General features: G+C 43.3%; 1 protein-coding gene and 1 pseudogene across 1 annotated transcript; one reads left to right on the top strand and one right to left on the bottom strand.

Annotated features, from left to right (window-relative positions):
* Positions 1-52,772: 52,772 nt before the first annotated feature.
* LOC141476782 (transcription factor RFX3-like) lies at positions 52,773-124,250 on the bottom strand. Its single transcript, XM_074165581.1, has 13 exons — positions 124,065-124,250; positions 119,738-119,919; positions 115,993-116,112; positions 83,215-83,336; positions 81,817-81,929; positions 80,889-81,004; positions 80,246-80,400; positions 62,293-62,390; positions 61,828-61,977; positions 59,964-60,172; positions 58,810-58,963; positions 53,802-53,844; positions 52,773-53,014 (listed from the first exon to the last, which is right to left on the bottom strand). Exons 1-13 carry the CDS (start codon positions 124,248-124,250, stop codon positions 52,773-52,775), a joined length of 1,890 nt encoding a protein of 629 aa, XP_074021682.1.
* LOC141476731 (uncharacterized) lies at positions 88,794-91,405 on the top strand (annotated as a pseudogene).
* Positions 124,251-144,179: the final 19,929 nt, after the last annotated feature.

Raw genomic sequence — 144,179 nt, 5'->3', positions numbered from 1 at the left:
CCTCATTGGTCCCTGTCGTGGTTTCGGCCTAATTTACCAAAACCAGACCGACAGATGGCCCTTCCCCCCCCTTCTCCCCCCCCCCAAAAGAGGAGAGAGGAGGAGAAAGAGATAAGGAGATTCAAAAGTTTAGAATGAACTAAACTACTTTAATGAAGAATTAATATTAAAATAAAAATAAAGAAGAAAATAATGAAATAGATACAATATATACAAAACCGTATCAAGCTCCCAGGATGACAGTCACGTCACCGGCAGGCACTGGGGAAGTCCCAGACTGGACTCAGCCACGGATGGAAACTGGATTCCAGCTCTGGAGTCAGGAACACACGGATCGGGATCAAAGGCAGATGAACAGACAGAGTCCTCTCTGGACGTCGGCCATCGCAGGAAGGGGGCTGACCCTTTGATCCCTCAGCTTTTATACTGAGCATGGGGCAGATGGGATGGAATACCCCAGTTGGTCAGGTTTGGGTCACCTGTCCTGTCCACTCCTCCCCACTGATGTGACCCCTCTACGTTTTTTCCGTTTCCGACCCTCTAAGGGGGCAAATAACGAAATTGGCTGACCTTGGTTGTTATAGCAATAAGTATAAGCAAGGGCCTCCCTGCATACCATTCCTTAGCATGGAGCACAAACATTGGTCTTATCATTCTGAGAACGAGCAGTTTTCTCCACAATACGCCGTTAATTTCAGAGAGTTAGAGGAGGCCTAGCTAGGATGTAAAGTTACAGAACAGAAAATTGGTTCGGTTTTACTTCAAACCGGGACAGTCCCAATTCTGTTACATCTGTACCCAAATTCGGTGTTTCCGACACTGTTACCTAGGCGATTTCGGCCTAATATGGTATTACGGTATTACTGATACAGTTACTTAGATGAAGGTGGCCTTGCATCCCAAGACTCCTGTACTGGGTCTGGCTGGGATGGAGTTAATTTTCTTCACAGCAGCTTGTATGGTGCTGTGTTTTAGATTTGTGACCAAAACAATGCTGATAACACACCGATGTTTTAGCTATTGCTGAACAGTGGTTGCACAGCGTCAAGGCTTCTGTTTCTCACTCTGGCCGCCCCCACCCCAGTGAGCAGACTGAGGGTGCACAAGAGGTTGGGAGGGGACACAACCAGGACAGCTGACCCAAACTAACCAAAGAAATATTCCATGCTATAAAACGTCATGCTCAGTAATAAAACAGAGAGGAGAGAGGGTTAGGTAGGTTAGCCATCTTTTGCTCAGGAACTGATGATGAGCCCTATTTTGGTATGGACAGCAGTCTGGACTTTGACCTTAACAGTGGCACAAACAACCACCCTTCAGTGCTGGTCACAAGCCACCATGCCACCATGGAACGAGAGGGAATCATATCAAATGAACCGCAAAAAAAAAAAAAAAGAAAAAAAAAAAAACCCCACAAAAAAAAAAAAACACCACAAAAAACCAAAAAACAAAAAACAAAACTTGGAGGATTCACGATATGGTAGGAAACTGAAGGGGGATGTGTTACTGTATAATAATCCCTAATGATAATACAACCCAGTTAATTCAGAATAGCAGCCAGAGCGGAGCAGGTAAAAATGAAGCCTGGTATGTAGGCTATATTAGTGAACGTAAAGGACTTCTCACCAGTATGATGACTAGACTTAATTGGACCACCAACTTCACAAGTATTTATAAATGTACCCAAAACAATCAAAGATTAGAATTTAAATATGAGACCGTATCTAATGGAAGAAACACAAACCAACACTAGTGAATTAACCTCAATATTATCTTGGCAAAGAACATGGTGAACCCCCCCAATTTGTAATACCACCCTCCAATATGTTTACCATAGGCAAGTGGCAAACTTTACTTGGAGTAATCCAATAAGAGAAAGAGTACCACATCAAGTGGGACTGGAATGTAAGTTGACACAATACCACCTGTGCGCCTTTTATTATAAGGATTCAACATGCCATGTTCCCTGAACAAGGCATCCACAGAAGAACATATCAGGAATGCTAGGACTTGGAGGAGTTGCCCTAAACAACATGGATATCCAAGCCCTCCAAGCCCAGCTGCAACTGGTTGGACAACTAACCTCTCAGCGCCTTCAGGGACTAGCTTAAAGCTGCTATCCGATTAGAAATGGCTCACCCCCAATGACACTGAATAGAAAGACTTGGGAAGTCATGAAAAATGTATCCAAGACTATTTCTACTGCTATTCAGAATGACTCTTTGGACACTACCTGCCAAAGTATGCAACTGGCCACTGTACTAATAATGAACAAGTACGGTTAATCTGCAAAGGAAAACATTGGGATAGCAGAGCCCATACGTTACATCTTCCTAATACCTCAATAGGAGAAGTACTTAGCTATGAGCTGCACACCTAAGATGCAAGGGCACTTGTTGTGGTTTAACCTCAGCCAGCAGCCGCTCATGCAGTTCTCCCCCTTTTCCCCCCAGAAGAGTAGGGAGAAAAGGAGGGGAAAGGAAAAGAAAAAAACAACTCGTGGGTTGAGATAAAGACAGTTGAATAGAACAATATCAGAAAAGGAAAATAGCAATAACGACAATAATAATAATGACACAAGTCACTCTCACCACCCGGTAAACAGGTGAATTCACACCCTCCCGAGCAGTGATCGTGCATTCCTGTCCCCTGGCCAACCCCCATTTACGTACCGAGCATGATGTCTATGGTACAGAATATTCCATTGGCCATTCCATTGTTCCATCTATGCTCCTTCTCAGCTTCTATGAGAAGCTGAAAAAAGTCCTTGAATGCTATAAACGTTGCCTAGCAACAACTAAAACAATATGCTTTATTGATATTCCTTTCATACCAAATCTGAAACACAGCAACCACTAGAAAGAAAATTAACTCTATCCCAGCTGAAACCAGGACAGTACTTCTAAGAATTAGGTGGAAGAAATAACCTGTGTGGGCTACATACATCCAAGGAGTGGAATTAGCAGTCATAGCGGCTGGTCAGTTACGGACGCATAGCTTGACATCTCTTGACAGTGAACAAACCAAAATTGTCCCTGTAGATATTTGAGATAGGGTTCTATGCATTAATAATCACTTTTTCACAGAGGCAATAAATTGCCGAACTCCTTCACGTGGATACAATTATTGGGGTGGGGAATGGGGGGTTGCGGTCAGTTCATAACAGTTTGTCTCTGCTGCTCCTTCCTCACACTTTTCCCTTGCTCCAGCGTGGCTCCTTTCCACGAGGTACAGTCCATCAGGAACAGACTGCTCCATCATGGGTTCCCCGTGGGCTGGTCATCCTGCTCTGGCATTGTTTTCTCAGCATTTACCACCCTTAAATATATTTTTCCAGAGGCACCGTAAAGTCATCTGAGTGGTTCAGTATCGGTGCACAGTCAGTCCATTTTGTCTGTTGCTGAGCTGGTTGGAACTGGCTATGACCAGCACAGGGCAGTCCATGACCTCCTCCTACACAGGTGTCCTGGTTTGGGGTGGAGCAGAGCCACTTTTCTGTTCAGTGAGAGAGGCTCTTGCTTATACTTGCTGCTGTGGCAACCAGGGTCAGCTGACTTGATTGTTTACCCTGTGGAGGGGTTGCACTTGTGGGGAGGAGTGGACAGGTGACCCAAAACTGACCAATAGGGTATTCCATCCCATCTGCCATGCTCAGTATAAAAGCTGAGGGATCAAAGGGGTCAGGTTGGCTCTTCTTCAATGGCTTGGCTTCTTCAATGACTGACATCTCAGGAAGACCCTGTCAGTTTCTCTACCTTTGATCCTGATCCTTGGGTTCCTGAATCAAGATCCGGAATCCAGTTCCCGTCTGTCACTGAGTCCAGTCTGGAACTTCCCCAGTGCCTGCCGGTGACATCTCCCTGGGAACTCGATATGGTTTTGTATATATTTGTATATATTGTATCCATTTCATTATTTCCTTTGTATTTTATTATTAATATTTCATTACAGTAGTTTAGTTTTTTCTAAACTCATAAATCTCATTCTCTCTTTTCTTCCTCTCCTTGGAGCGAGAGGTGGGGGAGAGCATCTGTCATCTTGTCATTGGCCAACACAGCCCAAACTGCAACAACAGGTCATCCCTGCAGCCTGCCCCTGCTACCAAAACCTTGCCAATCGTGCCCAATACATCTCTCCAACCCTTCCCCTATGCGCTAACCCCTCCAATCCCAACCCTCGCCCCAGCCCCAAATCCTCCAAGCCCACCCTTACCCTACCCACCAATCCCTCCAAGCCCAACCCCTAGCCTAACCTCCAAGTCCTTTAACCCCTAAACATACCCCAACTGCCAACCCATCCAAGCCCAAAACTTCCACTAATAGCCAACCTCTTCCAAGCCCTGACACATCCCCTAACTGCCAAGCCCTCTGGCTTCAACCCTCCCCCTACCCGTGAAGGACTTCAAAGCCCAACCCATCCAAGCTCATCAACCCCTCCAAGCCCAATTCTTACCTTGCCAGCAAACTCCTCCAAGGCCATCCCTTACTCTGCCTGCCAACCCCTTCAAACCCAAACCCTCAAAGCCCAACCCTTACCCTGTCTACCCATCCCTGCAATCCCAGCCCCTACCCTATCCATCAAGCCCTCCAAGCTCAATCCATATCCAGACAGTTAAGCCCTTAAAACTAGCTGCTCACCCCTCTAAGCCCAACCCTTCCAGGCCCATCTCTTAACCCTAAGTACCAAGCACTCTAGGCCCAAACCTTACCCTATCCACCAACCCCCTCTCAGCCCAACCTCTAGCCTAAACCCCAACGCCTCTAACTGCCAACATCTCTAACCACCAACCCTTGTAAGCCCAGGGCCTAGCCAACCCCTCCAACCCCAACTTTTACCCTTCCTGCTAACTCCTCCAAGCCCAACCTGTACCCTTAGCCTAAAACCCAACCCCTCTAAACACAAGGCCTAGTCTAACCACCAAACTTGCTAACACCAACGCTCTACCCTAAACACACCCCTTTAACCAAAACCCTTACCCTAACTGCCGACCCCTCTGAGCCCAACCCTCAGCCTGACCCCCCAACTCCGTAAACTCCAACACTTTACCCAAACCAAATGCCAACCCCTTACCCTGACCCTTCCCCTAACCACCAAACTTTCCAAGTCCTGCTGCCAACCCTTCCAAGCTCAACCCTTACCCTGCCTGTCAACCTGTCAAAGCCCAGCACTTTCCCTAACCCCAAATACTCCAAGCCCAACCCTTTCCATGCCCGCCAACTTCTTCAACCCCCACCCCTTCCCAGTACAGTCCTTATCCTACCCGCTAACCCCTGCCCGCCAAACCCTCCAAACCCAAATAGCCTAACCCTCACCCCAACCCCAAATCCTCCAAGCCCACCCTTACCCTTCCCAACAACCCCTACAAGCCCATCCCTCCCAAGTCCATTAACCATTCCACACCCAACCCCTCAAAGCAAGCCAAACCTCTCCAAGACCATCTCCTCCAAGTCCAATCCATACTCCACCCAATCCCTCCAGCTCCAGCCCTTCTCCCACCCACCCCTCCAAGCCCAATCCTTTCCCTGCTCACCAATCCCAACTCGTAACCTACCAGCAACCCCTCTAAGAGCAATCCTTACCCTACCCACCAACTCTTCCAAGCCCAACCCATACCCTACCTGACAACCACTTCAAGACCAACCCTTACCCTGCACACTAACTCCTCCAAGCCAAAACCCTACCCTACCAGCCCACTCCTCTCATGCCCAACCCTTATCCTCCCTGCCAGCCCTTACCCACTCCAACACAATCTTGCAGTCAAATTCTCTTGAGCACCTACAATGCCTTTTGCAGTAAATTCTTCTCACATGCCGACCCAAGCTCTGGGCTTCCCCACAGACGCTGGCCAAAACTCACTTCTACTGCTAAGCTCTCGTCTGAACTGTGCGCTTCTTAAGGGCACACAGCCATCCCCCACACCAGCATAAGTCCTCAGAGCCAACTTCTCTTTCCTGCATGTGCCTTGCCTTCCACAGCCCATTCTGTTGCACTCTGACTGCAGTCGAGCACCTTGCTTCCTCTTGCTTGACAGCTGAAACTCTTGTCTACCACTAAGCGCTCATCTCAATTGCTCAGCTGCTCACTTAAAAAGGACGCACAGCCACTGCCCACACCAACACAAGTGCTCACAGCCATTTTCTCTTTCCTGCCTACAACTAAATTCTTGTTGCACTTCTGACTGAAGCTCTGGGCACTCTCCTCGCTCACCAGCCAAAAGCCATCTTTACCAACAAGCTGTTCTCTGGACTGTGCAAGGACCTTGCTTGACAAACCTGATCTCCTTCGATGGCAAGGTGACCCGCTTGGTGGATGAGGGAAAGGCTGTGGATGTTGTTTACCTGGACTTTAGTAAAGCCTTTGACACAGTTTCCCACAGCATTCTCCTGGAGAAAATGGCTGCCCATGGCTTGGATGGGCTTATTCTTTGCTGGGTAAAAAACTGGCTGGAGGGTTGGGCCCAGAGAGTGGTGGTGAATGGAGTTAAATCCAGTTGGCGGCCGGTCACGAGTGGTGTCCCCCAGGGCTCGGTACTGGGACCCATTCTCTTTAATATCTTTATCAATGATCTGGACGAGGGGATTGAGTGCACTCTCAGTAAGTTTGCAGACGACACCAAACTAGGTGGGAGTGTCGACCTGCTTGAGGGTAGAAAGGCTTTGCAGAGGGATCTGGACAGGCTGGATCGATGGGCCGAGACCAATGGGATGAGGTTCAACAAGGCCAAGTGCCGGGTCCTGCACCTGGGTCACAACAACCCCATGCAGCGTGACAAGCTTGGGGAAGAGCGGCTAGAGAGCTGCCTGGCAGAAAAGGACCTGGGGGTGTTGGTCGACTGTCGGCTGAACATGAGCCAGCAGTTTGCCCGGGTGACCAAGAAGGCCAGCAGCATCCTGGCCTGTATCAGGAATAGTGTGGCCAGCAGGACAAGGGAAGTGATCGTCCCCCTGTACTCGGCACTGGTGAGGCCCCACCTCGAGTACTGTGTCCAGTTTTGGGCCCCTCTACTACAGGAAAGACATTGAGATTCTGGAGCGGGTCCAGAGAAGGGCAACGAAGCTGGTGAGGGGTCTGGAGAACAAGTCTTATGAGAAGCGGCTGAGGGAGCTGGGGTTATTCAGCCTGGAGAAAAGGAGGCTGAGGGGAGACCTTATCGCTCTCTACAACTACCTGCAAGGAGGTTGTAGCGAGGTGGGGGTTGGTCTCTTCTCCCAAGTAACAGGCGATAGGACAAGAGGAAATGGCCTCAAGTTGCGCCAGGGGAGGTTTAGATTAGATATTAAGAAAAAATCTTACAGTGAAAGGGTTATCACGCATTGGAACAGGCTGCCCAGGGAAGTGGTGGAATCGCCATCCCTGGAGGTATTTAAAAGACGGGTAGATGTAGTGCTTAGCGATATGGTTTAGTGATGGGTTTTTGTCAGTGTTAGGTTGATGGTTGGACTCGATGATCTGAAAGGTCCCTTCCAACCTAGACAATTCTATGAGACTATGACCTGCAGACGCTGCCCATGCCAACACAATATTCACAGCCAAATTCTCCTACCTGCCTACACTTCCCATCCACAGCCCATTCTTTTCACAGTTCAAAACTCTCGTCTTGTAGCCAAAACTCTTGTCTTGTAACACAAGAATGGGCTGCAAACAGCAAGTGTAGTTGACAAGAGAACTTGGCTGTGAGCACTTGTGTTGGTGTGGGCAGTTAGCTGCGTGTCTTTGTAAAGGTATGTGGAAGGAGAGTGTTTGCTCCTTTAAGGGTATCTGGTCAAAGGAGACATAAACAAGACATAAACAGAGACAAACCTGACTGACACACGTACTACAGGTACGTTGGACAAAAAAAGGAAAATTAAAGAAAATGTACCCCTTTGTACATCTTTGTCCACTACATATACTTGTAGTCTTGTTAGTACCAAAAGTATCAAAACTAGTTCTAGCTCATACCACTGACACGGAGATGGATGCAATTAGTCCAGTTTTATATGAATACAGTCAGGCTCAGACTTAAAAAAAATAAAAATTTTAATTCATTTTAAAGAACTTATGGGAGAAGTTTTCAAACACCTTTTTCATCTGAGCAGAGCTGCACATGCCTGACAGAAAATCATCTTGGGCCTGGAAGCCATTTTTGAGGCCAAAGAACCGGAAATCTCGAGTGCTTAAAAAGTTCAAGAATGAGATCTCTCTTTCAGAGTGTCATCTGAGAGGTTTTTTGTCCTTTTGGGAAGTTTAAAAAACCCAACACACCCACACAATCTTTTGGCTCCTCAGTGTCCTAGGTTGGAGGCTGGATTTATTTAAACTCTGTTTTTTAAAAAAGAGAAGTAATTCTCATAAGGACATACAAATGCTGCATCTTTCTTTAAGTTAGTTAAATATATTGTTACCTTTCTCTTCCTTCCTCTTCTAACAACTTTAGGAATGCATACATCATTAGTTTTCATCACATCCTATGAAGATAAGAAAAAATCAAGTGTCTTAGCAAACTTAAGATATAGTTTAAATGATCACAAATTTCTCAGGGAAAACACATAACTGAAGCTTCTAATATGCGACAGGCAAAAACTTTCATCACATCAAGATGCTTTCTGCTAGTAAATATCATTACATTAAAGTTTGCTCTCTGATGATATCTCTAATTCCCATTAGCTTCAATGAGTGTTATAAATATATCTGAGTACATATGAAACTTTACATTTTAAACCACTCCCGAGACAGTCACAGTGCTAGCAATTATAGCTTCTAAGTATTTAAAGGTACAGTTGCAGGTCAAAGTACACAGTATTAAATTTAATTTCTTTAGGTTAAAAAGAGTAACATTCCACGTACTTTGCTAATGAGTTTTTCAAACGGGACATCATCTTCTTTGACAGTATCCATCTCTTTGTCTTCTGTAGGTACATTATTATTCTGCTTACTTGATGACTGAAAATGGAAAAATTAACATGGAGTTAGTTCATTTATAGAAAAACAGAAGTGAAAAAGAGGAACTCAACTATCAGATTGCTTTGCACTTTCGGTTTAAGTAGTTTATGGCTATATATGCACATTGCTTCTTTAGATAGACATCAATACCCCCAAATCAAATATGTTCATTTTCATAAGTGTACCTCTTGCTCTCTACATTTCTTTCATATTTACAGACAGTTGTCAGAACAGGTCAAAAATATTGCAATATACCATGACAGAACTAAAAAAAATAAGTTACACCAGCTCTTATTTTATTCCGTTTTATGTTTGTGATAACATCATTACATTTCTCCATATCAGTACTTATAAATGTTCATACCAATACTAAAAGAATTCATCTGGACAACTGCTTATCTATGTATATGGATAAGAGTCATGGATCAGAACGAGTAAATGTTATGAATGTAAAGGCGTACAAACAAAATGCAGTAGACTACAAACAAGGTATTTAATGGTTTATGAGCTAAAATTTGGTAACAGTGATCATCAGTAACTGGATTTTGACAATGCTATGCTTTAAAAACAACAAAACAAAAAACCTTTAGATGAGCTGGTTTTTAGAGATATATATTTAGATCTATTTTGGAGACATATCTAAGTTTGACGATCAAGAGTTTGCAATACTGGGAAATAATCACCTTAGCCCTGTGAGAGAAAGAAAAGAGAGCATGCGCAAAACAGAGAGAAAAAGAGATAAAAAGATAGGGAGAAAGAGGATGCGAAAGATAGCGAGAGAGAAAGAGTTTAAAATAGTCAGAGAGAGCCAGGGAGGGGGGGAACAGAGGTAGGTAAGGAAGACACGAGAGGGAAAGGTAGAGAGGGGGAGAGAAAGAGAGAAGTGGGAGAAGATACAAGTAAAGAGCGGGGGGGGAAGGGGGAGAGGGAGAGAGAAATAGAGGGAAGAGGGAGACAGAGGGAGGGAGATGGGGGGTGTAGAGGGATACAGGAGATGGGGGAGAAAGAGAAGAAGAGGGAGAAACAGAGAGGGGGAAGAGGCAGACAGAGAGAGAGATGTGGAGGAAGAGAGAAGAAACAGGCAGCAAAAGGAGGATTAAATAGCAGGGGAGAAAAATAAGGAGTGAAAGAAGGTAAGGGGAAAGGAGGGAGAAAGAGAGAGGAAAAAAGAGAGTGCGAGAGAGAGAGGGACGGAAAAAGAGATAGAAAAGGAAAAGAGAAGGAGAGAGTGGGAAAGGGAGAGGGGAGGGCGAAGGGAGAGGGGAGGGCGAAGGGAGAGACAGAGGAGAGGGAGAGAGAAGCAGGTAGGCAAAGAGAGTTATCGAGACCAAAAAAAGCGGGGGGGGGGGGAGGAAAAGAGACGGTGGGGAGAGAGAGGTGGGGTAGCACAGAGAGGGAGGGGGAACTAAGACCAAGTCAGAGGGAGACTGAGAGCATGTGATTGTGACCGAGAGGGGTGGGTGTGTCCAAGTCTGAGAGAGGAGGGAAGGGCAAAAGAGAAAGGGGGGAGGCTGAGAGTCAGCACACACATAGAGACAGAGAGCAATCAAGACAAATAGAGATGCCGAGCCCAAGACAGAGGGAGACCAGGAGCAGGACAGAGGGAGAGGGAGAGAGGGTGTGAGAGTGCAAGAGAGCTTTTGAAAGGGACACCAACAAGTCAGATGGGTGCAAACAAGAAAGAGTCAGAGAGAGGGAGTCGGGGAGCGGGGAAGAGAGTCAGGGAAAGAGAGTCTGAGACCAGGAGAAGGAAAGGGAGAAGGAGAATGAATGAATGAGAGACAGAGAGAGGAGAGAAAGAGACTAAGATGGCGGGGGGTGGGGGGAGGCACCGAGACAGACCAGGCAACGCTGAGAGGGAGTGTGAGAGAGATCAAGAACATGTGAGAGAGACTGAGAAAATGATGGGGGAAGGGGGTCCTGAGACTGAGAATGAGAAATTGAGAGAGATGGAGAGAGCAACCCCAAGAGAGCAAGATGGAGAGAGATAAGGTGAGTGAGGGAGAAGCCGAACAAGGGAGAGAGGCGCTGAGGGAGGCTCTGAGAGAGAGAGACCGAGTGGTGGGGTAGACCAAGAGACACTGAGAGAGATGTACTGATAGAGAGAAAACCAGAGAGACAGAGTGAAACCGAGATCCATGGATAGAAAGAGGCAGAGAGACCGAGAGAGAGTATGGGAGAGAGACTGGGGGGGAGAGAGACACAGACCGCGATCGAGAGTGTGAGAGACTGAGAAAGAGAGATGGGAAGAAAGAAAGTGAGTGAGAGGGAGTCTGAGAGAAGGGCCAAGAGAGATGGGGCAAGAGCTCGAAGGGGGGAGAGGAGAGCCTGAGCTGGGTGGGGAGAGCAAGAGCAAGTGTGGGGAGAGGGAGCATGCAGCGGGGGGTGGGGGGGAGAGAGACAAAGGGAGTGGGAGGGAGATGGCGGGGAGAGATGGCAAGGGAGATGGCAAGAGAGGGACAGACGGAGGGGGGGGGGAGGGGAGGGGGAGGCAGGAGAGTGACTGAGACACAGATTGTGAGAAACAGAGTAAGAGCCAGAGGGCAAGGTAAGAGGGGGAGATAGACTGAGAGGGTAAGACTTTGTGTGTGTGAGAGAGAGAGAGACCGGGAGAGACTGACATGGAGGGGCAGAGAGGGAGGTAGCTGGGGCGAGAGCGCAACAGAGAGAGAAACCAAAGGCCTGAGAGTGAGATAAGTTGAGAGACTGTGAAATAGAGCAAGAGAGAGCGAGAGATACAGAGACACGCAGACAATGTGAAAGAGAGACAGCAGGAGAGAGACAGTGTGTGAGCTTGAAAGGCACACATGATGTGAGAGACAACGTGAGAGAACATGAGACGAGACAGACATACAATGAGGTGGGCATAAGAGACGCATGAGAGAGACACGATGAGAGACAGACTCATAAGACAGACACAACTCAAGAGAGAGAACGAGAGGCAGCAAGCACACGAGGCTGACGCAAGACAGGCACAATGAGACAGGGGGGACACACAAATAGAGAGACAGAACGTGACATGAGAGAGACACGAGAGATGGATACAGGCACAGCTAGAGAGCACAACTGAACGAGACACAAGAGAAACAGACGCAAGAAAGAGAGATGAGACAGACACACGAGACACACACAATGAGACAGAGACACAGACAAACAACGAGAGAGGCAGAACAAGATGTGAGAGAGGCAGACAGCAAGAGATGGACCCCAAGACTGAGATGGAGACCGGCACGATGAGAGAGCAACACACAGCTAGTGAGAGACAAGAAGAGAGACACCAGACAAGAGCCAAGAGACACACAATGAGACAAACACCAGAGACAGACACATAACGAGAGAGAGATGAGAAACGAGGCGCAAGAGGCAGACACGAGAGACACAATGAGAGCGAGCGAGCAAGAGACACAAGACAGATATGAGACATGACAAGAGAGCGCCGGGAGGGAGAGATGAGAGACAGACCCACAACTAGAGAGACGCAGAAGACAATGGGACAGGTATGAGAGAGCAAGGAGAGAGCGAGCGAGTGAGAGAGACAGACGCATCAAGAGCCAGACAGACGAGACTGAAAGAACTAGAGAGAGACAGAACAAGCGACATGAGACAGAGACAGGCACACACATGAGATACACAGACACACGCGAGAGAGACAATGAGAGACAGACACCACAAGAGAGACGAGAGACAGACAGGCCCAAGAGACAGGCACAGACGCACAACTAGAGAGAGAGACAGAACGAGAGGTGCACAAGAGACAAGAGACAGACAGAACGAGAGAGAGAGAGAGACAACAGAGAGACAGACACATAGCAAGAGACAGGCAGCCACACACACACACACTGAGAGAGAGAGACAGCTAGTAAAACTGGTCCTTAACTTGCCTTTGATTAAAAGACTAATTAGAGAGGCCTATGTAAAAGGAGTCCCTCAGGCTTTTATCATCCCATCTTCTCATTTAAAGGGCTCTCCATGTACTTTTTCCCATTTACCTTGGTGGCACCAACTTGAGACAGTTTGAAAAAATACTTGTGGCTTTAAGCCCACTGACACCCGCAGCACCACACAAGCTTTTGCACAGCTTCCCAGCTAAGCAGTCCAGCTTAAAAAAATAAATAAAATTGTTTCCCCCACTCCCAAAAGCAGGGTCAGCTCCTCACATCAACGAACAAATGCTTTTACCAGCACAGTACAATGGCAGGAAAGAGCAGCAGCAACAGGCTAAGTAATACTACCATGAAGTTACTTATCAAACCACGCCCCTAATGTGTAGCAGAGAAGCCAAATCATACTGTCCTTAGAAACATGGGTTGGAAACATTGAAGAAAAACCGCAAAGCAACAAGAAGTTGGGAGAGAATCTAGAAAATAAGAAATCCTGATATATCTACAGTCTCCTTCCTACTACCAACTCATTGTAACAAAAGAACTCTTGACAACATCCATCAATGTAGTATCTAAAACTGTTGAGAACAGAACACCTAAAATAAAAGGACACTGATATCCTGTAATATAGTAGTTTCCAGAAATAAGTCAGAAATAACTGAGATACTACAGATGTATCACTACCATCCTCACCTAGTTTTGTGCTTCCAGGATCATTTAGACCACACATACCACCACCAACTTCATGAAAAGAGGCCACACACCTCTCTCCATTACTCTGTGTATGTATGTGTGTGTGTGTATGTGTGTGAATGCATGTGTACATCACATGAACAGAGCTAAAGAAACTGATGTAAATCTAAAGACACTGTAATACCAAATGCATAGTGAAGTAGAAGGGTTTTCCCTCTCTCCCTTGTAGTACAGACTACATACAGCAGCAATAAACAGCAGACATTTCAGATAAATGCAGTTTAAGTTCAAATACAATATATTTTAAAAGGACGCAATCTAGTTTCAGTAGGATTTTAAAATAATACATGCTTATGCAAGCCAAAAAGAAAAACTTTGTCTACATAAACTAGCATATACCAGTTACTGATAGACTTCCTGACACAAAAAATTTTATGAGTATGAAAACCCTTACATGCATTTATATGAAGATTTGTAGTAATTTAAATTGACTCTTAAAAAAACTTAGTGAAAGAGTACTCTTTTAGCCTAGACAGAATCTAATGTTGTTGCAGATTTTTAAGCCAAAGTTGTCAGAGATCCCTACCTGTTCAAGCTATTAAACAGCCTTCAGCAAAAAATTGTGAAACAATACTAAATCTTGACAGTCATTTCCCCTTTCACTTAGCTAAAAATGCTGTATAAGTTTACATTAAGTGTATTCTGATTTAGAAAACTAGATCTCTAAAGTAATTCAGTTTCACAAATATTTATAGCGCCTGAAAAGCACTACAGAAGGACAAGAATGTTATAATGTTCAAGCCTGAATACAAGAAAAAAGAACAGTCACAACACTGACACACTGCTAATTTAAAGTAATTATGACTTTAACAATAAATTTTTAAACTTGAAAGATTTTCTGATAAGACAAAGCTAATTAAATAGCCACTCACTCTGGAAATAAGAGACTTCCTCCTTTTGGCTTCTCCTTTTTCTTCGTTGCCCTCAGTAGGCTCTTGACAACTTTCGCAAATAGTTTCTTTGACAGCACTGTTAACAGCTGGATGGGACTAAAATACAAAAACATCACACTTGAAATCTAAATACCTTCCTAAACTACAGAATAATGATATTAAAAGTTGCATTGTATCTGCAGATCTAAGTAACCGCTGGTTAAAGCTGCAAGAATGTTAAAACATCTTATCTAATTTATTAATTCTCAATTTAAATTGAGAAGTGACAGTATTTTCATTATCTACCTTTCAAGCTCTCATGTACTAACAGCAGCTTATATTTATGTTATAAATACTGCAGGGGAACATTTTCTGAAATACAGTTTAATAAATGGAAGAGCTCCAAGTCAAACATGAATTGTCAGGATCTTTAGCCAAGAGATGAAGTTACACTAGAAATAAATTCCACCATGGAGTACCTTTTCCAAACATATGGCAAACTCCACAAGTGCATTCTGGTATATATCTAGAAATGAGCCAATCAGCAATTCATCATCAACAAATGCAAGAAACCAAAATCCACTATTTAAAACTTTTGTACATGGTGGGGGTTTTTTTATTTTAAATAATACCAAAAGGCATGGTTAACCTTCCTGGCCAAGAAATCCAGTTTTTAATTAGCTGTCAATACTAAGTGAGTACAGAAAGCAATTATTCTTTTCCTGAAAATATTAGTAGATTAATATTTCAAAAGCCTGAAGAATTGAAGTAGAAGACATGGAAGTAGAGGAGAAGGTGGCAAAATTACTATTTTTAATTAGATTACTTTATGAATAATGTTCTCATTATTAAATCTTAGCTCTTTTTCACAAAACTGGCAGAACTCCCTCAAGTCTTAATTTTTTCCTCCCCTTGAGAAAGTGGCTCTAGCTTAAAACCCAAGCCACAAGCTACCTTTTACCCTCCACCTCCCTAACAATTACAATTACCTCTGCAAAGTATAAATAAAGCCTTTGGAACATTCTAGCTACTTCTGTCAGCTCAGCATAAAATGAAGCTCTCAAAGACTTATCAACATAAAGTATGTTTAGGGAAGGGAGAAATAATAACAACAATAAAAAATGTGAAATAAAAATTAATCATCCCCTAGTAATGACTAATGTCTTATCCCTTTACTCTAAACCCGTATCACATCCAAATTAAAAATTAAATTATTCTGACATCTCAGTCTGACTATCCCACTATTAACTTGTTCTGCATATGGCCGGAGTTCTCTATTCATCCTTTATTTTCCGGACACTGGGGACAGCTACATTGTCTTCCCTGCTACTGTCCCAAAAACTGTGCCTCCTCTAAGTAGGTACAAACTTAAAAAAAAAAAAAAGTATATGTAGATCAAATAACTTCTTTAATATGCGTGTTTTCCTCTCCAACAACACAGCTAAAAAACTTGCCAGTCTACTCATAATAACATGTAGCGATTACTATGTACTGGCTGTATACAGTCCCACTTTGAATACTGCTGGAAAAATACATTTTTCCAGCTTGTCAGATTGTCCACATCACTTTTCCACTGATTCTTCATTCTTCATGAGAAACTGCATGCCTTTAGCTTTCAAGACCTTTCACTGCCTACTTTCACCCTCTTTTGGACCCCTCCTCATCAGCTACTGAGGTCTCAGCTTCTGCCTCTGCCACTTTCAACCAATTTTGTTTCCTCATATGCTGCTCCCAAAATGAGCAAAAGCTTCCTCATAAATAGCCACAAAACCACACAACTACCTTGCATCAAATTCTTATTTGAACCTATTTACCTTCCCCCACTAAGAAGAAAGCAAAACAAAAAAAAAACCACCCCAGGTTAACTATTAATTATGCCAGATGCAGAGATTGTGGCCTATCAGGATGATGAACATCCTTTCATGTTTTTTCATGCTCCCTTCACCCATTGTTTTCTCTCTGGAGAGAACAGGCTATCATTCTTTTCTGCAGTTGTAGAATGCCATATGCAATAAAGGTTTTTCTTTATGACTAGGGCTGCTGGGTGGTACTACAGTGTGAACTGAAATTATTACAACTTTACTTCACAAGGTGTGACAGTGTGCTCCCCCTCTCCCCAGCCTGACCTTTTCCCATAACCCTGCTCAAGCGATAACCACCAGTGGCAGTCGTGCTGGATATGTCTGGTCAAAGTGGATTTGGGGGAGACAGATAACAACACAATAGCCAAGGGCTAATTTATGGCAATGCACCCACCTAACCACAGTGCTGGTCAATCAATGTCCAAGTCAAGCCAAATTTGGAAGAAACTAACATCTACATTTGGTATGCAAATATGACTATGAGTCAATCATCTTACCCCATAAATAGTGAGTAGCCCAAGAGCCCTTTGAACTCTCCTGCATGGCAGCAGGCAGCATGGCAGGTTCTCCCCTTGAGTAGAGATGCCTCTCAAGGTTACTCCTCAAGGTTGAGAGATTCCTTAGAATCATAGAATGGTAGAATGGTTAGAGTTGGAAAGGACCTTAAAGATCATCGAGTTCCAACCCCCCTGCCATGGGCAGGGACACCTCCCACTAGAGCAGGTTCAGCCTGGATCCTGCTCAAATCCTGCTTCACTGCTCCCAGGAAACCAACTGACCCACCTTTGGGGAAATGTGCCACCCAGAAGGTTGTGCTAAGTTCTCACTAGTCATTGTGCCTGTGCCATATCATGCACAAACACTGCCATGCCATTCAGAAAGGTTCATCATATATTTTCCTCTGAAAGTGAATGCAATAGCGCTACTGCAATATAGAGCACACACGTTTCACTAGGTTCATAGTGTAGTTTGCAGGGAAGAGTTACATTTACTTACAATGTCTATATAAAATAATTAAAAATATAACAGAGGACAGAGCAGATATTCAATCAAAGTGGTTTTGTAAGATACTCTGAAGGTGCTTTCATTCTGATCAAAAGGTCAGTGCTTTGTGCCCTGATCCTTCAATCACTTAACACTTGCTTATCTGAGGGTCATGATTATTCCACTGAAGCTCCATACCTGTGCGTGTGTACGAGTTTGGAAAATGAAAGGCCTTACCTCCAGATTCATGGAAGTATCTTTATACAAAATTGGAGTAAGTTCAACCCATTTAAATGCTTTCCTGACCTGGGATAGTGGTGATCAGCCAAGTTTACATATCAAGCCAAGTATACATATCAAGTAGGCAAATCATGGCATCACTGAAGCCAGTGGCAATACCATCTCAAATTCCAAGGGGAACAAGATTTGACGCATGGACATAAACATGGATATAGAATACTGTTCTTTTAGGAAAATGTACGACTGTATACCTTCTTATGGACAATGCAAGGTAGGAATTGGTGTTGAGTCACCAAACTTGTACATGAAGGGGATCATGGGCTATGGTGGCTTTAAGCCATGATTTTTGCCCTACCAACCCAGGATGTTATTCAAGGGGTTGGAAATGCTACCAATATAAACTAAACTGAATGTACATAAAGGGTGTGGAGGTAGAATGCCACCTTGCATGTAGAATCTGTTATTCAATTTAATAAATTGTCTTTCCCTAACTTTAAATTAATGCTATTGCCTATTAAATATAAACACTTCTCTCTAATAATACTGTATTTCAGTACAAGCTACAAAGACAGCTTCTCAACAAAGACAGATAGTAGGGAAATATTTGCAAATTAACATATAACCCATCTCAGAGAATTAGACATGCATAGGCTCATCAAGTATCATAGAATCATAGAATGGTTAGAGCTGGAAGGGACCTTAAAGATCATCTAGTTCCAACCCCCCTGCCATGGGCAGGGACACCTCCACTAGAGCAGGTTGCTCAAAGCCCCATCCAGCCTGGCCTTAAACACTTCCAGGGATGGGGCACCCACAACTTCCCTGGGCAACCTGTTCCAGTGCCTCACCACCCTCACAGTAAAGAATTTCTTCCTAATATCTAATCTATATCTCCCCATTTCCAATTTAAAACCGTTACCCCTTGTCCTGTCACTACATCTCCTGACAAAGAGTCCCTCTCCAGCTCTCCTGTAGGCTCCCTTCAGATACTGGAAGGCTGCTATGAGGTCCCCCCGGAGCCTTCTCTTCTCCAGGCTGAACAACCCCAGCTCTCTCAGCCTGTCTTCATAGGGGAGGTGCTCCAGCCCTCTCATCTTCGTGGCCCTCCGCTGGACCTGTTCCAACAGGTCCATGTCCTTCCTGTGTTGCGGACTCCAAAGCTGGACACAGTACTCCAGGTGGGGTCTCACGAGAGCAGAGTAGAGGGGTAGAATCACCTCCCACAACCTGCTGGCCACACTTCTCTTGATGCAGCCCAGGATGCGGTTGGCTTTCTGGGCTGCCAGCGCACATTGCTGGCTCATGTTGAGCTTCTCATCCACGAGCACTCCCAAGTCCTTCTCCTCAGGGCTGCTCTCCAGCCATTCTCCACCCAGCCTGTATTTGTGCCTGGGATTGCCACGTCCCAGGTGCAGGACCCTGCACTTGGCTTGGTTGAACTTCATGAGGTTTGCACGAGCCCACCTCTCAAGCCTGTCCAGGTCCCTCTGGATGGCATCCCTTCCCTCCAGCGTGTCGACAATGCCACCGAGCTTGATGTCGTCGGCAAACTTGCTGAGGGTGCACTCTATCCCACTGTCCATGTCTCCGACAAAGATGTTGAACAGCACTGGTCCCAGTACCAACCCCTGAGGAACACCACTCATCACTGGCCGCCAATTGGACATTGAGCCGTTGACCACAACCCTTTGAGCGCGGCCATCCAGCCAGTTCCTTATCCACCGAGTGGTCCATCCATCAAACCCATGACTTTCCAATTTTGAGACCAGGATGTCGTGCAGGACAGTGTCAAATGCTTTGCATAAGTCCAGGTAGATGACGTCTGTTGCTCTGCCCTTGTCCACCAAGGCTGTGGCAATCTCATAAAAGGCCACCAAATTTGTCAGGCACGATTTGCCCTTGGTGAAGCCATGTTGGCTGTCTCCAATCACCTCCTTATTTTCCATGTGCCTTAGCAGAGATTCCAGGAGGATCTGCTCCATGATCTTGCCAGGCACAGAGGTGAGGCTGACTGGCCTATACTTCCCTGGGTCTTCTTTTTTTCCTTTTTTGAATATCAGGGTTATGTTCCCCTTTTTCCAGTCAGTGGGAACTGCGCCAGATTGCCACGATTTCTCAAATATGATGGAAAGCGGCTTAGCAACTTCGTCTGCCAGCTCCCTCAGGACCCGTGGATGGATTATGTCAGGTCCCATGGACTTATGCACCTTCAGGTTCCTTAAGAGGTCTCGAACCTGATCTTTTCCTACTGTGGGCAGTTCTTCATTCGCAGAGCCCCTGTTTTTGCCTTCCGTGACTTGGGCAGTGTGGTTGGAGCCCTTGCTGGTGAAGACTGAGGCAAAAAAGTCGTTCAGTAGCTCAGCCTTATCCATATCCTGGGAGGCCAGGTCTCCCGTTTCCTTCTGGAGAGGGCCCACAACTTCCCTAGTCTTGCCTTTATCCCTGACATATCTATAGAAGTTTTTCTTATTGTCTTTGATGTCCCTGGCTAGATTTAGTTCTGCCTGGGCTTTTGCTTGCCTAATCTGGTTCCTGGCCACTCAGACAGTTTCTCTATATTCTGCCCATTCTACCAGTCCCTGCTTCCACCCTCTATAGGCCTCCTTTTTGATCCTGAGCTTGTCCAGCAGTTCCTTGTTCATCCACGCAGGCCTGCTGGCTATTTTGCCTGATTTCTTCTTTTTTTGGGATGCACCTCTCCTGAGCTTGGAGGAGGCAATCCATGAATACCAACCTGCTTTTTTGGGCCCCTCTCCCCTCCAGTTCTTTTTCCCACGCTACCGTGCCAATCAGATCTCTCAGGAGACCCAAGTCTGCTCTTCTGAAGTTCAGGGTAGCGAGCTTACTGCACACCCTCCTCGCTGCCCTGTGAATCTTGAATTCTACCATTTCGTGGTTGCTGCATCCGAGGCTACCCTTGAACTTGACATTCCCCACCAGCCCCTCCTTGTTGGTAAGGACAAGGTCCAGCACGGCTCCTTTCCACGTTGGCTCCTCGATCATTTGAAGAAGAAAGTTATCATTAACGCATTCCAAGAACTTCCTGGATTTCATGTGCCCTGCTGTGTTGTCCTTCCAACAGATATCGGGGTGGTTGAAGTCCCCCATGAGGGCCAGGGTGTGCGAGCGCGATGCTGCTCCTATCTGTCTATAGAGGGCCTCATCCTCCCTGTCACTCTGATCTGGTGGTCTGTAGCAGACCCCTACTGTAACATCACCTGCCCCTGTGCTCCCTTTAATCCTGACCCATAAGCTCTCTGTCTGGTCTTCATCCATCCCCAGGTGGAGCTCCACACACTCCAGCTGGTCGTTGACATAGAGGGCAACACCCCCACCCCGTCTGCCCAGCCTGTCCTTCCTGAAGAGTCTGTAACCCTCCATTCCAACACTCCAGTCATAAGAGCCATCCCACCATGTCTCAGTAATGCCAATAAGATCGTAGCCCTGGAGGCGTGCGCATGTATCTAACTCCTCTTGCTTGTTCCCCATGCTGCGTACATTTGTGTAAAGGCACTTCAGCTGGGCGCCCAATGGGGCTGACTTACTGGCTGGAATGGCTCCATTTCCTTTGTGTTGCTCCTCAAGTGGCCTTCCTTTGTGGTGCTTTATCTGTGTTTCCCGGATTCCTTTTGCCTCAGGAGCCTCGAGGACAGGCCCGATGTTATCACCCCCCTCCCCTTTCACATCTAGTTTAAAGACCTGTCAATCAACCCCGCAATCTCTTGGGCCAGAACAGTCTTCCCCCTTTGAGAGAGGCGTCTTCCATTTCCTGTCAACGAGCCCGCTTCCATATAGGCCAACCCACTGTCAAAGTACTCAAAGTTATGGTGGCGACACCAGCCACGGAGCCATGTATTGACTGATTTGATCCGTCTGCTTCTCCCAGCATCATTGCCTGCCACTGGAGGGAGTGACAAAAAAAATCACCTGCACCCCAGATTCCTTTACTAAGCCTCCCAACTCCCTGAAGTCTCTCTTTATAGCTCTTGAGCTTCGAGTCGCTGTCTCCTCTGCACCTACATGGAATATCAGTAGTGGATAATAATCTGAGGACCGTACTAAACCAGGAAGTTTCCTGGTGACGTCCTTCATCCAGGCTCCAGGAAGACAGCAGACTTCCCTCTGAGGAGGGTCCACCCGGCATATTGGGCACTCTGTCCCCCTCAGGAAGGAGTCCCCAACAACTATAACCCTTCGTTTTTTCTTAGAGGGTGTGGTGGTGATCTGGGGTATATGCTTTTTTGGCTTAGGAGACATCCGTGTTATAGGGTGCTCCTTACCTACTTCCTCACTTGACTGGCCATTCTCAAGCAGAACCTCATATCTGTTCCTCAGAGGTACTTCACAGGACGAGGTGGGTAAGGTGGGAGGTCGTCTGGTGCCCCAACCATGAACCTGCTTCCACTCGCTCTTTTCATTTACGCTTTTGTCTTCATCCTGACCAAGGGTGCCTACAGGGGCTCCTGGACCCTTGCTGCTTTTCTCCCTATTATTCCTCAACCTTTCAACTTCTTCTTTCAGTTCTGCCATCATGTTAAGCAGATCATTGATCTGTTCACATCTTATACAGCAGGTCTCACAGCTATCACCTGTTACCAGTAAAAGGTCCTGGCGCTCCCTGCATCCTGTGACCTGGACAGCCACATGTTTCTGTGGGAGCTCTGTCTGGGTTCCCACATCCATTCTGTTTAGGGTTGAGCGCATGACCTTGCTCCGGGTGGAGACCATGGCTAAACTCCTATCGAGGGGGGTGATGATCACCAGGAGGACTCACCTGTCAAGCTGACAGAGCGTTGAGTTCCTCTCTGCACCTTGCGTGCTTTCTCGGTGCGCAGTGACCGGTCCCTGCGCTCCTGAGAGGCCTCTTTTAGCTGGGGTTGAGGGGAGTGGTTCCACCCATGCTGCCTCCGCAGCCCGCCCACAAGCTGCTGGGTTCCAGCAGGGACCAGTCGCTTTTACCGGCTTCAAAAGCCCTCAAAAAGAGCTCCTTGCCGATCCTTTTAAGTTTTTTTTGCCACGAACCCTTCCCGCAGTGCCACTTACCTCCACTGCAGCTGATCTCCTTGGCAATATCTTGCCACAACAGATTCTCGGTAAGTGACTAATAGCATGCTAAACTTTGAAATCTTAGCTAAGGGATATAAAGGATTGATTGCACATATATAATCCTTAGACATAAACTGTTGACCAAGTCTGGGACTAGGACTGGATCCAGCCACACCTAGACTCCTCTCTGAGAAGGAGTTTAGAAAGCAAGGGGGTCCTTTCTGAACCGCGTGACTCAACTGGAGGGTCTCCCTGATAGTTTTTTCTGACTTTGTCTTCTGTGCAGTAAATTACCAAGTGTACCTTGCAATCAAATCTTATTAAACCATTGTCGCATTTATTATCAAACTTTGATAAATCACTGATAAATATATTGCTGCTTCTCTCTTACGAGTGAAGTGCATCGCTCCATCCGCGATACAAGGAAATGGTGAAAAAGTATACTGACTCCTCTTTTCAAAATAGGGAAAAATACATGTCTCTCTTTAATGCAGTCTTTCTCCACTGCCATGAGCGGATCAGCACCTTTCCGTATATGTAAGCAGAGAAAATACTCATCCAGAAGAGGATATCTGATCTGCTGGTCTTACTTCGGAAACTTTTGGTATAGCAGCTGGAGAGACTGAGGGTATTACACAGCTGTCTACCTTACCTGGCCTTTCAGATGACCCTTCTGTGGTGGGACTGCTGAAAGTTAAAGAACAGCAGGTGCTACTTGCTACTTCCATGGTGCATAGACAACAGTATCGCACTAACTGAGACTCTCTGATTCCCATTCAGAACCTGATTCGTCAGCTGGAGATCCAAGGAGTGATCAGCAAGACTCACTCACCCTTTAACAGTCCTGTATGGCCAGTGCAAAAGTCTGATGGCAACTGGAGGCTAAGAGTAGACTATCGTGGCCTGAATGAAGTCACACCACCACTGAGTGCTGCTGTGCCAGACATGCTAGAACTGCAATATGAACTGGAGTCAAAGGCAGCCAAGTGGTCTGCTACAATTGACATTGCTAATGCTTTTTTCTCTATTCCTTTAGCAGCAGAGTACAGGTCACAGTTTGTTTTCACCTGGAGGGGTGTATCTACACACCTCTCTCCATTACTCTGTGTATGTATGTGTGTGTGTGTATGTGTGTGAGTGCATGTGTACATCACATGAACAGAGCTAAAAAAACTAAGGATAACCTTAATGGTGGTTGTGGTTAGTTCATAACACTTCATCCTCGCCACTCCTCCTTCCTCACACTGTTCCCCTGCCCCAGCATGGGTCCTTCCCATGGGCCAATTCTCTGAGAATTGTTCCAGCATGGGTTCTTTCCATGGGGTACAGTCCACCAGGAACAGACTGCTCCAGTGTGAGTTCCCCATGGGCCGCAGTTCCTGCTAGGAGCCTGTTCCAATGTGGGGTCCTCCACAAGCTGCAGTGTGGATATCTGCTTCAATGCTGTCTTTCATAGGCTGCAGGGCTACAATCTGCTTCACGATGGTCTTCACCATGGGCTGCAGGGGAATCTCTGCTCTGGTGCCTGAGTCACCTTCTCCCCCTCCTTCATCACTGACCTTGGTGTCTGCATAGCTGTTTCTCTCGCATATTCTCACTCCCCTCTCACATCTGCTGCAAATCGCTTTTACCCCTTCTTAAATATGTTATCACATAGGTGCTACCAGTGTTGTGGATTGGCTCAGCTTTGGCCAGCAGTGGGTCCATCTTGGGGCTGGCTGGAACTGGCTCTATTGGACATGAGGGCAGCTCCTGATCTCTTCTCACAGAGGCCACCCCCGTAGCCCCCCTACTACCAAAACCTCACCACATAAACCCAATACAAGAGAATGGAGAGGCAAGAGAGTGATGAGAGAGAAAACAGAGATGAGAGGCAAAAAGAAGCAGCAAGAGAGGCGACAGGGACTATGGAGAAGAAAGAGATCAAAGAGAGATGAAAGAGATGAGAGAGACATGAGAAAGAGATGAGAGAGGGATGAGAGAGACTCAGGAGTTGAGATCACTGTCCCTCTTAGCCACTTCAAGTGTCCCCTACTCACTGGCTAGTCCAGATTGATGCTCACTAGCAAACACACACACACACTCATCCCCCAGGCACGCCATATTCGCAAGTCCCCTTGGGCATACCAGCACAGACCCTTGCTCGCCTCATAGCCTGGCCCATATCCGAGGCCCCCGCTAATTGCCAACTAGTCCAGCTTGAATTTTGATAGTGAATACACATGCACACCCCCATGCACACCAGGTTTGGGAAAGACACAAACACTTGCTTTCCCCCAGCAGCCAGCACCAGGCACACAGTCCCGCTCCAGCTGCCAGCACCAAGCACCTTGGTCACCTCAGTCACACTGGTCCACCTGCCTAGTAGCTGGGTTTTGGGACCCACACTGTTCCCACCCCACTGGCTAGAGGTTAAAGACTCCCACTCACTCCAGTAGCTAGAACTGAGACCCCTCCACTTGCTCCACTAGCTGACACCACAGGCCAGGGATGTCTACAACTCTGGTCTGACTCCAGTTATTGGCACCAAATTCACTAATGCCCCCAGTAGCTGGCAGTCTGGGCACAAAGTCTGTAGCACCCTCCCTAGATCCTACAGATTATCATCTGCTTCTACTAATGATATTGTAACAAGGCAACTTAGAACCATCAAAAGAGATTATATGTCCCTTGGAACAATGCTAAATGTATCAGGAGCACAGGTTGTAGTCTCTTCTGTCCTCCCAGTCAGAGGAAGTGGTCCAGGAAGGAGGAGGTGAATTGAACAGGTGAATGCCTGGTTCTGTAGCTGGTGTCACACTGAAGGTTTTGGCTTCTATGATCATGGATCTACCTTTGAGAAGCCAGGTCTGTTGGGAGGTGGTGGGATTAACCTGATCAAGTGGGGCAAGAGGGTCTTTGCCATTGAGCTGGCCAGACTTATAAGGAGGGCTTTAAACTACATTTAGCAGGGGAAGGGGATGGAGTTCTGAGCACCAGACAAGAGCCAGGGGCTGCTGATGCATTAGTAACCAATAGGGAAAAACTTGAGAAAAAACACAAAGAAATTAGGGTATATTCCTCTAGAAAGGTGACAAGGTTGATAGACCCACTAAAGTGCCTCTATAGCAATGCACGCAGCAGGGGGGGGTTGGAAGCCACTGTGCAGCTAGAAAACTATGATCTAATTGCTATTGCTGAAATGTGGGAGTATTCCTAATGCATTTGTTCAATGCTTATCTCTGAAGGGCTTGTGAAATATGAGAAAGGACTTTAGCTGACGTGAAGGTGAGACACTTATCACCTGGTTGCTCTGATGCTGGGATAATGAGGCCAATACCATAGACTTAGAAGGTAGAGAAGCTAGGCAGTTGGGAAATCTGGCCAGTAACAGAGGTATCGATAAAGCAATTGGGAGACAGTCAAACACTCTCAATCTCTGGAGGTGATTGGTGTCAACCATAAAGGGCAGGTATCCCTTTAAGGATGATATCGAATGCCATCCAAGCAAATGGACCACCATGGAGAAAGGTATTAAGTTCCTGAGAGAACTGGCTGTGCAAGAAAAGATTTATGGTGACTAGCAAATTAATATAGACCCCGATGAAATGCCATGCAAACAACCTATGTTGCGGAAGTTTGTGCAGAGTGCACCATCGATGCATTCCCACACATTGTCAGCTGTGGTCTGGGGAGGATCTGATGGCAATACACCAACTGTAAATGAAGTGGCTAACAAAGTACAACAGTATGAAGGTAGTCTTTCTTGTCCCCTCACTGTTGCAGCCATGGAAAAAAATAACTGAGAAAATGACTGAGAAAACTGATAAATTATTTGAAAAACTGTATGATGAACTGTCTGTGATGGAGACAAGATCCCACTCTTCCCCTGCATGGACCTACATTGCAGCCATTATGAGAAGATGCCTTCCTACGAGACCGGCACAAGAGAGATGGAACATGCCATGAGATACCCTGTGATTTTATTTCCATGACCATGGAAAGGACATAAGGAAGTGGGATGGACAACCTACTTTGAACCAACAGGCACAAGTACGCGAGTTGCAAGGTAAAACAAATAGAAGAGTTTTTCCAGGAGGATGGCTGCTCCAGTCTATGGTGAGCAGGTCCGAATATGAACCCATTTGTTGATAGCTACAGAAGTCACGTGAACCCATCTGTTAATAGCAGGTACTGTGCTCAATATTAGAGGGGCTCTGCCTCCAGCCAGGTGGAGGAGAGGGACAACCGAGTTTATTGGACTGTGTGGATTCGATGGCCTGGCACGTTAGAGCCACAAAAGTATAAAGCCACTACGAGAAACAGAAAGAATCACAGGACAAGACAGTGTGACTGTACACACACCCATACCTATTCAGGGGTGGGTTACTGATGATTCTGTTAGGGCCCATGCAGGGGTAGCTCAGGCAGCCAAACATTGGAAATGGGAACATTATTTGCAGCGACAATTTCTACCAGGAAAACCACATGTAACCACTCCACACGCCACTCTTCTAGGAACCGTATCAGTTAATCATATGCCCACACTAGGGGAAACTCTTCCCCTTGGAGGTATCCCTACATCTCCTGTGAAGGAGGCTCCCCCTTATGACATGTTAATAGAAGAGCACAAAAAAGATGCCTGGTTTACTGATGGAAGTATACCTCCAGTACAAAACATGGTGAGGACTGAAATTCTTCCAGATGGTATGTCTCCCAAGATATTAACTATAAGGGAAATGGAATTGTTTACACCGACAGATTGCATGGCAGGACTGTGACCTATTCGTCTAGATGTAAAGATTCATATAATAACTCCTGAGAATGCCATATGGTTTTGTACCTCAACTTCTCCTCTTATTTTACATCCTTTGTTAATATCAGATTCTCGAGTTCTTGTATTTCAGGTATCTTCGACAAATACCTATGCCTTATCTACAGGAGATAGCACTGGAATTGTGTTATTGGTGTTGTGAACTGCCAATTCCAGCAGCTGTATTACAGAATTATACTGTGCTAAGTGAATTTGATATTAATGTTTCTCATTGCTATTCTTTCTGAGTAGGTAATGGCTATATGCCAATGAACATTACAAAATCGATTAACGATGGACTATCTCCTCCTTCGACACCATAAATGCTGCTTCGATTTTGAAGGCATGTGTTGCTCCAACTGCTGAATCAGCCACTGTAGTGTGCGACATTCAGCATCTCCAGGACTTAATGCATCAAATGAAACAATCTACTGGTGGTATCTGTCTGGCTGAGTGGTTTAATTCCCTGACAGGAGGAATGGGACACCTGATTCAAAGCATTATTGTAGAGATATGTTTATTCCTTTTTTTATATGTATTTAATGCATGCCTCTGTAAATTACTCTGCCCTACAGCTGTCAAGCCCAAACGGAGACCTGGTTTGCCAGTCCCAGCAGAAGCGGTCTCTTGAGCTAGAGGGTAGGATGTGGGAAAATAATGGAAGATTGGCGAGGAGGATTGTAAACACGCTCAAGTGACTTGCAGCTGAGGTGTCAAAAAAACACATATATCATACTAATTGTTGTTTAGTATTGTGTGCTTGACAAATAGAACATCTGTGTTAGATAACATAGGCCTGTGATAGACTCAGAGACACCCTATTGAACATGCTTGAGATTCCTGCCCTGCTGTCAGAAAGATCAAAGCACAGTGGTAAACTATGCCTGCTTGAGTCCCTGATATACAGGGGAGAACAGCCAGTTCAAAACTCTCTCTAGCAATGACTGAGCTCCGCAGTGCCTGTGTTCCCATTTGCGTGCCTCTGCCCAGGTGCTGCTTCAGAGATTCCACCCCCGCTCCCCGGTTTGCAAGGTATCGAGATTAAATTTACACTTTGTCTTTCATCAGTGGTTTTGTGGTTGTTCCTGCATCCTGCCTGTGTTGGCTTCATACAGTGCTTATTCGTTTCCCCACCTCATTGTTGCCAATGAGCTGGCATATGATGATGGTGCGCTCTGTATAAACTTCCACCATATGGGTCAGATACACTGGACTTCTTCTGGATCTGTGGTTGACCGCGAGTTGTCCAGGTCATGATAAATCAGCTCCCACAAAGCTAATTCCCTCAGGTACTGGATACCTCTCTCCATGGTGATCCACCTGCCTGGGTGACATATAATATCTTCCTTGAAGGGATACCTTTCCTAAACACCTGACAGGAGTTGCCTCTAGAGGCTGAGGGCTTGTGTCCCTTTTCCAATCGCCTTGTCAGTGCCCCCTTCCCTAGACAGAGATGCCAGCTGCTTGGCTTCCCTACCCTCTAATTCCAGGCTACTGGCCCCATTATCCAAGGATTGGAGCAGCCAGGTGACAATTTGCTCACCTGGACGACGACTGAAATCTTTTCATATATCTTGCAGCTCACCCAGGGATAAACATTGGGTGATTACCTCTGGTTCTTTCTCCTGTTCTTGTGAAGATGTGGTTCATCTACATCCCTTACTAAGCAAAGTGATTTTTTTCTGTTTTTCTTCTTCTGTATAGGGGCGACTGATACTGGCACAGATTGGTTCTCTGGTTCAGTAGCTGCAGTGCCTGTCACCAGGTTTTGAATAGCAGTAGTGCTCGTGGTGGGAGTTGAAGTAGCCACAGTGCTTGTCGCAGGGGTTGGAATAGTGTGCCCGCATAGGCACTGATGTTTAACAGTAAGCAAGACCTGAAATATATCCAGAAGCAATGAAGAACCTAGCAATTGAAGCATGCTGGTTCAAGTATCCCAAGGGTAATCAAAAATCTTGAACACTGTTGTAATTAGCCTGGAGGAGAAGACGGAGGTGAAGGAAGGTGTCTCCCTCACATATTGATTCTCCAAGGAGAAAGATAAAAAAGGTAAAATGTGTAATTACTAAATGTTTCCACTAAATGGCTCCTGAAGTACAGAGATGAAACCGTCACTTCTGTTTCGCCTTGTTCATCGCTCTTGTTCATCGCTTCAGCCTCCTGGTCAACCCTCATTTATATACCGAGCATGACATCTATGGTACAGAATATTCCATTGGCCATTCCACTGTTCTGTCTATGCTCTTCTATGCTCGTCTATGCTCATCTTGGGCACAGTAGCCATGAAATGATAGAGTTCTCAATTCTCAGGGAAGCAAGGAGGGGAGCCAGTAGGACTGCCATCATGGACTTCCGGAGGGCAGACTTTGGTCTTTTCAAGAGCCTGCTTGACAGAGTCCCTTGGGAGGCAGCCCTGAAGGGCAAAGGAGTCCAGGAAGGCTGGACGTTTTTCAAAGAGGAAGTCTTAAAAGCGCAGGAGCAGGCTGCCCCTGTGCGCTGCAAAGCGAGCTGTCAGGGGGAAAGACCAGCCTGGCTGAACAAAGAGATATTGTCACAACTCAGGGGAAAAAAGGAGAGTTTATGGCCTTTGGAAAAGCATTATGCTCAGTATAAAAGCTGAGGGATCAAAGGGTCAACTCTCCTTCTTCAATGGCTGGTGTCTGAGGAGGACCCTGTCTGTTCGTCTGCCTTTGATCCCGAACGGAGCATTCCTGACTCCAGATCCGGAATCCAGCTCCTGTCCATCACCAAGTCCAGCCTGGGACTTTTCCCTGTGCCTGCTGGTGACATGATCGTCATCCTAGGAGCTTGATACGATTTTGTATATACTGTATACTTTTTTCCTTTTTAAAATTCTCTTATTATTATTTAATATTTCATTATTTATTAATATTTTCATTAAAGTAGTTTAGTTTTTTTCTAAGCTCATAAATCTCTTTATCTCTTCCTTTCCTCTCTTTTTCTTAGAGGGAGAGGGAGGGGCCATCTGTCATTCTGATTGGTCAATCTGGCCAAAATGATGGCAAATGCTCTGTGGGGATGGTTAAAACAGTGGAAGCAGAGCAACTGGCAGCGCAGAGGTAAACCCATCTGGACTGCTGAATTATGGCAAGATATTGCTGATTGGCTAGGGAAATTAGTCATGAAGATACGTCATATAGATGCCCACGTACCCATGAGTTGGGCCACTGAGGAACATCGAAACAATCAGCGAGTGGACCAGGCTGATAAGATTTTCCAGACAGATTTGGACTGGGAACATAAAAGTGAACTGTTTTTAGCTCAGTGGTCCCATGACACTTCAGGTCATCAAGGAAGGGATGCAACATACAAATGGGCTTGTGACCGAAGGGTGGATTTAACCATGGACGCTATTGCGCAGGTTATCCACGATTGTGAAACGTGCGCAGAAATCAAGCAAGCTAAAAGGTTAAAACCTTTGTGGTATGGGGGACGATGGTTAAAATACAGGTATGGGGAGGCTTGTCAAATTGATTACCATCACACTCCCTCAAACCCACCAGGGTAAGCATTATGTGGTTACAATGTTGGAAGCAGGCACTGGATTGTTGGAAACCTATGCTGTACCCCATGCCGCTGCCTGGAATACTATCCTGGGCCTTGAAAAGCAAGTCTTGTGGTGACATGGCAGTCCAGAAAGAATTGAGTCAGACAATCGGACTCATTTTAAAACAATCTTATAAGTAATTGGGCAAAAGAACATGGCATTGAATAGGTATATCATATCCCCCATCATGCACCAGCTTCTGGCAAAACTGAGTGATACAATGGATTATTGAAAACCACCCTGAAAGCAATGGGGGGTGGAACCTTTAAAAATTGGGACAAGCATTTAGCACAATCTGCCTGGTTAGTTATTACTAGGGGATCCACCAATCGAGCTGGTCCTGCTCCATCAGACCTTTTACATAATGTAGAAGGGGATATAGTCTTTGTGGTGCATGAAAGGAATATGTTGGGGAAAACTGTTTGGTTTTTTCCTGCCTCTGGCAAAGGCAAACCCATTCGTGGGACTGTTTTTGCTCAAGGACCTGGATATACTTGGTGGGTGACGCTGAAGAATGGAAAAGTTCAATGTGTACCTGTCCTGGTTCCGGAAGGGATTGGGTTGATTTTCACAAGGAGTTGGGATGGGACACAGGTATTCCATACCATGTGATGCCATGCCCAGTATATAGGCGAGGAGCTTGCTAGGGGAGGGGGCAGGAAGTCACCACTTGGAGGGGCTGGGTGCTTCCTGGATCCAGTTTGTGAGCGGTGGTACGTTACTCGTGTTTTGTACATTCCTCTATCAGTATTATAGTTGTTGTTGTCATTTTCTTTCCTTCACTATTCTGTTAAACTGCCTTTATCTCAACCCACGAGTTTTGCCTTTTTCTTCTGATTCTCCCTCCCCATCCCACAGGTGTGGGGAGGTGAGCGAATGGCCTCTTGATTCTTTGTTGCCGGGTGAAGTTAAACCATGACAGCATCTCAAGGAAATTTATCAATGGGTGAGAATATTCAGTTTTGAGCTGTATGATGTTAATTGCTACATAATACTAACAGTAATCAGTAAGTGTTTTTCAGGATAAGATAGTGGTGATGGAACCTCAGCTAGCTTCATCAAGTACCATCCAGCTAACTCTTTGAGGTGGACATGCTACCTTTGGGCATGAACCACAATGAATTTCTACCATCTTTCCTGCCCTGAGAGTCTGCTAGGATACATGAAATCCTGCAATTATGAATTAAATGAAGTTACCAAACTTTTGTGTATAAAGATAAATCATAAATGAATGACCTCTGTGTGTGTGTATATATCTGTATATATATGTGTATATATTTGATAGATAAAAGTAATAGTGATCTGAGCACAACACAAATGCTATGGAATAAGGAGTGGACTGTCCTGGTCTGAGGTAAAAAAGAACCAAGTTTCTGTTCAGTAACTTTACTTTTTGGTTAAGCCTCTTCTAACTAACTGAAATTAACAGCATATTTTCCAGACACTGTCCACTTCCAGAGACTGATAAGACCTGATTGTTTCTAATACCAAGGGATGGTATGCAGAGAGGCCCTTGCTTATACTTTTCGCTATAGTAACCAAGGTCAGCTAACTTCATTATTTGCCCCATTAGAAGGTCGGAAGCGGAAAAGCGCAGAGGGGTCACACCTGTGGGGAGGAGTGGACAGAACAGGTGACCCAAACCTGACCAACAGGGCATTCCATCCCATCTGCATCACGCTCAGTATAAAAGCAGAGGGATCAAAGGATCAACTTCTCTTTCTTCAATGGCTGATGTCCGAGGAGGACTCTGTTCATCTGCCTTTGATCCCAATCGGAGCATTCCTGACTCCAGATCCGAAATCCAGCTCCTGTCCATCGCTGAGTCCAGTCTGGGACTTTTCCCTGTGCCTGCTGGTGACACGATCGTCATCCTGGGAGCTTGATATGGTTTTGTAAATATTGTATACATTATTTATTATTATTATTTAATATTTCATTATTTATTAATATTTTCATTAAAGTAGTTTAGTTTTTTTCTAAGCTCATAAATCTCTTTATCTCTTCCTCTCCTCTCTTTGGGGGGGGGGGCGCATCTGTCATTCTGATTGGCCAATCCAGCCAAAACCACGACAGATTTATTGGCGCCCAATGTGGGGTTCGACTGTGGCATGACCAGAGCTCTGATAGATTGTCTGAATAGTTTGAATTCCAGCTTGCTCAGAGATTAAAACAGACAGCTCACATCATGGTGCTTTTAGACAGAATATTTTATCATTTCTTTGTAGGGATTTCTTTAAAGTCAGTTGATCCAGCACTGTTTAACTTGCCTTATGTGTTGCATAATCTGCTTGCTCTTTGTGTCTGTATGCGGTGGTTCAAATGTGGTATTCTGGTATTGTGTTTAATTCTGATCCATACTGTGATTGAATGGATAGCTTCTTTACCTGCATACCTTGGGCATTTCGTACTGGATTCTGTTACTAATTATACTTTGAATTTTACCTTGGGAAAGTTTACTTTGCCCTTTACTGCTCAGGCCAAATTGTCACCATCAGAGCCAGTGTATGGGTCCCCTTCGGATAACAGGAATGACAGTTGCTTTCTTAAAATCATGATTGTATTGTCGATTTTCCTGAATGGGTTGCAGGGATGGTTTCTCTTTAAATCTCGGTGCGGGAGTAGGTGTTGTATGATATGCACTGACACTACTCAAACTCCATCAGCACCAGTACAAGTTGCCCTGGTGACCAAAAGGAAAAAGAGAAGGTCAGCTCGTTCCTCTGTCCCTTGTGACAAAGACCAAGTAAAGCCAGATAGCAGGGGAGAGTGTTCCTCAACGGGCGATAGTTGAGGCTTGAGAAGGGTCTTCTCCTGCCCTGGCCTCGAGGTGGCAGCCTGAGAGGTATCTCAACTCAGGGGAGTTACTGGCCACAGCCCGCTGCGATCCAGAAGAGCTCAAAGGGTCTTTACTAGAATTGCTACTTATAGGATCCGAGACAGTTAACTTCTGTCAGTTACTTTTTCACTCCTGCCTGACTTGGGTGATAGTTATGCAACCCCAGAACTTGCTAGATCTTGGGGTCCTAGTATCCCCCCTCTGTGGCCACAATCCATATGGTGTCAGGAGTGATCAATTATAGCAGTAGGAGCCATGGGGACTAAGCACACTATTATGTTCTTGGTCTGTTGCTCTCTACCTTTTATTACTTTCACGTTAGACCATTATGTTACATTCTGGTTCACTGTGTTGTTCTGCGCCCCAGGTTGGTAGGGAGATCATGCCAAGTACCGAGTGGCCTGAAAGGGGTGGGGGGGGTGTTGCACTACTACACTAGAGAACACATTCTAATAGAGAGGGCCCAAATGCTTATATAGTATTTGCGCAATATATTTGTAAGCAAATGAGGCAGATATGAGCAGAGATGGGATTTCCAGGAGAAACACAGAGACATTGCCCAAGTGTGCAGGGATGGAGTTTGGAAAACCAAAGCTCAACTGGAGTTGGAGCTAGCAAGGGATATGAAGACCAAGAAGAGGTATGATGGCAGTAAAAGGAAGGCTAAAGAAAATGTGGGCCTGTTACTCAGTGGGGCAGAAGACCTAGTGACCAATGGCATGGAAAAGACTGAGGTATTCATTGCCTTTTTTTTACTTCAGTGTTGTGGTTTAGCCTCAGACGGCAACAAAGGACCATGTGGCAGCCACTTGCTCAGATTGGGCCCCCACGGCCGGGAGGGGAGAATCGGAAGAAAAAGGCAAAAACTCGCGGGTTGAGACAAAGGCAATTTAACAGAACAGCAAGGGGAGCAAGAAACAACAACAATAATAACACCGACAGAGGAATATACAACCATGAGTACGATACTACCACTTGCCGACTGCACCCGGGATGCCCCCCCCACACCGCTCTGCTCCCCCGGGGGATGACTTCCTCTTCCCCCCCCCCCGACTTCCTGTCCCTCCCCTTCCCCGGCTAGCTCCTGCTACCCCCTGGGCATGGCTCACATGGGATGAAATATCTGTGTCCCTGCTAGGTCCTGGGGAGAATTAACCCTATCCCCGCCAGACCCAGGACATCATCCACCCCTTATTCCATACCATTTCATGCCATGCCCAGATCTTACAGTTTCCAATTAAATACTATCAGTTTCCCCTGACATGTATATATATACATATGTATATCTCTATACAGGTATAATGTCCTTAGTCTGTGGACCATCACTCTAAAATGTCCGTTGAGTTCATTTAATCCATGACTTCGAGCTCCATCTGTTAGAACAGTCTCTCAGGGCATGCAAGATGGTGTGTGTGGAGCTGGACTGTTGCGTGCTGTATTCTTGGGGCTTGTGGCTGATGTATCCGGTGCGGCTCATGTCCATGGTCCATGGGTTGAAGATGTCGATCTCAATGAAGTTGCTGGACGCCAGCTGCTGAGGTCAGTTCTGATCCCTTCGCTGCTGCACTTTACTTGGTTTTTCATCAGAGTCCATTTGTCATCAGTTTGGGTGATTCTTACTGTAGTACAACCAATAGCAGTTACAGAAATGAGATGTACAGTGGCAGGGTCATTTAGCAATTAACATCATACAGTTTCATTCACTGGCTATTCTCGCCCAAAATCAGGTCCCCGTGTGGTACACATCGAACTTCCCCATCCTTCCGCATCACTCACCAAGTGCACCCAGGTCCTTGAGCAAAGGCAATCCCACGGATGGGTTTGCCTTTGCCTGAGGCAGGACTAACCCAGACTGTCTTCCCTAACATATTCTTCATGTGCACTATGGGGACTTTGTCTCCCTCCACAGTACGTGGAGGTTTTGATAGGGCAGGGCCAGCTCGGTTGGTAGATCCCCTGGTGTTAACTACCCAGGTAGCCTTTGCTAAATGTGTATCCCAATTTTTTAAAGTTCCATCACCCATTGCTCTCAGTGCAGTTTTTAGCAGTCCATTGTACCGTTCTATCTTCCCAGAGGCTGGTGCGTGATAAGGGATGTGATAGACCCATTCAATACCATGCTCTTTGGCCCAGGTGTCAATGAGGCTGTTTCGGAAAGGAGTCCCGTTGTCCGACTCAATTCTCTCTGGGGTGCCGTGTCGCCACAGGACTTGTTTTTCAAGGCCCAGGATGGTGTTCCAGGCGGTGGCATGGGGCACAGGGTATGTTTCCAGCCATCCAGTGGTTGCTTCCACCATTGTGAGCACATGGCGCTTGCCTTGACGGGTTTGTGGGAGTGTAATATAATCGATCTGCCAGGCCTCCCCATATTTGTATTTCAGCCATCGTCCTCCATACCAAAGAGGCTTTAATCGCTTAGCTTGCTTGATTGCAGTGCATGTCTCACATTTGTGGATGACCTGAGCAATAGTGTCCATGGTCAAATCCACCCCTCTGTCACGAGCCCATCTATATGTAGCGTCTCTTCCTTGATGGCCTGAGGAGTCATGGGCCCATCGAGCTATGAATAATTCACCCTTATGTTGCCAGTCCAGATCCACCTCGGCCACTTCAATCTTAGCAGCCTGATCCACTTGCTGGTTGTTCCGATGTTCCTCAGTGGCCCGGCTCTTGGGTACATGGGCATCTACATGACGTACTTTCACAACCAGATTCTCTACCCGGGCAGCAATATCTTGCCACAATTCAGCAGCCCAGATGGGTTTGCCTCTGCTTCCGCTGCTGTAGCCACCCCCACAAGGCATTTGCCACCATCCATGAATCGGTGTAGAGATAAAGTACTGGCCATTTTTCCCGCTCGACAATGTCTAAAGCCAGCTGAATTGCTTTCACCTCTGCAAACTGGCTTGATTCACCTTGTCCTTCAGTGGCTTCTGCAACTCGTCTTGTAGGACCCCACACGGCAGCCTTCCACTTTCTATGCTTTCCCACAATCCGGCAGGACCCATCAGTGAACAGGGCATATCTCTTCTCATTTTCTGGTAGTTCATTCATTATATGGTGGAGCCTCTTCTGCACACATCACCTCCTCCTCTGGTGACATTCCAAAATCCTTGCCTTCTGGCCAGTCCATAATCACCTCTAGAATTCCTGGGCGACTGGGGTTTCCCATTCGAGTTCGCTGCGTGATCAACTTACCCCACGTACAATCCGTTGCATGATGTGTAGCAGGGACCCTTTCTTTGAACATCCAACCCAGCACCGGCAGCCGAGGTGCCAAGAGGAGCTGTGCTTCTGTACCAACCACTTCCGAAGCAGCTCGAACCCCTTCATATGCTGCCAGTATCTCCTTTTCTGCTGGAGTATCGCGGGCTTTGGATCCTCTGTATGCCCGACTCCAAAACCCTAGGGGTCGACCGCGTGTCTCCCCTGGCGCTTTCTGCCAGAGGCTCCAAGTAGGGCCGTTCTCCCCAGCTGCGGTGTAGAGCACGTTTTTAACATCTTGTCCTGCCCGGACTGGCCCCAGAGCTACTGCATGGACTATTTCCTGTTTAATTTGTTCAAAAGCTTGTCGCTTCTCAGGACCCCATTTAAAATCGTTCTTCTTCCGGGTTACTTGATACAGAGGGCTCACAATCAGACTGTGATCTGGGATATGCATCCTCCAAAAACCCACAATGCCCAGGAAAGCTTGTGCTTCCTTTTTACTAGTTGGTGGAGACATAGCTGCGATTTTATTGATCACGTCCATTGGGATCTGACGGCATCCATCTTGCCATTTTACTCCTAAAAACTGGATCTCCTGTGCAGGTCCCTTGACCTTACTTCGTCTTATGGCAAAACCAGCTTTCAGAAGGATTTGAATTATTTTATTCCCCTTCTCAAAAACTTCTTCTGCTGTGTTGCTCCATACGATGATGTCGTCAATGTACTGCAGATGTTCCGGAGCTTCACCCTGTTCCAGTGCAGTCTGGATCAGTCCATGGCAAATGGTGGGGCTATGTTTCCACCCCTGGGGCAGTCGGTTCCAGGTGTACTGGACACCTCTCCAAGTGAAAGCGAACTGTGATCTGCACTCTGCTGCCAGAGGGATTGAGAAAAATGCATTAGCGATATCAATTGTGGCATACCACTTGGCTGCCTTGGACTCCAGTTCGTATTGAAGTTCTAACATGTCCGGCACAGCAGCACTCAGCGGTGGCGTGACTTCATTAAGGCCACGATAGTCCACAATTAGCCTCCACTCTCCATTAGATTTCCGCACCGGCCATATGGGACTGTTAAAGGGCGAGCAAGTCTTGCTGATCACTCCTAGAATCTCTAGTTGACGAATCAGCTTATGGATGGGGATCAGAGAATCTCGGTTAGTTCAATACTGCCGCCGATGAACTGTTGTGGTAGCGATTGGCACCTGTTGTTCTTTGACCCTCAACAACCCCACAACAGAAGAATCCTCTGAGAGACCAGGCAAGGTAGACAACTGTTTAACTTCCTCCGCCTCCAAGGCAGCTATGCCAAAAGCCCACCGGTACCCTTTTGGGTCCTTAAAATACCCTCTCCTGAGATAATCTATACCAAGGATGCATGGAGCGTCTGGACCAGTCACAATGGGATGCTTTTGCCACTCATTCCCAGTTAGGCTCACTTCAGCTTCCAGTACAGTCAACTCTTGGGATCCCCCTGTCACTCCAGAAATACAAATGGGTTCTGTCCCCCTGTAGCTTGATGGTATTAGGGTACACTGTGCACCTGTGTCCACTAAAGCTCTATACTCCTGTGGCTCTGATGTGCCAGGCCATCGAATCCACACTGTCCAATAAACCTGGTTGTCCCTTTCCCCCACCTGGCTGGAGGCAGGGTCCCTCTAATACTGGTCATAGTATCCGTTACTCGCCTCTTGCAGAAATGATCTGGAAGTTCCTTCAAGGGAATCAGAAGTAGGCTCAGGCCTTCTATTCTGTCTGGGGAACTGCACGTTGGAAACTGGGGCAGCACTTTTCCTGGGGAGATCCGCTTTTGTGGTTGTTCTTCCTTGCAATTCCTGTACCCGTGCCCGTAGGATTGAAGTAGGTTGTCCATCCCACTTCCTCATGTCCGCTCCGTGGTCACGCAGGCAGAACCACAGGGTGCTTCGTGGGGTGTACTCCCTGTATTCTCTATCTTGAGTGGAAAAACGTCTGTTCCTAACAGCTGAGATATTGGCTCGTACAGGTGGGGAGGACATATTCTCTTCAAGTTGCTGGACCTTCCGGGACAGTTTCTCCACAGCTGAGACGAGGGGAGAAGAGAGTTTTTCTTCATATTGCCGAAGTCGGGCAGCCACCTCATCCACCGTTGGTCCCTCTTTGCCTTTCCATTCCTCACTGCAAATGAGTTGGCATATGATGATGGTGCGCTCCGTACAAACTTCCACCACATGGACCTTATGCATTGGATCTCATCAGGATCTGTGGGTAACTGTGCATTGTCCAGGTCATAATAAATCATCTCCCGCATGGCTAATTCTCTCAGGTACTGGATACCTCTTTCCATGGTGGTCCACTTGCTTGGATGACATACAACATCTTCACTGAAGGGATACCTTTCCCTCATGCCTGACAGGAGTCGCCTCCGGAGGCTGAGGGCTTGTGTCCTTTTCCCAATTGCCTTATCAATGCCCCCCTCTCTAGACAGAGATCCCAGCTGCCTGGCTTCCCTACCCTCTAATTCCAAGCTACCGGCTCTGTTATCCCAGCACCGGAGCAGCCAGGTGACAATGTGGTCGCCTGGAAGTCAGCTGAAATCTTTTCGCATGTCCCGCAGCTTGCTCAGGGACAGGGATGGAGTGATTATCTCTGGTTCTGCCTCTTCCTCTTGTTCTCGTGATGACCCTGGATCATCGTCATCCTTCACTGAGCGAACTGATTTCTTGGTGTATTTCTTCTTCTGGATAGGGGCAACTGATATGGGCACAGGTTGGTTTTCTGGTTCAGTTGCAGTGCCTGCCACTGGGGTTGGAGTAGCCGCAGTACCTGCTGCAGGGGTGGGAGTAGCCACAGCGCCTGCTGCAGGGGCTGGAGCAGCCACCGTGCCTGCAGCAGGGGCTGGAGTAGCCGCAGTGTCTGTCAGCCTGGTTTCCATCTCTTCCTCCTGAGGATGCTGTGCAACATTGAGCAATGCTTGGTAGATACTGGCCAGGGCCCAGCACAATGCAGTGAGTTGTGCCTCTCTGGAATAGCCACAGCATTTTCCTTTCAAATATTCTATTACTTTATCAGGGTCCTGTAATTGTTCGGTGGTGAAATCCCAGACCATTGGAGGTAAAAAACTCTCTAGATACCTGCCCATGTTCTCCCACATGCCATGCCATCCATGACTGTCCAGCCTTGGGGCAGATCTCGGGGTGGTAGTCTTAAATAGTTGCTTAACCCTAAACAAAAACTGGAATACATTCAGGAGACCTAGTAATAGGACCAAGCTGGTCTGCATGTCCCAAGAGTGTTTAAAATTCTCAAAAACTGGCATACCCAGCACGAAAGAGGAAAGGGAGGTAAAAGAGCTGGGGAAAGTATCCCCCCCTGCTTCCCCATAGACTCAGTGTGTTTATTAATAAATTCCCCGAGATATGGGCAGGAAAACAGTGCCGAATAAATGCCCCAACATAACCATCTGAACAGTGATGCTATCATATCATAAGTTGATATCACACAGGACAGCAAAATTATAATCCTGAGCCCTCTCCCAGAAGTGATAAACATCATCACGGGGAGTACATAGAGCATGTAAGAGTTTACATAACACAGCCATGAAAACAAACGAAGCAACATTGTCCCCAGTAAATAATACAATAAATACAGATAACAAATTCCTTTTAGCACGCTCTGGTCAGGTCTGTTTTTATCTCAGCCCTCCGAGTGCCCCACGTTGGGCGCCAAAAGGACTGTCGTGGTTTAGCCTCAGACAGCAACAAAGGACCATGTGGCAGCCGCTCGCTCAGATTGGGCCCCCACTGCTGGGAGGGGAGAATCGGAAGAAAAAGGCAAAAACTCGTGGGTTGAGACAAAGGCAATTTAACAGAACAGCAAGGGGAGCAAGAAACAACAACAATAATAACACTGATGGAGGAATATACAACCATGAGTACGATACTACCACTTGCTGACTGCACCCGGGATGCTCCCCCCACACCACACCACTCTGCTCCCCTGGGGGATGACTTCCTCTTCCCCCCCCCCCGACTTCCTGTCCCTCCCCTTCCCCGGCTAGCTCCTGCTACCCCCTGGGCAGGGCTCACATGGGATGGAATACCTGTGTCCCTGCTAGGTCCTGGGGAGAATTAACCCTATCCCCGCCAGACCCAGGACATTCAGTTTTCCCCAGTAAGTACTGCCCTAAGACCTCTCAGTCCCCTAAGTCTCCTAGAAGCCTGTGGGAGTGAAGCATTACCCACAGTAGAGAAAAATACAGTTAGAGGACTGCCAGTTGGACATATACAAATCTATGGGACCAGACAGGATGCAAAAGAGGCTGAAGGAGCTGGCCGATGCCATTTTAAGGCCGTGCTCTATCAACATTAAAAGGTGATGGTGGTCAAAGAAGTTTCCTGATGACTGGAAAAATGCAAATGTTACATTCATCTTCAAGAAGGGCAAGGGGAAGGATCCAGGGACCTACAGGCTGGTCAGTCTCATCTCAATCCTTTGGAAAGTTATGAAACAAACTCTCCTGGAAGCCATGCCCGAGCACAGAAAGGATAAGAAGGTGACTGGGAACAGCCAGCATGGAGATACCAAGGTTAAATTGTGCCCAACCAACCTGATTGCCTTCTATGATGAGATGACTGACTCAGCACTAGGGGAGAGCTTTAGATGTTGTTCACCTCGACTTCAACAAGGCCTTTGACATGCTATTTCATAGTATTATTATAGCCAAATCTGTGAAATATGGACTGGATAAGTGGACAACAAGGTGGGTGGAAATTTGGCTGGACCATCATGCTCACTGTTATGATCAGTGTATGGGAGCACCCAGCCAAACCAGTTTCAGAGCACAATAGGTGAGATGCAGGGAGTTGTCATCCGACTCAGCTTCATCTCCACCTTGCCTTGTCTATGCAGAGAGAACTTGGGGGGAGCTTTGAAAACAGCTCAGCCCGGGGTTGTCTCAAGATTGCATCACAATAAGAACCGAAACTGAATAGGGCTTTAACAAACTCCCTTAGCAAACAAAATGCCCTGAGTCCCATCCCACCACTATTCCCGTGACTTTGAGTGCTAGACATCACAAAATTGGCAACAGAAACTTAGGAGCCATCACACCACCAGAGGTAAATATCCCAGATAGCGTAATCCACTCAGGCATAATCCTGCACCCCCACCGAATCAGGAAATATAAACCATAAGGTTTGGGGAGAAAAATGGGGACTCTTCCAGTGATACAGCTGGCCTTTAGGAGATTCGTCCCCCCCTTGTCCAGGATGCTGTACAGGGTAACTTCCCAGGGATTGAGCGACCTTACCTGAGAGAGAGGGTAAGTGATTAAGAAACATATGTATGGTATATGGCATGCTATTAAGATCGTGATTGGTGCACTCTTTTAAGGTATTAATATCTATTGCGCTTGTGGTTTGTGTTGTTACTTTTCGGGATCACTTGTAGGTTGCAATAGTGTATTCCATGAATTGCTTTTAAATTGCAATAGTGTAATTGCCATTGTACACATAGAACCTGCAATAGTGACATATTGGACCTGTGAGTGAAGTCCAAATAAATTGTTAATTTGAACCTCTCAGTGAAGTCCTTTTTCCCATTTCGTCACAATCAGTGGTACAGTCCAACCATTGACTGATTGTGGGTTCAGTTAAAGTTCACTCACACAACTAAGATTTACGTGCATCTGGAGCAACAGTGTGTGCCAGTAGCGACCTTGAGATCAGGGGAGGAATGAGAAACACAAGTTTCACATCCTGAAGCTCATCCTGACAAAAACCAGAACACAGTCTGGGAACCAAAACTTGTCTTGGTAGCAGAGTACCTGTTACTGTGATAAGATCAGTAGAAGGTAAAAAATATTTTTGTAAGTCCATGATTGGGCATTACTAGGAGAGTGGGTTTGTGTCTTAGCGTATATGTTTCTCTGTGTAGCAATAAAGTGGATTTGCTTTCTGCACGATCTGCGAGTCCGTGATTTCTTCATACACCACAACTGATTACCAGTGGCCTCTCAAGGATTGATACTGAGGCTGATACTGGTTAACATCTTTATTAATGACTTGGATGATGGAATGAAGTGCATACTCTGAACGTTTCTGGATGATACTAAATTAGAGGGAGCAGTTGATACACTGGAGGGCAGGGTTGCTACTCAGAGGAACCTCGACAGGCTGGAGAAATGGGCTGACAGGAACCTCATTGAGTTCGACAAAGGGAAATTTCCCAGATCTAGGATGGAACAACTCCATACACCAGTACAGGCTGGGGGCTGACTGGCTAGAGAACCGCTTTGAAGAAAAGGACCTGGAGTTCTGGTGGACAAGTAGCATATGAGCCAGCAGTGTGCCTTTGTGGTCAAGGCCAACTGCATCCTGGGTTGTATTAGCAGTAATGTAGCCAGAAGGTTAAGAGAAGTAATTTCCTGCCCCCCCCTGCCCCTTTATTCAGCACTGATGAGACTACAACTGGAGTCCTGTGTCCACTTTTGGGCTCCCCAGTACAACAAAGACATTGACATACTGGAGTGAGCCCAGCAGAGGGCTACCAAGATGGTCAGGGGGCTGGAGCATATGACATAAAAGGAAAAGCTGAGAACTGGGATTGTTTAGTCTTCAGAAGAGAAGGAAGGACAAGAGGCAATGGGCACAAGCTGAAACATGGGAAATTCCACTTAGATATTAGGAATTTTTTTCCCCATGAGGATGTCAAACACAGACAGAGGCCATGCTTGAGGAGTGGGGTAGGTTGGACCCCAGACGTCCCTTCCAACCTATATCATTCTATAATTCAATAAATGTCCATCATCATCCACTTGTTTTCTTGTTCCTCTAACTAAGCTACTACAACAGCTTAGGAAGCTTTAAGGACTTCCTAAGCTATGGAAAAAAGATATTAGTACAAACTACTTTCAGCTAGTTTGAGCAAAGGTGGTTGGTTTTGTCTCAGAAATATGCTAGTTATACTCACATCATCTGTACTCATATCCCACCCACTGTGGGGAACAGCAGCTTCCAGCTGGAAAGAGAGAACAGCTTGGGACAACATCTTTTTTAACACCACTCCAGCTAGATCTCTGAAAGTTTGTCTGACTATGCACTAAACTTTAATAGTGAAGACAGCTCCAGATGATTTTGGGTGCATAGTATTTCCTTGGGAAAACAGTTCTGTTCATAAAATTGTTCAGAATAAACTGTCAATAGCACCACGTTGTAATCAAGATATTTTTTTTGTTTTCTTTTTTAATACTGTTAGGCTAATCCAGTTACTGGGGAAGAATACATACAACAGTATTTAGTGAAATCTGGAATAAGATCAGGAATAACAGCATCAAGTCAACAAAACAACTCTATTTGGCATGCCATTAACAGTGCCAGAAATGGATAAAGGTTTGACTGCCTTTGATCCTTTGTGGAATAATACTTGGTTTTATATTTGTGATGGCTTTTGGCACAATTTAGATTATTGTGGGCTATATGACTTTTTACACATTAGAAGTGATTGCCTGAGGTGAGGCAAATTAAATACATTTAAAATAACTCAATATAGAATGTAACTTACTTGATAATATCAACATTGTGCAGAAAAATCACCTTGCAGAAGTAATAAAAATGGTAGTTTGACGTGTAACCCATTGTATTCTGCTGTCTTACAATACCTTGCATTTCCCCTGAATTTCCACCATTTCTGCCATATTGTGTGCTATGGGATCTATATTACAGCACTGTGGGGAGGTTGAACTAAACTTCCAATTATTATTTAAATGATTAAGCTATTTTAATTAATATTAACAACAACAGAGGGTGAATCCTGAACATTCTTTATGGTAACAGTGTCGCTGAAAAAGAATCTAATAATATGACCAAATACTGGCAGTCAGGATGAAAGATTATGTCTTTTACAGCTCTTTCTCTATCAGACGTATGCTGGAACTAAACCCACTCAGTCTCAACCAAAGCACCAGCTAGGACAGGAAGTCTCAGTCTTCAAACCCATTAGGAGGATTTTGTAAACATAAATGTGTGTCCAAAGAAGGGCAACAAAGCTGGTGAGGGGTCTGGAGGATAAGTCTTATGAGGAGCGACTGAGGGAACCGGGGTTGTTTAGCCTGGAGAAAAGGAGGCTGAGGGGAGACCTTATCACTCTCTACAACTACCTGCAAGGAGGTTGGGGGTTGGTCTCTTCTCCCAAGTAACAAGCAACAGGATGAGAGGAAACAGCCTCAAATTGCGCCAGGGGAGGTTTAGATTGGATATTAGGAAAAATTTCTACACCAAAAGGGTTATATCAAGCATTGGAACAGGCTGCCCAGGGAAGCGGTTGAATCACCGTCCCTGGAGGTATTTAAAAGACAGGTAGACATGCTGCTTAGCAACATGATTTAGTGGTGGTTTTGTCAGTGTTAGGTTAATGCTTGGACTCGATGATCTTAAGGGTCCCTTCCAACCTAGACAATTCTATGATTCTATAAATCTGGCTTGTCATCAGTGTATAAAGATTTATACTCTTGTCTGATAGGATTCACTGCAGGAGCCAGTATTGTATTTGTACTAAGCTTTTGGACCTTAGTTGAAATAAACCATATGAGATAGGCAACTGTGGATTATAATGCTCGTAAACTGAACTTCCCAAACAAAATAAATTCAAGGTCTATGAGGCAGCTTTCCTATCTTTTTTCTAAGCTTTATATGAGCTTGAGGTATTCCAAGCTCACTTTAATGTTCTAGCATTCTGTTACTTGGTGGGTCTTCCCCAATTAAAATAGAATTCTGCATTTTTAGATGCAAAACACGCTGTTTGGAACAGACATTAGAGATCCATGAGAAACATGGCTTGATACAATAGAGACTTTATTCTTTGTTTTCATATTAAGTATGCTGAAATAAGTTAACGCTGCAAATATTTTCACGATTTTACTAAAGCAAAACTTGCAGTAGTAGGCTTTGGTGGTCATACATTAACAGCAATGAAGTCCAGATACCAAAGTCTTCTTGCTCCTAACAATCCTATTTTAGCTAGCTAAATTCTCTTTTGTAGTCTAAGAAACACTCAGTGTTAGCTTTTTACTCCTAATACTGCTACATAAATATTAAATGTCTTATTTAAAAGGCATAAGTTGAAATAATTTTTCTTTTAAAATCAATAGTTTTACAATCTAAAATAATTAATTATATAAAACTCAAAAAAATTCAAATGTCAAATGTTTGTAACAGGAAAACAAATTTATTTATTTCAGAAGACAATACACAATTTTATTTTGAAAAACACAAGAAAACTAGCCTGAGTTCATGTCTGAAATATTCAGAAAAATCCTACTGTCTTTAGTATGTTCCAGTCATTATTTTTAAACAACACACTAAAAGTTAATATATATTTTTATAATTATAAAAGTTTACTAGTTATTGTACAGTACACAATACAAATTGCCCACAAACTATTATTTAGCTCCTTCCAATTTTGAGAGGACATGAGATACTAAAAGATTTAGCATTTCTCACAAAAAAAAAATCACATCAGGAAATACATATTTACAAAATCAAATACATTATACAAAAAACCCTATCAAATTATTCTGTAAAGATGTTTTCCTTAAATAATTAAAAAGTGTGTTGAACTAATTCAAAAACTGCAAAACAACATTACATTATGTCACATGTACAGTCTACAAAAACATTGCTTTCTTAATTTACATAATGTATGCAGTAAATAGGAAAACAAAAGTTCAATTTCTCCTAGTGTTATTACATTTCTGTGCCTGTGGGACTGAATATTGTAATCTGCCACTTACTAAGTGAAATTTAAATGATGGCACTTTAAAAAAATACAGTAGAAAATAAATGGAACCAAGTTTCCTAGGTAAGGTAAGAAAGCCCTGAGTGATGACAGAATTACTGATTGGCAAGTTCTAGAATTAACCTAATTACAGTTTACCACCTGAGGCAAAATTTCCCAAGTGTTTGAAAGGCACTCAAAGTTTATTCAATAGCCTCATTGGTGATTACTGTAAATCCAAATTTCCAGTGAAGATGAGAAACTTGCTTTGGTACAAAATAATATTTTTCTGACAATTTAAATTGCTTTATTGGATTACTTTAATACGATATGTAATGTTTAAATACAAAACATTTTAACATTGATTTTAACAAATCATTTTAACAATGTATTTGGGAACCTTTTAGTATTCTTTGTGTAAAAAAAAAAACAAACCAAAAGAAAAAAATCCTCTTGTTGTTATAAACGAGTCAAAAGATACTGGATTAGGTCCCTGGTAAACACTAATCAAGGTGAGGTTGTCTCTCCACAGTTTTAATTCTTTTAAAATATTTATTATTTTAGAGTAAAGTTCAACCAGTGTTGAAAATTCTTGCACCACACTCAAGGAAGAACTTAAGAACGTAAGAGGATTTCCCCAATTCGGATATGTGAGAGTCATTTTGATGTTCATAGTCTTGGTATGGACTTTCTTCTCTACAATTAATTTCAGCCTTAATGATCAATTTACAAGAACAATTTTTACCAAATGTTTAATTACTCAGGGCTTCCAATCCCAACATTTTAATTGCTGGGTTTCTTTTTTTAAAAGAAAAAAATCAGAATAAACCATGAGAGTTTAAATGATCAAACTAAGGCATATTTTCCTCAAAGAAAAACTAGTCAGTCACTTTGTAAGTGGCTTTTACTATTTATAAAATGAGTAAATTAAACTCAGGTCTGCTGGCATATAAAATCACTAGCAGCAATGTTCAAGCCATGCAAACTAAGTAGCGTTTACAATAAATTATGAATAAAATATTGTTAAATTAAAACCCTTTGAGTATTGCATTTTAATTATGTGTGAATTTGCATTAACTGACTAAAAATCTTTATAACTTGCACTATACTATTGATGTAATTCTACTAATCAATGTAATGAGACTTTTTTTTTTTTTTACTCAGATTTGAATAAATACATCTGCACCTGGTGCTACTGATTGTTACTTCAAGGAACCAGTAGAAAAGCCTAGTAAGGTGGTAGCTTTACCTATGATTTTAACAGCTCTCTACTTGTGAACTTCTTCCCTTGTTCTGGTAAGTACTACTTATGAAAACAAAGGACTTTTTCAACACAGCAGAAAGCAGATGTATTTTCTAGGTGTTTGGGTTTTGTTTTTTTTTTTTTCCTCTTTCTAAATTCTGACATTCAATAAGTCATCTAAACTGCCTTCCTGTACAGGAAGCTGAATCTAGTACCTCTGTTTTTCCATTAGCTCACATCGCAGTGAGTGAATGTTAAAAGTAATATGAAAGCAACAGTGTCCTTTTTGTCTATTTATTAGACAAACTGCAGAAAATTTGATTGCAAATGTACCAAAGGTTCTGTAAAATTCATTTTGTTAATAGACTAGTTTGGGGTTTATTTTTTAAGTTTTTCATTTGCAGTATTAGTGTATTTTTATATTACCTTAAAGATATTTTCAAAATAGTACAAATATTTTTTTCTATACCTACATCTCTTAAAGGAATCTTAAAGTAAACAATTTCTGTTGTGGAGTCAAATATTTGATTTCTCCAGATATTTATGCAGTTATGAAAACAAAATAGCAGAATTAGTTTTGCACCAGACAGCACATGTTGATGGCCGTGAATAGTTTAGCCGAAATCTATTGAGTCTTCTCTAACAAAATCATTTCCGTCTAGTATGTAAGTATTTCATTTCAAAAATTAAAAAAAAAAACTTCTACAAGACAGTTACTTAAATACATAGAATATTTTTGGTGGCCTAATTAAATTACCTAAAAAGTGTATCCTTACAATGCTTAAAGGGTTAATGCAAGGCATTATGTTAAATTAATTTTCTAAGGCCAGAACTTGTATTTATGCTTCTATTCCTGTTTTTTTTTCTTTTTATCACCGAAGTAGCAAAGATAGTAGAATACCTTTCACTGACCTTTTTTTAAACCACAGACATGATAATTTTCCTGTTCTACAGAGACAAGGATGCAATTTTCAGAATTTTATACTGATCTCAAATGAATGTTTTAAATTCTGAAATCACTGTCACATGAAGTACCAAAAATACTTACATTATTAAAAAAGTTAATTTTTCACCACTTTTTTCATGACTATAAAAGGTTATTTTATTTTGCAAAACCATTCTATAAATTAAGTTAGATTGTAATGTAGCTCTAATACAAATGTTTTTCTAAACAAAGCTAATATTTGGTGAGAACCACAAATATATCAGGTCAGGTCTTTCCCCCGTGGAAAATATTTTGAACAGAAGTAATGTTTCAGACATTTAAAAATGCTTCAGTTTAAATGTTTTATAGATCTATACGTTCCCCAGTGACAGTACATCAGCACGTTATTTTACATGTTTGTGAACTAAAGGCAGAAATGCTGTACATCATCATTTTGTAATAAACATTTTAAAGAATATTCTCCAACTTCTTAAATGGAATAGTAAAATAAAAAGGTGCACAAAGCATGCTACAGTACAATAATAAAAAACAGAAATAGATAACTGAAAAGAGGGTGTTTGGTTTTTTTTTTTTTTCCAACTGATTTACAATGAGAAATGAGACACATGAAAATGTACTAACAAGTTTTCCTAAACATAAAACTTGTGAAAATTGGGCCCTGTTTTGAAAAAGTAATTCAACAATACCCATTCTGCCACAGTGTTTGCTAAGTTATTTGTGCTAATAGGGTAAGTGTTTCTAAAATATTTTTTGAATTTTGCATCAAGACCAGGTAAAATCCATAAATCATATGAGCCCTTATCTTATAATGTCTAGCCAGTGGGTAATTGCTACAGCTCTTTAGAGTTAAGCAGGCTTCAGAGTGGCAATTCAGCCACATGCTGCACACTACACAATTTGGACTGAGGTATTCGTATTTCTGTTCTTAAATTATTAACAATATCTATCTATTAACAAATATCAAAAATGTGTAAATTGTTTCATATGTGTACATTTGATCAAAATTGCAGTAAATTTAAAAGCAAAGCACAAAAAAAACTCAAACCTGTAAGTATACACAGCAGCTTACAGCAACTTAATTCTTTTAAATATTTGTTGAAGTGGGGAAAACGTTACTTAGAATTGAGAGAATAATCAGTTGATAAGCATAGAAATACAAACTCCATTCAGTTATCTGAATCGGGGATAGTTCCCATTTGGTTTGATAACTACTATTAGAATCCAGGATATACATTCTATCTTTGTATGCGTATATTTTGTTTTCTTTTTGTGCTACATGAACAGTGACTAACTGTTCAAAATATCAATCAAAAGATATTTAGGTCCCACCTCTTCTTGGCAATCTAGATTTACATGTTACAACCATACTTTTCTCTCAGCAACAACAAATCTAACATTCTACCGATAAAGGACAACGATAAGCAAACATCCAAGGTTTGTCAACACAAAATTTGAAACCAGGCAATAGAGACCATCAGTACAGCATAGAACACCCTAAGTTAAAAATGAAAAATGCTGAATATTTCATTTTATTTTACTTGTAAAAAATCTTATAATGCAAAATAAAAGGGAGTAAATATTTATCATAGGTTAGTTTTTAGAGTTTTGGTGTTTTGTTTTTTTTTTTTGGTGAGGTGTGTGGATTTCTAAGGGGAAAAAACCAGGATGAAGTGATATTTGGGAGAACAAAATCTATGAGGATTCAGTGCACAGGTGAATTTTGAGATAAATTAACATAAACCTCATTTATACTTTTTGCTGAGACAAAAAACATCTACTGACATCAGTAGGAATTGTGCCTACTTAGAATGGAGCAGGATGGGTTGGTCTCCAAATTCTGTTAAGCAGGACATCTTAGTTAATCTGTAACTGTTCTTGGAGCATATTTAACAAATTTCTTGCTAAAAAATACACTGTTCGTGTCACATGCTGTTCACCCATTTGGTATATATGATGTTTAAAAAAAAAAATCAATGGTCACACTAGATAAGACGAGACACTAAATTTCTTATACAGTCCTTTCTATGCAATTGATTTTTTTTTTTTCTTATTCTCTCCTTCACTTTTTTGCTTTTATTTATGTATTTTCACTATTTTAGCTTAGCAAATACATGTTCTGCTTCAAAAAAAAATGAAAATGTTTAAAATAATCAAAAAAAATCAGAAATGTTTAATGTCAATTAATATGGACTGTATAAACTATCACTATAAGATGTAATCATTAAAATATAGCATCAGGCTGATGCCCTACCACATATACAAATTGAAAATATGTGCTGCATTATGTACCTGCTCACTTATTTAGTTTGACTTTTTAAAATTAAAATCTGACAAGGGTTTAAAAATATATAACCATGCTTATGACTAGGGTTTACTTTGTTAACAGCATTTGAAGTTGGTATTAAAGCTAGTTTTGCTTTTCAAGTTCCCAAGCAAATTTTATTTGTAATAAAGTGAAATTCAGCTAGAAACAGGAAAAAATAATTTTATTATCAATTTTAAGAGGGATATTAAAATCACTTAGTAATAAACCCCCCTTTTTATTTCTTTGAAGACTATGTAACCTGCCCTTAATACTTAGGAAATTTGAAAGTGACAGGCACACCTTGTTGAATAAATTTTAAGAGTTAGATTAACAAAAAATACTAAATCTTAGCTTCAGTTCTGTTTAAGGCACCATGTAATAGCCGAGGTACAATGATCCCTGATGTACATTCTTAAATGGCAATGGTCCATCTAGCCACCTATTCAAATTCAATGTAATTGGGAATAAGTATGTGAGGTGTGCCAGTTATGCTATCTTATTAAATTTTTGTAAAAATTTAAATTCGCTTTAATAATCGGGAAATATATTTTGAAAAGAAAATGATGCAGGTTGCTACATTCCTTATGTTCTATAAATTATAATTTATGAAAGCAGCAGATTGAACTAATAGTAGGAAAAGACCTGGAATAGAAGAAAGTCATCCAAAAGGAATGTTTTCCTGTATGTCCAATTAGGCATAAGTAGGCCAAGTCACTTCTTTTCTGGTTTGCTTTCTATCAACTACAGTACCACTCAACAACCAAAAGCATCTGTGCAGTGGTCTCAAATACAGAATCAGTAGTCTCCAAAGCCAGAGGAATTGGCATGCAAATAAAATCTGGAGCTGTTGATTTTAAAGGAACCTTGTATTGTTTACATGGTGATCAGAGAATTAGGTATGATGACAGTGTACACATAACCACATTGTTTACAATTCTATCACTCATTCTGCATTTGTAAACGTAGCAAATTCACTTCTTCCTTACAGAAAGAAAATGGTAGATCTTCCCAACCCTCCAACGTTATGATAAAAATACCCCCTGAATGCTCACAATTTCATCAAAATAGTGTCTTCTAGTTCTGTTCAATGAAAAGCACCTTTTATAACAAATTTGATGCATCTGCTGTCAAATGAGTATGCCTCCAGTATAAGTCAAAGAACTTCTTTTAATATTTCACAGAAGTGCATCTAATTAAAAACCTATGTATATGAAATCATTATGACAAATAATTAACATTAAAACATTTTTAAACTATAAAAAAAAAAGTTATTTTGAGAGGACAAAACATTAACATTAAAATCTTAGCAAAAATCTTCCTTGACACTTGAAACTAGGAAAACTCATAATATTGAGTAACCAATGTAAAATGACTTTGCTTACAAATTTTTTTTAAACATCAGGCAAAACGCATACACCTATTTCATTTCACGACTTCAGTAAAAGGTAATGTTCAACATAGCTAAAATTTGATACATCAACTTTCAGACCTATTCTCCCTATACACACATGTTAAGTCCAGCATCAACAGGGCTAATGTAGTTGGGGGAGCGCTTCAATATTAGACTGCAGTATATGTATTTCCAGTAGCACTGCATTGTCTGATAGTCTGAGTATTTGTAACAATGTGCTCATTATGAAGTGGGTTCAGGAGGCTCTGCTCTACTCCACTCTCAAGCATTGGCTGCTGCATGCAGCCCACTTGAAATGCATGGTTTAGTTCCGTTTTCTCCCTCTTGGCTTGTGGCTCTCCATTTTCATCCAGCTCTTCTTCTATTTCACTTTCAACTTCACTGCCCTCATCTGCGCGCGTGCGCGCGCGCGCACACACACACACACAAAAAAAAAGGAAAAAATAGCACAAAGAGGAAAAAAATCTAAATACGAGGTCATTTTATTTCGCAAATAACATGAAATATGAAAACACAGGGAAGTGTAGCAACCTGACAAAGTAGAAAGTGGAAGCTCAACATTTTATTGGAAGAAGTCAATAAATACTACAGATAAATAGGGTATTGAACTTTCTCTAATATTATCTCATCTTACTGATAAGGGAACTGAACTGAAGAGAGGTTGACTTGCTCTGAATCGTACAACCAGTGTAAGAATGGAGAAAAAAAACTAAGCCTTCAATCTACAAAGAGAACATAAACTCACTTCTTACTACATCCTCAGTAACAATTAACAAGTTATTTGGCTTGGAGTGAATTTCTCCATCTTCACTTATCAAACCCATCATTCACTAAAAATGTACATATATGTACATACTCATCATATCTTCCTTTTTCCAACTGTCCATCCCCTTCAACTCTCACCAGGATATACAGCTAAATTCCAGGTGAAATTTTGAGAATTTTTTGAGTAAATAATAAACACTTTTTAAAACATTTTCCTATTAAGAACCTGGAGTATTCTAGTAATTATTATTTACTATATATTGTGTATAACATATTGTACCCATATAATAGTAATATACATCATAATTTAAATTATTTGTAACTTTAGATTCCATTTTACTTTTTTTTTTCTCTGAAAAAGAAACACATTAGTTCTATATAAAATTAAACATTTGAGAGATTTGACTGCTTACCTTTATCCATATTTCCAGGGGATATAGCATTTAAATCACCAAACTGTAAAACAAACAATAAAAAGTGTGGACACAGTCCTGCACAAACATAACCTTAGATTATCTATGATAAAGCCAGTACTGTGCTCCAATGGCTTGTGGCTAGTATGAAAGTACATGCATGTGACTGCAGCCACATCCATAGTATACCAGTTCGTTTTCCATTCCATCATATTTGTGTTCATATTAAGAAAATTAACATTTAAAATAAAAAATCCTCAGCAATTAAAAAAAATTGAGTATGAATTTAAGCATATTTTTTGCTTGTTTTTATGGTGACATGTCAAGGTCTTTGTTGCTTTGAGTGAGATTTCTGATGTAGAATGCTGGAAAATATGACTGGTGTCCATTTTAAAACTGCAATATTTTAACTAAAAGCACTTTTCAAAGTTCCCCTGAGAAGATGTGTCACTAAAGGCAGTTATAATGTAGCAAAACTATATGTAAAGTAAATAATTGGCACCACTGAAAATAGGGTTTATGGTTATTGCAGCGTATTCTGCTAATGACTTTACTTGTACAAAAAAACAAAGTGAAAAGTTGCTCGCAAGTAAAAATGCAACCTTCCTTCCTCTTTCATCTACCCCTCTCTTAAATGAGGAGCAGCAGAGCATAATTTGGTGAGTGAATCTCAAATGAAAGTAGTACAATATTTAGATAAATATATTTCTAACCATACCTGATTCAGTCCTTTTCAGAAATACAGGAAGATAAGACTTAAGTGAACACTAAACCGGCATAAGCAGCAGCAACCCTGTCCTTCCAGGTTCTCTCACACATGCTCCTTTCTCACCTCCACATACCCTTCCTTTCACCTTAAGTGTTCACATAGCCATGAAAAGAACCACACGACAGAACTGACTCAAGAGAAAACCCCACAATTTTAATGGGGTTATTTTGCACAGGATGAATTCTCTGATCCAGTTAAGTACTCAGGCAGTCATGTGGTTGTGCCAGCATCAGTGTCCAAAGCTAAGGGGATGTGAGAGGAGGAGACGGAGTGGTCTTTCTCAGCTGCAAAGCCAGTTCATACTGGCTTCAAGCGTTTGTCAAGCTAGCCTTAGTCTTTCCCATTTTATTTCAACTGCAGTCAGTAAATGCAGAGAAACGCAAGAAGCCATGCATTTAATGAATATTTACATCATCTTCCCTGTTCCCCTCTCACCTCTAAAAGACTTAAGATGATCTTAGAGAGAAAATATTTCATCTAAGTTTACCAAAACATTATAGGAAGTCCCACGGTATACAAAACGCATTACATTTATCATTTACAATGTCTGTCAAGGAAACAAGGACGTAGCAATAATACGCTTTTGCAATACTTTGCTATAAATGTAATGGAAGAGTTTAATCAAATATCTAAACAGAAACACTCATCTATTTTTTCTAAATCATGTTGTATCAATCAAACTAAAAATTAAGCTAAGACTCCCCATCTCTATGAAAAAGTACATATTTTTATAATATTTAATGATACTATTTAATATATCCTGAGGGAAGAATGATATATCAAGTCATGCAAGGTTAATTACAACTTATCAGTAAGATAAAACATGATATAATGATTGTCAAGTATAAAAACATTAAGCTTCAGTCTGGTGAACCATCTATCGTATGTCCACATCTATCCATTTTCTAGCACTTTAAAAGTACAGTTCCTTGATGACAACTCCTAAAATAATATGAGTTCTTAAGCAACTTACACAAAATTAACACTTAGGTGAACTACTGAAAAGAAGAGGTCTGAGGTAAGTTTCAGTTTGCAAATACCATGGACTCATAAGACACAGTGGTTCTCTGTTTATTTAAAACAAAATCAATTGAAATATAGGCATGAAAATATGCCATTTCCCAATGCTGCAAGTACTTCTGTGCTACTTTGATTCCGTGCATGTTGTTGTTGGTTGGCCCTAGTTAACAGCCAAGCACTCATCTAGCCTTTCCCACCCCCCATCCAGAGGGTTGAGGGAGAAAATGGGAAGAACTGAAATGAGAAAGCTCATGTATGAAGGTAAAGACAGGGAGATCATTTACCAATTACTGTCATGGGCAAAACAGACTTGACTTGGGGAATTTAACTTAAATATTTATTTTAATTGGCAATAAATTAATTACTGATTTGAGTAGTGGGAAGCAAAAGCAAAAAAGAACAAAACATTTAAACGCTTAAGGAAAACATCTTTCTTTCCCCTTTCTCAGGCTCAACTTCACTCCGAGTACCTCTCTTCCCCCTGTGTTATTCTCACAAGTGACACTCAATCCCTTCAGTGAGGCAATGGGTGGTGCAGGGGAGCTTGTGGTCAGTATACAGTGGTTTTTCTCTGCCACTCCTTCCTTCTCACACTTTTTCTCTGGTCTGGTGTGGGTTTTCCACAGCCTGAAGTTCCTTTCGGAATATCCCTCTGCTATGGAGGTTCTCCACAGGCTGCAGGGAATATCTGCTCCACCATGGAGCATCTCCTACTGCTCTGACCTTGGTGTTCCCTCTGTTGTTTCTCACTCTATTTTATTCCTTCCTCCTGTGCCTGCCCAGTGTTTTCTGCCCTTTCTTAAACATCCTCTATTGGATGCGGGAGGTAACATAGTGACAAAGGATGAGGAGAAGGCTGAGGTACTTAATGCCTTCTTTGCCTCCGTCTTTAGTAGTAGAGTTGGTAGTTCCCTGAGCACCCAGACCCCTGAGCTAGCGGATAGGGGCGGGAGCAGAATGAAGCCCTTTTAATCCAAAGGGAGGTGGTGAGGGACCTGCTCCAACACCTGGATATAAACAAGTCTATGGGGCCAGATGGGATCCACCCGAGGGTACTGAGGGAGCTGGCAGAAGTGCTCACTGAGCCGCTTTCCATCATTTACCAGCAGTCCTGGCAAACTGGGGAGGTCCCAGCTGACTGGCGTCTAGCAAATGTGACACCCATCCACAAGAAGGGTCGGAAGGATGATCCGAGGAGCTACAGTCCTCTCAGTCTGGCCTCGGTGCCTGGGAAGGTCGTGGAACAGATCATCCTGAGTGCCATTATGCAGAGCATGAAGGGCACCCAGGTGATCAGGCCCAGCCAGCATGGGTTCATGAGGGGCAGGTCCTGCTTGACAAACCTGATCTTCTATGACAAAGTGACCTGCTTGGTGGATGAGGGAAAGGCTGTGGATGTTGTTTACCTGGACTTTAATAAGGCCTTTGATACAGTCTCCCACATTATCCTCCTGGAGAAACTGGCTGCCCATGGCTTGGATGGGAGTACTTACTCTCCACTGGGTTAAAAACTGGCTGGAGGGCCGGGCCCAGAGAGTGGTGGTGAATGGAGTTAAATCCAGTTGGCGGCCGGTCATGAGTGGTGTCCCCCAGGGCTCGGTACTGGGGCCAGTTCTCTTTAACATCTTCATCAATGATCTGGATGAGGGGATCGAGTGCACCCTCAGTAAGTTTGCAGATGACACCAAGTTGGGTGGCAGTGTCGACCTGCTGGAGGGTAGAAAGGCTTTGCAGAGGGATCTGGACAGGCTGGATCGATGGGCCGAGTCCGATGGGATGAGGTTCAATAAGTCCAAGTGCTGGTTTCTGCACTTGGGTCACAACAACCCCATGCAGCGCTGCAGGCTTGGGGAAGAATGGCTGGAGAGCTGCCTGGCAGAAAAGGACCTGGGGGTGTTGGTCGACTGTCAGCTGAACATGAGCCAGCAGTGTGCCCAGGTGGCCAAGAAGGCCAGCAGCATCCTGGCCTGTATCAGGAACAGTGTGGTGAGTAGGACTCAGGAGGTGATCGTCCCCCTGTACTCGGCACTGGTGAGGCCCCACCTCGAGTACTGTGTCCAGTTTTGGGCCCCTTACCACAAAAAAGACATTGAGGTGCTGGAGTGGATCCAGAGAAGGGCAACAAAGCTGGTGAGGTGTCTGGAGAATAAGTCTTATGAGGAAAGGCTGAGGGAGCTGGGATTGTTTAGCCTAGAGAAAAGGAGGCTGAGGGGGGACCTTATCGCTCTCTACAACTACCTGAAAGGAGGGTGTAGCGAGGTGGGGGTTGGTCTCTTCCCCCAAGTCACAGGCGATAGGGCAAGAGGAAATGGCCTCAAGTTGCACCAGGGGAGGTTCAGGCTGGATGTTAGGAAAAATGTTTACACTGAAAGGGTTATTAAGCATTGGAATGGGCTGCCCAGGGAAGTGGTTGAGACACCATCCCTGGAGGTATTCAAAAGATGGGTTGACATAGAGCTTAGCGACATGGTTTAGTGATGGGTTTTGTCAGTGTTAGGTTGATGGTTGGACTAGGTGATCTTAAAGGTCCCTTCCAACCTAGACAATTCTATGATTCTATGTTTTCACAGAGGCAACCAAAACTTTGCTGTTTGGCTCAGCTTTGGCCTCTGATGGGTCTGTTTCCAAGCTAGCTAGAACTGGCTGTGTCTGGTACAGGGAAGTCCCTTACCTCTTCTCACAGAGGTCACCCCTGCAGCCCCCACCCTGCAGTGCCCTCCCACCAATATGTGTGAACAGTACCACTGAAGCAAATCAAACTTCTGCATGCGAGCTACCCTTCTGAAGTCATTGGGACTACTCATTTGTGTAAATATGTGTTGAAATTTTAAGTATGTGTAAGCAGATCCCTGAAAGCAAATTTCCTATTATTCTGTTCCTTTATTATTTTCATATAAACTATTTAGTTTTCCAGAACTCAAAAAGTAGGTTTCTACCTAGTAGGTTGATCTGCCTTTTTTTTTTTTTTTTTTTTTTTTTGAGCAAGCTCAAAGTTAGAAGTCATTGTATTTTTAGTACTCTGAAAAACAATCAGCTAAGGAAACATGGATTAAGGTATATAACCCAAATTTGAAGATGCCAATGTATTTGCAACTCAATCTGCAATAGTTACATTACAAAATATCCCATAGCTCTATGTAAACGTTAAAAAAAAATTGTAGATGCGTATCCAAATTGATCACTAAATTCACCAATCCATTGTCTTGCATATTATCTTACCTCTCCCATAACTGCGATAGGTGTCTCTCCTGTTGCCTGAGCAACACGATGTTCTACTAAGTAAAACATGTACTCATCATAAAGCAAGCGGATCAGATGAAAAGAGCCAAAGCTAGCAGCACTGCGTAAGGTTAAATCTCGAATCACCATTGAGCTATTTAAATATGGGGAAAAAAAAATTATGAAATAAATATCACAGTTCTTTAACAATTTATTCATATGGAATATGCACTTCAGGAATAATGTTTTTTAAGTAATGCTATCCACAAACAGCTGATTTACGGTGTCCTCAGAAAAAATGTCTGGGAAAGACAATTATTTGTCTCTCCCCTTTTTCTGAAAGCATGGTTGGAGACCACATTACACAATTTTCAAAAAGACAGGAAGGATTTTGTCTTGCTATATGCACAATTACCAATATGTGAGCATATGTAAAAACTGACCTTAGTGGAAGGAAGTTCTTTGTTAAAATTTTAAATAATAAAATTATATCATTTAATTTAAACAAAGTAGTCCTTCAAAATATTGTATCTGTTGTTCTCACATTCCTAATTCAAAGGTTTTAATTGGAATGATTTTTAAACTTGTAAAATTTAAATAAGTTTGTGTATACCTTATAATAGAAAAATGCAGATTGTGGATGAAAACATCCATATAATAGCCTCAGAAAGTAGATGCTACAGTGTACCATTTTGAAAAAAAACCCCTAGCTTTACTAGGATAACTGATACAGTAGCAGATGACATGGAATATTTTTCTTGAAGTTCTTTTTACACGTTAAAAAATATTTTGTTTTCCCTACATAATAAAAATAGAACCCATGGTATTTTAATAAATAGTATTAAGAACATTGGCTTTAAAATTGTATAGCTGTTCAATCCAAAATGTTTCATAGTATGTTTCCAAGTCAGTATAAAATTCTAACTTCAATACACTTGCACAAGGCCTTTAAAATAATATACAAGGATCGTTTCATCCACTGCAGAGTTGCACATAGCCCGATGTTTAATGTTAACAATACTAATCTTTCAGGGAGGTGCTCTTCATTTCTTGGGAACTATTGTCTGATATTAATTTTGGCAATGTTATTACAGCATACAGTTCAGCAAATAATAAAATAGCTAAAATAATTTAGAAGACTATTTAAAAACTACCTGTAGAAAGACCATTTTAAAAGAAATTGCCGTGCTGCTTTAGGAAAGCTGGATCTTCCTTCATATGGTTTCAGTGCTTGCATCATAACATTATCAAGCCAGGCAGCCCACTGCTCCAGAGTGCTCTGCTGCTGAAGAGCCATCTTGAAATCTGTTTCTACTCTTTGAACCATATTGTCATCACACTGACACACCCAGGAAGCCTGTTCCTGTTCCAACACATGGCAAACATGAAAGCAAAATACAAAATGTAAATTAGTCTTAAAGACTGAACAGTTAAAGGAAAATGATTAAATACACTTATTAGGCAAACTAGTGAGTATTTTTATTTTCATGTCTCGCTCATTTTCATCCAACAAAATTGAGAAATGAACCCAAAGTATAAAAATTGGCATCAAATAAAGCCCCCCCCAAATACAATGGAAAAACCACAAATATATTGCAATGTTCTATGTTAATTTTCATGAAAGAATTTTCATCTTCCCTCATTTGTAATTTTTCTAGTAAAAATTTCAGGAATTGTTAGGCTTGGAACTACAGGAACAAAGAGTGAAAAGGGCAGTCAAATGGAAGTAGAAAGAGTAAGAAATAAAGAGGAATGAAGAAACCAAAGTACCGTGGTTCCTATTGCTTTGAAAGAGTTAAGACCAAATACAATTTCTGTTATATTTTTTTAATCACCTTGCTTAAAGAGAGCTTTGTTTTATAGGCAAAAAAGGATTGTTGTGTTTATCCATAGTCTGCAATATATATTACACATTGCTTAATAAGTAATATAAATAGCATAAAATTGGACACAGTCCATATACAATAATGAGCAATTCACAGTATTATCATAGAATATGACTATATTACATGAAGTCTAAATAAGACCAATATGACACTTCTGTTAAATGGAACTTAGAGAAAACCAATATCAATTTAATACGGGCCATATTCTTAAACTCTAGCCATCACATGCCAAGTTAACATCTCAACTTTCATAGACCCTATATCTTACCACAAGTATATTTAATATACCATATATTTGGTCACATACTAAATCTTAGGTAGTTCACACATCATTATGCAATATAACCATATCTGTGTTAAATTTTATTTATTCAAAGATTTTTGCAACAATCAAAAAGAATTTAACTGTTGCTAGTGAACTTCTGAACTTCTGTTAAGATAAAACATGTTAAAATGTTTGTTCATGAAAGAAAAATGTATGACTACCAGTAATCTGGACCATGTCAGATAGTTGAGCAACTGGAGAAGAAGATATTGTTTCTTCTAAGGAGAAGAAAGAGGTAAAACGGAAGCCTTTTTCTAAACCTAATGAAAAATAATAAACTGATGTTTTACAGCTAACTGGAAACTAGTTCTAACCAGTTACTTAGGAAAGGTAGGAAATGTAAACACAATTAAAGAAAGTATACTACTGATATTGTCTTTGAAATAAAAATAAATGTAATGATACAATCAGTACTAGAAATAGTGCTGTATGATCAATATTTTTTATGGAAGATCAGAAGCTATGCTACTATCCAAGATTTCATCTTTAGGCATTGTTCATGCTGCTCATTCTAAGAACACGTGTACTCTACACTTTCATCTGCATTAAATAAAAATTGGCAGAATGCATGGTCTAAAAGATAAGAAGCCTTCAGAGAAAATGGAAATAGATAATGGTTATGAGGTTTTATTTTCCTTATGGCCAAAGTGTAACCTGGAAAGTTTGAACTGAATCACAGCATATATAAAAATCAGCAAAATGTTCCCACTTTGTTTTCTCAATGGAATAATAAGAACTAACAATAAAAATAAAAACTTTGGGGGGAAATTAATTTTTTTAAAATCTGTTTTTTAGAGTCACAGGTACCTGTACATTGGCAAAATCAACACGGTTGAGATCACTGAGCATCTGGTTGATCTGAGTAGTGTTCTGAAGCACAGCCCGAGCTGCCTGAGCCAGGTGATTGAGAGATGTGTATCTTCTCAAAGTCTGGGCAAAGGCACTTACAGCGGCAACCTATGAAGAAATCCATTTATCTTAACACATTTTATTATTAGCAGGTCTTCTGTTTAATCTATTTTAAATGAAAATTGCTGCATTTATTTATGAGTCCTCAGATATTGCAATTCACATATAATGGTACAAATACATTTTTTCCTATTAATTTTTTTTGGAAAACCAAAGTTATTTCCAATCCCATGTTTCATGTTTGAAGTTCAACCTAAATATGACATTTAGCATAAAAGTTAAAATGCTGCTACTTTTACATCTTAAATGACATCTAGTATACAATTGCATAACGTGACTGAAACTGCAGTCAACATTGTTTACCTTGGTTTGTATCATTCTCTGTGGAATATTGTTCATGGCACTGGAAAGCCAACCTTCGAGGCTTTTTGCAAAATTGCGAATGGCTTGGGTCAAGGCACCTAAACATTAAAGAATAAAAATAAAATGAAAAAGATGGCAAAGTGCTTCTCTTGAAAGCTTTTGCATACTCGATATTTAAATATTCCACAGTGAGATCTGCTGCATTCATTGGCTCAGAAACTTATCCAGTCTAGGTTTGGATCCCTCCCAATAAAAGAAGAATGTTGATAAACTGGAGCAAGTTCAGCAGAGGGCCACTGATGTGGTTCAGGGGGCTGGAGCACATACCTTATGAAGAGAGGCTGAGGGAACTAGGTTTGTTCAGCCTGGAAAAGAGAAAGATTGGGGGGGACCTAATAGAAGCCTTTCAATACCTACAAGGTATCAAGAAGATGGAGTAAGATTCTTCGCAATGATGCATGGCAGAAGGGTGATAAGACACTGGATATAAATTGAAACAAGAGAGGTCCTGACCTGATAGGAGAACTTTTTTTCACCTTGAGGACAGTTAAGCAGTGCCAATTCATGGTCATTCATTGGATTCTCTCCAGTATGTTCATGTCTCTATTGTACTGGGGAACCCAGAACTCAACACAGGACTCCAGGTACACAGTACTCGACTGATGCTGAATAAAGGGGAAGGATCGCCGACCTACTGGCAATATTTTGCCTAATGCAGCCCAGGATACCTTTAGCCCTCTTTGTGATAAGGGGCAGGACTTGGCACTCCTCGTTGTTGAAGTACTTGAGGTTCCTGTCAGCCAATTTCTCCATCTTATCGAGGTCCCTCTGGATGGCAGCACCAACCCTGTGATGTATCAGCCACTCTTCCCAGTTTTGTGTCATCAGCCAACTTGCTGAGGGTATGCTCTGCCCCATCTTCTAGATCACTAATGATGATGCTGAACAGTATTGGACCCAGTATTGATGCCTGGGGTATGCCGCTATTTACTGGCCTCCAACTAGACTGTGCCAGTATGACCATGGGATCCTCTTTGAGGATGGAGGACTGCTAGGCAGAGACAGGATCCACATGACCAAGCGGGGCACAAACAGCTTTGCCAACAGGCTGGCCAACCTGGTAAGGAGAGCTTTACACTAGGAATGATGGGTAAGGGATGACTAACAGTCAAGTGAGGAAGTCACAGACTGGATGGGCAAGCAAAGGATGTGGAGTAAACAGGAGGGACTTCATAATAAACAAAACCAGGTTGAAAGTGGACCGCTCGAGCATATGCACATAACTAAGGAAATGTCAAGAGATCAGCATTATGGGAAAGCTTTCATGCCCTTTTGGGGAAATTGGTACAACCGGGTGCCTCTCTGAAGTGCCTGCACACTTATAGCATGCAACATGGGTAAAAATTACACATCTGTGAGCATTTGCAGGGCTACGATCTCAGGGATCACAGAGATATTGTGGGATGGCTCATACAACTGGAGTGCTGCAATGGATAGATACGGAATCTTTAGGAAAAACAAGCCAAGAAGGTGCTCTGTACGAAAGAGGAGCTGGAATGCATGGAGCTTTGCCTAGGAATGGATGATAAGCCAGTTGAGAGCTCAAGGGTCTGGGTTAGATGACATGCCATTGTGGGTGATGTTGTGGGTATCATCTGATACAGACTGCCTGATCAGGAAGAAGTAGATGAAGTCTTGAGGAGCGTTGACCTTGGCTGACCACCAGGTGCCCACCAAGCTGCTTTATTGCTCCCCCTTCTTAACAGAACGGGGGAGAAAAATGTGATGAAAAGCTCGTGGGTCGAGATAAGGACAGGGAGATCATTCAGCAATTACTGTCATGGGCAAAACAGACTCGGCTTGGGGAAGATTAATTTAATTTATTGCCAATTAAACAGAGTAGGATAATGAGGAATAGGAACAAATCTAAAACCACCTTCCCCCCACCTCTCCCTTTTTCCCAGGCTCAACTTCACTCCCGACTCTTCTACCTCCTTCCCCTGAGCGGTGCAGGGGGACGGGGAATGGGGGTTGTGGTCAGTTCATAACGCTTTGTCTCTGCCTCTCCTTCCTCTCACGCTCTTCCCCTGTTCCAGTGTGGGATCCCACCCATGGGAGACACTCCTTCACAACCTTCTCCAACGTGGGTCCTTCCCATGGGCTGCAGTTCACAAACTGCTCCAGCATGGGTCCTTTCCACGGGGCGCAGTCCTACAAGAACAGACTGCTCCAGTGGGGGTCTCCCCACTGGGTCACAGGTCCTGCCAGAAAACCTGCTCCAGAATGGGCTCCTCTCCATGGGGCCACCGTTCCTGCCAGAAGCCTGCTCTAGCGTGGACTCTCCATGGGCTGCATCTTCCTTCAGGGCACACCCACCTGCTCTCGTGTGGGGTCCTCCATGTCACCTCCATGGTGACAATGTGCTTCACCATGGTCTTCACCCCGGGCTGCAGGGGAATCTCTGCTCGGGCACCTGGAGCACCTCCCCCCGCCAGCTTCTTCACTGACCTTGGTATCTGCATAGTTGTTTCTCTCACCACATATTCTCACTCATCTCTCCCAGATGGTGTTGTGCAGCAGGTTTTTCCCCCCTTCTTAGAATCATAGAATGGTTAGAATTGTAAGAGACCTTAAAGGTCATCGAGTTCCAAGCCCCCTGCCATGGGCAGGGACACCTCCCACTAGACCAGGTTGCTCAAAGCCCCATCCAGCCTGGTCTTGAACACTTCCAGGCATGGGGCATCCACAGGTTCTCTGGGCAACCTGTTCCAGCGTCTCACCACCCTCACAGTAAAGAATTTCTTTCTAATATCTGATCTAAAACTCCCCTCTTTCAATTTAAAACCATCGCCCCTCGTCCTACCGCTACACCCCCTGATAAAGAGCCCCTTCCCATCCCTCTTGTCATCCCTCTTCAGGTACTGGAAGGCCATTATAAGGTCTCCCCGGAGGCTTCTCTTCTCCAGGCTGAACAACCCCAGCTCTCTCAGCCCGTCTTCATAGGGGAGGTGCTCCAGCCCTCTCATCATCTTCGTGGCCCTCCGCTGGACCCGTTCCAACAGGTCCATGTCCTTCCTGTGCTGAGGACTCCAAAGCTGGACGCAATACTCCAGGAGGGGTCTCATGAGAGCAGAGTAGAGGGGCAGAATGACCTCCCTCGACCTGCTGGCCATGCTTCTTTTGATGCAGCCCAGGATGCAGTTGGCTTTCTGGGCTGCCAGCACCATTGCTGGCTCATTTTGAGCTGCTCATCCACCAACAGCCCGAAGCCCTTCTCCTCAGGGCTGCTCTCCAGCCATTCTCCACCCAGCCTGTATTTGTGCTTGGGATTGCCCTGACCCAGGTGCAGGACCCTGCGCTTGGCCTGGTTGAACTTCATGATGTTCGCACGGGCCCACCTCTCAAGCCTGTCCGGGACTCTCTGGATGGTATACCTTCCCTCCAGCGTGTCGACCACGCCACACAGCTTGGTGTCATCGGCAAACTTGCTGAGGGTGCACTTTATCCCACTGTCCATGTCACCGACAAAGATGTTGAACAGCACTGGTCCCAGTACCGACCCCTGAGGAACACCACTCGTTCCTGGCTTCGACTTGGACACTGAGCCGTTGACCGCAACCCTTTGAGTGCGGCCATCCAGCCAGTTCCTTATCCACCGAGTGGTCCATGAGTTTCCAATTTTGAGACCAGGATGTCGTGCGGGACAGTGTCAAACGCTTTGCATAAGTCCAGGTAGATGACGTCTGTTGCTCTGCCTTTGTCTACCAATGCTGTGGCAATCTCGTAAAAGGTCACCAGATTTGTCAAGCATGACTTGCCCTAGGTGAAGCCATGTTGGCTGTCACCAACCACCTCCTTACTTTCCACGTGCCTTAGCAGAGATTCCAGGAGGATCTGCTCCATGATCTTGCTGGGCACAGAGGTGAGACTGACCGGCCTGTAGTTCCCCGGGTCTTCCTTTTTTCCCTTTTTGAAAATGGGGGTTATGTTTCCCCTTTTCCAGTCAGCGGGAACTTCACCGGACTGCCATGACTTCTCAAATATAATGGAAAGAGGCTTAGCAATTTCATTCGCCAGCTCCCTCAGGACCCGTGGATGGATTTCATCAGGTCCCATGGACTTATGCACCTTCAGGTTCCTTAGATGGTCTCAAACCTGATCTTCTCTTACAGTGGGCGGTTTTTCATTCTCATAGCCCTTGTTTCTGCCTTCCGCGACTTGGGTGGTGTGGTTAGAGCCCTTGCCAGTGAAGACCGAGGTGAAAAAGTCGTTCAGTGACTCAGCCTTTTCCATATCCTGGGTGACCAGGTCTCCTGTTTCCTTCCGGAGAGGGCCCACATCTTCCCTAGTCTTGCCTTTATCCCTGACATATCTATAGAAGTTTTTCTTGTTATCCTTGATGTCCCTGGCCAGATTTAACTCTGTCTGAGCTTTAGCTTGCCTAATCTGGTTCCCGGCCACTCGGATAGTTTCTCTATATTGCACCCAGTCTACCCGTCCTTGCTTCCACCCTCTGTAGGCCTCCTCTTTGTTTTTGATCTTATCCAGGAGCTCCTTGTTTATCCATGCAGGCCTCCTGGAATTTTTGCCTGACTTCTTCTTTTCTGGGATGCACCTCTCCTGAGCTTGGAGGAGGTGATCCTTGAATGCTAACCAGCTTTCTTGGGCCCCTCTCCCCTCCAGTGCTTTTTCCCATGTTACCCTGCCAAGCAGGTCCCTCAAGAGGCCAAAGTCTGCTCTCCTGAAGTCCAGGGGAGTGAGCTTGCTGCACACCCTCCTCGCTGCCCTGAGGATCTTGAATGCTACCGTCTTGTGATCACTGCAGCCAAGGCTACCCTTGAGCTTGACGTTCCCCACTAGCCCCTCCTTGTTGGTAAGGACGAGGTCCAGCACGGCTCCTTTCCTCGTTGGCTCCTCTACCATTTGGAGAAGAAAGTTGTCATCGACACGTTCCAAGAACTTTCTGGATTTCTTGTGCCCTGCTGTGTTGTCCCTCCAACAGCTATCGGGGTGGTTGAAGTCCCCCATGCGGACCAGGGTCTGTGAACCCGATGCTGTTCTTATCTGTCTATATTCTGAAATCTGTTATCACAGAGGTGCTACCAATGTCTCTGATTGGCTCAGCCTTTGGCCAGTGGCGGGTCCATCTTGCAGCTGGCTGAAACTGGCTCTTTCCAACATGGGGACAGCTTCTGGTGTCTTCTCATAGAAGCCATCCCTGCACCCCCCACCTCTACCAAAACCTTGCCATGTAAAGCCAATACAGGTCTTCTTCAGGCAACTGGAATAAGCCTCATGTTCACAGGCTCTGGTTCTCATGAGAGACTTGAACAACCCCAATATCTGCTAGAGGGACAACAAAGCAGGGCACAAGCAACCCAGGAGGACAGTTAAGCATTGCAACTGGTTGCCCAGCGAGGTTTGTGTAGTTTCCGCCCTTAGATATTTTCAAGACCCAACTGGGTAAAGCCCTGAGCAAACTGGTCTGAATTCAGCACTGACCATACTTTGAGCAGGAGGTTGGACTAGAGACCTCCTGAGGTCCCTTCCATCCTGAATTATTCTTTGATTCTATATTATGTAACAATTGTTTAGTTTCTGATTTAACAAACAGAACTGACCACTTCACCTAAGACCCTTTCAAGAAACTTATGATCAGCAGTGAAAATTCTTTTTGGCATTCCTACAGGTACATCAGTAATTGCAACAATTGTTTCCTATCTCCTGAAAACTTCCATCATGAATTTTCCGCCTTCAATTTTTGCCTAAGTGCTTTTGCTTTTAAAGAGCAAAACCCTGCAGGAGATGGCAATTGTTGCAATACTGCAGTTTCCTTGAGTAAGCTCAAAGTACCTTGAACCATTGCCAACGTATCAATAAGCAATATATAAGAATGTGATTAACTAACAGAAGGTAAGATAAGAAGAAGAAACAGTCCAAGTAAAGACTGGATTTTGTTTATGGGGCAAACCACCATGTTTGGTAGAGTAAGAATCAATGGTTAATGGAAGTCACCTAATATGAGAAATGCCCTTTTTCAACTTGAGTAATCGATGAACTCTGTAATTAAGAACTTCTGCTAGAAAAGTTAGCCAATTTGCTTAAAAAGAAATAAATATTTTATTTTTCACAGCATCCTTTTCTTCAAATTTGTAGTGATAACTAGTTTATGTAACTGCCCCCAAATGTGGATGCTCATCTGAAATTTAATTTGGATTCATAAAATTTCTGTATTAGCTCTATGGAACAGGCTTTTTTGTCCTTTTCTTTGGGTCCTTTTTCTTTCTTGAGGTTTCCAGGCGAAGAACTAATGTTCTTTTGCACTGTCAGTCATCTAACCCACTTATGCTTCTACATAAACATTTTTTGTATGCGCTTACTAATTAACTAAGCATTCACTCATGTTAATTTATTACCCGCAGAATAAGAAAAAAGTCAAAGTATAAGGAATACTGTAAATAATGTGTCAAAAATACTTAGTTCTTTAAGGAAAATATTTTTTTTTTCTGGACAAATGCTATGTAAAACACCTAACATAAGATCTTTTTCACCCCACTGTATTACAGGATGATCTGTTTTAAAAAATAAGTGTGGAAAGAAGCAGCTCGGTGTCATCCTGATTTAAAAAAAAAAAAAAGTCTTTAGCTATGAAGAAAGAGGAATTCTAAAGAAATAATATTCCCTCTTTCTAGCTAAACACTGTATTATTAGAGGACAGTGATGTATAGAGTGAACACAAATTTCTAATGAGCTCTGAAAACGATACATTAAATTAAAAAATTTTGTTGTCCTCTGTCCTGTAAATAGTGGTTAACATACCCAGCCATTACCAAAAGCCTAAGCACCTACATGCTCCAAACATTCTTCAAGTTGATCTGGCTATCAGCAAAATTGCCAAAAACCTCTTCCAGAGAATCTTAAGAACAATCCGGTGCAAAATAAATGGCCTAAATTCATTCTGATAGTTTGTAAAGTGTTACTAAACACACATTAAATGATGTAGCAAAAAAAGTTACGAGGAGAACATTTATTTTAGATAAGCATTCAAAACGCTTGGGTTCTCATCTGAAATCTCTCTCCTACACACATCTCACAAATAATAAGATTTTGCGGTCTTTCCAGTGCTTGTAATTGCTGAAATTGAGAAATACAATGTGAAAAATATGTTGAACATAACTTCTCTGCCTGGAATAGGAACTCCCAAACAATTTTGTTACTGTCCGTCCTGTCACTTGTGAAGAGAGAAAAAGGCCATTCTCAGGGGAAAGGATCTATTGCTGGTAATACACAGTGGCTTGGGTCTTTTGCTAGAACTGCTGCTGCTAGGACCCTGCAGCCTGAACCCTCAGCTGTACTGAAGGAGGATCAGGGGGTCTGTGCTTATTGGGTTAGGAAATGGTGAAGGCAACAGGAAGAAGGCTCCTGCTCCACCTGCATATATCCAACTAAAGAACAGGATCAGTACCCTTGCAGCAGATGAGGGTCTGGGAACTCTGTCCAATGAAGCATCCGAGCTAGCTAAGCCTGAGCCACGCAGCAGCACCAGAAGGAAGTGGGAAGTGATAATAGTGGGAGACTCCATGCTGTAAGGGATGGGGACCCGCATCTGCCGACCTGACCTGCTGTGTTGGGAGGTTTACTGCTTGCTGGGGGTTGGATCTGGGATGCTGTGGAGATACTGCCAAGGTTTGTCCGACCCCTTGCGAATCTTCACGTGGGCACCGACGATACTGCCAGAGGAGACCTGGAGTATATCAAGTGTGACTACGTGCATCTGGAGGCAACGGTCAAGGGCATGGGGACCCAGGTAGTGTTCTCCTTGATCTTTCCAGTGAGAAGCAAGGGCTTGAGGAGGAATGGAAGGATCCTGTGGGTCAACAGTTGTTTGCCTGGCTGATGATGACAATGTATTTTATGACCATGGGGACCCTTCTTTAAGGCTTGAAGACTGCTAGAGAGAGATGGCATCCACCTGACCAAGTGGGACAAAACCATCTTTACCAACAGGCTGGCCAACCTGGTGAGAAGAACTTTAAACTAGAAATGACAGGGGAGGGAGATGACGACCCACAATCAAGCAAGGGAGTGGTGGAATGGGTTGGCAAGCAAAGGGTGCAGGGTGTTATGGAAAAGCTTGTAATCAGCAAAACAGGGCTGAAGAGGAGACGCTCTGCTGGACGCAATTCTTACAAACAAGGAAGCTTTTCTTACAATTCTTACAAACTGGTTGGCGATGCGAAGGTTGGGGGGCAGCCTGGGCTGCACTGACCATGAGATGGTGGAGTTGAGAATCCTGAGAGGAGGGAACAAGGCAAATGGCAGGATCACAACTCCAAACTTCAGGAGAGCAGACTTTGGCCTGTGCAGGGACTTGCTTGGAAGAATCCCATGGGAGACAGTCCTGGAGAGCTGAGGGGGTCTAGGAGACCTGTTTGATATTCAAGGATCACCTCATCCAAGCTCAAGAATGGTCCATCACAATGAGCAGGAAATCAAGCAAAGGTGACAGGTCTGCACGGACAAACAAGGAGCTCCCGACTGAACTCAAACATGAAAAGGAAGCATACAGGAGCTGGAAAAGGGGGCAAATGACCCAGGAGGAATGCAGAGACACTATCCAAGTGTGCAGAGATGGGGTTAGGAAAGCCAAAGCCCACCTGGAGTTGAAACTGGCGAGGGATGTGAAGGACAACATTAAGGGTTTCTACAGGTACATCAGCAACAAAATGAAGACCAGAGAAAACGTGGGCCTGCTGCTGAATGGGGCAGGGAACCTGATGACAAAGGACACGGGAAAGGCTGAGGTACTGAATGCCTTCTACACCTGAATCTTTACTGGTAAGGATTGCCTTCGGGAATCCCAGGCCTCTGAGACCAGAGGGAAAGTCTGCAGCAAGGCAGAATTTTCCTCAATGGAGGAGGACCCAGTTAGGGAAACATTTAAACAAATTGGAGATGCACAAGTCCATGGGACCTGATGGGATGCACCCATGAGTATTGAGGCCACTCTCAATTATCTTTGAACGGTCATGGTGATCAGGGGAGGTTCCCGAGGACTGGAAGAGAGCAAATGACACTCCAGTCTTCAAGAAGGAGGATCTGGGGAACTACAGGCTGGTCAGCCTCACCTCTATTCCTGGGAAGATGATGGAGAAAATAATCCTGGAGGCCGTTTCCAAAGAAGGTGCTTGGTAGGAATCAACATGGATTTAGGAATGGGAAATTATGCCTGACCAACCTGAATAAGCCTTCTACAATGAGTCAACTAGCTTGGTGGACAAGGGGAGAGCAGCGGATGCTGTTGATCTTGACTTTAGCAAGGCTTTCGACACTGTCTCCCATAACATCCTCATAGACAAGCTGACAAAGTACAGGTTAGATAAGTGGACAGTGAGGTGAACTGAAAACTGGCTGAACTGCCAGGCCCAGACGGTTGTAATCAGAAGCATAAAGTCTAGCCGGAGGCCAGCCTCTAGTGGTGTCCCCCGGGGTTGATCCTCGGGCCAATACTGTTTAACAACCTCATTAATGACCTGGACGATGTGACAGAGTGCACCCTCAGCAAGTTTGCAGATGATACAGAATTGGGAGGAGCGGTTGATAGACCAGATGGCTGTTGTGCCATTCAGAGGGACCTCGACAGGCTGGAGTAATGGGCAGACAGGAACCTCATGCAGTCCAACAAAGGGAAATGCCAAGTCCTGTCCTGCCCCTGGGGAGGAACAACACGATGCACCAGTACAGGCTAGGGGCTGACTGGCTGGAAAGCAGCTTTGCAGAGAAGGACATGGGGGTCCTGGTGGACAACAAGCTGAACGTGAGCCAGTAACGTGCCATTGCAGCAAAGGAGGACGATGGTATCCTGAGCTGCATTAGGAACAGTGTTGACAGGAGGTTGAGGGAGGTGATCCTTTCTCTCTACTCAGCACTGGTGAGGCCACACCTGGAGTCCTGTGTCCAGTTCCGGGCTCCCTGGTACAAGAAAGACATGGACATACTGTAGCAAGTTCAGCAAAGAGCCACTGCAGTGATGAAGAGATCGGAGCGTCTCCCATAGGAGGAGATGAGGAGAGAGCTGGGATTGTTTAGCCTGGAAAAGAGAAGGTTCAGGAGGGATCTTATCAATGTGTCTAAATACCTGATGGGAGGGTGTATTGAAGATGGAGCCAAACTCTTCTCAGTGGCGCCCAGTGACAGGACAAGAGGGAATGGGCACAAATTGAAACATAGGAAATTCCATTTAAACTTAAGAAAAACCTTTTTTACTCTAAGGGTGGTCAAACACTGGACCGGGTTGTCCAGAGAGGTTGGGGAGTCTCCAACCTTGGAGATACTCAAAACCTGACTGGACAATGTCCTGAGTAACTTGCTCTGGTTGATCCTGCTTTGAGCCAGGGTTGGGAGGGGGTCTGGACTAGACAGTCTCCAGAGATCCCTTCCAACCTCAGCTACTCAACTGTTCTATGGTTCTGTGATTACACTTGAAGTCACCATGGCAGAAGGCGTCATTTACAGTATCAAAAATAGCTTTGCTAGCTACAAGCATAGCTGAGGCTCTATGTCTTAAAATATTAACGCAACTTTATAAAGTGATTATTGTTTGGTCCACAGAAAGGACATAAAACTTAGTATTTACAGGGATTATACTGGATTGTAAATAGGAAATTTCTTTTTAATACTTAGCACAACATGCAAAACACGCAATAAATGTTTTAGGAAGGAATTTAAACTACAGGCAGCGGTTCCAGGAAGATCAACCTGAACTTTGCAGCTGATAAGATGTTAAACCAAGGGGGGATCCCAGGCACCAAACTGGGAGGGATGTAGGACTTGATAGAACTATACAAACTGATGAAGGGACTTGCAGGGGGAAGGGGAAGCAGGGAGGAACAAAGAGGGGGGGACAGACAGAAAGGGGGTCAGTCACGGGTAGAACGGGGCCAGTCAGTACGCTTGTCTGTCTCAGCCCTGCGCCTGATCACTACAGTCTGTCCTATTTTCTTATATTTTCTTTTAAAATCGCTCTGCATAATCTCACTCTCTGTCCCCTGTATATGTGTGCTGCAAGGAACGGGTGCCAGCTGCTGGTGAGACCTCTGTGTACGTGAGTGAAATCTGGTGCCCAGCTACTGGAGTCAGACTGTGGTGTCAGCTATGGGAGTGAGTGAGGGTCCTAGCATCAGTAGTTGGAGGGGCCAGAGCTCTCTGGATCATCGTCATAGAATCATCATATGGTTTGGGTAGGAAGGGACCTTTAAAGGTCCAACTCCCCTGCCATGGGCAGGGACACCTTTCACTAGATCAGGTTGCTCCTAATGCACCCTCTTGGCTGCCAGGGCACGCTACCGACTGTCGTGGTTTCGGCCGAATTTACCAAAACCGGACCGACAGATGGCCCTTCCCCCCCCTTCTTCCCCCCCAAAAAGAGGAGAGAGGAGGAGAAAGAGATAAGGAGATTCAGAAGTTTAGAATGAACTAAACTACTTTAATGAAGAATTAATATTAAAATAAAAATAAAGAAGAAAATAATGAAATAGATACAATATATACAAAACCGTATCAAGCTCCCAGGATGACAGTCACGTCACCGGCAGGCACTGGGGAAGTCCCAGACTGGACTCAGTGACAGATGGGAACTGGATTCCAGCTCTGGAGTCAGGAACACACGGATCGGGATCAAAGGCAGATGAACAGACAGAGTCCTCTCTGGACGTCGGCCATCGCAGGAAGGGGGCTGACCCTTTGATCCCTCAGCCTTTATACTGAGCATGGGGCAGATGGGATGGAATACCCCTGCTGGTCAGGTTTGGGTCACCTGTCCTGTCCACTCCTCCCCACTGATGTGACCCCTCTACGTTTTTTCTGTTTCCGACCCTCTAAGGGGGCAAATAACGAAATTGGCTGACCTTGGTTGTTATAGCAATAAGTATAAGCAAGGGCCTCTCTGCATACCATTCCTTGGCATGGAGCAGAAACATTGGTCTTATCATTCTGAGAACGAGCAGTTTTCTCCACAATATGCCGTTAATTTCAGAGAGTTAGAGGAGGCCTAGCTAGGATGTAAAGTTACAGAACAGAAAATTGGTTCTGTTTTACTTCAAACCGGGACACCGACTCATATTGAGCCTGCTGTCAACCAGCACTCCCCAGATCCCTTTCTGCAGGGCTGCTCTCCAGCCACTCCTCTCCCAATTCATACTTGTGCCCGGCGTTACTCTGTCCCAGGTGCAGAATCCGGCATTTGGACTTGTTAAATGTCATGCCATTGATGATTGCCCAATGCTCTATCTATCTAGATCCCTCTGCAAGGCCTCTTGTCCCTCGAGAGAGTCAACAGCACCTCCCAATTTGGTATCGTCAGCAAAGTTGCTAATGGTGCATTCAACTCCTGCATCCGGATCATTGATGAATATTTTGAACAGAACTGGAGCCCTAGAATTGAACCCCAAGGAACACCACTGGTGACCGGTCGCCAGCCAGATGTAGCCCCATTCACTATAACCCTTTGAGCCCTGCCGTTCAGGCAGTTCTTCACCCAGCGCACCGTGAACCTGCCCATCCCACAGTTGGACAACTTGTCCAGAAGGATGCTGTGAGGGACAGTATCAAAAGCCTTACTAAAATCCAGAAAGACTACATCCACCACCTCCCCTTCATCCACTAGGCGGGTGACCTTATTGTAGAAGGCTATCAAATTAGTTAGACAGGACTTTCCCTTTGTGAACCCACGTTGACTGTGCCTGAGGATTGCATTATTCTTTCAATAGCACCCAGTATAACCTTCTCCATAATTTTTCCAGGAACTGAGGTTAGGCTAACAGGTCTGTAGTTCCCTGGGTCTTCCCTCATGCCCTTCTTGTAGATTGGAATAACATTGGCTAGCTTCCAGTCATCAGGGACCTCCCCGGACTCCCAAGACCTTTGGTAGATGATCGAGAGGGGTCCGGCCGTAACATCCTCTAGCTCCTTCAGTACTCTGGGATGAATCCCATCAGGCCCCATGGACTTGTGAACATTCAGCTGATACAACCCATCCCTTACAATTTCAGTGTCCGCAAATGGAAAGTCACTGTTCCTGCAGTCATGGTCCTCCAACTCAGGGGACTGGGCAGCCCAAGGTCTATCAGTATTATTAAAGACTGAGGCCAAAAAAGCATTGAATGCCTCCGCTTTTTCTTCATCCCTACTAGTCAGGTGACCATCTTCAACAAATATCGGTCCGATGTTTTCCTTAGAACTCCTTTTGCTATTAACGTACTTAAAAAAAACCCTTCTTGTTGTCTGACACAACACTGATCAGTTTCAACTCTAGTTCAGCTTTGGCCTTTTGTGTCTTCTTCCTGCATAAACAAACCACAGCTCTGTACTCTTCCTGCGAAGCCTGACCTTGCTTCCAGAGATCATACAATTTCTTTTTCCTCTTGAGCTCCACGAGGAGTCCCCTGTTCAGCCAAGCCGGCCTTCTGCTCCGCTTGCTTGACTTATGACACGCTGGAATTGCCTGCTCCTGTGCTTCTAAAAGGTGGTTCTTAAAAACTGACCAGCACTTGTGGACTCCTAAGCCCTCAAAAGCAGATTCCCTGGGTACTCTTCTAAGTAGCTCCCCGAATAGCTTAAGGTTTGCCCTCTTGAAGTCCAGCGTAGCAACTCTGCTCACCTTTTTTCTCATTACACTGACAATTTTAAACTCAACCATTTTGTGATCCCTGTGGCCAAGACAGCCACCTACCATCACATCTCCCATGAGCCCTTCTCTATTCACAAACAACAAGTCTAGGAGGGCATCTTTCCTAGTTGGCTCACTGAGTACTTGTGACGAGAAGTTACCTCCCACAAACTTCAAGAATTTCCAAGACCTGCTCATCACGGCAGTATGATATTCCCAGTTGATGCCTGGGAAGTGGAAATCTCCCATAAGGGCTGCCGATCCAGAGATTTCTCCTAATTGACAGTGCTTATATCCTGGCTGGGCGATCGGTAGTAGGCACCCACTACAACATCTCCTTTGTTTTCCATCCCCCTAATCCTCACCCAGAGGCTCTCCACCACATCATCGCTAACTGTAAGGGCTGTACAATCAAACCTCTCCCTTACATATAGTGCGACGCCTCCACCTCGCCTGTCCTGCCTATCCCTCCCGAACAGCCTGTAGCCAGCCCTCCATCCCAGCACTCCAGTTGTGGGACTCATTCCACCAAGTCTCACTAATACCAATGATATCATAGTTCTGGGACCTCACCAGCGCTTCCCGTCCATCCTGTTTGTTTCTCATACTGCGTGCATTGGTGTACAAGCATTTCAGATATGCTCCTGAGCCCTAAATCTAAATCTACCCTCTCTCAGTTTAAAACCGTTGCCCCTTGTCCTGTCACTACAGGCCCTGGTAAAAAGTCTCTCTCTGCCCCCTTTATATATCGAAAGGCCGCAATAAGGTCTCCCCGGAGCCTTCTCTTCTCCAGGCTGAACAACCCCAACTCTCTCAGCCTTTCCTCGTAGGAGAGGTGTTCCAGCCCTCTGATCATTCTTGTGTCCCTCCTCTGGATCCGCTCTAAGAGAACTGGATGCCCCAGAGCTGGATGCAGTACTCCAGGCGGGGTTTCACGAGAGCGGAGCAGAGGGGCAGAATTGACCTGCTGGCCATGCTTCCTTGTATGCAGCCCGGGATGAGATTGGCTTTCTGGGCTGCAAGCACACATTGCCGGCTCACGTCCAATTTTTTGTCCTCCAGTGTCCCCAAGCCCTTCTCCTCAGGGCTGCTCTCAATCCATTTGTCCTCAGTCTGTATTAATACTGGGGGTTGTCCTGATCCAGGTGCAGGACCTTGCACTTGGCCTTGTTGAACTTCATGAAGTTCGCACGGGCCCACTCCTCAAGCCTCTGGATGCCATCCCTTCCCTCTAGCAAATCAACTGCATCACTCAGCTTGGTGTCATCCGCAAACTTGCTGAGGGTGCACTCAATCCCACTGTCTACATTGTTGATGAAGATATTAAACAGTACTGGTCCCAATACGGACCCATGAGGGACACCACTCGTCACTGGTTTCCACTTGGACATTGAGCCATTGACTGTAACTCTTTGGACGTGGCCATCCAGCCAGCTCCTTATCCATCTAACAGTCCCTCCATCAAACCCGTATCTCTCCAATTTAGCGTCCAGAATGTTGTGGGGGATCGTATCAAAGGCCTTACAGAAGTCCAGGTAAATGACATCCGTAGCTCTTCCCTTGTCCACCGATGCAGTCACTCCATTGTAGAACACCACTAGATTAGTCAGGCGTGATTTGCCTTTGCTGAAGCCATGTTGGCTGTCTCTAATCACCTCCCGGTCTTCCATATGTTTCGACATATCTTCCAGGAGGATCTGCTCCATGATCTTCCCGGGCACAGAGGTGAGGCTGACTGGTCCCCAGGGTCCTCCTTTTTACCCTTTTTAAAAATGGGTGTGATGTTTCCTGTTTTCCAGTCACCGGGGACGTAGTCTGACTGCCATGACTTTTCAAATATCGCGGAGAGTGGCTTAGCAACTACATCAGTCAGTTCCCTCAGGACCCTGGGCTGCATCTCGTCGGGTCCCATGGACTTGTGTATGCTCAGGTTCCTCAGGTGGTCTCGAACCTGATCTTCTCCTATGATGGAGAGCTTCATTCCCCCAGTCCCTGCCTTGAGGTTCAGGGTCTTGAGAGATGTGGGAGGAGAGATTGCCGGTGTTGAGCATCATGTCGGTTGTCACAAGTTATCCCCCTATTTATTGCAGCGGGGTTGTGCATTTTCTTTAATCTTCCTTTTCTGGCCAACCTACCTGTAGAAGCCCTTCTTATTATTCTTCTCATCCCTTGCCAAATTCAGTACCAGCTATGCCTTAGCTTTCCTGATCCCATCCCTACGCCTCTGGGAAGCGTCCCTGTATTCTTCCCAGGATACATGTCCCTGGTTCCATTGTGCATTCCCTGTGCATTTCCTTCTTGCACTTTAGTTTGACCCGGAGGTCCTTACTGGGCCATGCTGGTTTCCGCCTTCCTTGCCTGGTTTCTTACACGTGGGAATCGAGAGCTCTTGCGCTCTAAGAAAAATGTCCTTGAAGAGCTGCCAGCTCTGTTCGGCTCCTTTATCCCTGAGGACAGCTTCCCAGGGGGTCCCATGCACTAATTCCTTAAACAACTGAGAGTTTGCTCGCCTAAAATTCAGAGTCCTGACTCTACTTTTCACCTGGCCCATATCCCTCAAGATTGTGAATTCCACCAGGGCATGGTCACTGCAGCCCAGGCTGCCACCAGTCTTGAGATCTCTAATTAGTTCTTGACATCGCTAATTAATTTTAGGCTCTCGATATATAAGGTTCAACTCGTAAAAGCAAGAGTCAGTTGAAACCTAAACAGTTCAGCTTAAACTGTGATGTCAAACACATACTCAGTTTTAAATTTAATAGAAGGTATAAATAAACCAGGCAAACTAGAGCAACACAGCAGTTCAGTTTTTCATTGCTTTGTACCCGATATAGCTAGAACTCATTTCACTTTTAATCCTCATCCTACCTGCACCATCATAATATTTTTCATACTTGTATAGAGAATTTAAGAGATCACAATAGCCAGGCCTGCTTCCTAATGTAATACTCAGCAAATGTATTCAAATCTTTTGAATTAATTTTGCATAATTTTCACACGGAGATAAATGAACCAGGCATGGGCATTTCAAATACAGGTCCGTGCAGTGAAACAAGTTTTTTACAACAACCCCCCCCCACCTCTCTTTCGTTGCCTATGCTTTCTTAACAGTTCATAGCCATTGATTGCAGCGCTCCACTTGTGTGATGCGTTGCACCAAGTTTCAGTGACAGTGATTAAATCATAGATTTCCAGGTGTACAGCAGTTCCCATATTTTCCTGTTTGTTACCCATACTGAAGGCATTGCTATAGAAGCACTTTAGTGGGTTTATCAACCTTGTCACCTTTTTAGAGGAACACAGCCTAATTCCTTCAAGGCATTTCACAGGTGTTTCACTATTAGTTCCTAATATTTCTTTTATAATTTCTTTTAATATTATATATTATATTCTTTATTCTATATTCTATATTTTATATATGTAATTATAATTTCTTTTTAATATTTCACACAATATACAAAACAATAAATGTTTTGGGAAGATATTTATCCGTCCTGAAAACCAATTTAAAATAATTTACTACCAAAAGGAGCCTTAAAAAAATAGTATGCTTGAGCAGTGATGGATACTATAAAATCAACTTTGAAAAGAAAGCTCTATTCCTGGTAATTGTCATTTGGCCATAATACTAGAATTGACTGATGAGTCCTTCATAATGGAAATAGAGCAGAAAGTACAGTAGACTGGAATAATAAACAAGACAAAATGTTTGACAGTGTTATGTTGGTTTAATAGGTATTAGAACTGAGAAGGTTTTAGCAGCCACTGATAATACATAAATGTTTAATTATCCAAAAATGAAATGACAAAGCATATACATTTCACTTTTTTAACAACTAGACCTTTTATATATAAAACTTAAACTAAAGCCTACTGAAGTCAGCAGAAAGAGTGTCTGATATTAATGGACTCAGGCTCAGGGCCATAGTGCATTCACAGCTGTCAGGTTGACTAGAGCCAATATGTAAAGGAACCAATTGTTATCTTAAAATTAATAAAAACTTGGAATTTGCAGTGACAAAAGCATATTCCATAGGGAAATATATTCTTAAAACTTCTGGAGACTTTCTTAAATGCAGTGAAATATCCACTCTCCTTTTCTTTAAATACAACGCTTACATCAAGTCCAGTACACCTTCCTACTCAACAGAATTAAGGAAAGATGACACACACTATGTTTACATCCATTGAAATCATTCCCAAAAGTTTCACGTGAGACACAAAAAAATCACCACATTAAACAAAACACAACACACTCTTATGAGATGTTATCTGTGTTTAACTTACTAGGAATAGGTCTAAGGACATCAGGAATGAGAATCTCCACCAAAGCTTGGTACATCACATGGTCACAATTACCCATCCATTTCAGAATAGACTCATTTTTGCACAGAGTAATCAGTTTTCCTTTTGGAAGTCGACTTTCTATTTCACTCAGATTGCTGGTGTGAATAAATGTAACAAATGAAAATGCATTCACATACAGATAAGAAAAATACAATGGACTTTGATTATTTAAGAAAAACTTTATAAATGTCTCTGTTACATCCGAATGAAACTCTTTAACTTCTTCATATGAAACTGGGGAAAAATAGCCTCCAAAGTTCTGCTCCAGTCCATAAATTATGCAGAGGTATGTTAAAAATGGTCCTTGCAATTTATACGAACTGGACAGTATATTGTGAAAAGGTACTTTAACTTTAGACATCCGAACAAAGGAAAAAATAGAAGATGTATACAATCATTTTGAGGCTGCAGTTTGACATATACCAATAGCCTATATGTCTAATAGCAGACAACACAAATTTAACCTGAAAAACTACTGATATCAGAAAAGGTTCTTAGCCTGTATGTAAAACTAAGACTTTCTTTGATTCGACTCCTGCTGCTATATTATGATGGTGAATGGTAAACAGAGACATTTACTGACCTCAGTTCAATAACAGCCGTGTCGTCAGCTGGAGCAGAGGGAGAATAGCGCCAGAAAGTCTGCCACAATTTTTCTATCAGGCTAAACTGAAGATTCACAACAACATCCACTATTGCCTAAAAAAGTATAAAACAAGTGCAGATAGTCTTCTACCTCATCCTCCTTGCCCAGCCCAACTCCTCCCAAGGGTATAACTCTCCCCCCGGTCATTTTGCAGAAAAAATAGTAAAATGTATCTTTATAAATAAGCATATAATATCATTTTAAATAACTTTTTAGCAACAAATTTTCCAACTGTCCCTACTATTGTGGACAGAGACTCAGATCAGGTCAAGTGCAAATACAAGGAATTCTCCAGAAAAGAGCTTAAGCACATATATCAGGTGAATACACCTAAACAGAATTTTTAACACTATTACAAACACAAAGGAAACCTGCTATTTCATGAATGTTTTTACTTCATTACATGTTTTAAAGCACCTTCAACAATAATTTGAAAACACATTATTCAATATGAAATGTGGCCTTAAGTTCTTCAACAACCTGCTTCTTCAAAAGTTGAAGAAAGAAGTGACTTTGTTTATAACGTAAACATTAGAAATAATAATTTAAAGTGATTTCAACTCCTATAACCAAAAGAAAAACTCTGTATATATATTATCTAAAGTTCAATTTATCTAAAATTCTCAAAACCTACACATGATTACATTCCAGTATCGGTATTATATTACATGTTCTTTTCTTTCCCTGTAAAGAGAGAAATTCCAGAGAAGTCTTTTTGCAAATGTCCTTTATGATGGAATAAGCGAAATATTTGAGGAGCACATCAGATAGAAGTAGGCTGGCTGTAATGTGTTTTTTGTCAGTCATCCTGTTGTACTGATTCTCACTAGAACACATGAATTTTCAAAGAATGATTTTCTCTTACCTCACAGTGCTCTCGATAAAGACTTTGCAGTGCTTTTATGTCCTCAAGGGTAGTACCATCTGGCAGAGAAGATATTTCAACTTCTCCAAACTCTGGAAGCACTCGAGATGCATCTGTTTCCGTGACGACATAACAGAAGAAAGCTGTTGTGAATGGTGCCAACTACAGTTTGATTAGAAAACATTTAAGGATGATGTAAAGAAATAAAGTCTAGAAGGTCATAATGCACAAAGAGGTATGTCTTTCATATTCAATATATTTTAAATTTGCAATAAAATTGTGAACAAGCCAGCTAGCTAATTTTTTAAGCAAATGGAGATGTTAAATTATTCTTGACAGATAGCAGATAAAAATGATTTCACATACATATTGTACCTGTATATAAAAAAAGCTAAGACACATTTTCAGAATCGGACAGGATGAAGCAGAATATTCATGTCAGTACATAAGAGATTAATATAAATTAATAGTTTTTGTTTTGATCAACTGAATAGTTTTTGCATTGTCATACATGGTAGGGTTTAGTAGACTCAGCAGCATATATTTGTTTGAAATTTACAAGACTTACAACTGTAGCCAACATGTGCTTTTACTATTTCTCATAAATGTTTCCAAGAGATACACTGGTATGGGGGGAAAAATGCACTGTCAACCAGGGAGACAGTGGAAGGGAAAATTCGAAAACATACAAACTATAGCCTAAGGTTCCCAATGATGTCAGTAACAGCAAGGTTAGGCCAAAGGATGTGGTGCTTCAAAATCCCAATATATGAACTCAAAACTAAGTGTGTAATTATTCAAGTAACACATTTAATAAGCTTTTTTACATTAGCAAATTACTAAATTACCATTTGCTTCCACAAATGAGAAATTGATATGCTTAGATACATCAATGAATGCACAAAATGCACATTTTTAAACACGAACCTTGGGTTTCTGGTTTTAACTATTTGGCTCTTTCCATTTATAATGTTGCAGCACAAACTCAATACACCTTCTTGTCAATGGTCAACACAACTGCAGTGCAAAAATATAATCCTAATTTATGTGCATATTCAAAAAATAGGCAAATCAGTGGAAATTAATGAGCTTTTAGGGCAAGACTGTATTTTTTGCATAAAATGCTTCATTGCAATTGCATTGCAATATATTTTAAATCTACCATGCAAGTAGATTTTGCACATTTTTTCTTTTGTATCTGCATGATGCATATTAAATATTGCAGAAGTCTTACAATACAGAACATACAGCTTCTATGAGTATCTTTTTGTTCTGTTATCAGTGAGAGCTTTAAACAGGACAACATAACTAAAATAATTATTGTATTTGTATGACGATGTTCATGGTGATAATGGGGTTTATTTTATTTATACAACAGTATAACACATCTTTTCATACCTAAAAACTGTTGATGATGTTGACTTTGGGCAATTATAGTTTGTTCAGCAGATGTGCCTGTCTGTTGACCACTTCCTGTGAAACCATCTGCAACTCCATCCACTTTCTGCACAGGCTTGTACCTACAAAATTATCAAACACAAAATTTTTCTTTATGTTCACTTTTTTGTAAGTGCAATATCACACTGTTCTGCCTGATTTCTCAGTCTCAATATACAGTTTTGCTAGTTCACACACAAGAAAAAAGTAACATCAGAATAATTGTAGTAAGGAAAGGTAGAACATTGGCAATAAAATTCATAAAGCTTGTATCACAGCACAAATACCTATTTCTTGTGGAATTTAGTTTAGAAACTATACCACTATGACCTAAAGCTCATTCACAATAAAGAGAAACACAATCTTTCCTTTTCCAAAGGACTTGCTTTCAGAGGAATCAAGTAGCTCAAAAATAAGGTTTAATCACCTTAAGAAGGGCCATGTATCTGTTTGGAGACAAAGGAATTTAAATAATTTTAAAATGTAACAAACTTCTCATGAGCTCAGAAGGTATGAGAAGGCTACTTAGACTTAAACTAAGTAGCTGAATCAGGGGAAGTTCAGACTTGATATTAGGAAGCATTTCTTTACAGAGAGGGTGGTCAAACACTGGAACAGGCTTCCTAGGGAGGTGGTCGATGCCCCATGCCTGTCAGCGTTTAAGAGACATTTGGACAATGCCCTTAATAATACTCTTTAACTTTTATTCAGTCCTGAAATGGTCAGGCAGTTGGACTAGATGATCGTTGTAGGTCCCTTCCAACTCAACTAAACTAAACCTATTCTATTCTATTCTAAACTCTTCATCAGTCAAGTCATAAGAGCTTTTATAAAGGATAAAAAGGACAAAGATAAAAATAGGAATCCTGGTTTGGATGGTCAGATATTAAGAGCATCACACTGACAGGCTGAAGATTCTGCCTGCTATCTCCAACACAACTGAAAAAATTAATTCTGTTCCAGCACTTCGTGATAAGAACTCGGAAGTTTTGTCCTTCTGAAATGGCCTTGTATCCAGAAGAAAACTAGAGAAACCTTGGTGCAGAATGCAGAACTTTGTATTACCTTTAGAAATGTCAAGAAATTCCACTCCGAAAACACTCCTCTTAATAAGCAGTTGAGTCAGCTGTGTGTTCTCATTTTGATCTTATTAAACAAATAGGAATGCCCTATGTAACTACTTAGATTTTAGTTTATGAGAAAGCTCCCATAAGAAGCAAGTATCCAAGATTCTGGTCATTCCAGACATATATTTAACTATACAATAACATAGGACATGGAATATACAAGAAGTACACTTTTCCAGTGAAGGCCTCTTGGCCCGATTAACATAAAGTGTGATAACTTTAGGAATGTTAATACTTGGAAACAAAAACTGCTGTCATCTTCTTAATCTCTAGGACTTTTATATGAAGTTTGGTTATTGTAAAGGCCCACGATAAAATCCCAGGCCTGCTGAAATCAACTGCACAACTGTAATCAACTTTAAGATGACTAAAATTTAATCTCTAGTATCACGGTAGCATTGAACTCTTATGGATAAACTTCTCATCACTTGATCTATTTTCAATCCAAAAATCTCATTGTGTAAGAATTTTAAACTTTATTCTGATTATACTTTATCATTAAAAATACCTGGCAGAAGATAAATTTCTATAAATATTTGCAAATCAAAATCAGTATGTTCACATAGTTCTACTAGTTTCTACAAAATGTATTATTTCACAAACTTTTCAGCTCTTGGAGTAGAATACAAAGTGCCTTGAATGCATAAAAGTAAGTCCTTTGAGTTTCTAGGGTTTAGAAAGACCTTTAAAAAAAAAGCCAACTTAATCTGCTGGTGCTAGGAGTCAGGATTATCCTATCACTTGCTCCAATGTGCTTTATACAAAAAATGTTGGGGAAAAGTCTTAATTCTGTAATTATTACAGGTGACATTATAGGAGTCAAACAGTTTCCACAGCATTAGAAAATAACTTGCAAAATGCAAACAAGAAATGAAAAAAAGAAAAGATTCTTTTTCAGGTGTTTCAAATGAAGGTCGAGCACAGTTGTTAACAATTTTAGATTTCCTGTCTTTTATGAACAGGAGAGGGTGACATTTTTGCAGTTCAGGCAATGAGAGGCTTCCAGAATTCCTGGCAAAATCCTCTGTTTATATCCAGGTTACTCTTTTTAATTACAAACAGGGGAATATGCTACTACAACTGATTCACACAACTACTTAATGGAAGAATTTAGCTTTTCTAAAATTATCTGACCCTTTTTCCTATTTCAATTCTGATTTTTACAATTATTTTTAATTAACTGCTAAGAGAAGAGGCATTTAAAAAAACCCACAACCCTTTATAAATATAACAGCTTTCAAAAGATGCATAGTTTTACTCAAAAAGAATAGAACTTTAATTTTATATAGCTAAATGTAAGCACAATAAAAGTTTGGAGAGTCTTTAGCTAACAACAAACATTCTGAAGTTTTGAAAAGCTATGGAAATCCAACGGAACTAGACCACTGAAATATCAACATGAAGTTAGTTAATTCAAAAACCAATGCAAAATTATGTGCTTTTCTCATTAAGATAATTTACAGTAGAACTTAATTGATTCCCATAGTCTAATCCTGCACACTGTAATTAAACTGAAACTTCTCACTCAGAAAATTTTAAGAAAAATTTTAAGAAATTTTGACTAAAATTTGAAAACAGCAAACATTCAATAGTCATTAATAAGATAAATAAAAATAGGAAGAATAGGAGTACATACCAAACTTCCTGTTTGGTACTAAAAGGACACAAAAGTAAGCAAATCAGTAAGAAAAAAGTAGAAACTATTAAAAAAGAAAGAAGTCAAAATGGATTGACTAAATCACAACACAAAGAAAAAAACTGTCTAAGTTTTTCTGCTAATTTTGTTGCTTCCTGGTAGTTGCCGAGCTGACAATATTCAAATATTTACTGAGAGTCTCAATAGTTAGTATTACCTTAAAATCCAATTCATGCACTTACATAATTTATTGGTAATCTCTGTTTTCATTAAAAAGAAAGATTTATACTGTCTTGGCTTGCTGAAAAACAAACTCTAAGGGCTTTACAAACAGAAAACAAACTAAGCTCTAATAATGTATTAGGGTTTTTTCTTTCACCACAATATCTGGGCTTGATATTACCTTATTTTATTCTTAATCATTTTACAATTAAACATCACACCTGTGTTTGACCCAGAACTGATAGATAATTTCAGGGAACTACAGGCTGGTCCTGAGACAGTTATGGAGCAGCTAATCCTGGGAACCATTCCACAGAATCACAGAATGATATGGGGTTGGAAGGGACCTCTGGACATCATTTAGTCCAACCCCCCTGACAGAGCAGGTCCAAACACATAAAGGACAAGTAGGTGATTGGGTCAGCATGGATTCACCAAAGGGAAGTCATTCTTGACCAACTTGATAAACTTCTACAATGAAATGACTGGCCTGGTAGATGAGGGGAGAAGCTGATGAAATATGAGTTGAATGAACAGACAGTGAGATGGACTGGGAACTGGCTGAATGGCATATTGGGTTTACGTGGCAAGGTTTTGGTAGTGAGGGGGCTGCAGGGGTGGCTTCTGAGAGGATATGCCAGAAGCTTCCCCCATGTCGCACAGAGACAGTTCCAGCTGGCTCCAAGAGGGACCTGCTGCTGGCCAAAGCTCAGACAATCAGTGACATTTGTATCAACTCTGTGATAACATGCTGCACAACAGCAGCTGGGAGAGAGAAGTGAGAATATGTGAGAGAAACAACTCTGCAGACACCAAGGTCAGAAAAGAAGGAGGGGGAGGAGGTGCTCCAGGTGCCAGAGCAGAGATTCCCCTGCAGCCCGTGGTGAAGACCATGGTGACACAGGTTATACCCCTGCAGCCCATGGAGATCTGCAGTGGAGCAGATATTCACACTGCAGCCCATGAAGAACCCACACCAGAGCAGGTGGATGTGTCCTGAAGGAAGCTGCAGACTGCGGAGAGCCCATGCTGGAACAGGTTCCTGTGGAGAGGAACTGAACTGGAGTAGTTTTTCTGGCAGGACCTGTGACAGTGTTGTTGTAGCAAAAGTGATATTAACTAGAAAAATGAAATGTAACATGTAATCGAAGGAACCAAGGGAACCTGCCATTGCTGCTAAAAGTCCTCTATACGGCCCAACATAATTTATAGAGAAATAGTAACTAGATATGATTTATCTAAGAACTAACAACTAGACAATGTAGCTTTGTTGACAAGCAGGATATTCCTGTCAAGAGAGTGATGAACTGTAGGCAAGGTCAGCAAACAGAAAACCACCTGGAACTGCAAAGATTAGAGGAGAAGTAGGTAAAAGGTAATTTCGGCAGGGGGAGATCACGACCACCGACTCATTGACCCCCTACCCAAATGATGCCACCTACTCAAAAGAGAACAATGGAAGAAGAAAACAGTCTGTGCACTAATTTGCATAGGAAGTGAAGAAATCTCAACCATTCATTAAAGAGAATAACGATTAATATGTATTAATTGTTAGGATACATAATAATCAGTGTATAAAAAGGGAAATTTTTAAAACTAAGGTGTGCTCCCTTGGGATGAGCACCCCTTTGTGAGAAACTGGACATGAGAACCCAACAGAAAACAGGATGTCTCAAAGCTCGCTTGCTGCAAGATATCTACCACCTGTGTACATGATATAACATCAAAGGAGGTACGTCCTTGGTTCTCATACCTATATCTTTTTTGCCCCAAGAAACTCGTCTGCAAATCATCTGCTGTGCAGGCCCCCAGGCAAGGGGTGCTCACACAGCAACCATGTCAGACAATAATAGGACAAGCACAGGTAACTGTGCTGTTAATTGGTCACGCTATGAGTTGACAGGAACTATAAATTACCGTTGCCCCCCTCTGCCAATGGAACTCTCACCACCGTCGACCCTCGCCATCATTACGACTCGAGAGACCTGAGAATCTCAGATCGTCGGGACACTGTTGACTCCGGAGGACCTTCAAGTCATTGCGTGGCGCTGACTGAGGCGGACCTTCTGGTGGTGACTTTTTCTTGCATTACTTTGTAACACTGCTTCTCTTTTCCTTCTTTTCTATACCTCTGCCTTTTCCCTATCGCCATTTAGCATTATTTCAAGGTAACAGTAGTAAAGCTACAGCAAACAGCATTTGACCTTGTTGTGTCTTAATCGCATCCATGGAACCATTCTGAACCCCTCCCGGACCAATCAGACTGGGACCTTACATCTTTCTTGGCTCAGCCAGTAGGGTGGGGTTTGTTTTGTGGTATGCGAGTGCTGTTTTTATTATTTGTTTTGTGTGTATCGGAACAGTGCTTAACTATTTGTGAATATAAGTGAGTGCCTCTCGGGGACGTAGTGGGTAGGAATTTGTGTTGGAATTTGTGAATCTGTGTTTACTGCCTATTAGTATGCGATGTGCGACCTCCCCGAGCAACTGCCCCCGATCTTAGTTGTGAACCTGATTTTCAGCTTGATTTGAGTTTTGACTTTTGTTGAGACAATATGAGTGAGAGCCTCTCACCCCCTTCGGGGCGTGATGTGTTGTATGATTTTTTGGAGAAACATAATGCACACCCTTCAGTACCGGGTAGTGATTGGGCACGAGATAATTGGCATAATTTGCAGAGTGTTACCAATCGAATCAGTGCCTTACACAAAGATGCCAGACTTTGGTCTGGAAAAGAGAAATCTATTATATGCGCCATTCTGGGTGCTAGTCTAGTTGTGGCCATAGAAGCTTGGGATCAGTGACATGGTGCTGAGTCCCAAATTATACAGTCTCTGCAGACCCTCATACAATCTTTACAAGGGTGAGTGGAGGAGTTGGTGAGGCAGTTAGATCAAGAGCGAGCTCAAGCAAGTTGTTTGCAGTCTGCCCTTAAAGAGCAACTCCTTGTGGACAGGAATAGAGATCAAGATACTTGTCTGTTCTCTCCAAGGGGAGAAAATCCCTTATACCCTAGCGCAGAATTAGGCAAAGTAAAAGCTCAATTGGACGAGGTGGCAGCCCCTCCTCGTTCACTCAGGCCTCTTGTTAAAGCGGAATATGAGCTTGACAAGGATCAGGATGTCCCCCCACAAATTACTGTTAAGGAAGTACCTTACTCTGCTGTGGAATTAGCTAAACTAAAGAAAGTATTTAGCTGTACTCCTAAGGAGTCAGAAACAGAATATGTGTGGAGAGTGTTGTTGTCGGGTGGAGATCAGATGATGTTAAGTGAACAAGAAGCTGAAGGATATTGGGGTCCTGGAGTGTTTTTAACTACCAGCAATCATCGGGCTCCTTGATCCCTAACACAGAGGGCAGCCCATTGGGCTGGAGGCCTCAATCCTTTAGAACGAGGAGACCCCATTGCTATCACTGGGTCAGTCGATCAATTAGTGGAAAGTGTGCAAAAGGCAGCTTGCCTGTAAATGATGTATGACCGTGAGCTTAGACCCCCCCACAAGAATCCCCCATGATGCTGCCAGTAGACCCTGATCAGATGACTCCGTTGATACGAGGGCTCCCCGAATCTTTGAAACCGATTGGTATACAGCTGCAAGGAACCGTTAAGGAAGCGCGCCAAGGCGAGAGAGCTGCCGCAGCCCCTGATCATATAGATCCAAACCAGAGGGCATGGACGTGGGGAGAAGTTGCTAGAGAATTGACAATGGGCGAAAATACAGTCCTGTTAGTTCCAAACCAGACTCGAAAGGGTTAAGACGGACGGAACTAAAAACTCCCTTGCGGTCAGAACTGGAGAAAAAAAAATCCCTCGCCCATACTGAAATGTTAGAAAAACTGGTTAAGGAGTGGCCCGAGAAACCTGTGGTTCCCCAAAATTTAATTTCAGGCTGTGATTCTATCCCAAGTGCTCCGCCGCCTCCCCTTTTAGATTTCTCCTAGGCGAATCTGCCACCAAACTAGTTTCTCTGCTTCCTAACCGTGAGCAAGGAAGCAGGAGATGGGTTTATGTTAGACAGCTCACTATGAATCAGAGCAGGACAAACGCCTTTCAGAAGCTGTTGCACACATTAACAGCCAGTAGTGGGTGAATGGATGCCTGAAAATTACAGCCTTTAGCTCACAAGCCCCTACCGTAGTCTCGACAGATCATCCTAGTAAACCTTCACATTACCCTGGACAACCAGTACTAGTGGAACTACATACTATAGGAGCAGTTCCTTTAGTATTGAGTACACCTCTTAACAAATATACCTGGATTGCAAAAGATGCCCTAGACAAAGAATACAAAATTCATACTAGATGGATGGTTCCATCTTTTTAGTAATTGTAACCCCGGTTCTCGTTTTGAACCGAGGACGGTTTTTCTTCTTTTTGTCTTTCCAGGAACAGTCCACCGAAAACCAAAGACTCCACTGCAAGCTGTACTGAAGATACATGTAGGCCTCAAGGCTTCAGTCTTTTGCATCATATTGGTAACAATTGCTTTGCTTATGTTTTCAGGATGTATTTGATATCACCACAGAAACTGGTTTTGGCAACCTTACTCTTCACCCTTAATGTTTGGGGAAGGTGTAATCTCACAAATGTTAACAGATGGAAAAATGAGTTCGTGACCTTAGGAAATTTTGTAGCCCGCGTGTTCACTCTCACCAATTGTTGGGTGCGCGGAGGACCACTTGGTCTGGAAAGCTGGCTGTGGACCTCGATCCCTGTTTCCCCTAAATGGCTAGTGAGCAATTACAGTGAAGTCAAAAATGACATCTATTGGGATGTCTACTGGGGCCAAAGAGAAAGAAAGTCTAGTTAATTCAGAAAAAGATTAAAAAAAAAGACAAATGAGAAATTAGAATTTTAGCCCTATTTCAAGTAGAACTAGAGGGCATTCTTAGCCAGGCACCTCTGAAACAGGCTGTTGGGATAGATGGTATGCCAGTCTTTGTGCATGTCCCTTTTTGTCCCTTTTACAACTTCTGACTTGTTAAATTGGAAACAGTCTGTTGACTCTTATCGAGAAAACACAGAAGGAATGTTTGGCATGCTGTTTGTGGGCCAGTTGCGGATGGAGGAGATAGAGGGTGAAAAGATAGAGGGAGTCAAGGGGCAGGACCGGGATATGGAGTATGAAGAGGCCTCCTTTGAATTTAAATCAATGTGCGTTCTGTAAACAGGAAGGACACTGGAAGAACAAATGCCCAAACCAAAAGGGGCCAGAGGAAAAAGATCATATAGGAAATGCTAACCTCATTATGCTAGAGAATTCGGATAATGAATCAAGGGGACCGGGAGAAAATATTAAAGTCTCCCCAGCTGATCCCCTGGTTCCAGTTAAGCTGGGGAATCACAGAATTGTAGGGGTTGGAAGGGACCTTCGGAGATCAGCGTGTCTAACCCCCCTGCCAAAGATGGTTCACCTAGAGCAGGCTGGACAGGAATGCATCCAGACGGGTTTTGAATATCTCCAGAGAAGGAGACTCCACAACCTCTCTGGGCAGCCTGTTCCAGTGCTCTGGTATCCTCAGAGTAAAGAAGTATTTCCTCATGTTGAGATGAAATTTCCTGTGTTCCAGCTTGGACCCATTGCCCCTCATCCTGTCACCAGGCACCACTGAAAAGAGTCTGGCCCCATCCTCTTGACATTCGCCCTTTAGATATTTATAACCATTGATGAGATCCCCTCTTAATCTTCTCTTCTCCAGGCTAAACAGACCCAGGTCTCTCAGCCTTTCCTCATAAGAGAGATGCTCCATGCCCTTGATCATCTTCGTAGCCCTCTGCTGGACTCTCTCCAGTAGTTCCCTGTCTTTCTTGAACTGGGGAGCCCAGAACTGGACACAGTACTCCAGATGGGGCCTCACCAGGGCAGAGTAGAGGGGGAGGATGACCTCCCTCGACCTGCTGGCCAGGTTCTTCTTAATGAACCCCAGGAGACCATTGGCCTTCTTGGCCACAAGGGCACATTGCTGCTTCATGGACAACTTGTTACCCACCAGGACTCCCAGGTCTCTCTCTGCAGAGCTGCTCTCCAGCAGGTCAGCCCCTAACCTGTACCAGTGCATGGGGTTATTCTTCCCCAGGTGCAGCACCCTACACTTGCCCTTGTTGAATTTCATCAGGTTCCTCTCTGCCCAAATCTCTAGCCTGTCCAGGTCTCACTGTATGGCGGCACAGCCTTCTGTGTCATCAGCAAACTTGCTGAGGGTGCACTCTGTCCCCTCATCCAGTTCGTTGATGAATATATTGAACAAGACCGGACCCAGTACTGACACTGCTAGTTACAGGCCTCCAACTAGACTGCGCCGCTGATCACAACCCTCTGAGCTCTGTCTTTCAGCCAGTTCTCAATCCACCTCACTGTCCACTCATCTAACCCACACTTCCTAAGCTTACCTATGAGGATGTTATGGGAGTCTGTGTCAACAGCCTTGCTGAAGTCGAGGTAGACAATGTCTGCTGCTCTCCCCTCATCCACCCAGCCAGTCATTCCATCGTAGAAGGCTATCAGATTGGTCAAGCATGATTTCCCCTTGGTGAATCCATGCTCCTGATGACCTTCTTTTATTCTACATGCTTAGAGATGACATCCAGGATGAGCTGTTCCATCACCTTTCCAGGGATGGAGGTGAGGGTGACTGGCCTGTAGTATCCCTGGTCCTCCTTCTTGCCCTTTTTGAAGACTGGCATGACATTAGCTTTCCTCCAGTCCTCAGGCACCTATCTTGTTCTCCAGGACCTTTCAAAGATGATGGAGAGCGGCTTCGCAATGACTTCTGCCAGTTCCCTCAGCACTCGCGGGTGCATCCCATCAGGGCCCATGGATTTGTGGGTGTCAAGTTTGCTTAAATGATCTCTAACCTGATCCTCCTCAGTTGAGGGATCCTTCCTTACTCCAGGCTCTCTCTCCTACCTCCAGGGTCTGGGGTTCCTGAGGGCCGGCCTTAGGAGTAAAGACTGAAGCAAAGAAGGCATTCAGTAACTCCACCTTCTCTGCATCCTCTGTTACCAGGGCACCTACCTCGTTCAACAGCGGGCCCACATTTTCCCTAGTCTCTGTTTTACTGCTGATGTTGAAGAAGCCCTTCTTATTGTCCTTGACATCCCTTGCCAGGTTTAATTCCAAGCGGACCCTAGCCTTCCTCACTGCATCCCTGCATACTCTGACAGTGCTCCTATACTTCTCCCAAGTGGCCAGTCCCTTTTTCTACATTCTATAAGCTTCCTTCTTCCATCTGTGTTTATCCAGAAGCTCCCTGTTCATGCATGCAGGTTTCCTGCCTCCTTTGCCTGATTTCTTGCTCCTAGGGATGCACCGATCTTGAGCTTGGAGGAAGTGGTGCTTAAATGCTAACCAGCTCTCTTGGACCCCCCTTCCTTCTAGAGCCTTAGCCCATGGGATTTCTCCAACTAGGTCTTTGAAGAGGCCCAAGTCAGCTTTCCTGAAGTTCAGGAGTTGTTGTTCTAGTTTTTGCTCTGCTTCTTCCACACAGGATCCTGATCACCATTTCATGGCTACTGCAGCCAAGGCTACCCCCAACCTTCACATCCCCAACCAGACCTTCTTTGTTTGTTAGCACAAGGTCCAGTAGCGCACCTCTCCTCATTGGCTCCTACAGTACCTGTGTCAAAAACTTATCATCAATGCTCTGCAGAAATCTCCAGGACTGTGCATGCCTGGCTGTGTTGTCTTTCCAGCAAATGTCAGGGTAGTTGAAGTCCCCCATGAGAACCAGGGCCTGTGATCATGAGGCTATTTCTAGCTGTCTGTAAAAGGCCCCATCGACTTCCTCTTCCTGATCCTGTGGTCTGTAGTAACCAACCACAACAGTGTCTCCTATATTAGCCTGCCCCTTAATTCTTACCCATAAGCTCTCAACACCTTCTTCATCCACCCCTAGGCAGAACTCGCTACATTCCAGTTGCTCTCTCCCATAAAAAGCAACTCCACCACCACGCTCTGCTGGCCTGTCTTTCCTAAATGTACATAGCCATCCATGACAGCATTCCAGTCATGTGAGTTATACCACCATGTCTCTGTAATTGCAATGAGATCTTGGCCCTGCGACCACACACAGATCTCTAGTTCTTCCTGTTTATTCCCCATGCTGCGTGCGTTGGTGTACAGGCATTTCAGAGAGGCAGTCAAGCATGCAGGTTTCCCTGGAGAGGAGCAAGAGGATCCACCACAGCCATTCACACCCTTGAGGTGTTTGGCCTTCTGGATCTCATCTTGGGAGTCAGCTAAGGAACATATGTCACTGCTCTGGTTGGCCTTGCTTATTCCCCAGTTGGCTAAGTTGGCATGAGCATTGCCACCTTGGACCCCACCTCCCAAGTCCTTCAGTTTAAAGTCTGCTTCACCAAGTTGGCCAGCCTGCTGCCAAAGATTCCCTAGCCACTTTTAAACAGGTGGATCCCATCCCTCTTTAACAGGCCATAATCATCAAAGAATGTCCCATTGTCACAGCATCATAGAATGGCTAGAGTTGGAAGGGACCTTAAAGATCATCTAGTTCCAACCCCCCTGCCATGGGCAGGGACACCTCCCACTAGACCAGGTTGCTCAAAGCCCCATCCAGCCTGGCCTTAAACACTTCCAGGCATGGGGCATCCACAACTTCCCTGGGCAACCTGTTCCAGTGCCTCACCACCCTCACAGTAAAGAATTTCTTCTTAATATCTGATCTAAATCTCCCCTCTTTCAGTTTACAACCATTGCCCCTTGTCCTATCATGACACTCCCTGATAAAGAGTCCCTCCCCATCTCTCCTATAGGCCCCCTTTAGGTACTGGAAGGCCGTTATAAGGTCTCCCCGGAGCCTTCTCTTCTCCAGGCTGAACAACCCCAGCTCTCTCAGCCCGTCTTCATAGGGGAGGTGCTCCAGCCCTCTCATCATCTTTGTGGCCCTCCTCTGGACCCATTCCAACAGGTCCATGTCCTTCCTGTGCTGAGGACTCCAAAGCTGGACACAGTACTCCAGGTGGGGTCTCACGAGAGCAGAGTAGAGGGGCAGAATCACCTCCCTCGACCTGCTGGCCATGCTTCTTTTGATGCAGCCCAGGATGTGGTTGGCTTTCTGGGCTGCCAGTGTGCATTGCTGGCTCATGTCGAGCTGCTCATCCACCAACAGTCCCAAGTCCTTCTTCTCAGGGCTGTTCTCAATCTATTTTCCACCCAGCCTGTATTTGTGCCTGGGATTGCCACATCCCAGGTGCAGGACCTTACACTTGGCTTGGTTGAACTTCATGAGGTTTGCACGAGCCCACCTCTCAAGCCTGTCCAGATCCATCTGGATGGCATCCCTTCCCTTTAGCGTGTCAACTACACCACACAGCTTGGTGTTGTCAGCAAACTTGCTGAGGGTGCACTCCATCCCCCTGTCTATGTCTCCGAGAAAGATGTTAAACAGCACTGGTCCCAGTACTGATCCCTGAGGAAATCCACTTGTCACTGGCCACCACTTGGACACCGAGCCGTTGACCGCAACCCTTTGAGTGTGGCCATCCAGCCAGTTCTTTATCTACCGAGTGGTCCATCCATCAAATTTCCAGTTTTGAGACCAGGATGTCATGTGGGACAATGTCAAATGCTTTGCATATGTCCAGGTGGATGACGTCTGTTGCTCTCCCCTTGTCTACCAATGCTGTGGCAACATCATAGAAGGCCACCGGATTTGTCGTATGTGGGAAAGTAATGGAAGATTGGCGAGGAGGACTGTAAATACGCTCAAGTGACTCGCATGTGGGGTGCTGGAAAACACATCTATCACACTAATTGTTGCTTAGTTTTGTGTGCTCAACAAGTAGAACATCTGCACTTAGATGACATAGGCCTGGGATGGACTCAGGGGCACCTTATCGAACACGCCTGAGATTCCTGCCCTGCTGTTGAAGAGATCAAAGCACAGCGGAAAACTCTGCCTGCCGGAATCCTTGAAATACAGGCCAGAACAGCAAGTGGGAGCTCTCTCGCTCTCTCATTCCCTTGCTAACAAGGACTCCCTTGCTAATAAGGACTCTCTCTCGTTCCGCAGTGCCTGTGTCCCCCTGCTTGCATGCCTCTGCCTGGGTGCTGCTTCAGAGATTCCCCGATCCATGAGGTATTGAGATTAAATTTGTTCTTTGCCTTTAATCCATGGTTTTGTGATTGTTCCTGTGTCCTGCCTGCATCGGCTCACACATCATATATGACTTGCTCTTGGTGAAGCCATGTTGGCTGTCACCAACCACCTCCTTACTTTCCACGTGCCTTAGCAGAGATTCCAGGAGGATCTGCTCCATGATCTTGCTGGGCACAGAGGTGAGACTGACCGGCCTGTAGTTCCCCGGGTCTTCCTTTTTTCCCTTTTTGAAAATGGGGGTTATGTTTCCCCTTTTCCAGTCAGCGGGAACTTCACCGGACTGCCATGACTTCTCAAATATAATGGAAAGAGGCTTAGCAATTTCATTCGCCAGCTCCCTCAGGACCCGTGGATGGATTTCATCAGGTCCCATGGACTTATGCATCTTCAGGTTCCTTAGATGGTCTCAAACCTGATCTTCTCCTACAGTGGGTAGTTGTCATAAAAGTCAAAACCCTCACGACAGCACCAGTCACATAGCCAGGAGTTGATATGCATTATCTGCCCATTTCTGGCTGCTCCCTTTCCTCTGACTGGTAAAATGGAAGAAAAGATGACTTGGGCACCAATTTTTTTCACTTCCACCCCCAGGGCTTTATAGTCTTCCTTAATTCTGCCCAGGTTCTGGCTTGCAGTGTCATTCATGCCCACATGAAAGAGTAACAATGGGTAGTAGTCCATGTTCTTGATAAGATGTGGCACCCTCTCTGCAACATCTTGAACCTTAGCTCCCAGGAGGCATCATACCTCATGTGACTTCCTGTCAGGACAGCAGATGGGCTCCTCAGTGCCCTTTAACAGGGAGTCACCCACTACTAGCATTCATCGTTGTTTTTCTGCATGTCTAATGTGCTGCCGGTGCAGGTCCTCCTGGCAGACCTTGCTCCTAGTTGTCTATAGCTGTTAAAGCTATATATAGCTGTATAAAGCTGTTTTTTGTTTTGATGCCAGAGGGTGGGGGCTGAAGCATAGTCCTGCTTTTGTGGGTCACCAGGGTCCAAGGCGCCTCATTCTCGGTAGTATCCACTGCAGGAACATGATTATGAAACCACCTATCTGTCTCAGTTCCTCTGATACTATGCAACCTTTTAATTGTTTCTTGTAACTCAGCCACCTGACGTAACAGATCTGTAACCTGTGCACACCTTGCGCAAGTACTTACTTTACTGCTAGGAGAAGGGTCTGGGTACTCATTGCAGCCTACCAGCTGTACTGAAGTCTCCCTCCTTACCAGTTCCATCTGGGTGGATGCATCACACATCTGATAGGCCTTCTCTGTAGGAGCACTGGTTTGAGCTCTGTGGCGAGTGCCAACCTTTTTGGCAGAGACCTTGAGCACTTCCTGGGCTGTGGACCAACAAGCAGAGCGCAGGGCCCTTCTGTGCAAACTGCCGTGCAAATTACCATGCCACTCCCTGACTGATGCGCCACACCCTGTTCGCAGCTCTCCTGGTCACCAGCACTCCCTAGGGCCATTTAAATCTCTCGTGGTTGCTTCAAGCAATGCTGTCTCTGCCACGTCAGCCTTGCTTGCAAAAGCTCCCGGCCCCTGGTGGGGCTCTCTGCTCTTCCTTGGGTTTCCCTGACTCTGGGAACCCCCCGTCCACCTCAATCTAGTGCCCAGCCATGGAACTTACTGTGTCCACCGCTGCATTCCTCACCAATTGATAGCAGGGCCACACACTCTGTCTTAACTAGCTGTAAGGGGCCCTTAAGTAAAACTAAGGCAAGCATTGTTGGTGCAACAGGAAAAAAAGACTTTAAGGCTGTTCTTACACCCTGTGCAATGTTCAATTGGAGATACTAAATTAGTTAATGAGTTCCTTTATATACCAGAATACCCCCTCCCCTTGCTTGGATGGGATTTATTTTGTAAACTGAACACACAACTAACCTTTACTGAAGACTCTGTTCAGTCACATATTCCTCCAGAAGCTGCCTGGAAAGCCCAGATATGTTTGTGAACTGAAAAGGATCCTAATGAAGAAATGAATATTCCAGAGGAAATATTGAATGCATAAAAATGATCCAAATGTTCCAAAAATGATCAAGGATGGTAGGTGACTCTGTTAAAACAATTGTTAATTTCTGAGAAGATGGTGGAGACTACCCAAAAGACTAGACAGAGGAGCAGCATATATAATAGTAAAAAGTGTATTTTATGTTGCGCTAACAACCCAAAAATAACTAGAAAGATTGTGGGGGGAGTTGTAAAACAAGGAGTAACTCCCGGGGAATACTGGCAAATAGACTTCACTGAATTGCCAAGGTGCAACCTATATAAATATTTATTGGAAGTGGTAGATACCTTTTCTGGTTGGCCCGAGGCTTTCCCTTATCGCACCAACAAAGCTCGACAGGTAGTTAAAATCTTATTAAAGGAGATTATCCCTAGATTTGGTGTAACAGAATGTATCTCTTCTGATAACGGCCCCCATTTTATTGCAGACACATTCCTTGGAGTCTTCAGTCTAGTGGAAAAGTGGAAAGAATGAAGCAAATTTTAAAAAGGCAGATTTCCAAACTTTGCCAGGAAACTCATCTTAAGTGGACAGAAACTCTTCCTTTAGCCCTTTTGAGAGTTTGAATAACTCCAAGGAAGGAGTTTTGTATGGAAAACTGTACTCAACCAATCATTTAACTACAGAGGGAAATTGATTCGGAGAATGAATGGTTAAACGTCGTTAGTGTAGATTTAGTACAGCTTGACAAAAAACAGAGCTTGGAGCCCAGCATTCCAAGATAAGGAACTGGCCTTGTGTTGTAAGCACAATGTATAAGATAGTAGGAACAGCCTGCACGCTAAGGAGGAACCCGATTGTCTGGGTGAAGTGTCCATCTGGTCGGGACCAGTTCCGCGGTTTGGGGTCCAGCCAGCTCAGCATTCTAAGCCAAAGGTAAAAGTACACGGTGAAGAAGACTATGAGCCTTCCTCCAGAAGACCCCAGCCCACGACCACCAGACGACAGTACGCATGCGGCAAAGGGGGGAGACTTATGATAATGAGTTCCTAGAAATAATTAGAATAGTAACGCTTTTTCTTAGAATTAACTATAATAACCCAGCCCATATTAATGAATATGTATGCTTTTTATCATAAATAGACGCTTGTTTTACGACCTGGTGTGCAAGTTTGGAGGAGCGATCCCCCTTGCACCCGGCGCCGCAATAAACATACCTGCTTTATAACTCTTTGGGAGTTGTAGAATCTGTTTCCGCGCCTCAATTTGGCGACCCAGGTGGGACCCTCTCTGTCCAGCTGCAGGACCTGCTGAGGACGGGACTCCTCTGGGCGCCCCCGAGATTTCTCGGGAGGACTCCCCCACTCACCCAGGTCACCGCGGGGACAGACAAGGACCATCATCGGCGGACCAGGTATGTTATAATTGGGTAAGGGGATACCTGTAAGTCGTGAGGAGACGTCCTACGCGAGGTAAAGAGCATTGGTGCTCGCCCCTGGGATGGTGGGGTTTGAGTCCCCATAAAGTAGTAGCAGGGTGAGTGCTGCACCCTGTGGAATGGTAACCTGGGGCTCCTAGTCTTGGTGACAGGAGTTGCATGCAGCATTGCCATAATCATTGTCATCTGTTGTATCTGTTGTAAAAATCCGGTACCATGTGTTATGATCTAATTTATGCTGTTCGGTGTGGACCTGTGGCAAACAGTTAATAGTTTACGATTTACGTCTTACGGTTGATTAGTGTTCTAATCTAAACATTCTCTGGTATGAATGAGGAATGTAACAGGCCCCTCTGTGTGAGTGAGTGTCCGCACTGTATGAAGTGAGACGCAGCGCAGCTGCGAAGCGAGTGTGGAGTTCTGATCCGCGGTTCCGTATTCTCCGCGAGGAGAGCGGCCAGAGACGAATGAAGCGTATGACAACGCTAGAACCTTATGTTTACCCCTGGTATCCCATACATGGGATAGGGATTTTTCATGCAATCCAATCTTTGTTTTCAAGTGCTTTGGTTGTGAACAGAATGTTTGGGTACAATTTGGAAGCGATTTTTGGTGTATTCAGTGCCAAGGGAACCGGTCTGACTGGAATAAAATTGAGCGTTCAAGCGAACTAAAACAGGTAATCTGTGGGAATTTAGGGAGTATTAAGAATCAGTAGAATTTGTGCAGCAAGGGTGTAGCCATAGAGTTGTCTAAATATTGTAGGGGGGGGAGTGTAGAAAGGGGAGTTATAAAAAAGCCCTTCAGACAGAGCACGGACTAGTGTCTGTCCGCTCTGTAAGCATTATTGTCTGTTTGTTCACGTTAAGTGTTTAAGTTGTTGCAAGTATATTATTTCTTTTGGAGGAATCTTAGTGATTGTTTAGAGTTTAGGTGTATCCGTTGCAGGATAAGCACACCCTTATACGGTTTACCCTGGGTTGGGTTTTGTTGTTGTCGATATAATCAGGTCGTATTTCTTGGTTGAAAGATAGGCAGACATCATGGGAAACGGACAAAGTGGTGGAGTATTGAAGAAGAGTCCTTTAGTCTGTATTTTGGCTCATTGGAAGGACATAGGAGGACCGCCAGGTGGGAGTGTGGATAAGAAAACCCTAATAAAATATTGTAATCAGTGGTGGCCCCTGTATAAGTTGGATGAGGGGAAGAAGTGGCCCTTTAATGGAACCTTAAGTTACAACATTTTATTACAACTAATGTTGTTTTTGAAGAGAGAGTGGAAGTGAGATGAGGTCTCATATGCAGACATGTTCTTTACCCTCCAAAATCATCCCGAGTACCGAACAGACTGTGGATTGATGGTCCCGCAGGACCCAATGGTGTTAGCTTTAGAAAAGGAGAATAAGAAAGAAGGAAAAGGAAAGTTAAAGAGATGTTGCAGCAAGTGATATCCGGAGAAAGCTGAGGCCAGCAGAAAGCAGAGAAGCATAGAGAGTGTTAAGACAGAAGAAAAGATAAGCGGGAGTTGGTAGTGGCGCTACAAGAGAGCAAAGGATTTGGAAGTATGGGAAACGAGTGTCCAGAGAGACGGAGAGGGAAGGGAAGGATACAAGCCTATGCAAAGGGGGACTGATGGGGACCTGGGGAATCTACCCTAGCAGATCCACTGGTTACATTAAAGCTAGGAAAAAAACAACAGAGCATGGAGTTTCTAGTTGACACCGGGGCATTTTTCAGTCTTAAATCAAGCTTTGACACCTGTAGATGATGACTTTGTAACGGTAAGGGGAGCTACTGGCCAGAGCAAAAAGGCATATTTTCTAAAACCTCTTAAATTCAAATTAGGAAAACAACTGGAGATACATAAATTTTTATCAGAAATAAAATTTAAAAAAGGGAAAGTGGAACTTTGAGTGGGAAATGACCAGCTAATCGAAATTTTGAGTTTGGCCCTCATAAATACTCCTGTTGGCTCGGGAGTGCCTGAGGAAGTTCTGAACCAAGTGTATCCAGGAGTATGGGCCTCGGAGATGCCGGGAAAGGTGAAAAATGCCTCTCCAATAATAGTCAAACTCAGACAGGGAGCGCAGCCTGTAAGGATTAGACAATATCCCCTTAGAATGGAGGATAGGGAAGGAATCCGACCAGTAATTGACCGGTTCATTAAGTATGGGCTGTTAAAGGAGTGTGAATCGGAATACAACACTCCTACCGGTCAAGAAGCCGGATGGCAGTTATTGAATAGTACAGGATCTCAGAGCTATTAATAAAATTGTTGAAGATCTGCACCCTGTCATGGCAAACCCATACACATTATTAACTAAATTAGTACCTGAATTGGCTTGGTTTACCGTATTGGACCTGAAAGACGCCTTCTTTTGCCTACCTTTGAGCCCAGAAAGCCAGCTGCTGTTTGCATTTGAGCGGGAAAACCCAGATTCTGGGAGGAAGACACAACTAACATGGACTGTGTTACCACAAGGGTTTAAGAATAGCCCCACTCTTTTCGGAAATCAATTAGCCAAAGACCTGGAACAATGGGAGCGGCCACATGGAGCTGGAGTAATTTTACAGTATGTAGATGATCTATTGATAGCCACCGAGACAAAAGAACTGTGTATAGTATGGACAATTAGTCTGCTAAATTTCCTCGGACTTAATGGTTATCGAGTCTCTCCACAGAAAGCCCAAGTAGCTCAACAGCAAGTGACTTACCTCGGATATGAGATAACTGCAGGCCAACGGACCCCAGGGACAGTGAGAAAGGAGGCTATCTGTCAGATCCCTCGACCGCAGACAGCTAAAGAGCTCCGCACATTCCTAGGAATGATGGGATGGTGTCGCCTATGGATATATAACTACGGACTTATGGTAAAACCGCTCTATGAAATGCTAAAATCTAACCCAAAAGACCTCACCTGGAATGGGGAAGCAGAAAGAGCATTCAGTCAGCTAAAGAAAAAGTTAATGGACGCCCCTGCTTTGGGGTTACCAGACACTACTAAACCCTTCTGGCTGTTCTCTCATGAGAAGCAGGGAATAAATAGCTCTAGGGGCAGAGGATACCCTCAGCAACTTTGCAGACAACACCAAAACTGGGAGGAGCAGCTGATACTCCAGAGGGTTGTGCTGCTTCCAGAAAAGGGACCTGGGGGTCCTCACAGACAGCAAGTCGGACATGAGTCACCAGTGTGCCCTTGCTATAAAGGCGCCCAATGGTATCCTTGGCTGCACTGGGCAAAGCATTGCCAGCAGGTGGAGAGACATGATCCTTCCCCTCTGCTCAGCACTGGTGAGGTCGCACATGGTGTACTGTGTCCAGTTCTGGGCTCCCCAGTACAAGAGAGTCATAGACATACTGGAGAGAGTCCAGCAAAGGGCAACAAAGAGGATTAAGAGACTGGAGCATCTCTCCTATGAGGAAAGGCTGAGAGAACTGGCACTGTTTAGCCTGGAGAAGAGAAGGCTCAAGGGGAATCTCATGAATGTATATGAATACCTTAAGGGAAGGTGCAAAGAAGATGGAGCCAGGCTCTTTTCAGTGGTGTCCAGTGAAAGCAGTAGGCAATGGGCACAACCTGAAACACAGGAGGTTCCTTCTGAACATCAGGAAACACTTTTTCACTGTGAGGGTGACTGAGCACTGGAGCAAGTTTCCCAGGGAGGTGGTGGAGTCTCCCTCCTTGGAAATATTTAAAAGCTGTCTGGACACAGTCCTGGTCAACTGGCTCTAGGTGGTCCTGTTTGAGCAGGGGGGGTTGGACAAGATGACCTCCAGAGCTTCCTTCCAACCTCAACCATTCTGTGATTTTGTGATTCTGTGAATTCAATTATTTAAACATCCTGGCATTTCCTTTCCATAAACCATCTAGCAGTAGCATGTCAAAAGCAAACCAGCCTTCCATTTGGAAGTCTGGGCCATACAGCAGTTCCAGTTGAAAGGCAGAGCTATTACCTACACAGGTGACGCAAGTCCCTACCTGTGCATTTCTTCTTTTCTATTCCAGTACAAAGGTGCTTTATAGCTCTTGATCTGTCTGTTGTGTCCAAGCTACTTTCTCAGCTGGGAGATGAGACTGTTAGCAACAGTCATCTGTAGATTACGTTTACTATTTTTTTTCTTATAGGAACAGAGAAGTAGCACTCCCATAGCTCTTGTCAACCAAAACTGGGACTCAGCAACTAGCAGCACCACCTTTGAATTAGCTCAATGATTGTTGCCACTCAACTGAAATTCATGCCTGAAATCTCAGACCCTGAATTCAGGCCTATGTCAAACACCGAATACAGGCATACCTCTAGCAGGTCTTTGGATGTATTCATGTTTGTGATGGGTTAGGCTTGGCTAACAGTGAAACTCCCACACAGCCACTCACACACCCCCACCCCAATGGGTCAGGTGGGGGAATTTTAGGAAGAACAGGAGCAAGAAAGCTCATGGGTCAAGATAATGACAGGAGATTGCTTACCAATTGCCATTGCGGGAAAAACAGAATCAACTTGGGTAAAATCAAGTTAATTTATCACCAATTAAAATAAAAAAGTAATTTCTAATTCAGGTAGCAGGAAACAAAACCACAAATATTAAAACACCCTCCCTCCTTTCCCAGAATCATCTTCATGCCTTCATTCCAAACTCCTCCCTGCCTTGTTATTGCCACAGGTTACATGCAGTCCCTTCAGTGAGGCAATGAGCAGCTCAAGGAGGCAGGTGGGAGGGTGGCCAGTACATAACAGTATCTCTCTGCCACTCAGTCCTTCTCACACTCTGCTCTGGCATGGGTTCTCCATGGGCTGCAGTTCCTTCACAAAATATCCAACTGCTCCAGCGTGGTCTGTTCCACAAGCTGCTATGTGAACACCTGTTCTGGCACCATGGAGCAACTCCTCCCCCTCCTTCTTCTCTGACCTTGGTGTTTGTACTGCTGGTTCTCACTCTTTTTTCCCCCCTCCTCCTCTGCATATCTGGTGGTTTTCACCCTGTCTTAAGTATGTTTTCACAGAGGAACCACTAAATTTGTTGATTGGCTCAGCTTTGGCCTGCATTGGGTCTGTTGCGGAACCCGCTGTGCAGGCTGCCACAGGGCAGCCCCTTACCCACTACCAAAACCTTGCTACATATACCCAATACAATGTGACAGAAGTAGGAAAGTTTCATGAGCTTTCAAATTAAGAAAGAATGAAGAAAAGTGATCTGTAGCATAAATTCACTGTTTGTCAAGAAGTCAAGAACTAGAAGTGTCTATCCAATTAGATGTCATTGGTGGGGAGGGGGGTTAAAATTGATACAACTGAACAGAAAAAGCTAATACAGTTGACAGCTGATTCTAAAGGACAAAAGATAAATAACATTTCCCCATCTGAGTAATCAGAAGGAAACATTTGTGATTCTTAGCTTCTCTTTGCCCTGAATGTCTTCTTATAAGAAAATTATTGCACAGATGTTAAAGCATTTTTTAAGTTTTTAAATAAAATTAGAAGCGTTAATAAAACTGGAAAATAAGAAAGATTATTCCTAATGATTCAAACTATAGTATTAAGTCCTTTATCTCATGTTAAAAGATGCTAGTTCTGAATACTGTAAGCTAAATTATATACAAATATACAGATATATACCAAACTTCTCAAATATAAACTAAGCATGCTTCATAACTGTGGCAAAAGTCTTAGTTTGGAAATACAGAGCGTTTAAAAAAAAGCACTGCAGCTTAATGCATGCTTTTGTTTGTTTGTTTTTCTTACATGTGACTTTTTCATCCTCTCCCCCACCCTCCATACCCTAACTTCTGAGGTCTAGTTGTGGCGGTGTGCCCCCCCCCGCCTTAAGCCATAACCAACAGTGGGGGTTGTGATGGCTGCACCCAACTTATGCTAGACTTTGGGGGGCAGATGGCATCATAGTAGCCAAAGGCTACTAAGGTCTACTACTAAGGTCAATCATCTTACTCTATAGTGGACAGCCTAGAGCCTGTTGAGCTCTCCTGAACAACAGCAGGCTGCACACCAGGATATCCCCTTGGGTAGAGACGCCTCTCAGGGTTACTCCTTGAGATTAAGAGATTCCTTGCCGCAATAGAGCCTTGGTAAGTGACTAATAGCATGCTAGACTTTGAAACTTTAGCTAAGTGATATAAAGGATTGATTGTGCATATGTAATCCTTTAGACATAAATGATTGACCAAGTCTGGGACTAGGATTAGATCTAGCTGCACTTAGACTCCTCTCTGAGAAGGAGTTAAGAAAGCAAGGGGGTCCTTTCTGAACCTTGTGACTCAACTGGAGGGTCTCCCTGACAGCTTGTCTGACCCTGTCCTCTATGCAATAAATAACCAAGTGTACCTTGCCAAAGAAGCTTGTTAAACCACTGTTGCATTTACTATCAAACTTTGCTAAATCGTTGGTTTATATAAAAAAATATATTACTGCTTCTCTCTTACAAGTGAAGCACATCACTCTATCTGTAACACTAGTACATACATGAGAATCTTGATTTGCATTAAAAGAAACAAGCAAATATATTAATATTTTCAACCTTTCCCCACAAACACATTTCATGGGAAAATATGACCAAACTGTATCCTAAAAACTGCAAAATAAGGATATCAACAGAAATAAAAAGTAAAAGTAAAGATTTCTGCATGCTAGAGAACAGAAAAATTGTATTAAACATGCTAGAATAACAAATACTGGTGGTTTATATATATATTTAAACTTTAAAAAAAAATTACTATTATGATAAGCATATTCCAATGTGATAAAAATATTATGAAAACATCTACTCTTGCTTTTAAAATGTCTAGTTTTCCATCAAAAAAATTTAACTCAAAAACTTCAAAGTTGGCAGTTTTTACACAAAACATTGCATAGATAACAGTTGGTTCATGAGTTCCCATTTTTTCAATGAAAATTTCTAATTTTTCTGTTGAATAAACACCTCTTTTCTGAAAAGTATATTGGCATATCTGATTTTGCACAGAAAAGAGACAGTACTAAATTTTTCACCTTGTAAATATCACACAGTTGGTCTAGCTCCCTGCTCTTTGCATTTCATCTTTTTAGAATGCCTGGGATTTGGAAATTTATTTTACTGAAATCTTTGGACACCTGAACTGTTTTAGGGGATGAACAAAGATCTTCAAAATTACTTTATATAGATACTGTTGGGATGGAATAAATAAAGCAGATCCACACTATTTTCATTAGTATCCAGTGAAAGGACAAAAGGCAATGGGCACAAACTGAAATAAAGGAAATTCCGCTTAAACATAAGCGGATGATTTAACACTGAAACAGTTTGCCCAGGAAGGTTGTGGAGTCTCCATCTTTAGAGATATTCAAAACCCACGGTCTTGGGCAACCTACCGTAGCTGATACTGCTTTGAACTGGGAGGGTTGGACTAGACAATCTCCAGAGGTGCCTTCCAACCAAATGACATTTCCCGTTTTTCAATTTATGCCCATTTTCCTGTCACTGGGCACTGCTGAGAATATTCTGGCTTCATCTTCAATACACATTGATAAGATCCCTATGTTGTAGGAGCACTAATCTCTCTCTCAGCCACAGCCATGCCTGTAGCTGGTATGGATCCCATTGATCTGGATCCCAACTCATGGATTGGTTTTCTGGCTTGACCTTGGACCTGCGTCATCACCACAAATTTGTCTGATGATCTGGACTCTTGGTTGAATCTGACTACCATCTCCAAGTTTGCCCTGCTCGCCTCACTTGGAAACTGCAGGACTGGGCCCAGGCTGGTGAGGCCCCTGGCGTGTGTATTATGGTGCTCGACTCCCAACTCCCCATCCCTTAGGGAGAAGCCAGCCCTTACTGCTCCCTGACAGGAAGACAGTTTTGAAAGCCTTGCTGTCCCGGTTTGAAGTAAAACAGAACCAATTTTCTGTTCTGTAACTTTACATCCTAGCTAGGCCTCCTCTAACTCTCTGAAATTAACGGCATATTGTGGAGAAAACTGCTCGTTCTCAGAATGATAAGACCAATGTTTCTGCTCCATGCCAAGGAATGGTATGCAGAGAGGCCCTTGCTTATACTTATTGCTATAACAACCAAGGTCAGCCAATTTCGTTATTTGCCCCCTTAGAGGGTCGGAAACGGAAAAAACGTAGAGGGGTCACATCGGTGGGGAGGAGTGGACAGGACAGGTGACCCAAACCTGACCAGCAGGGGTATTCCATCCCATCTGCCCCATGCTCAGTATAAAAGCTGAGGGATCAAAGGGTCAGCCCCCTTCCTGCGATGGCCGACGTCCAGAGAGGACTCTGTTCATCTGCCTTTGATCCCGATCCGTGTGTTCCTGACTCCAGAGCTGGAATCCAGTTTCCATCTGTGGCCGAGTCCAGTCTGGGACTTCCCCAGTGCCTGCCGGTGACGTGACTGTCATCCTGGGAGCTTGATACGGTTTTGTATATATTGTATCTATTTCATTATTTTCTTCTTTATTTTTATTTTAATATTAATTCTTCATTAAAGTAGCTTAGTTCATTCTAAACTTCTGAATCTCCTTATCTCTTTCTCCTCCTCTCTCTCTCTTTTGGGGGGGGGGGGGGAGGGGGGGGGGAAGGGCCATCTGTCGGTCTGGTTTTGGTAAATTCGGCCAAAACCACGACAGATTTATTGGTGCCCAACGTGGGGCTCGACGACTGTGGTCTGATAAGATTGCCTGAATAGTTTGAATTCCAGCTTGCTCAGGGAGAACCGACAGCTTACATCATGTCATACCTACAGAATATTGTATATGGTATTTTTAGAGAGCTTTGTATGAAGTTCATTGACGCAGTGGTGTTAAACTGGCCAAATATATTGAAAGGTCTATTTGTTTTTTGTGTTTGGATGCGGTGGGTCAAGCGTGCTGTATTCGTGTGGATGTGCCTCCAGATGTATAATGTGGTCAGTTGGATTGCTATGATACCTGCATATCTTGGGCATCATGGGATGGATTCTGTTGCTAATCACACTTTCGATTTTCGCTGGGGAAAGTTTACCTTGCCTCTTAGTGATTATCCCAAAGTGATACCAATGGAATTAGGGGATGGAAAACCTGTGGGCTCTTTGGAGAATGATTGTGATTATTGTTACGGTCACTTAATCGTGATTGATAGTGCTGTCGATTTCACTGAATGCAATGCAGGCAGTATTTGCTATGAAATATTAGTGCAGAAGTGAGCGTTGTGTGGCATGCACTATTGCTACTCAGACACAAACAGAACCAGCCCCAGCTCCGGTTCCGGCTCCAGCCCAAGCCCCGACCCCGGCCCAAGCCAAACCAGCGGCACCGGCCAAGGCCACGCCGACACCGGTGCCAACGGCATCGGCTGCCCCCCCACCGGCTCCGGCTCCGGCTCCAGCTCCGGCCAGGCCCGCACCTCCACCAACACCGGCTCCGGCCCCGGCCCAAGCCGCGCCCCGGCACGTCCCGGCCCCGGTCACTCAGCAGCCGGCGGTAAAAGTGACTCCGCCGCCCGCACCCCCCACATCTCCATTGCCAGCCCCTCCCACGCCCGCAGCTGCACCGGCCGCTCCAGCCCCGACAGCCAGCGCTGTCACTGCTCCAGCTCCCAAACCGAGCCCTGCTGCTCCCCCAGCGCCAGCAGAACCGGCACAAGTTGCTCCGGTGACCAGGAAGCAGAAAAAGAGGTCGGCTCGGTCCCCTGCCCCTTACGACAAAGACCTGCCCAAGCCAGACAGCGTGGGAGAGGGTTCCTCTGATGAAGATCCAGGAGAGGGTCCTTCTGGTGTAGATAAAGGAAAGCACCCTCTTACAACAGAGTCAACAGCTCCTTCTCAGGTAGAGAGGGGAGAGGGTCCTTCTCAGCCAGCCTCGATACAGGATGATGCCTCAGATGTAGATGTAATTATTAACTCTTTGTCCTTAAAGGATTTGCGAAATCTGAGGAAGGATTTTACTCGTCATGATGGGGAGCCACTTCTCTCTTGGTTGCTCCGATGCTGGGACAGTGGAGCTAATTCCATAGACTTAGATGGTAGAGAGGCCAACCAGCTGGGAAATCTGGCCAAAGAGGGAGGTATTGATAAAGCAATTGGGAATAAGGGAAACGTTCTCAGTCTCTGGAGGCGACTGCTATCAGCCATAAAGAGCAGATATCCCTTTAAGGATGATATCCAATGCCGTCCAAGCAAATGGACCAGCATGGAGAAAGGTATTAAGTACTTGAGAGAACTGGCTATTTGAGAAGTGATTTATGGAGATTGGCAAGTGACTATAGATCCTGATGAAATGCCATGTCAACGACCTTTGTTGAAAAAGTTTGTGCAGAGCGCACCATCGGTGTATTCCCACACTTTGTCAACAATGGTCTGGGGAGGATCCGATACTGATACACCAACTGTAAATGAGGTCACTGACAGGGTACGACAGTATGAAGATAGTCTCTCTCGTCCCATCGGTGTTGCAGCAATAGAAAACCTGACTAAGAAAGTGGCTGAACAAACTGAGAAGATGGCTCAACAGAATAAGACACAGATTGAGGCAATAGAGAATATAAGCAAGACACAAACTAAGACAATGACTGAAACAACAGAGAACATAGCTAAGACACAGAATGAGACAATGGAGAAAATGACCAAGGCAATAGTTGAGCAAAACGAGACAATTTTTCACAAACTGCTTGAAAAACTTTCTGAGATTGGGAAAGAATCCTACTCTTCTCCAGCTCAGACTCAAGTTGCAGCTCAGACTGAGGTGCCTGCTCAGACCCAAGTTGCAGTTAAGACCAAAGTTGCAGCCATTAAGAAAAAAACGCCCTCCTATGAGACCAACCAAAGGGAAACAGGACTCACTCCGAGGTTTCCTGTGGCTTTGCCTCTGCAATTATGGAGAGGACATGAGGAGATGGGATAAAAAACCTACTTCAGCCCTACAGTCACGAGTGCTTGAGTTGCAAGGTAAAGCAAACAGAAGAAAGGATGGTTACATGAATATGGCTGCTCCAGTCCAGGGCTGCTCATTGCCCCTGTCCAGACAGGAACTCACCTTGGAATTGGAGATGCTGTCCTCAACATTAGGGTTGCCCTGCCTCCAGCCAGGAGGAGGAGAGGGATAACCGAGTTTATTGGACTGTGTGGATTCGATGGCCTGGCACATTAGAGCCACGAAAGTATAAAGCCCTGGTGGACACTGGTGCACAGTGTACCCTAATGCCATCGAATCATAGAGGGACAGAATCTGTCACTATTGCAGGAGTGACAGGAGGATCTCAAGAACTGACTGTACTGGAGGCCGAAGTGAGCTTGAACAAGAATAAATGGGAGAAGCACCCCATTATCACTGGCCCAGATGTTCCATGCATCCTTGGCATAGACTACCTCAAGAGAGGGTATTTCAAAGACCCGAAAGGGTATCGGTGGGCTTTTGGTGTAGCAGCTGTAGAGGCTGAGGACATGACACAGCTGCCTACCTTACCTGGCCTTTCAGATGACCCTTCTGTGGTAGGATTGCTGAAGGTTAAGGAACAGCAGGTACCACTTGCTACTTCCACGGTGCATGGACAACAGTATTGCACTAACCGTGATTCTTTGATTCCCATTCAGAACCTGATTCGTCGGCTGGAGACCCAAGGAGTAATCAGCAAGACTCGCTCACCCTTTAACAGCCCTATATGGCCAGTGCGCAACTCTGATGGTGACTGGCGTCTAACAGTAGACTATCGTGGCCTGAATGAAGTCACACCACCACTGAGTGCTGCTGTGCCAGACATGCTAGAACTGCAATATGAACTAGAGTCGAAGGCAGCCAAGTGGTATGCTACAATTGACATTGCTAATGCCTTTTTCTCTATTCCTTTAGCAGCAGAGTGCAGGCCACAGTTCGCTTTCACCTGGAGGGGTGTCCAGTATACCTGGAATCGACTGCCCCAGGGGTGGAAACAGCCCTACTATTTGCCATGGACTGATCCGGACTGCACTGGAGAAGGCTGAAGCTCCAGAACACCTGCAATACATTGATGACATCATTGTGTGGGGTAATAAAGCAAAGGAAGTTTTCAAGAAAGGTAAGAAAGTAATCAAGATTCTTCTGAAAGCAGGTTTTGCTGTGAAAAGAGGTAAGGTCAAGGGACCTGCACGAAACATCCAGCTCTTGGGAATTAAATGGCAAGATGGCCGTCGCCAGATCCCAATGGAGGTGATTAATAAAATAACAGCTATGTCACCACCTACTAACAAAAAAGAAACACAAGCCTTCTTAGGCGTTGTGGGTTTCTGGAGAATGCATATTCCAGGTTATAGTCAGATTGTGAAACCTCTCTATGAAGTGACTCGAAAGAAAAATGAGTTTGTGTGGGGTCCTGAGCAACGACAAGCCTTTGAGCAAATTAAACAAGAGATTGTGCGTGCAGTAGCACTTGGACCAGTCCGAAGAGGACAGGACATTAAAAATGTGCTGTACACTGCAGCTGGAGACAATGGCCCTACCTGGAGCCTATGGCAGAAAGCACCAGGGGAGACTCGAGGTCGACCCCTGGGATTCTGGAGTCGAGGCTATACAGGCTCCGAGGCCAACTATACTCCAACTGAGAAAGAAATCTTGGCAGCATATGAAGGAGTTAGAGCTGCTTCAGAAGTAATTGGTACTGAAGTGCAGCTCCTCCTGGCGCCCCGATTACCAGTGTTGGGTTGGATGTTCAAAGGTAAAGTTCCTTCTACGCATCATGCCACCGATGCTACCTGGAGTAAGTGGGTTGCCTTAATCACACAGCGAGCTCGAATAGGAAATCCAAATCGTCCAGGAATTGTAGAAGTGATCACAAACTGGCCCGAAGGCGGAGATTTCACAATGCCACCAGAGGAGGTGGTAACACGTGCTGAGGAAGCCCCACCATATAATGAACTCTCAGATAATGAGAAACAGTATGTTTTGTTCACTGATGGATCTTGTCGTATTGTAGGAAAGCATCGAAGATGGAAAGCTGCTGTATGGAGTCCTACATGACGAATTGCAGAAGCTACTGAAGGAGAAGGTGAATCAAGTCAATTTGCAGAGGTAAAAGCTATCCAGCTGGCCCTAGACATTGCTGAACGAGAAAAGTGGCCAATACTCTATCTTTATACTGACTCATGGATGGTGGCAAATGCTCTGTGGGGATGGTTAAAACAATGGAAGCAGAGCAACTGGCAGCGCAGAGGTAAACCCATTTGGGCTGCTGAATTATGGCAAGATATTGCTGACCAGCTAGAGAAACTAGTCGTGAAAGTACGCCATGTAGATGCCCACGTACCTATGAGTCGAGCCACTGAGGAACATCGAAACAATCAGCAAGTGGACCGAGCAGCTAAGATTTTCCAGACAGATTTAGACTGGGAACATAAAGGTGAATTATTCTTAGCTCGATGGGCCCATGACACTTCAGGTCATCAAGGAAGAGATGCAACATACAAATGGGCTCGTGACCGAGGGGTGGATTTAACCATGGACGCTATTGCGCAGGTTATCCACGATTGTGAAACATGCGCAGAAATCAAGCAAGCTAAAAGGTTAAAACCTTTGTGGCATGGAGGTCGGTGGTTGAAATACAAGTATGGGGAGGCTTGGCAAATCGACTACATCACACTCCCTCAAACCCACCAGGGTAAGCATTACGTGCTTACAATGGTGGAAGGAAGCACCAGATGGTTGGAAACCTATGCCGTGCCCCATGCCACTGCCCGTAATACCATCCTGGGTCTTGAAAAGCAAGTCTTGTGGTGACATGGTACTCCAGAAAGAATTGAGTCACTCAATGGAACTCATTTCAAAAACAATCTTATAAGTAGCTGGGCCAAAGAACATGGTATTGAGTGGATATATCATATCCCCTATCATGCACCAGCTTCTGGGAAAATTGAACGATACAATGGATTGTTAAAAACTACCCTGAAAGCGATGGGTGGTGGATCCTTTAAAAATTGGGACAAGCACTTAGCGGAAGCTACTTGGTTAGTTAATACTAGGGGATCCATCAATCGAGGTGGTCCTGCTCCATCAGACCTTTTACATATTGTAGAAGGGGATAAAGTCCCTGTGGTGCATGAAAGGAATATGCTAGGGAAAACTGTATGGGTTTTTCCTGCCTCGGGCAAAGGCAAACCCATTTGTGGGACTGTTTTTGCTCAAGGACCTGGATGTACTTGGTGGGTGATGCTGAAGAATGGAGAAGTTCAATGTGTACCTCAAGGGAATTTGACGCTGGGTGAGAATACTTAATTCTGAGTATGATGTTAGTTGTTTATAATACTAGCAGTGGTCTATAAGTGTTTTCCAGGATGACACTGCAATGATGAAACCTAGCCGGATTGATCAAATGGCGTCTAGTAAAACTTCTCCAAGATGGACATGTTACCCATGGGCACGAACCACAATGAATTTCACACTGTCTTTCCTACCCTGAGAACCTGATCTGCTGTGAAATGGACTTAGCTTTTGTATATACAGATAAATTATAACTGAGTGACTTACATATATCTATCTATATATGTATGTGTGTATAGATTTTATAGATGATAGTAGTTGTAATATAAGCATGATGCAAATGGTATGGAATAAGGGGTGGAATGTCCCGGTTTGAAGTAAAACAGAACCAATTTTCTGTTCTGTAACTTTACATCCTAGCTAGGCCTCCTCTAACTCTCTGAAATTAACAGCATATTGTGGAGAAAACTGCTCATTCTCAGAATGATAAGACCAATGTTTGTGCTCCATGCCAAGGAATGGTATGCAGAGAGGCCCTTGCTTATACTTACTGCCATAACAACCAAGGTCAGCCAATTTCGTTATTTGCCCCCTTAGAGGGTCGGAAACGGAAAAAACGTAGAGGGGTCACATCAGTGGGGAGGAGTGGACAGGACAGGTGACCCAAACCTGACCAGCAGGGGTATTCCATCCCATCTGCCCCATGCTCAGTATAAAAGCTGAGGGATCAAAGGGTCAGCCCCCTTCCTGCGATGGCCGACGTCCAGAGAGGACTCTGTCTGTTCATCTGCCTTTGATCCCGAGCCGTGTGTTCCTGACTCCAGAGCTGGAATCCAGTTTCCATCTGTGGCTGAGTCCAGTCTGGGACTTCCCCAGTGCCTGCCGGTGACGTGACTGTCATCCTGGGAGCTTGATACGGTTTTGTATATATTGTATCTATTTCATTATTTTCTTCTTTATTTTTATTTTAATATTAATTCTTCATTAAAGTAGCTTAGTTCATTCTAAACTTCTGAATCTCCTTATCTCTTTCTCCTCCTCTCTCTCTCTTTTTGGGGGGAGGGGGGAGGGGGGGGGGAAGGGCCATCTGTCGGTCTGGTTTTGGTAAATTCGGCCGAAACCACAACACTTGCTAAAGTCAATATAGACAATATGCATCACTCTCCCCTCATCCAATGAGCCAGTCACCTCATTGTAGAAGGCTATTGGGTTGGTCAAGCATAATTTCCCCTTCATAAATCCATGCTGACAACTCCCAATCATCTTGTCCTTCATAGGTGGGCTTCTAACACCATCCCTCCACACTCAGACAGTCTCTCTATATTCCTCCTGGGTTCCCTGACCTTGCTTCCACCTCTTGTATACTTTCTTTTTATGTTTGAGCTTTGTCAGGAGCTCCTTTTTCATCCATGCAGGCCTACTGCCACATTTGCTTGACTTCCTGCATGTCGGGATGGACCATTCTTTAGCTTCGAGGAGGTGATCCTTGAAAAATCAACCAGCTCTTTTGGACCCCTTTACCCTGTAGTACTGTCTCCCATAGGATTATTCCAAGCAGAGCCTAGAAGAGGCCCAAGTTTTCTCTCCTCAAGTACAGGGTTTTGATACATCAGTTCTTGCCAGGAGGAGGAAATCAACACAAAGCTGAACCTAATCACAAGCTCTTCTATAATTTTATATATGGGCTGGTTAAAGTAAAGAAAATGAACAACAGAATTTGAAATTCAAAGCTCCTATTACTTTTTTTTTCCAGCTTGTGGGAAAATAACCCAAGACTGCCAAGAAGTGTCTGTTAAGAAGAATTGCATGATATTTTACTTTTATTATAACTTTTTTAAACTTTAGGAGTTTTTAGGTATGTGCTCTCTCATGTCTGCTGATATCAGACTCCAGTGATATCAACTGCAGATATGACAAATTTTTCACAAGAGAAGTTAAACAATTTTCATTAGAGGTTCAACTTTGCCACATAAATGAGGACAGGTAATTCTCCAAGAACTAGAAATAAGAAAAAGTAGTTTCATTTAACATCGTACCTCTGTTTCTGCTGCGTGGGCTGCTGTCTCATAGCCATATATTGCATGTCCTCTTGTAGTCGATTAAGAGGAGAATCTGGTTTGACACGAATTCCATAATAATGGTATTTAGAGTTCCCCCTTTATGAAAGAACAAAAATAACATTAGTTTTATGCATATAGATCATGCTCACTTCACAATTTCCCTTGACTGGAAAACAGTATAGAATCATAGAATCATAGAATTGTCTAGGTTGGAAGGGACCTTTAAGATCATCTAGCCCAACCATCAACCTAACTCTGATAAAAAAAATAAATCACTAAACCATGTCACTAAGCACTATGTCAACCCATCTTTTGAATACCTCCAGGGATGGTGTCTCAACCATTTCCCTGGGCAGCCCCAGCTCCCTCAGCCTCTCCTCATAAGACTTACTCTCCAGACCCCTCACCAGCTTCATTGCCCTTCTCTGGACCCACTCCAGCACCTCAATGTCTTTTTTGTGGTAAGGGGCCCAAAACTGGACACAGTACTTGAGGTGGGGCCTCACCAGTGCCGAGTACAGGGGGATGATCACCTCCTGAGTCCTACTCACCACGCTGTTCCTGATACAGGCCAGGATGCTGCTGGCCTTCTTGGCCACCTGGGCACACTGCTGGCTCATGTTCAGCTGACAGTCGACCAACACCCCCAGGTCCTTTTCTGCCGGGCAGCTCTCCAGCTGCTCTTCCCCAAGCCTGCAGCGCTGCATGGGGTTGTTGTGACCCAAGTGCAGGACCCGGCACTTGGCCTTGTTGAATCTCATGCCATTGGCCTTGGCCCACCGATCCAGCCTGTCCGGATCCCTCTGCAAAGCCTTTCTACCCTCCAGCAGGTCGACACTGCCACCCAACTTGGTGTCATCTGCAAACTTACTGAGGGTGCACTCGATCCCCTCATCCAGATCATTGATGAAGATGTTAAAGAGAACTGGCCCCAGTACTGAGCCCTGGGGGACACCACTCGTGACCGGCCGCCAACTGGATTTAACTCCATTCACCACCACTCTCTGGGCCCGGCCCTCCAGCCAGTTTTTAACCCAGTGGAGAGTACTCCCATCCAAGCCATAGGCAGCCAGTTTCTCCAGGAGGATAATGTGGGAGACTGTATCAAAGACCTTATTAAAGTCCAGGTAAACAACATCCACAGCCTTTCCCTCATCCACCAAGTAGGTCACTTTGTCATAGAAGGAGATCAGGTTTGTCAAGCAGGACCTGCCCCTCATGAACCCGTGCTGGCTGGGCCTGATCACCTGGGCATCCTTCATGCTCTGCATAATGGCACTCAGGATGATCTGTTCCATGACCTTCCCAGGCACTGAGGTCAGACTGACAGGACTGTAGCTCCCCGGATCATCCTTCCGACCCTTCTTGTGGATGGGTGTCACATTTGCTAGACGCCAGTCAGCTGGGACCTCCCCAGTTTGCCAGGACTGCTGGTAAATGATGGAAAGCGGCTCAGTGAGCACTTCCGCCAGCTCCCTCAGTACCCTCGGGTGGATCCCATCTGGCCCCATAGACTTGTTTATATCCAGGTGTTGGAGCAGGTCCCTCACCACCTCCCTTTGGATTAAAAGGGCTTCATTCTGCTCCCGCCCCTATCTGCTAGCTCAGGGGTCTGGGTGCTCAGGGAACAACCTACTCTATTACTAAAGATGGAGGCAAAGAAGGCATTAAGTACCTCAGCCTTCTCCTCATCCTTTGTCACTACGCTACCTCCCGCATCCAATAGAGGATGGAGATTCTCCCGAGTCCTCCTCTTGTTACTAATATATTTATAGAAATTCTTTTTATTGTTTTTAACATCCAAGGCCAGGTTAAGTTCTAGTTGGGCTTTGGCCTTTCTAATCTTTTCCCTACATAGCCTTGCAACACCTTTGTAATCTTCCTGAGTGGCCTGCCCCTTTTTCCAAAGGCCATAAACTCTCCTTTTTTCCCTGAGTTGTGACAATGTCTCTTTGTTCAGCCAGGCCAGTCTTTTCCCCCGACGGCTTGCTTTACAGTGCACAGGGATGGCCTGCTCCTGCGCTTTTAAGAGTTCTTCCTTGAAAAACGTCCAGCCTTCCTGGACTCCTTTGCCCTTCAGGGCTGCCTCCCAGGGGACTCTGTCGAGCAGGCTCTTGAAAAGATCAAAGTCTGCCCTCCGGAAGTCCATGATGGCAGTCCTGCTGGCTCCCCTCCTTGCTTCCCTGAGAATCGAGAACTCTATCATTTCATGGTCACTGTGCCCATGACAGCCTCCAACCGTCACATTCCCCACAAGTCCTTCTCTATTTACAAACAGTAGATCCAGCGGGGCTCCTTCCCTAGTTGGCTCTCTCACCAGCTGTGTCAGGAAGTTATCCTCAACACCCTCCCGGAACCTCCTAGACTGTTCCCTCTCAGCTGTATTGTGTGCCCAGCTGATATCTGGTAGGCTGAAGTCTCCCACCAGGACAAGGGCAAGCGATCCTGAGACCTCTCCCAGCTGCTTATAGAATTTTTCATCTACCTCTACATTCTGATTGGGCGGTCTGTAACAGACTCCCACCACGATATCAGCCTTGCTGGCCCTTGCCCTGATTCTTACCCATAGGCGCTCAACCCTACTATTACCCTCAATTAGTTCTTGACATTTGTAACCCTCCCTAACATACAGGGCCACCCCTCCTCCTCTCCTTCCTTGCCTGTCCCTTCTGAAGAGTTTGTAGCCATCCATTGCAGCACTCCAGTCATGCGAGTCATCCCACCATGTTTCCGAGATGGCGACTACATCATAGCTTTCCTGCCACACAATGGCTTCCAGCTCCTCCTGTTTGTTGCCCATGCTGTGTGCGTTAGTGTAAAAGCACTTCAGCTGGGCTACTGGTCCCACCACCTTTTTGGTGTAGGAAGGCCTAACTTCTACCTGACCATTCCCAGGCACAGCCATAGTTCCTGATCCATCGATGACCCTTGTGTCTCTGCTGATGTATTCCCCCCCTTCCCCCTTCAAACTTAGTTTAAAGACCGTTTGATGAGGCCTGCCAACTCCTGTGCAAAGAGTACCTAAAAGTTAGACTTGACTTTCCTCTCACTCTAGTATAAAGCTGATGCAACTCCACTAGCTTCTAGAAATCAGTTCACTTAAACTATATTTTCCAGCACTTTACTGTTGGACTTAATTTAAATAGAATAAGGAAAGTAAAAACCAAATAAATGACTTATGCAGTGATGGTGAATAAAACGATTCCATACATGAGGTATGTTTTTGAGTGAGTGAGGGTTTGTGTATGTTTCACTAGTCAACTTAAGTCCTGATCAGCTGGCGAGGAAGAACAGAATTGGGCTACCTGTGTTCATGTTTATGGGAGTGCTATTGGTGTCTTCGTGAATGCTGGTAAAGGCATTGCTCTGTTAGCTTGTGTGGTTGGCTGTGTTAGTGTCGTGTGTGTTTATCTGCGTCTTTGGAACACATGATCAGTCTCACTACTAGCTGGACCTGAAAATGGGAACAGCAGTAGCTGCATCCATTGGACTGAGATAGAAGATATCTGGGTCTTGTCTTAAGAGTACATGGAATCTGGCTATAGCAGACCAGGAGTCCCCTGGGTCCTGAAGTCCACTGAATTTGGCAACTCTCTTAACAGTAAGGTTTTACATATTTTTTTATTTGTTTGTTTGCTTGCTTGTTCTTAACATACAAGCTTCACGTTCACAATTATTATTGATATGTTTTATTATACTTTAAGATTTTATTAACGCAAACCTGGTTCCCAGTCTTCTGGTCCGTAATCCCATGAAGATTGACCGTATGAGTTTTCCAAAGGAGGCAGCATTGACTGGATCTAACTTGTGCTCCTGACAATGACGTAAGTAATGGTTGTAAAGGGTACTTCTGGGGAGACTCACTCCTTCTGCAGTTTCATAGTTGTCTAAAAGCCATTGGAGCTATATCAAATAGGAAAGAGTGAACATATGTAAATTCAGTATTACTCCATTAAAAAAAACCTTAATCGTGCAACACAGTCCTCTGATATTTTTTTAGACAACTCTTAAGGCCTGTTTAATACAGTGACTTTGTTCTTCAAGCAAATATAATCTCTTTGGAAGCATATAGGCAAACAGTTTCTAATACATCATTGTACCTTTGTACAGAACAAATATTAACTGACATACACACAAACCCCAAGTAAAATGGTCACTTTAATGACATTTAACAGTATAGGAGAACAACAGAATAAAATGGAAAAATTTTTATAGTGATCATATGTAAATTCTGTGGTTTCAGTTTTTTGGGATGCTAACATTTTACCTTGCTTATACCCCCCTACCCCCATGGTTTCATATCCTTGGAATTTCCCTTTAATTTCAGCTTGAATAATTCCAAAATTTTGTTTTCTGCTTGCATTTACTACTTAATTACTTCAGAATTAGTTACTTATTATACCAAAATGAATCAGCATGAACATCTAAATTTTCCAGGTTCACAAATCTTACCAAAACTCTGGGCTTAGTTTGAGCATCCAATAAATCCCCACGCCATGGATTTGGTTTTGACATTTGGAACAAAATTTTATTCCAATATGCTGAAGCCTCACACAGTTGTATAATCCATTTCAATTTATTCCACCAAAGCAATTAATATGACCAAGATATGTGTTTAAAGTACAGTAAAAGATATATAAAATATATGTGACATTTAATACACTGCTCTGCAGGGTTATAGATCACCGAACAAATTCTGTTCTACTAATGTTTGATATAACTTGTCATTTAAAGAACATGGATATCAATATTTTAATGTCCATTACTTATGAAATATGTTTTCACTCTGACCCTTCTTTATTGCAGAACTACTAGTAAAATTTAGATTATAATGAATATATTGGACATACAGTTCTGTTTAAGTCACTTGTGAGCAATTTACCAAGCACAATACATGAAAAATGCAAAAAAAAAAAAAAAATTAGGAAAAGATTTACTCCAGACCTTTCAAGGACCAACTTCATATTTACTTTCTTACAGAAAACATCACCAGAATTATCATGCTTAAGTTTCTAAAAAAGAGCTCTATGTAAAGATGCAGGAAAAGCAAGATCTAACTGGTTCCAAGATAGATTCAGATAATGTTGCACTTTAAATAAACATAACAAAAAAGTGCAGTACATCATCCTTATATCAAGTTGTAGATATAAACACATTATTAAAAAATTCTTAACATGCACAAATGTATTTTATCTTGAGCATTTACAATTCTGAAATAAAGCCTAGGAAAATTATTATTGTAAACTTTACCTTTACTTGAGTGTATTAATAAAACCATTTCACTAATCACCTAAGTATATCTTAATTATATCGTGCAACCTTTCCATTTAATCTATATTAATTAGATTATGGAATATGAGCTATTTCTTTTTTAACTCACATAGAAAAAATGATTGACAAACAAACAAAATTATTTCCCAATTAACTTCTAAATATAGCATTAGACTTTTTTTTCCAGATGAATTATAATTTATTAGGATTCATTTAAGTGCATTTTACTAATGATCTGTATTTGACAGATATTCTTTCAACCACAGCTTGGCATTAGCCAACAATGGAAAGTAAAACCCAAGATAAGTATAAAATAAGGATTTTTGCTCTAGGGTGAAGATATGTCAATAACAAAATCTTGACGTGTTTACTTGGTAGGTTACAGCCTGGAAAGAATAGTGCCAATAGCTGAATACCATGTAAAAAGGTAAATAAATTACAGACATGATAAAGTTATTGCAACCAACCTTAAACACATTTTTGTATTTGCAGAAATCTAATTCCAAAACTGAAATGTCCAGATTTAGATTTCTGACTTCTTGATTTGTAATATTGGAATGGTATGAAATGATTTATACAGAATAGGTAAATTGACTCCAACTTCAATGAAACTTCAATATTTAGAAAACATTAGATTATAAATTAGTTAAGTCGATCACATGCAGAAAGAAATCAGGAAAGAAAATTAAATAGAGGAAAATGAAAAAATCATTAAAACAAACAGGTATTACCTTAGGCAACAAAAGGCCAGCTAAAGGAAGAAGATAGGACTAAAACCATATTTACTGTCCTTATTTGAGTCATAATTCAATAAACATTTTAAAAATAGGGAAAACATCCAGTAAGTTTGATCTGGGTTCAATTAATATATTCCAAAATGACTGAGGCTAGGAAAGAACAATTATTACAGCAAGATGCTGTCTTTTTTTTTTTCACATAATCAACAGTAAATCCTCCCATTTGTCTTTCAGTAGTTTTGAAAGTACCTCAAAACAGTTAAGAAACATCAGGATAAACGTACCATAACAAACAGATGCAAATCTCATTATTAGGAAGCCATTTTCATAGAATCATAGAATGGTTTGGGTTGGAAGGGCCCTTTAAAGGTCATCTAGTCCCACCCCCCTGTCATGGGCAGGGACATCTCCCACTAGACCAGGTTGCTCAAAGCCCCATCCAGCCTGGTCTTGAACACTTCCAGGGATGGGGCATCCACAACTTCCCCAGGCAACCTGTTCCAGTTTCTCACCACCCTCAACATAAAGTACTTTCTTCCTTATGTCCAATTTAAATCTACCCTCTTTCAGTTTTAAACCATTGTCCCTTTTCCTGTCACTACAGGCCCTGGTAAAAAGTCTCTATCCCTCTTTCTTATAACCCCCTTTAAGTATTGAAAGGCCACAATAAGGTCTCCCTGGAGCCTTCTCTTCTCCAGGCTGAACAACCCTAACTCTCTCAGCCTTTTCTCATAGGAGAGGTGTTCCAGCCCTCTGATCATTCTTGTGGCCCTCCTCTGGACCCACTCTAAGAGAACTGGATGCCCCAGAGCTGTATGCAGTACTCCAGGTGGGGTCTTAAGAGGGCAGAGGGGCAGAATTGACCTGCTCACCACACTTCCTTGTACACAGCCTAGGATGCAATTGACCTTCTGGGCTGGAAGCGCACATTGCTGGCTCATGTCCAATTATTTTAGCATTTTCTAAGAAAAGTAAATTCTCTTCCAGGAATCTATACTGTGTCCTGCTGTCTTTTTCTACCATGATGTTAAACTTTGACAAAAGAATTTTGGTTTTCACCTCCATATTACCACATTCTTGGGGGGAGAGTCAACAAATCAAAATAAGCATATAGCCTCTACCCAATATACTCATATAATTCATATCACAATCAGTATTTATATTTATTTGGTAAAGGAATACAAGAATCTGAAAAAATATGTAAGATTATGTTGGTTAGTAAGGCTTGAGAAGCAAAAAGGATGCAGTATGTATAGAAATTTAGCAGTATTATAAAATGCAAAACTATTTATACCAACTGAAGAAAAAACGTTGTTTACATAACATTTCAAGAAAGACTAGCACTGTTTAAAAACAAACTGAAAATTAAACTTTGAGCCTTTCTCCTTTATCTAAAAGTTATATTTAGTGGCTTTACCACTATATTTGCAACCATCTTTTTATCCAAGCATCTTCAGCTTTCTCTTATGGAAAATTCCTAACTACAGTATTTGCAAAGACAGAACAAAGCAAGAGGCAGAAGAATAAAATGTATTAGAGACTAACAGGTTGTTTTAATTTTTTTAATCTCATAAAATGTGTCTTCAGAATTCTTATCTTATAATAAACTTATTCAGAGTAATAGAAATATTTAAAAAGAAATCTAAATTATATTTTTTATTCGAAGTGTGTGCTTTCCCCCTTCACCTGCTCCTAAATTATTATATTGGGTACACAAATTGTAGAAAAGTATTTTAAAATGTCAAATCCAGTCTACTTAAGAATTATTTAATTATTATTTTTACATTTACATTAGGACCTGCAGAACAGGTAAAAATGTTAAGCTGTGTTAACACAATACAGAACCTAGAAAAGTAATGCACTCCACAATATGTCATGACACCCTACCAAAATACAGTGACAGAAGATGTAGTTTACAAGCAACTAAAATGGAAAGATTAAAAGCAAAAAGTAGCAATACATTAAAACAAATATTTAGAGGCAGGCTAAGCATGCAGAACAAGCAAGAGATTAGCTTTCATGAAAGAAGACATGACTTACATGGCTGTTGAGAAGAGAGCTTCTGTGAGTAGAAAGACCATCAGACTTTTGCAGTGTCTCAATCGCCATTTCAATCTGATAATAGATGTCATTAAAAATTGACTCAAGACAAGACAGTAAAAAAGGCTGATCAGAAAAATTCTGACAGATTGCCTTAAGTTCAACAGTAATATCTAGTTCAGTCATGGCTAAGGGATATTTTCTACTTAAAGGCCTCATCTTGAAGTCCCCATGAAGGCAAACCTCCCCAGTGAAGTCAGGGAGACATTTTGCTTGCATATATATTGCAGGATCCCACTTTCAAAGTCCAATTTACCTTCCTCCCTGCTCATAATATAAGAGAAGTGGATTTATCAGTAAGCTACACTGCAAACAGTAAAAATTACTGAATAATCAATGTTTTCAATAAAAGAAAAAAAAATCCCAGAATAAAATCCTAAGAAAGGCTTCAAGGTTTCTTTCTCCAAGTATTTGAGAAAGACCTGTGCACACTCTGAATGTGAATTAAAAACAAAATTTCTGCTCTCTGCAGCCATGGAGTAAAATCTCAATCATTCAGTAGATTTTCTGCTGTTAGTTTCATTGGACAGGATATCACCCCTAGAGCCTGTCAGAGCATTCTTTGAATATCCAGAGCTCTCAAAGTAAACAAAAATTGGAGGTTTACACAGACAGCAAGATCCATCCTTAAAAAAAAAGAAAAAAAAATCAGATGGGTTCAGAATAATACATTTAAAAGAAAAAGTATTATATACCACTAATTATACAGTAGTATTACTCCTAATACAAATGTGTAAACAACAATACCCGTTCCCATTCTCCCCCTCCATATTAATACATCTTTTGATTAATTCTGTCAGCATTAAAAATAAATTTACAATCTAACTGTAGTTTAGCTACAGAGCTAGAATAGCAAAAGCACTGAAAATGAGAGAGACAATGGAATGTACAGTAAAAGAAGGCACATAATTAGCCACATTAAATGGAAAAAACACAAAATCAATGGAAAACCATCTGTGGATTTAAAACCACCTACTCCCCCTGTAGACAGTTTTTAACTCCTCCTAACTCCTTCAGTCTTTCCTCATAGGGTAGGTTCTCCACTCCTTTGATCATCTTTGTGGCCCTCCTTTGTTAGGTTAGGGGCTGACCTGCTGGAGAGCAGCTCTGCAGAAAGGGACCTGGGAGTCCTGGTGAACAACAAGTTGTCCGTGAGGCAGCAATGTGCCCTTGCGGCCAAGAAGGCAAATGGCATCCTGGGGTTCATTAAAAAGAGCCTGGCCAGCAGGTCGAGGGAGATGATCCTCCCCCTCTACTCTGCCCTGGTGAGGCCCCATCTGGAGTACTGTGTCCAGTTCTGGGCTCCCCAGTTCAAGAAAGACAGGGAACTGCTGGAGAGGGTACAGCAAAGGGCTACAAAGATGATTAGGGGCCTGGAGCATCTCTCTTATGAGGAAAGGGTGAGGGACTTGGGTCTTTTTAGTCTGGAGAAGAGAAGACTGAGGGAGGATCTGATCAATGCCTATAAATACTTAAAGGGTGGGTGTCAAGAGGATGGGGTCAGGCTCTTTTCAGTGGTGCCCAGCAACAGGACAAGGGGCAACGGACACAAGATGGAACACAGGAAATTTCATCTCAACATGAGGAAAATCTTCTTTACTTTGAGGGTAACAGAGCACTGGAACAGGCTGCCCAGAAAGGTTGTGGAGTCTCCTTCTCTGGAGATATTCAAAACCCGTCTGGATGCGTTCCTGTGCAACCTGCTCTAGGTGAACCATCTTTGGCAGGGGTTTGGATTAGATGATCTCTGAAGGTCCCTTCCAACCCCTACAATTCTGTGATTCTGTGATGCTGTAATTTATAAAACTGTTGTAACTTTTTAAATCCTACGGTCAAAGCTGGATTTTTATTTAGATGCCATTTATTTTGTATACTGTGTATGTTATAAAACTGTAAACATGACCAAAAAAAATGTCAGCCAAGATGGTCCTATATACAAGAGTCCTTTAAATGTTTTGTATTGATTTTAAATTCACTGAAACTCTGGCTGAAGCTTGAAATTCTGAGCTCGTTTGTATTTTAAGACATGCAGTTAGTTCAGCAGAGTGAATTTTTAATTTGGACCACAATATGTACAGTGTTATGATGAAAAAGTAATGAAGCTAAAACAGAATTACAATTCATGAAAGGATTTGTGAAAGGATTAAAAAAATCAAAGGAATAGTAGTAATTTAAGTAAATTCTTTCCAACTGTTAAACATTTGGGCCTCATTAAACCGTTAATTTTAAACTTTTCACTTAACTCATGAACCTTATGCCATTCTTCACTTCATGTTCATAATGACTTGGATCATTACACTTTAATGATTTATAACCTTTTATTAGCTATTGAACATAGTGGATATTTGGTCTTGTGTACTAACTTGGACTTTCAAATTGATATAGCTCAAAATACACAAGTAAATAACACTCAGATTTTCTAAAATGAAGAATATAGATTTTGCAGTAATTAAAAAATTTTAGCCGACGTTTCAAGAGCAACAAGCTTTATACCACGGCATGTGTTAAAATAAAATAGTCAAATGATAAAAAAATAGTTTATTTACCCAGATGATAATTTTGGCATTTAATCATAAAATCCTATGATGCTTCCTAAAATCAAACGGCACCAACATTTTGAACCCAGAACAACAACCAAGTCAGAACTTCTATGGTATAAACTATGGCCATCAGGGATTCTCCCTTGTTCTTCAGAGACAGCAAAAACCTCAAAAACTTAATTTTAAAAAGCTTTTCAAGTTATATACTATATTACTTGTTTTCACAGTTACTTAAGCTAATTTTTTTCTGTTTTATTCTTGATATTTCAAAAGCTTTAAGAGCAGCTGTGAGAAATTCACAGTTAACCTAGAGGGACTATAGTGCTGTCTAATGAAAACAAAACAATTTAAAAAAAAAAGGGGGGGGGGGGGGGAGGAAAAAGGCTCCAGAACCTGTATGGTCATCTAGTAGCACCTTCTTTTCAGAGCTAGAATCAAGCCATCTTTTACATTGCGATAGCATGTGTGCAGGCAAGATGATTTGGAGAAATCTCCTTGGGTATACCTGATTGATTTTATTAAACTAGGGCGTCACTGAATGCCTCCAATGGATGGTAAGTCAAGCATCTGCCACCAGACCAGATGTTATATTTTTTTTAGAACTAGGCAATTTAATCAACAGCCCTATTTAATAACAGGTACTTAAGGAGAACATGATGATGGAATCTTAGGGCAAATGGTTCAACAAGTGTATGCCAGGGGGGTGGAACACTGGAATTTCCCCCAAAAGGGGAAAGAAAAAACTAGATATTAGTAAGATAAGAAACGAACAAAGGCATGAGATCGTTGTTGACAGTAAAAATAGCCCTGGCCAGAGGAAATGGTACAAATCACAGAATCACAGAATCACAGAATCTTAGTGGTTGGAAGGGACCTTTGAGATCATCGAGTCCAACCACATTAAAAAACAAAAAAAAAACCACACAAACAAACAAAAAAACACAACACACAAAACCAAACAAACAACAACCCCCCCCCCCAAAAAAGAAAAAAAAAAAAAAGCACCCACCAACTAAACCCCACACCCACAACCTCACACACAACACCCCACCACAAACCAACAATCCCAGGCACTAGAGCATGCCCTGAAGAGCCACGTCTACACGTTTCTTAAATACCTCCAGGGATAGTGACTCCACCACCCCCCTGGGCAGGCTGTTCCAGTGCTTGACCACTCTTTCAGTAAAGTAATTCTTCCTAATATCTAATCTAAACCTCCCTTGCCGCAGCTTCATACCATTTCCTCTGGTCCTGTCGTTATTCCCTTGGGAGAAGAGGCCAACCCCTGCCTCTCTACAGTTTCCTTTCAGGTAGTTGTAGAGGGCAATGAGGTCTCCCCTCAGCCTCCTCTTCTCCAAACTAAACATGCCCAGTTCCCTCAGCCTCTCCTCATAGGACTTGTTCTCCAGACCCCTCACCAGCTTGGTGGCTCTCCTCTGGACACGCTCCAGCACTTCAATGTCTTTCCTGTAGTGAGGGGCCCAAAACTGAACACAGTACTCGAGGTGAGGCCTCACCAGGGCCGAGTACAGAGGCACGATGACTTCCCTGTCTGATGATGCAAGACAATCTGATGTCTGATGTCTGCAAGACAAATCTCACTTGAAGAGGTGGAGTCTAAGAGGTGGGTCTTAGAAACCCAAAAGATTGATGCGATTCCTAGAGAATGCCATCATTTCTTCAGTTCATTTCTCCCTCTCTTCAATAGGCTACAACTAACAATACTGAAAATATTACTCTGTCTAACTGACAGGGAGTGCAGACTCTACTTAGATTCCTAACTCTTCCAAAAAATAGATTTTATTCATGTTTCCAGATCTCATCATTTATTCTTCCAAACACATTTGCATTTCATAAAATAGATTAGATGCCAAATTATCCTTTGTCTGATGATGATATGCAGGAAAGATGAAATGTTAGAACTTAGAACTCTTTTAAAATTTTCTCCACATAAAATCATAGCTAACCAAAACTTTGCTAATTTGTTTAATGGAAAACTGAAAGGGTATAACTTTTGAAAATTAAAACAGTATAATTACAACCATGGGTTTGAGAAGATCAGATTCTGGCCTGTTCAGGGCCCTGCTTGTCAGGATCCCATGGGAAACTGCCCTGGAGGGAAAAGAGGCCCAGGAGAGCTAGATGGTCTTTGAGGACAGCCTCCTTGGAAAACAAGAATGGTCCAATCCAATGAGTAGAAATGCAAGCATAGAATGAGTAGAAAGGCAAGCATAGAATTAGAGAATCCAATCCTAAATTCTGTGAACACCAGGGATTTTCAAGAACAGTTTACTATTTATCTGCAAATTAGCTTTAAAAGAATTCAGATACCCAAATACCCAAGTATAAGCCTTAATAAAATCTATATGTATTTATCATCAAAGAGAATACACCAATTATCTACAAATATTCTGGACTGACAATTATCAGAAACTTCTAGTTCATAGTCAGAGTTATTGTCACAATTCCTGGGACTTTCTTTTCTTTTAGAAAACAAATAGCTGTATTCTATTCCTGTCCAACATGATTCTTCCATTACATTGTGACAACTGACATTTAGTTCCATTGCAGACTTTGATGTGATAATATCAGGCATAAACCAATAGCAAGAGAGGTGAATGCTCTCCCATGTTAGGAACTACTTATATTATTCAGTACTGGAAAATTCTGGCTGATCATAATTGTCTGCTTGCTCTGACATCTGTATGAATTTAATATAAACATAGCAATATGTAACAAATTAATTTTAATTCAAAGTTATAATTTACAATTAGATATTAGTGGAAACTGTATTTCTCAAAAGCTGGTAATTATTCATGACTGATTCACACAAGACAGTTTGAATTTTAGAGATTTGAATTCTTCTGGCTAATTTTTATGCCACTTTCTTCACCCCTGTAAATTGGTGAAGTGTTTTTCCATTTGCACACCACGCATACATACTGTACAGTGGATCTGACAGATTTCATTCTCCCCTCAGTAGGATTTCACATTGTCAACTAAAAGAGTGTTTGTAGGAGTATTAACATCTGTTCTTAAATTTGAAAAATAAATTAAATACATTAGGAAATCAACCAATGAAAGAATTAAAAAAGAGAACAGTTTTAACAGCTTGTTGATCTAATTTGATATTCAGGCAAGCCTTCAGGGTGCCTTCTCTATTTTTAGGCAGAAATTAAGCTTCCAAGACCTAATGAACTATTCAGATGTGCCACTGCTAATGGATACTTGACTACACTGCTAATGGATACTTGACTGCAGAGGTACTTAAAATGAAAGAATGTTTCCATTTTTTTTATTGTAAAGCTTTCTAAGCAACTCACAAAGGTTTCCAGATTTCAGAAAGGAAGAGGAAGTTAATGTCTCATAAACTGCAAGGGAATGCAGACAACTGTTTGATAGCTCTAATACACATTGAACCACAAGAGTGATAGGTTTTATTAATCTGAAAAAAACCTATTAAACTGGATTTTAATACTGTCATACACATTGTTTCATCATAATTAAGAGGCACCTTTTAAGATCAATGGAATATGAGCTAAAGCTGAAGTGGTATTATGTTCTTTGGCAGCAGTGCAAAATGTTTCATCTGTAGTACTGTGTTAAAAGGTCACTAAAAATGTTAAACTTTATGACCTTTACAAACTTAGACCTTTGCCAAACAGTAAGAGATGTTCAGTGACCAATTTATTCTTCAAGAGGTTGGAAGTGACCTCAAGAGATCATCTGGTCCAATCTTTTCTGGGAAAGGGAGTCTAGATGAGATTATCTAGCCCCCTGTCCAATCATATCTGGCAAACTCCAGTGATGGGGATTCGACCACGTCCCTGGGGAGGTTGTTCCAGTGATTGATTTTTCTCACTGTAAAAAATTTCCTTCTTACGCTGAGATAAAACTACTCCCAGTGCCACTTTTACCCATTGCACCCTGTCTTCTCTCTTGTGAAGAGAGAGTCTCTGTCCTCTTTGTAGCTGCCCTTTAAGTACTGGAATACTGTGATGAGGTTCCCCCAAGTCATCTCTTCTCCAGGAAGAAAAGATCTAACTCCTTCAGTCTTTCCTCATAGGGTAGGTTCTCCACTCCTTTGATCATCTTTGTGGCCCTCCTTCGGGCCCTCTACAGTCTGTGTGTCTTTCTGGAATTCTGGAGACCAGAACTGGACACAGTATTGCAGCTGCAGCCTGACAAGGGCTGAGTAGAGTGGGATGATCATGTCTCTATCTCTACGAGTAAAGCCCCTGCGGATGCAGCCCAGGATCTGATTTGCCTTTGTTGCTGCAGCGACACACCGACTCATGTTCAGCTTGCTGTCCAGCAGCACCCCCAGATCTCTTTGAGCAAGGCTGCTCCCTAGCCATGCAGATCCTAGCCTACACTGGGATCTTTGGTTATGTCATCCCAGGTGCAGGAATTTACACATCTTTTAAATTTTAAACTGGCAATCTCTCTTCCCACACTAGTAGGTACTAGTGATAACTGTGTTTACTGTTATAGCTTTTCCTTGTAACAATTGTTACTTTCTCATCGACAACCTTAAAACAAGGTCTGTACACATCACTATAATAATCAAGTGTTATATGATAAATGGATGAGAACTCCAGAGTGCTTTCCACTTATATTTCAAAACAGTGCATTTATACAAACCAGAGATCTTAATGATTATTATGATCAGCTTGTCTTATTTTTTAAATAATGTAGGTCAAGAAGTGTTCATTAACACTAAAATTCACCATTAATTATTTCATCACTCGTGAAGTAATACTGAACTAGAGCAGGTCTTTCAAAAAGACATCTGATCTATATTTAAAGTGATAAACACCATATTCTAGTGTAACCTGTTCCAATAGTAATTATTTTCATTATTAAACATTTTGTACATTATTCCTTGTCTAAATTTTGATGAGTTGCATTTTGAGCTTTACCTGCTACTGAAATATCTCTTTACTATCAGAAAACTTTTTCTCATGCAGGCACCTAACCATAGAGAAAGCATCTCTTAACCTTCTCTAGCATGTAAATAAAATAGGCTTAACTTGAAGGCAGATTTTCCAGACTGAATCATTTGTCTTGCTCGCTTTGAAAACTTCCACCTACTTCTGGGTTCTCTCTCATTCCAATGTATTTTATTTTTAAAAATCTCAAGCTTCCAGTAGTCTTGGGTCCTCAGACTTTCAAAATGCTCTATGTGAAACAGGCCCCTGCATGTGCGGCAAGTGCCAGCTACTATAATGGCAAGTTATTCATGTGCAGAATCTGTTCCTTCAAGCTTTTAAGTTCAAAGTTAGGGCCAGGAACTTAGACTTTGGTTCTGGGAAAAAAATGAGCATGAACTTAAGTTCACCTTTATTCAGAGTAGCATTTAAGCATATATCCCAAATTAAATAGGGATTATCCTGAATAGTGTTGGGGGTTTTTTAAATTGTAGCCTTGACATTTTGGGAAAAATTTTGAAAATGAATTTAACATTTTAAATTACATTCTACACATATAGAGATGAATGAATTGCATTCCTTACATTTCTAAGGAAAAGGAGTCAAGTTACAGGCATATTTACAACCAGAGTGCCAAATAACAAAAAAAAAGAAACACATCCATCTGTTTGAATGTGTGATCGGTCATACATTTCTTCTTTTTAAAAGACTAATTCAATATGGAAAGGCATCATTTATTAAAATGTTTTGACTGATAACTTAAAAAACTTATCATTCTGACAGCAACCCCAACCAAACCATGTTAAACATATCTGCATTACTAATGCATATAATTATCAGTTTACATATTAATATCAACATGAGGGGAAATTACAGCATGATAATTATGGGAACTGTGATTTTAGACTTCTCCATCAGTTCACTCAGTTTTCCATCTAAAATGCTAATTTATTATCTGCCATAGTCATTAATGGTTAAGAAGGGTATAACTTCTCTGCAGATAATAAATTCAAAACTGTGATTATTATACTTCAACTAAATCCTACAATGTTCAGTCTTTATGTAATCTTAGTAACTGTTCTTGTTAAAGTCTTATTGTCCATTAATATTTTATCAGATGAACATATACATTAATGTCTCAGATGCCTTTATAGTAAATACATAGAACAACACTTAACAATCCCAAATTCACTTTGAAAAACTGCATTCCTAAAAGTCAATGGCAAAGAAATACTACTTTCTTCATGATACAAGTAACCGAAACAAAATACTTAAGTTGTTCTGAGGAGGTCAGGACATAAAAAAAAAAGAATCCTCAAGCGTTTAAGCTCTGAGGTACTGAAATTAACATGGACATCCTCCAATTCATTATCTATATCTGTTTGCATTTCTAAACCCCTCTCCACTGACAGTAAAACAGGCTGCTTTTGGTGATATCTTAAAGTTTGAGACATTTGCTGCCTCATGTCCGAAAGAAGTCCATGTCTCTATCTACACAGGCACCTAGCTTTAACTTTATCTGCTTCCTCTTATTTTTATCTGCTATATCTTTTGCACCTTTTAACTTTATCTGCTTCAAAAATGTTGCCATTGTAGGCTTTAAATCAAGTGAAATACTAAAGAAGTTTTCATCAAGTGAAGAAATTCTTCATCATTGTGAAAAAATTACAAATTCATCAAGTCTATATTAGAAAAAGTAAATTCAGCACAACTAATTAAGCCTTGGGTACTAGTGATAACTGTGTTTACTGTTATAGCTTTTCCTTGTAACAATTGTTACTTTCTCATCGACAACCTTAAAACAAGGTCTGTACACATCACTATAATAATCAAGTGTTATATGATAAATGGATGAGAACTCCAGAGTGCTTTCCACTTATATTTCAAAACAGTGCATTCATACAAATGCTACTGTCCTCTGAAGAGGTACTCATGCCAGAGAGCTGAATTGGGCAGACAAACTTGACTAGAAGCAGAGACTTCAGAGACTTGAAAATGAAGCATCGGTGACCATATAAAGAGAACTCACAGGTCCAACTTTTACACCCAGAAGAATGTGAAAGATTCTCTTGAAAGTCCTCACAGACTAAGCAACTGTAGTAGAGCTTTTACTAGGTTATATCAAATTTTTCTCAAGAGAATGAAAAAGTAATTGAAAGACAGAAAAAAAAAAGTTTTTAAGATTTTGGGGAAAAAAAAGAAGTTTTGTACATATACACAAAAAAATCATAAAAAGATGTAAAATATGTCTGATATTTTATAAATGCCAACTTTAAAAGAACTCAGAAAAGCTTTAGCAGTGTTTGTATTGGACTAGATGCACAAACAGCAGGAGGTAGCTCAAATTCAAGGGAGAACAAGAGAGAAAATAATGAATTACTGGAACAGTGCTGGCCACTTCAGTAAGAACAGCAGTCATCTAATGAAAATATTGACATTTATGGGAAGTCACAGACAGAGTTAGACATAGTTGTGGTCTCTGCTACTTTTCATAATTTTTTATCACTGTTTACCTTCCAAAACAAAATACTGTAACTAATAGATTTATAATAATTAAAGAGGAGACAGACAAGTTCAAGAAAATAATGGCCTCCAAAATTCACACTTTTCCCAGATGGAATGATTAATTAGGCTGAGGACTTCTTTTCTGTCCCTAATCAGATAGGAAAGCTGGGAGAAATGAACGGGGGCCCTATTTTTTTTTTTGTTGTTTTCTTATGTTGATGTGAGGGTATTTCAGATGCTATGATCATCCATTACATTTCATTATAAAATAAGCACATCACAGTTATCTCCAGTAGTCTGCATGTGCATAGGGTATGCATATTGATTGATGAATATAATTCTTTCTTATGATCAGAAAACAACATATGGGGCCAACATGTGGCGCAGAAGCATACATAACAGCCATGACCTGGTAAAAATTCAAAATGTTTGGAGTTTATATCAGATGACTTCCTCCTCCCTAAGTTCTCAAATGTCAATTCACTGTCTATTTTTATCTTCCTTGCTGGATGTTTCAAATGGCTCGTCAAATTATCAATACCACTCTTTCTCTTGGATCCAACCCCTTTTTGTAAATCAAGCAGTAGTTTGTATACCTCACCTTTCTCATACATTTGAGATTCTAAACCACTGAGCTTTCCTGTAGCTGATCTGCCAGATATGGTACAGACTCAAAAATCTCCCACAGCATTCTCCTGGAGAAACTGGCTGCCCATGGCTTGGACGGGAACACTCTTCGCTGGGTAAAAAAACCGGCTGGAGGGCCAGGCCCAGAGAGTGGTGGTGAATGGAGTTAAATCCAGTTGGCGGCCGGTCGCGAGTGGTGTCCCTCAGGGCTCAGTATTGGGGCCAGTTCTCTTTAACATCTTCATCAATGATCTGGATGAGGGGTTTGAGTGCACCCTCAGTAAGTTTGCAGACGACACCAAGTTGAGAGGGAGTGTCGACCTGCTTGAGGACAGAAAGGCATTGCAGAGGGATCCGGACAGGCTAGATCGGTGGGCCGAGGCCAATGGCATGAGATTCAACAAGGCCAAGTGCCGGGTCCTGCACCTGGGTCACAACAACCCCATGCAGCGTGACAAGCTTGGGGAAGAGCAGCTAGAGAGCTGCCTGGCAGAAAAGGACCTGGGGGTGTTGGTCGATTGTCGGCTGAATATGAGCCAGCAGTGTGCCCAGGTGGCCAAGGCGGCCAACAGCATCCTGGCCAGTATCAGGAATAGCGTGGCCAGCAGGACAAGGGAAGTGATCGTCCCCCTGTACTCGGCACTGGTGAGGCCCCACCTCGAGTACTGTGTCCAGTTTTGGGCCCCTTACCACAAAAAAGACATTGAGGTGCTGGAGCGGGTCCAGAGAAGGGCAATGAAGCTGGTGAGGGGGTCTGGAGAACAAGTCTTATGAGAAACGGCTGAGGGAGCTGGGGTTGTTTAGCCTGGAGAAAAGGAGGCTGAGGGGAGACCTTATCGCTCTCTACAACTACCTGCAAGGAAGTTGTAGAGAGGTGGGGGTCGGTCTCTTCTCCCAAGTCACAGGCGATAGGGCAAGAGGAAATGGCCTCAAGTTGCGCCGGGGAGGTTTAGATTGGATATTAGGAAAAAATTTTACACTGAAAGGGTTATTAAGCATTGGAACAGGCTGCCCGGGGAAGTGGTAGAGTCACCATCCCTGGAGGTATTTAAAAGACGGGTAGACGTAGTGCTTAGCGATATGGTTTAGTGATGGTTTTTGTCAGTGTTAGGTTGATGGTTGGACTCGATGATCTGAAAGGTCCCTTCCAACCTAGGCAATTCTATGATTCTATCTCCTCAAAACCTTGTCAAGCTTACTTAGGATTTCTAGAACAGGCACACTCCACCGAACTTCTAAAAAACACATGGCAAGAGCCATACACTTCAACAAGAGTTAGTTCCATCGGGAAATCAGGACTGAGAAACAAAACAGAAAGTTCAGATAATTATTTTTAAAAATTTAGAAAAAAAAATGACAAGACAGAGTTGGCAAGAGATGAACTGCCACTTTTAGAATAAACTGGCTATTTAATTAGACACGCAGGAATCCATTCCTCTAGTGCTAACACCATGCCACAGAGAATTGTACTGTTATGATAGCAGTCAGTGGCTAGACATGTTTGACCTACTTTACACATTGTCACAGAAAAAAAGAAAAGGAACCAACAGAAATTCACCTCAGGGATTCAGAGGCATCTCAAATATCAAATTTTGAATACCTCAGAAACAAAAAAGTCATTGTGTTCCTTTGGCCAATTTTTAATAATGAGAACAGTACACTTGAATGTATTTTAATTCCAAGATTTCAACTTGATTTCTGTTATATTTCTCTACTGAAAATTATTAAATCAACTGCATCAGAGTCTTCCATAAGAGTGTATTGGGTTTACGTGGCAAGGTTTTGGTAGATGTGGGGGGGTGCAGGGATGGCTTCTGAGAGGAGACACCAGAAGCTGTCAGACAGAGCCAGTTCTAGATGGTTCCAGGACAGGCCTGCCGCTGGCCAAAGCTGAGCCAATCAGCAACATTGCTAGTGCCTCTGTGATAACACATTTAAGAAAGGGTAAAAAAAAACACTGCACAACGGCAGCTAGGAGAGAGGAGTGAGAATATGTGAGAGAAACAGCCCAGCAGACACCAAGGTCAGTGAAGAAGGGGGGGGAGGAGGTGCTCCAGGTGCCGGAGCAGAGATTCCCCTGCAGCCCGTGGTGAAGACCATGGTGACACAGGTTGTACCCCTGCAGCCCATGGAGGTCCACAGTGGAGCAGATATCCACATTGCAGCCTGTGAAGGACCCCATGCTGAAGCAGGTAGGTGTGCCCTGAAGGAAGCTGCAGCCCGTGGAAAGGAAGGTTTTCTGGAAGGACCTGTGACCTTGTGGGGGACCCACGCTGGAGCAGTCTGTTCCTTAAGGACTGCACCCCATGGAAAAGACCCATGCTGGAGCAGTTCGTGAAGAACTGCAGCCCGTGGGAAGGACCCACGTTGGAGAGGTTCGCGAAGGACTGTATCTCATGGGTGGGACCCCACTCTGGAACAGGGGAAGAGCGTGAGAGGGAGGAGAGGCAGAGACAAAGCGTTATGAACTGACCACAACCCCCATTCCCCGTCCCCCTGCACCGCTCAGGGCATGGAGGTAGAAGAGTCGGGAGTGAAGTTGAGCCTGGGAAGAAGGGAAGAGTGGTGGGAAGGTGTTTTTAGATTTGTTCTTGTTTCTCATTGTCCTACTCTGTTTAACTGGCAATAAATTAAATTAATTTCCCCAAGTCAAGTCTGTTTTTCCTGTGAAAGTGTGGTGGGTTGACCCTGGCTGGCCTCCAGGTGCCCACTAAGCTGCTTTAACACTCCCCTTCCATCAACAACACAGGGCGAGAAAAATATGACAAAAAGCTCGTGGGTTGAGATAAGGACATGGAGATCACTCATCAGTTACCGTCACCGGCAAAACAGACTGATGAGGAATGGGAGTGAGAGCGGCTTGGTGGGCACCTGGTGGCTAGGTCAACCCACCACAAAGAGTTATTTCAGAAAAAAAATTGTTTGTAATTAATACACTAAATATAGCATGCTGATAGTTAATATAGGTATGTGATCTACCTAATAAATATATTAAAAGGCAAAACTAGAAAGAAAACACTAGGTGCTACAGGGCTTTTTAAATTTAATTTTTTTAACACAATTTAATTTAAATTTTTTAACACACCAAAAGGTAATGGCTGAAAGCTAGAGAGAAATAAGCAACATAAGCAGATGAGGCCAGAATGTAAAAAGTGAAAAGTGTGACTGACCTTAGTCTCATGGGGATTTTTCTGGACATACAGTGGGGGCTGTATGAGGCTCACAGGGGCAGAGTAGGACATATATGTACTTCTGTCTACTGTGCAACACTGAAACTTCTCTCTCTCTGGAAGGGTTAGGGAGAAGCCATGATGCTTCACAGCTATGGAGCAGAAAGAAGCGGGAGGCAGAGTCTTGGGGGACAGAGGTTAATGAGAGTACAAGACCCCCAAATCCTCTAATCTTACCACCCCACTAGTTAATTCCTAACTGACCAACATTTTTAGCAGTGGTAGTAATTGACCATTTGAATGACTGATTAAACAGATTATTCACCTTCTTGTGTTTGGAAATCAAGATTGAATGCCTTTTTTCACCAAACAAGTCATCGTGCTCAGATGAAGATTTGAATAAAAATGTCAGGCCTGTATGATTAAAAGGTCAGACTAGATGATTCAATATTCCAATGTAACATAAAGATCCGTGCATCTCTGATTTTTTTATCTGAAGCAGTTTGTTCATCTTAGGATGAAGCCAGCTACATAGGCAATTCTATGATTCCATGATTTCTATAAAAAAACTGTGCTGCCAATCACCAGAGGGGTGAGGGAATAGACAAGGAAAAATATTCCTTTACCTGGAAAGAGATCGACTGTTTGAATAAATAAAATCTCATCTCAAACTACTTTCCAAATCACAACCACTCCAGCTTAAAATAAGGCTATGGAAGTTTTCACTTTTTTTTTTTTTTTTTTTTTTTGTTCTTAAAATAATACGTCCATCAAAATTGTATTATCAGGATATGACATTGCTATTGGGCCTCCTTATTTGCAGCTGTTATTTTTTTAGCATTCTTTTAGTACCAGAAGTATTAAATAATTCATACGTATTAATTAATTAATTAATTAACATTGACTTTGTTTTTATTTTGATCTGCGCAAGCATGGCGGAAACTAAATTTCTGGGTCAAGAGTTCCTAAGGTTAGTGATGACTGATGAATAACAGTGATTGCAGATCAATCCTAATGCTTGTTAGAAAAAACAGCACTAATAGATGGGAGTTCCTCCCTGGCTGACAAGCATAATGCATTTTTTAATTTAATAACTATATATACATTTTGAAAGTTTTGACATTAGGAAACATCGATAATATAATTCAAATTATATCAAAACAGTCCTTTAGACATTCACACATGGAAAAAAGTGCAGGGTGATTTAAATTCTACTATTTATAGGGCAGATAATTTTCTAATTAGCCTTTGCTGTAGCTGCCTGTCCTCTGACAGTAACTGTCAGTAACCCACCCAGACTCATCCTTCAAGTAGGATGCAACACGTAATATAATTTCAAATTACTAACCGATTAGGGCAAATTGCTCCTCCTACAATCTAGAAGTAGAATTATCAGGAAGAACTAAAATCTTATCAACGTTACGACAAATTTGTTTGTTACAAAAATTTAATTATTTGATTAGTAAGGGAGAATAAAACAAAACGAAGTTGTTTGTTGTAAACAGTGAAACAGAACTAAATCTTGATATGGGAAAAGTGTCAGAGGTTATAATAAGCCCATGCCTGGTTCATTTATCTCCGTGTGAAAATTATGCAAAATTAATTCAAAAGATTTGAATACATTTGCTGAGTATTACATTAGGAAGCAGGCCTGGCTATTGTGATCTCTTAAATTCTCTATACAAGTATGAAAAATATTATGATGGTGCAGGTAGGATGAGGATTAAAAGTGAAATGAGTTCTAGCTATATCGGGTACAAAGCAATGAAAAACTGAACTGCTGTGTTGCTCTAGTTTGCCTGGTTTATTTATACCTTCTATTAAATTTAAAACTGAGTATGTGTTTGACATCACAGTTTAAGCTGAACTGTTTAGGTTTCAACTGACTCTTGCTTTTACGAGTTGAACCTTATATATCGAGAGCCTAAAATTAATTAGCGATGTCAAGAACTAATTAGAGATCTCAAGACTGGTGGCAGCCTGGGCTGCAGTGACCATGCCCTGGTGGAATTCACAATCTTGAGGGATATGGGCCAGGTGAAAAGTAGAGTCAGGACTCTGAATTTTAGGCGAGCAAACTCTCAGTTGTTTAAGGAATTAGTGCATGGGACCCCCTGGGAAGCTGTCCTCAGGGATAAAGGAGCCGAACAGAGCTGGCAGCTCTTCAAGGACATTTTTCTTAGAGCGCAAGAGCTCTCGATTCCCACGTGTAAGAAACCAGGCAAGGAAGGCGGAAACCGGCATGGCCCAGTAAGGACCTCCGGGTCAAACTAAAGTGCAAGAAGGAAATGCACAGGGAATGCACAATGGAACCAGGGACATGTATCCTGGGAAGAATACAGGGACGCTTCCCAGAGGCGTAGGGATGGGATCAGGAAAGCTAAGGCATAGCTGGTACTGAATTTGGCAAGGGATGAGAAGAATAATAAGAAGGGCTTCTACAGGTAGGTTGGCCAGAAAAGGAAGATTAAAGAAAATGCACAACCCCGCCGCAATAAATAGGGGGATAACTTGTGACAACCGACATGATGCTCAACACCGGCAATCTCTCCTCCCACATCTCTCAAGACCCTGAACCTCAAGGCAGGGACTGGGGGAATGAAGCTCCTCCCATCATAGGAGAAGATCAGGTTCGAGACCACCTGAGGAACCTGAGCATACACAAGTCCATGGGACCCGACAAGATGCAGCCCGGGGTCCTGAGGGAACTGACTGATGTAGTTGCTAAGCCACTCTCCGCGATATTTGAAAAGTCATGGCAGTCAGACTACGTCCCCGGTGACTGGAAAACGGGAAACATCACACCCATTTTTAAAAAGGGTAAAAAGGAGGACCCTGGGGACCAGTCAGCCTCACCTCTGTGCCCGGGAAGATCATGGAGCAGATCCTCCTGGAAGATATGTCGAAACATATGGAAGACCAGGAGGTGATTAGAGACAGCCAACATGGCTTCAGCAAAGGCAAATCGCGCCTGACTAATCTAGTGGTGTTCTACAATGGAGTGACTGCATCGGTGGACAAGGGAAGAGCTACGGATGTCATCTACCTGGACTTCTGTAAGGCCTTTGATACGATCCCCCACAACATGGGGGGCAATTAATATAAGGGACAACAAAAAAAGTTTCTATAAATACATCAACAAAAAGAGAGTGACAGAGAATGTCCATCCCTTACTGGATGCGGGGGGAAACCTTGCAACCAAGGACGAGGAGAAGGCTGAGATACTTAATGCCTTCTTTACCTCTGTCTTTAATAGTCAGACCAGCTACCCCCAGGGTGTTCAGCTTCTTGGGCTGGAAGATAAGAATGGAGAACAGAACAACTCCCCTGTAATCCAGGAGGAAGTGGTTAATGATTTGCTTATGCACCTGGACACGCATAAGTCTATGGGGCCGGATGGCATTCACCCAAAGGTTCTCAGGGAGCTGGCAGGAGAGCTCACCAAGCCTCTCTCCATTATCTATCAACAATCCTGGTCAACAGGAGAGGTGCCAGATGACTGGAGGGCGGCCAATGTGACGCCCATCTACAAGAAGAGCCGGAAGGAGGATCCCGGAAACTACAGGCCTGTCAGCCTGACCTCGGTACCGGGAAAGATCATGGAGAGGATCATCCTGAGTGAGCTCTCAAGGCAAGTGCAGGGCAGCCAAGGGATCAGGGCCAGCCAGCATGGGTTTATGAAAGGGAGGTCCTGCCTGACCAACTTGATCTCTTTCTATGACCATGTGACCCGCTTTCTCGATGAGGGGAAGGCTGTGGATGTTGTCTACCTGGACTTTGGTAAGGCCTTCGACACCGTCCCTCACGGCATTCTCCTGGAGAAACTGGAGAATCATGGCATAGACAAGTGTACCCTCCGCTGGATAAAAAACTGGCTGGATGGCCGTGCCCAGCGAGTTGTGATTAATGGAGCAAAATCTGGTTGGCGGCCGGTCATCAGTGGTGTCCCTCGGGGCTCAGTTTTGGGGCCAGTCTTGTTCAATATCTTCATTGATGATCTAGACAAGGGGATTGAATGCACCCTCAGTAAGTTTGCGGATGACACCAAGCTAGGTGGGAGTGTTGATCTGCTTGAGGGTCGGAAGGCTTTACAGAGGGATCTGGACAGGTTGGATCAATGGGCCAAGGCCAATGGGATGAGGTTTAACAAGGCCAAGTGCCGGGTCCTGCATTTTGGTCACAACAACCCCAAGCAACGCTACAGGCTTGGGGCTGAGTGGCTGGAAAGCTGCCCGGCAGAAAAGGACCTGGGAGTGTTAGTGGACAGCCGGCTGAACATGAGCCAGCAGTGTGCCCAGGTGGCCAAGAAGGCCAATAGCATCCTGGCTTGTATCAGGAATAGCGTGGCCAGCAGGAGCAGGGAAGTCATCGTGCCTCTGTACTCGGCCCTGGTGAGGCCTCACCTCGAGTACTGTGTTCAGTTTTGGGCCCCTCACTACAGGAAAGACATTGAAGTGCTGGAGCGTGTCCAGAGGAGAGCCACCAAGCTGGTGAGGGGTCTGGAGAACAAGTCCTATGAGGAGAGGCTGAGGGAACTGGGCATGTTTAGTTTGGAGAAGAGGAGGCTGAGGGGAGACCTCATTGCCCTCTACAACTACCTGAAAGGAAACTGTAGAGAGGCGGGGGTTGGCCTCTTCTCCCAAGGGAATAACGACAGGACCAGAGGAAATGGTATGAAGCTGCGGCAAGGGAGGTTTAGATTAGATATTAGGAAGAATTACTTTACTGAAAGAGTGGTCAAGCACTGGAACAGCCTGCCCAGGGAGGTGGTGGAGTCACCATCCCTGGAGGTATTTAAGAAACGTGTAGACATGGCTCTTCAGGGCATGCTCTAGTGCCCGGGATTGTTGGTTTGTGGTGGGGTGTTGTGTGTGAGGTTGTGGGTGTGGGGTTCAGTTGGTGGGTGCTTTTTTTTGTTTGTTTGTTTTGTTTTGTTTTGTTTGCTTGTTTGTTTGTTTTTGTGTTGTGTTTGTTTGTTTGTTTGTTTTTTAATGTGGTTGGACTCGATGATCTCAAAGGTCCCTTCCAACCACTAAGATTCTGTGAATCTGTGAACATTCTGGACGCTAAATTGGAGAGATACGGGTTAGATGGATAAGGAGCTGGCTGGATGGCCACGTCCAAAGAGTTACAGTCAATGGCTCAATGTCCAAGTGGAAACCAGTGACGAGTGGTGTCCCTCATGGGTCCGTATTGGGACCAGTACTGTTTAATATCTTCATCAACAATGTAGACAGTGGGATTGAGTGCACCCTCAGCAAGTTTGCGGATGACACCAAGCTGAGTGATGCAGTTGATTTGTTAGAGGGAAGGGATGGCATCCAGAGGCTTGAGGAGTGGGCCCGTGCGAACTTCATGAAGTTCAACAAGGCCAAGTGCAAGGTCCTGCACCTGGATCAGGACAACCCCCAGTATTAATACAGACTGAGGACAAATGGATTGAGAGCAGCCCTGAGGAGAAGGGCTTGGGGACACTGGAGGACAAAAAATTGGACGTGAGCCGGCAATGTGTGCTTGCAGCCCAGAAAGCCAATCTCATCCCGGGCTGCATACAAGGAAGCATGGCCAGCAGGTCAATTCTGCCCCTCTGCTCCGCTCTCGTGAAACCCCGCCTGGAGTACTGCATCCAGCTCTGGGGCATCCAGTTCTCTTAGAGCGGATCCAGAGGAGGGACACAAGAATGATCAGAGGGCTGGAACACCTCTCCTACGAGGAAAGGCTGAGAGAGTTGGGGTTGTTCAGCCTGGAGAAGAGAAGGCTCCGGGGAGACCTTATTGCGGCCTTTCGATATATAAAGGGGGCAGAGAGAGACTTTTTACCAGAGCCTGTAGTGACAGGACAAGGGGCAACGGTTTTAAACTGAGAGAGGGTAGATTTAGATTTAGGGCTCAGGAGCATATCTGAAATGCTTGTACACCAATGCACGCAGTATGAGAAACAAACAGGATGGACGGGAAGCGCTGGTGAGGTCCCAGAACTATGATATCATTGGTATTAGTGAGACTTGGTGGAATGAGTCCCACAACTGGAGTGCTGGGATGGAGGGCTGGCTACAGGCTGTTCGGGAGGGATAGGCAGGACAGGCGAGGTGGAGGCGTCGCACTATATGTAAGGGAGAGGTTTGATTGTACAGCCCTTACAGTTAGCGATGATGTGGTGGAGAGCCTCTGGGTGAGGATTAGGGGGATGGAAAACAAAGGAGATGTTGTAGTGGGTGCCTACTACCGATCGCCCAGCCAGGATATAAGCACTGTCAATTAGGAGAAATCTCTGGATCGGCAG

Source organism: Numenius arquata, chromosome W (assembly GCF_964106895.1).
Source record: "Numenius arquata chromosome W, bNumArq3.hap1.1, whole genome shotgun sequence".
NCBI lineage: Eukaryota > Metazoa > Chordata > Aves > Charadriiformes > Scolopacidae > Numenius > Numenius arquata.
Note: the sequence above shows the minus strand (reverse complement) of the source record. Positions and strands in the feature narration are given on the sequence as shown.

Bases quoted from the DNA above. Each gene is read 5' to 3' on its own strand.
- LOC141476782 (XM_074165581.1), bottom strand. From the start codon at position 124,250: ATGACTGAACTAGATATTACTGTTGAACTTAAGGCAATCTGTCAGAAT. The intron at 62,391-80,245 runs GTAAGTTAAACA...TTTAATGTTTAG, and splicing joins TGTCCTTAGACCTATTCCTA to GTGCCTTGACCCAAGCCATT. The intron at 53,845-58,809 runs GTAAGATAATAT...TTTGTTTTACAG, and splicing joins CTATCGCAGTTATGGGAGAG to TTTGGTGATTTAAATGCTAT.